At 40.0% G+C, this 144,179-nt stretch overlaps 4 protein-coding genes and 1 pseudogene across 5 annotated transcripts in view; 2 read left to right on the forward strand and 3 right to left on the reverse strand.

Moving 5' to 3' along the window:
* Positions 1–4,394: 4,394 nt before the first annotated feature.
* On the reverse strand, positions 4,395–56,632 carry Spag1 (sperm associated antigen 1). Its single transcript, XM_048358847.1, has 19 exons — positions 56,493–56,632; positions 54,427–54,586; positions 53,389–53,514; positions 48,531–48,595; positions 46,501–46,610; positions 45,272–45,377; positions 41,019–41,149; positions 39,708–39,814; positions 34,088–34,247; positions 28,559–28,744; positions 28,382–28,495; positions 27,886–27,985; positions 22,462–22,614; positions 16,724–16,890; positions 15,651–15,783; positions 13,447–13,573; positions 7,027–7,191; positions 5,266–5,634; positions 4,395–5,163 (listed from the first exon to the last, which is right to left on the reverse strand). Exons 1-19 carry the CDS (start codon positions 56,630–56,632, stop codon positions 5,032–5,034), a joined length of 2,751 nt encoding a protein of 916 aa, XP_048214804.1. The 3' UTR covers positions 4,395–5,031.
* A 3,690-nt stretch (positions 56,633–60,322) lies between these two features.
* On the reverse strand, positions 60,323–63,395 carry Polr2k (RNA polymerase II, I and III subunit K). Its single transcript, XM_048358846.1, has 4 exons — positions 63,292–63,395; positions 62,614–62,683; positions 62,180–62,272; positions 60,323–60,762 (listed from the first exon to the last, which is right to left on the reverse strand). Exons 2-4 carry the CDS (start codon positions 62,672–62,674, stop codon positions 60,740–60,742), a joined length of 177 nt encoding a protein of 58 aa, XP_048214803.1. The 5' UTR covers positions 62,675–62,683; positions 63,292–63,395; the 3' UTR covers positions 60,323–60,739.
* Positions 63,396–68,223: 4,828 nt separating this feature from the next.
* On the forward strand, positions 68,224–81,198 carry Fbxo43 (F-box protein 43). Of its 2 annotated transcripts, XM_048358699.1 has the most exons (5): positions 68,224–68,362; positions 70,305–71,766; positions 75,487–75,589; positions 80,423–80,626; positions 80,719–81,198. In XM_048358699.1, exons 2-5 carry the CDS (start codon positions 70,322–70,324, stop codon positions 80,965–80,967), a joined length of 2,001 nt encoding a protein of 666 aa, XP_048214656.1. In that variant the 5' UTR covers positions 68,224–68,362; positions 70,305–70,321; the 3' UTR covers positions 80,968–81,198. The 2 variants fall into 2 exon arrangements, with proteins under 2 accessions (XP_048214656.1, XP_048214658.1); XM_048358701.1 differs by lacking the exons at positions 80,423–80,626; positions 80,719–81,198 and adding an exon at positions 76,865–77,078.
* Positions 81,199–93,937: 12,739 nt separating this feature from the next.
* Rgs22 (regulator of G protein signaling 22) overlaps positions 93,938–144,179 on the forward strand; it is a 91,708-nt gene continuing 41,466 nt past the window's right edge. The window contains exons 1-14 of the mRNA XM_048358778.1: positions 93,938–93,962; positions 94,397–94,425; positions 101,236–101,298; positions 113,401–113,622; positions 115,405–115,490; positions 116,040–116,208; positions 118,541–118,670; positions 120,678–121,284; positions 122,827–122,988; positions 124,429–124,603; positions 129,059–129,189; positions 133,775–133,889; positions 136,813–136,938; positions 137,794–137,895. Coding sequence (XP_048214735.1) covers positions 93,938–93,962; positions 94,397–94,425; positions 101,236–101,298; positions 113,401–113,622; positions 115,405–115,490; positions 116,040–116,208; positions 118,541–118,670; positions 120,678–121,284; positions 122,827–122,988; positions 124,429–124,603; positions 129,059–129,189; positions 133,775–133,889; positions 136,813–136,938; positions 137,794–137,895 — 2,142 coding nt within the window. The remainder of the gene's footprint in view (positions 93,963–94,396; positions 94,426–101,235; positions 101,299–113,400; positions 113,623–115,404; positions 115,491–116,039; positions 116,209–118,540; positions 118,671–120,677; positions 121,285–122,826; positions 122,989–124,428; positions 124,604–129,058; positions 129,190–133,774; positions 133,890–136,812; positions 136,939–137,793; positions 137,896–144,179) is intronic.
* LOC125361085 lies at positions 139,764–139,859 on the reverse strand (annotated as a pseudogene).

A 144,179-nucleotide genomic window follows, 5' to 3' on the forward strand; every position in this document is an offset into this window, starting at 1 on the left:
TGGTTGGTTGGTTGGGTGTTTGGGTTGGTTTTTTTTTGTAGTGAAGTTTGAACTCAGTGCTTTGTACTTGCTAGACAAGTGTTCTGCTTGAGTCACATCCCTAGCCCTAGAGTTTCTTTTGAAGATTTTTAAATGCATTGTGGTTTTGGTTGTACAGTTCTGTAGATATACTAAAAGCCAGAACATTTTGCACTTTATGAATTATATGTTATGTGAATTATATCTTGGTAAAATTCTATTTGTTTTTTGAGGTGAGCTTTTGCTGTGTTGCCTGGGCTTGTATTGAACTCCTGAGGTTCAAGGGGTCTTCCTGCTTCAGTCTCCTGGAAAACTTGGGCTAACAGGCCTGTGCCACCATGCTCAGCTGAAGTTGATTGGGTTATTTGTGTTTTAATGACTTTTTATGTTCACAGAATTTCACAAAAATGAGAATAAGAAAATGAAAACTTCAAAGAAAAAGATCACCTGTAAAAGGAGTAAATGTGCATCTGGTATTTAAATTGGCTATTATATCCTTATTCATATCCTTACTTTTTCATTGTCTATTTGAAAGAGTTGGATGTTGCATGGCTATTGGCAGTTTGACTCATATTTCTTTAGCAGGTTTTTTAATGTACAACCTTTAATTCTGAAGCTTTTTATTTCTGAGTAGTTTTAGATGTACAGAAAAATTACAAAGGTAGTTTATAGTTCAGAATGTATGTACATTTTATTCCTATATATATTCTTATATATGAAAGCTACATTGTTAACGTGCTTAATTTTAACATCCAGGCCCTCAGACTATAAGATCTCCCCTAGTCCTACATTGTACTTATCTTCTAGATTTCAACGAGACTTCTAATATCTTTCATGTGCTTTCATCTGTCTTGAATTAATCCTAGCATTTCATCTTACAGATAAAAAGTCATTTATGATGACACTATTTGCTCATGATAACGCTATTTCCTACTGACTTGAATATACTGCCTCTATACTAGAATGCATTTCTAGTTTCTACCAAGGTGCCTAGAGATTTTGATTCCACTAAATCAGTTCACTACTTTGGGTGATACTTTTTTTTCTGTTTTTTTTTTTTTTGGCCAGTCCTGGGGCTTGAACTCAGGGCCTAAGCACTGTCCCTGGCTTCTTTTTGCTCAAGGCTAGCACTCTACCACTTGAGCCACAGCGCCACTCCCGGCCTTTTCTATATATGTGGTGCTGAGGAATTGAACCCAGGGCTTCATGTATACGAGGCGAGCACTTTACCACTAGGCCATATTCCTGGCCAGTGGGTGATACTTTTTTAGGTATAGTTCACACATTTTTTTTTTTTTACAGTACAGGGGTACCTTGCCTCTCAGTTTCTGCTAGCTGCTAATTTACTTTTGAAATCTATGGGTTTGTCCATTCTGGACACTCCATATAAATGGAAACATAAGATATGGCTTTGTTTATCCTTTTTTCCCTAATGCTTTCCAAGTCATCTGTGGAACAGCAATGTCTCATTCTAATGTGGCTGAATTATGTTTTCATTAGTTGGACATTTGGGTTGTTTCTACTCGTCTGCTATGAAAAATGCTCCCGTGTGTCTGAATTTTTGTGTAAACCTGCTTGCAGTTTTCCCGTATGTTGACATTGGGAATTGTTGGGCCAAATGGCAACTCTTAATTTTCTAAGAAACTGACTTTTTCTTACTAAATAGCAGCACAATTTCATATTCTCATCTGCAATATGTGTGGTTTCTAATTTTTTCAAGTTTTTGCCAATATTTGTTTTTTATTTAGGTGGAGCCTAATAAAATATTTGCCCTCATTCTAACATAGATGAGAGTTGGAATTCAGATTGTGTTTATTGATAGTCTTCTTAACCAGCTGTTTCATTACAGAAGATAGTTGGTAGTGTTTTACAGATAAGAATGATATAACCTGGGTACTGGTGGCTCATGCCTGTAATCCTAGCAACTCAAAAGGCTGAGGTCTGAGGATTGCAGTTTGAAGTCAGCCCAGGCAGGAAAGCCCATCTAACTCTTATCTCCAATTACCCAGCAAAAAGCTGGAAGTTCAAGTGTAGCTCAAGTGGTAGAGTACTAGCCTATAAGCAAAAAAAAAAATAAAATAAAATAAAAAGCCAAGAAAAGCAGTGAGGCCTGAGTTCAAACCCCAGTACTAGAACTAAAACCTGATATAAAAAGGAGGTCATGTGGAAGGGGACTATGATTAAATCTCTGTTTTTAGATGTGATTTAGGGAATTACTAAAACCCCAAGGAAAAAGGGCACATTCCAGTTATTTGGTTAGACTTCAGTGTGGCTTGGGCCTCGTGATGACACACCCCTGTAAAGGGCAGTGTTGGGATGACATTGAAGATTCCACACAAAGCAATTTAATCCTCCTGAGCACTCCTCATGTACCTCACTCTATTTCAAAACCTGCCTTAAATTTTAGAAAATGTTCCCGCTCCTCTTATTTAATACCTGTGAGTCCTTGAACTTTGAAACTATGCTTGCAAGTATCCTGCACAAAAACTCCCATACTCATTATTGCCAGTTTTCCAAAGTAACTATATGCTCCAACAAGGCAGAGGCTATCATTCCTACTGCTTTATTCAGAGTCATTAATAGTTTAGTTCACCCCAATGAGTGTGCCACTTAGTATTAATTACATGCTTCTTCAGCTGTGGGTCCTAAGTCTTAGCTCTTTAAAAAATCTCAAAAGCTAAGATTCTGAAGGCTCTGGACTTTTTAAGGTTTCTAAGTAACTATGAAAATATTTCCAAGAAAGACAAAATTTAATGCTATTGTAAAACTTCTCAATAGCAGGAACATGTCTAATCTGAACTCTGGAAATGAACACTGTTTAAGGCAAAGTCTTCAGGATTCATTCAGTGAGCATTTACTAAGCACTCAGAATCCTGTACCAAACTCTGAATGTGCAATAACTCACATGTTGACTGACCTTCAAAACAGAGTGAAGTTAGGAAAGGAGACACACTGCTATTAGAAATAGGCCTACCTGGCTGCGCTTGTGGGGTTTCTTGGCTGCTGTAACGAGACCAATTTCCAGAAGATGGCACTAGAGTGCTCCAGAGAAAGCCACTTGTCTGGCTATGATGATGTTACTGGAAGGGGTCTTCATATGTATGTATTACTCAAAGAAATATTTTAGTGTTATTCTTTTCTAACAACATTGATGCAATCATTTTCCTTACAGGAAAGAAGCAATTTGTCATTTGTGGTCTGATAATGTGGATACATTCTGAGAAATGCATCAGGTAGGTGACTGTTGTACAAATATCTGAGTGTACTTATACAAACTAAGCTCCCATGTAATTAGGCAATATAGTATTTGAATCATCATTTATATTTGTATATAACAAGTCACCATCTACTGTTAGAAAAATGGGGGAAAAATAGAACTATTTTTTTGTTTAAAAACTCAAGTTCCCATTCCAGATTTTCCCTTAACAGGAGAAAACAGTTCAAGAGAAAAATGGCAGTTTGAAAGGTACCATTTACTCTTAAAGACTGTCTCTATAGTCCAGGCTGGCCTTGAACTCAGCCATGTTGCCCACTCAAGCCTTGAATTTGAAATTCTCCTGGCTTTGCCTCCTGCAACTGCGATTATAAGCGTACACCATATACCTGACCCACCCAGGGTGATTTTTTAAGTGTTCTGTAAATATGAAAGACTAGAAAAAATAATGGATACTGGGATAGTGAAAGTGATATGGTCATCTTCACTTTTTTTTTTTTTTTTTTTTTTTTGCCAGTCCTGGGCCTTGGACTCAGGGCCTGAGCACTGTCCCTGGCTTCTTTTTGCTCAAGGCTAGCACTTTACCACTTGAGCCACAGCGCCACTTCTGGCCGTTTTCTATATATGTGGTGCTGGGGAATTGAACCCAGGGCTTCATGTATACGAGGCAAGCACTCTTGCCACTAGGCCATATTCCCAGGCCTCATCTTCACTTTTATTTTTTTATTTTTTTTTGGCCAGTCCTGGGCCTTGGACTCAGGGCCTGAGCACTGTCCCTGGCTTCTTTTTGCTCAAGGCTAGCACTCTGCCACTTGAGCCACAGCGCCGCTTCTGGCCGTTTTCTGTATATGTGGTGCTGGGGAATCGAACCTAGGGCCTCGAGTATCCGAGGCAGGCACTCTTGCCACTAGGCTATATCCCCAGCCCTCATCTTCACTTTTAAATGAGTAAAAAATAATAATTCTGAATGAAGGAATTTAAGACTGCAGGAATAATCAGCAATACATTGAGGTTTAAATGTTTTATTGTAAGAAATATCCACTTAACAAAGGAGCTTTCAGTATGAGTCCTTCACTTTCCCTTTTGCAGAAAAAAATATAAGCAGGAAACAGAAGGAGGAGATATTTTGAGAAGAGGTAACAATTCAAACACACATACAGGCTGGTTTATTTTATATAGTGACTTTATTGCTTATATAAGCAATATATAGGGAAAGATACATTTTAAAACCTAGTAAAAAGTGGTAGCAATTTTTGGCAATTTTTGTTCTTAATTATTAGGCAATACTTTATGTTAGAAAAATAAGTTCCTCTTACAGCTGTAAATTAATAAACTTCTAATAATCAGACTTCAGAGTTGCATTGAACTTGTGTGTATCTTCACAGGATACTAAGTGATATAATAATCACTGTTAATGACTCCATTTTTCAAAAGAACTTTAAATAGCCCAAAGAAAAACAGCTTAAATCAAAAATTTAACAAGTTGAGTTATTAAAAGAAAACATGTACTATAAATTAAAATATATTTTAACAAGTTCCACATATACTTATTAAATATAAAGATGTTGGCTCTGGCACATAAGAAAATATTTACAACTAATAGAGTTTGTAGAATACCCATATTTTGTATATTGAATACACATGTTCTGTATATAAAAATAACTAAAATGTTTTACAGTCCAGACCTAAGTATCTTTTCTAAGCCAGGTTTTATCCATGCAACTCTTATTTTAATACCATCTCATTAAGCATTACTGGAACTCGTACATGCATGGAAGAAATCTAGCAATGATCTTGAGTTAAAGCTCGTACTGCTGTTTTAGGGCCTGTACATCCTCTAAAGTAAAGTGGTTGGTTTGTGCATCTGAAAGGTCATCAAATAGCTGCTTAGTTTGCTCCTTTTGGTCTTTACTAATTAGTGTCAACATCATCTGGAAAAAAAAGGAAAAAGTTACATTAGCATTAAAAGTGTTTTTAGAGTTGTGGGAACCCTAAAAATAATGTCTCTATTAATAAACTATTTTGCTGCTTACCTTAAACCTTTCTGCTGTACTCAAATACAAAAGATGCTGATACACCAAGAAGGGATCTTTACTGATGAGGTGATTTTTCAGAGACTGAATGAGGAGGAGGAAGGTATCCCCTTCAAGTTTGTTACTCAGCAATACTGGCAAATCTTCTGGTGCAATGATGCCTAAAAGACGTGCACAAGCCTCTTCATCTTTCCTGGCGTTTATAGCGTTTAGAACCTGACCGAATTCATAGGCGTTATTAGGCTTAGAGATGGGAAGTCTCTCTGAGTATTCTGGAGGCCCACTGCTTTTGTCCCCCTTCTCAGCTGTCAGGCAGTCGGTGGAGACCTCCGAGGTTCCTTCAGGGGCCTCTGCATTGCCTTCGCTCACCTTCACAGGAGAAACAGACGCTGTGACACGGAGAAACAGTCACCACACAGCCTAAGTCATGCTTGTCAAGTGGGCACTGACACACAATGCCACAATTTCTAAGTGAAAGATTTGTAGATTTTTCCAGTGTATTACAAAGTCTATGATTTCTTTAGAGACATTTGTGGTATAAGAATCCAAATAGTAGGAGTATTCCTTGCATCATTGAAAATATACCAAATTTTACTTTTAGGGCTTTCCAGAAATAAAAATGGTACATAAACTGAAAACATATCGATTTTCTTTCATAATTGTATTTACCTGTTTATTTAGCCAGTCCCTGGGGCTTAAACTCAGGGCCTGGGCTCTGTCCCTGAGCCTCTCGCTCTGTGCTTAAGGCTAGCACTCTATCACTTGAGCTACAGTGCCAATCCGGCTTTTTCTGAATAGTTTATTGGAGATAAGAAGTCTCAGGGACTTTCCTGCCAGCCTGGTTTTGAACCGCAATCCTTAGATCTCAGCTTCCTGAGCAGCTAGTATTACAGGTGTGAGCCACCAACACCTGGATCACAAATTTTACATTGGATCGGGGGAGGGAAATCAGTCATGGGGCTTGAACTCAGGGCCTATGCACTGTCCCCGAGCTTCTTTTGCTCAACGTTAGCACTCTACTGCTTGAGGCACAGTGCCACTTCCGGCCTTTTCTGTTTCTGTGGTGCTGAGGAATTGAACCCAGGGTTTCATGTATGTGAGGCAAGCACTCTACCACTAGGCCATATTCCCAGGCTCTATTTTCTTCTTAAGGGAAAAAAAAAAATACTTCCCAGCTTCTCTCACCTATTAGCCTCTTTAATCTAAATGGAGGTGTCAGACCATAAAGAAGAGGATATTCACATTCATGAGTATACATGACTTGTGACCTGACATTCTTCATTAATGGCAAAGCAAAATGTGTGAATTACTATAAATCACAAAGATAGGTTTGATCCTGGGGTAGTCCAAGATCTCTGATGAATCCATATGATTTCAGAGTACTGAAAGAGCTGAGTCAACTTCAAAAATCCTCATGGGGAATGGCTTTCAGGGGCCCTGAAACTGAAGTCAGCCCTGTCAGGATTCTCCAGTGAGTTCTTGAAGTAAAACGCAAGGGCCAAGGGCTCCCATACACCATGAAGTAGAGACGGTACAAATGCCAAGCTACGTGGAAGTGGCAGGGAAAAGCAAGTCATGTGAAGATGCTCAACATCAGCTCTGCACACACACTGAGAAATACAGTAGCCAATCGTGATGGCAAAGGACAAGTTTTGTCATTATAACTGGTTACTTTTTTTCAGTGATCATCAGAATACTGACTTTAGAATTCTGCAGATCTCCAGAAGAATATTTTCTCAAAAAATAATGAAATGTAAATACCTCTTGAATTTCAATTTTCTTTCTCTCTTTTTCTTTGTTGAAGGATACCGTGTTGTCCTTAATATTAAGGAATCTGGTTACCTCTTCCAGTTCCATCTTTGCCTCAACAATATTTGGATCTAGTAGGAGAACCTTATTGAGGTCAGATAAGCTTTCCTGATAATTCTGAAAGTAGGAAGACAGAGTAAGACAGGGCCTTGATTAGTATGAGTGACAAAATTGTGCATTATTGCAGGGTGATGGTTCTGTTCTTACTGAAGCAGAAAGGGTATCTCATAGTACAGCAAAAATCTATTGAAAAAAAGAGCCCAGTGTCCAGAGTTGGCAAACTCAAATTTCATTCTCACAACTTGTACTTCCAGCTTTTGGTGGTTAATTGGAGAAAAGAATCTCAAGTAGTGGGAGAAAATGAGGGAGGGGGTAACACTGTTCAACAAGAAATGTACTCATTACCTTACTTATGTAACTGTAACCCCTCCATACATCACCTTTACAATACATCACCTTTACAATAAAATAAAATTAAAAAAAAAAAGAATTGCATGGACTTTGCTGCCTGGGCTGGATTTGGCTTTGTACCTTGATCCTCAGATCTCAGTCACCTGAGTAGCTAGGATTATAGGCCTGAGCCACCAGCAACCTTCCTTGTATTAAACTTATGGTAGATACGTGTGCTGAATGAATGAATAAAAGACTCAGCATCCTTTTATTAGTCTTGCATCATTAGCTCTACTAGTAATGGAACAAGATCCAAGCCAGGCATGATGGCATGCCTATACGTGCACTTACACACACCTGTAATTCCAGCTACTCAGAGAGACTGAGGCAGGAGAAAAACGAACTCAGGAATTCAAGATGTGTCTGGGTGATGAAGTGAGATGAACTTAAGTTTTCTCATCTTCAAAATATAGTAAAACTTAATTTTTATGAGTTTGTACTAAAGAACCAATAACTAGTTTAAGCCTACAAAGGGCAGTAAAAATGGTAACTATTATTCGAATACTCTTGTTTTATAAAACCAAAGTTGTTCACTATTCAAGACAGGACAATAGCAAACTTTTCTTTTTCTTCTCCTTTTTTTATTTTTGTTTCAGATATGGGGCTTGAACTCAGAGCTTCAAGCTCTCACTTGGCTTTTTCACTCAAGGCTGGTACTCTACCCCAGCCACAGCTCTACTTCTGGCTTTGGTAATAAATTAGAGATAGAAGCCTCACAGATTTTTTTACCCACGCTGGCTCTGAACTGGGATCCCAGGCCTCAGCCTTCTGAGCAGCGAGGATTACAGGGGTGAAGCACCAGCGCCCGGTGGTCTTGGATCTCACCCAAGAGTCAGACAATGCACTGGAGAAGGGAGGGGAGGGGAAGGAATAAGTAGATGGGACCATTTAGTAGTGAAGACAAAGGTCATAAAATCAGTTTGCTGTGATGGCTCATGGTCTATAACTACAAACTAGACCTACACTTTGAGTAAGCCAAATTGTGGGGAGGCAGAGGGCAGCAGTATCTTACATATTGGTGCCCGGGAACAGCCACAGAGACTAGCTATAATGTCACCTCCCTTCTTCCCTGAAGCAACACACCAGAGCAAGGGTGACATAACATTAACTCTGGTTTGGATTTTTTTTTTTTTTTTGGTGCTGGTCTTGAGGCTTGAACATGGCCTGAGTACTGTCCCTGAGCTTATTTTTGCTCAAGGCTAGTGCTCTACCCCTTGAGCCATAGCTCCACTTCCAGTTGGCTTTTAATGTTGTTTTCTGGGTTTTTTTGAGTGATATTAATTGGAGGTTAAGAGTCTCTGGACCTTCCTGCCTGGGCTGGCTTCAAGCCACAATCCTCAGATCTCAACCTCCTGAGTAGCTAAGATTACAGGTGTGAGCCACCAGTACCTGGCTAATGAACCTGTTTTAATTTATTAAAAAGGCAAATTGTTTACAGACTTAATATCCCATGCACAACTTTCCACATACTACTGTATAATAGTATGTATAATAAAAAAACTACTGTATAATAATACTTTATAATAGCATAGAATATTGGCATTCTATTCCTACCCTATCCTTAGGTGAGGAACCACAGGTGAAACACAAGATTCTGGCAGAAGGACCAGTTGATCAAGTGATAACAATTAGCTTCCTATTCTAAGGAATTCACAGGTATTTCTTTACTCTTACAATACCCCCTATTAATATTAGCTTTCACTGTATTAAAGTAAGACATAAAAGAAGCTCTGGGATGTGCCAGCAGCTGGGGCCAGAAGGTGCATAACAGTCCATTATGGAACTCCAGTGTGAAGTCTGAAATCAGACCTGTGAATCACAGCCTGACAATGGAAGCCCAACAAATGGTGGATCCCTTGGTTCTAATCACTTGAGGAAGCATGTCTGGAAGTGCAGAGGAGAAGGGCAGGGACAGCATGGGGACGGAGGTCGCCCATTCACTTCACCAGAGCCAGCAGAGCTGGGGCTACCGTAACAGGAAGGGCAGGCTCATTTTTTTTTTGGGGGGGGGGGGGCTGATCCTGGGGCTTGAACTTAGGGCCTGGGTGCTGTCCCTGGAACTTCTTTTTAATCAAGGATAGTGTTCTTGAACCACAGCACCACTTCCAGCTTTTTCTGAGTAGTTTGTTAGCAATAAACATCTCATAGACTTCCTTGCCAAGGCTGGCTTTGAACTACAATCATCAGATCTGTTTCCTGAGTAGCAAGGATTACAGGCGTGAGCCACCATCATCCAGCTAAGGCAGGCTGTTCTTACATAAGCTTACATCCCATGAGGGGAAGCAATTCTCAACAAAACAAAACCAGATAATTACAGAGTAAAAACCAGAGTACAGCCAGAAGCGTGGCTCCAGTAGTAGAGTGCCTGCCTTGCAAGCACAAAGCCTTGAGTTCAAACCCCAACACTGCAGACTTTGAGATGGGTATGGAGGAGGGATTTTCCTTTGCTGCACTGGGGGAAGTCACGACCTGAAGGGAGCAGACACAGACACAGGGCAGAGCAGGGCTCATACAAAGTGTGGCTTTGGCAAAAGTCATACTTGAAACAAAAAAAACACTGTCTAATCAAATGTGGTGGTATTATTTGCTACTAAGAGACATGCTTAAACCAGGAAAGTATTTATTTTGTAAGGTATTACTCCTTTGTAATTTTCTACCTTTGGTGCCACCCTTATTGCTATAAATTCCTTAAGTGGGTGTTGCGTCTCATTCACCACTATACTAACAACCCCTAGCACACAACTAGCACTCAATAAGAGAAATCAACTGTATGTAAAAGCAAAATGCTTATACCCTTTCTTGCTGTACATATTTTTCAACACACACACACTCTCTCTACTATTACTACTACTACTACTACTGCTACTATTAAGTGAGCTTAGGAAATAAGATCTGAGAAGGCAGTGTTCAACTGCAGGCAGAGGGAGGCACCTGCTACCAAGGGGAGCCCTACTCCCCCCATGACACATCCTCATTATAGTTTGCTCTTGACAAATGGGCCCACACGTGAGTCCTGACGCAATTTATAAGCAGCTGTTGCCTTTGACAGGCCTGAAATTAGGTTCTCCTGGCACAGGCCTCAGCCTACTGGACCTACTTCATTTTCTAAATCAAGCTATAAAAAGTCAAACCAGAAAAACAAGATACCAGTGTCATAATCTAGTGAGTTAGGGTTACTCAAATTGGGGATTATCTTTCTACATCATAATAGAATTTCTGGAATTCATTCCAAGAAGTATTCCATCCCCATCCTTCATTAGGTACAGCTTCGGATCTTTGGTCAGCTAAACAGGTTCCAAGAGTCAGTATGAAGTGGAACAGCGCGGAGAGTCTGGGCACACGATTCCTGAGTCATGCACATCCACCTTCCTTGGCCAAATCCATCAGCTTCAATCATGGAGCAAATCCTCAAGGAGTCTGTCTGTCTGACTCAAGGTGCTACATGCCCTGCCACCTACAAAATCGACATGGCTTTACAATTACTAACAAAGCTGGGGGTGGGGGGGGAGGGCAGGGAATGAAAAGGGGTCACAATGACACAAACTAAATCCAGTGCAGCTGTATGGTTTCCTCCTGGTGCAGGGACTGCCCTACTGCAGCCCGTGGCGGAGGCGGGGGGGGGGGGGTCTGTGATCTAGAAAAGCCCAGTGTTCAGTGCACACAGATGGTCCTCATTTGATATAGTAAGCAACAGCACGGCCGTGTCCTCCCAGCAAAACCTCAGCACTCCTCCTTCAGGAATAGGCGTGGATCAAATGTCTCAAAACTCAACAGGTCAGGACCACTCTCCCTCAGAAGCCTGTCTCCACTCCCCTACACGCTCCAGCATCACCCTGCACCCCTCAGCCACCCAGGGGCCTTCTCCTTCCCCCAGACATTTCCACCAACCTTATCAAGCCATTTGAATGAGTTCCTGACCTTCCATTGTGGTCTGAATTTTGTTTCTACCACCCTCAAATTTAAATATTGATGTTCAACTCCACAATACCTCAGACTATATCATACTTGGGCAGAGGGTCTTGAAAGAGGCAAACAAGTTAAAATTGGCTCATTAGAAGGTGGACTCCAGTGCAATATGACTAGTATCCTTATAAGTGCAAGTATGGACAAGGATACATACTCAGAGGCAACACTGTGGAGACAGAGGAAACGGATGGCCCCTAGCAAAGACAGTGGCCTCTGGAGAAAGCAATCTGCCTCAACCTCAGACTTCCAGCCTTGAGAAAGGCCATGTAGGTGGCCTCTCATCTTCCTACTCTATGAGAGATGCCCTTCTGATCTCTGTTCCATGCTGTCCCCAAAAACAACCATCCTATCATCATTTCCTTTCTCCCCTTTGGTGGCTCCCATCACCTCCAGGATAGTCCGGCCTCGCAACATGGCCTCCCAGACTCCTCTGGACCAGACCATCTCTCTCCATCCCCACATCCTTACACAAACCTGGTCTCCTGCTGCAAGGTACACGAGCAAGTCCATTAAAAAAAAATCTGTGTAAGAATATCAAAGAAGCTGTTCCAAGGTGAAAGCAAGCTAAAGGCCATGGAATGCATGAGTATACAGACATAGTTGTACAACTCGGTGATAAAAAGGAATAATCACATCCATGGATGAATCTCATATGGTATTGACTGAAAAAACTCACAGAGTGATCTCTTTGTAATAGTACAAAAAAGCAGCAAAACTATAATGACAGATCAGATGAATGCTTGCTGGATGGGTGGAGAGAGGCAGACTGCAAAAAGTCAGTGATTGCCACAATCACGAAGTGTGAGTTAGCACAGAAATGGAGAGACAAGGGGTGACCAAATGCAGCAACGGTACTACAAGACATAATGTTGAAATGAACGCTACATCTTGTGGCTGGGGAAAACAGGGAAATAGTACAAGAGGCAAGGGAAGGTGTGTGACAATGTCCAAAAAGAAATTCATTACCTGACTTATGCAACTGTAACCCCTATATACATCAACTTTAAAATAACAATAAAAAATTTTTAATTGTGAGTTAGACCTCCGTAAAATTTTTTAAATGTCTCAGGAAATACATTCTTTTTTGCCATGGGTTTTGAACTCAGGGCCTGGGCACTGTCTCTGAGCTTCTTTTACTCAAGGATAGAGCTCTACCACTTAAGCCTCAGCACCACTTCCAACTTTTCTGTTTATATACACCAAGTGAGGAATCAAACCCGGGGCTTCATGCATGCTAGGCAAGCACTCTACCACTAGCCACCTTCTCAGCCCTCAGGAAATACATTTTCCAATGTTTTCTGGGTTTTCCTGATTTTGATGTCTTCTACATAGATGAATACTCATTGACCAAGACTTCCATGCAGAAAACCAGCATAAGGATAAGTATAATGATACAAAACCCTTTTTCTTTGAAAAGAATGGTGGGGTTTTATTTAATTGTTATTATTACTTTATTATTATCTTTAAGCAGTTATACAAAGAGGTTTCAATTAAACATGATATGGTTTTCTTAGAGAAAAACATCCTTCAGTAGTCCCTCACTGACTTGCTCTAGCTAATGATCAGGCGACTACAAGCTTCTAAATCCCTTATCTGTCTCTACCAACAGGCGCTAGGTGGTCCAGGTTCCATCCAAAAGCTTCCCCTCATGCCTGCTCCAGTGTATTCATTACTTGTGGAGTTTAGTAATACACTGACAGACTTCCTTGTGCTTTAAAGTAAATCAATGGAAATACATTCTCCTCAGAAAACTATAGAATGAGTCCAAATTTTGAACTGGAACAACCTTTGAAAGTATCTGCCCCACACGTATGATTAAGGGTGAAATTGGAAGTTAACTTGGAGGTTTTAGGACAGATTATTTAATGCCACTCCATGATCCTGAGACTTATGTTTATGAGACCATTTGGTTTGTTCAGGGCTGTACTTGACCCAGGAAAAGGCAGATGTCCTCACCTTGAGTCCTTTCTGAGCGAGCGCTCGCCTATAGCACGCTTTCACATTGTCACCATCGATGTGAAGCGCCTGGTCACAGTCCTGCTTTGCCTCTTCAAACTGGCCCAGCTTCAAGTAACAGAGAGCTCTAGCGTAATACAGTAGGGAACGCAGGATTAGCAGAGCTAAAGATAGCAGTGAAAATCAAACAGCTCAGTAAGTCTTTTACACCGCAGAAAGTGAGAACGATGTGTTGCCCAGGCCCTGGGCTGGGGAGGAGAGGAATCAAGGCAGGGCACAGACCTATGGCAGAATAGCGTGGCACTCTAGACGAGTTAAGAAAAATCACTGAGGGGTAGGGAATGTGGCTTAGTGGTAGAGTGCTTGCCTAGCATGCATGAAGTCCTGGGTTCAATTCCTCAGTACCACATAAACAGAAAAAGCTAGAAGTGGTGCTGTAGCTCAAGGGGTAGAGTGTTAGCCCTGAACAAAAGAAGCCAGGGACAGTGCCCAGGCCCTGAGTTCAAGACCCAGGACTGGCAAAAAAAAGAAAGGGAGGGGTGGGAGGGAACAAGGGGGGAGGGAACAAGGAAGGGAGGGAGAGATGGAGGGAGGGGAACAGGGCTGGGAGGATAGGCCAGATCACAAAGGTATTTGTACATCATGAGAGAGTCCGGGCTGTATGCTGAGCCTAACTGAGGTCCTCTGAAAGGTTTTTAATGGGGGCTGACATGTCCACCATGTCTTAGGATGATCACTCCAGCTACAAGGTGGAGAATGAAATGAGGGAAGAACATGCTGGGGTAATGTGGAGGTATTGCAGGCATCTTGCAGGAGGTGACAGTGGCCCATAGCAGGAGTGACAGGGAGGGGCAGACTGGTCATGCTGAGGAAGTGTTTAGAAGGTGGGTCCCATCCCAGCTTGCTGGGCCGGATACTGAAGTGGGGGTTAGAACTAGAGTTCAGAAGATAGGTGGGGGACACAATTACAAGGTGTGAATGGAGCTGGACAGGGAGGGGATGCCACAGCCCTGAGAGTATGTAGAATGAATTAAGGGCTCTCCATCTGCACCCTGAGATAACCGGAGTCAGAAAAGAGTACCAAGGGAGGAGAGCTGCAGCCAGGGAGAGGGGAGCTTAGGGAACAGAGGCCTTGATGCCCAGCTCTGCCAGAGGCTGAGGAGAGGGGAAGACAAACATCTGCTACTGTCAATGATAGTATTTTTTTTGCAAAGAAAAAAAGTTGCCACCAGAAGAACATATGAACAAAAAACTTGGTGAGCAATTATGTCAAGACCTTATCTGAAATATTCTTGTTGAACATCTGGAGCTATCCTTTATTCTTTCTGTCAGAGACTCTACTCACACCTAAAAATCTCTAAATCACCAATAGGTATCTTTCATCATTTATGGTAAAGATGTCACCACAGCAGCATTCTAGAACACTCTGTTCCTGCTGTACATTATGAAAGATGTTGGTCTTTCCCCTCAACACTTCAGATTAAAAATAATAATATCATTGTCCACCAGGAGCAGTGGTTCATACCTGAAATCCTAGCCACTCAGAAGACAGAGATCAGGAGGAATGAAGTTCAAGGCCAACAGGGTCAAGAAGTCAGGGAGATCCCATCTCAACTAATTAAAAGCTGAATATGGTGGCACATGCCTGTCATCCCAGCTGTATGGGATCAGTTTCCAGACTACCCCAGGCATAAATCTGAGATTCTATCCAAAAAGTAAAGCAAAAAGAGCAGAGGGCATGGCTCAAGTGGTAGAATGACCTTTCTAGAAAGCACAAGTCCCTAAGTTCGAACCCCAGTAGCACTCAAAAAAGGGGTGGAGCATTGATCCCTAAGACACTACTTTGAAAAGCCATTGGTTCCCACTCCTGCCACATTGGACAGTACCCAAGCCTGGCTTGTTATAGCAAGAGGACAGTCAACCAGGAAGTGCTGAGTGAGTGGGGCACCAGCTCACACAAAACACAGCTCCCAGGAACCTGGGGACGGACAGCAGACCCCCATCCATCCTGCACTTCAGCTCCCCAACCCCTCCACAGCACTTCAGCACTTCCAGGGCACACTTCTCCCACAACAACTCACTAGGATAACTTGCCAAATGATTCCTAGAACTGTACAAGAGAAAAAAAACTTTGGAAATTAATTATATTATTATAATTTAATTACTCAAGATTATTTTTAGAATAACAGTTACAAACAACTTGCCTGTTTGTATATATGGCACACTCTTGGTTGTTAATCTTCAAGCACTCACTGTATTTACTAAGAGCACCTTTGTAGTTCTTGTCCTTTACATATTGATTTCCTTCTTCCTTCAGGGCTTTAAACTTTGTTTCATCTATGGGAGAGAGGGGAGAAGCAGAGCGGGAAAAAGAGAAGGAGGGAGGGAAGGAGGAAGGGAGGGAGGGAGAGAACTCATGTAAATAATTCTACAAAATCTGAAGTAGCACTGGAGGTAAATCTATTGCAAATTAACTTCAGTACAGAACACTTGTAGAGTTGTGCACTGAGCATTTGCAAGTACAAGTGCAGAAAACTTTATATATAGATTAAAAGATGAAATAGCTATAATGAAAGTAATAATATAGTTATGTCACTAACATTTTCAAAGTTGAAAATAAAATATGAGAAATTGTCATGTTACCCATAATGGCTTTTTAGAAATGGGAGAGTCAAACAAGGCTCCAGGACACGGGACTACAGGGCAAGAGGCGGAGTCTCAAATATGGCTGTCCCTGTGAATTCACACGTGCCACAGCTGTTCCTGTGGCCTCAATGCACGCTGCCTGGCACAGCACTGTGATGAGCGAGAGTCACTGAGGGTAGCTACCTATAGGTATGGCAGAATTGGTCTGGGAAACGGATACAAATATCTTCAGCCTCTGGCTCAGTAACTATTTCATGAATATTGCCAAGCAAACCCTAAAGCTTCAAGTGGACGCCTACACTGCTCCCTAAATTGCCTGTTATATATTTACACTTTTTTACACCCCAATCTCAATCTGCTAGCTCTGCCACATATGTATGTGGTCTACTATCTCCATTTATTCCTGAGAACTGCCTGCTGAAATGCTATTCCTGTTCTCCCCTTTCCTCATAATAAAACATGAGAGGAGGGAAAGCAATTTCTTCAGAGCAGGTAAAGAAAGGGAAAATGGAGGTTCAGCCAGGTCTGATACCAAAGTTCCAGGCTCCTCTCTGCTTTATTCAAGAAATGTGCGCAGGGCTCTCCAGGAGCCCCTGAAGTAGAGAACGCAGGTCCCCTCGCTCCAACACACCTGGGATGCTTCCTGAAAGATGGTCGCTGGACTCTGCCTCTTGGTCTGGGGTCAGCTCTGCTGCTGGACGCCAAGCTCCAAATGGCTCCGAATTAGGCACAGTAGGAATGGGTGACAGCTTCTCTCGCCAATTTGGTCCATCTAGTTCCATTAATATTTTTGTTATTCTAAAAAGAAAAGGCGTTTTCTCTATTGAGCAAGATTTGCTTTTTGTATTATTGAAGGTCTGATCAAGATTGGCAGGTGCTATACCTAAGTGTAGAAGAGCTAGTTTCTTCTTCTGTTTCGAAATTACTGTAAAAAGTTGTATTTAACAATGTAACCATTGTCTCTTCATTATAATTTTGTTTTATTGTGGGATAGGGTTTTGCTGTGTTGTCCAGACTAGACTCCAACTGGTAACCCTCCTACCTCAGCCTTCAAAATGGCTGGGATTAGTAGGTGTGCAGTACCATGCTTACTAGAACATTTTCTCATCAAAAGAAAATAGTAAAAACCTTTTTAATCTTTTTTTTTTTTTTTTTGGCCAGTCCTGTGGCTTGAACTCAGGGCCTGAGCACTGTCCTTGGCTTCTTTTTGCTCAAGGCTAGCACTCTGCCACTTGAGCCACAGCGCCCCTTCTGGCCATTTTCTGTATATGTGGTGCTGGGGAATTGAACCCAGGGCCTCATGTATACGAGGCAAGCACTCTTGCCACTAGGCCATATCCCCAGCCCCAACCTTTTTAATCTTAAAAAATTATAACATATGCCCAGTAAGATTCAAATCTTAACATAAAATTGAGGAGGCCTAAAAGAAACATCCTTCATATTATTTAATGCTCACTAAATTCGTAAGAGATTCTTCTTGGGAATAATCAGAAATCCTGTGAGATTTCAGTGCACAAACTGGGAGAAACTGGAGCTAACAGTAGGTGAGGATTTGCATCTTCTCTAAATATTCCCACGTGGTCAGGATACGCTTCTTTGGGACTTTTTCTTTTTTTTTTTTTTTTTTGGTCAGTCCTGGGGCTTGGACTCAGGGCCTGAGCACTGTCCCTGGCTTCTTTTTGCTCAAGGCTAGCACTCTACCACTTGAGCCACAGCGCCACTTCTAGCCTTTTCTTTTTTCTATACATTGGTGCTGAGGAATTGAACCTAGGGCATCATGTATGCGAGGCAAGCACTCTTGCCACTAGGCCATATTCCCAGCCCTCTTTTTCCTTTCTAAAATTGTTCATTTATTTACTTTTCATATGAATAAATATGAAAAAGTAGGATACTGGAGCCTATCTCCAGAGCCTTTATAGTAATAACATTTAGTAATTACCACCCAAAAATTCAGATTTATGTCCTTGATTATCCTATTATTATTTTTAAAATACACAATATCACACTTAGATTCATCCTGAAGACATAATTCAATTTTGTTTTTTTGTTTTTTTGTTTTTTTTTTTGGCCAGTCCTGGGCCTTGGACTCAGGGCCTGAGCACTGTCCCTGTCTTCCCGCTCAAGGCTAGCACTCTGCCACTTGAGCCACAGCGCCGCTTCTGGCCATTTTCTGTATATGTGGTGCTGGGGAATTGAACCTAGGGCCTCGTGTATCCGAGGCAGGCACTCTTGCCACTAGGCTATATCCCCAGCCCCTTCAATTTTGTTTTTAAATTTGACTCAAAAAAGCATTTCCCAAGACCAAGCAAGTTAACTAGTAATTAGTACACTGCATTTAGCTCACGTCTAAAATCTCATATACTATTTGTATGAAATTATAGTTATATACAAACAACTTTAATATATACTTTCCTACCATTTATTAAACTGAAATTTCAATGGTAATCTTTGTTTATTATAACTACATCTCATTTCAGTATAAAAGGGTAAACTTGAAAATTAATGTATAACCACTCATCATTGCAGAAGAAAAAAGTAGATTTGGGGGGAAAAAAGAAATTTTAAGCAAAACGTGTATTACCAGTAGAGAGGAAGGAAGAAGCAGCTGAAAAGAGATGATGTATTTGTTGCCAGGGAGGAAATAAGGATATGCGGGGAATTTAACATATTAAGATTCCTAGAGAAGAAGAGAGGAATATGATTAATGGAAGACAGAAATAAAATAAGCACAGATGTCTAAATTAAAATAAAAATAAATTGCTGTTGTCAAATTTTCCATAATGGGCTGAAATAGATGGAAAAGGAAGCATAAACATGAAATTCACAAAGGAATGATGGAATTTAAACAATATTTTATCTAAAAAGATATGGCAAAACCAAAACCTCCTCATCTTCCTTATAGAATAATACACCAACAAAGACCATTCAACTACAAAATGACTATGCTTTTTTGCAGGAGGGAGGGTAGTATAGGGGTTTGAATTGAAGGCCTCTCACTTGCCAGGTAGGCACTGCTACTTAAGCTATGCCCTCAGCCCTAAAAAAAAAGAGTCTGTCTTAAAAGTAAGTTGGTATGAAAGAACTTTGTTTTGGGGGGGGGGGAGGGGGCAGTCCTGGGGCTTGAACTCAGGGCCTGGGACTGTCCCTGAGCTTCTTTTGCTCAAGGCTAGCACTCTACCACTTGAGCCACAGTGCCACTTCCAGCTTTTTCTGTATATGTGGTACTGAGGAATCGAACCTGGGGCTTCCTGCAGGCTAGGCAAGCACTCTACCACTGAGCCACATTCCCAGCCTGAAAGATCTGTTTTTTAGTACATATACAAGATCTAATATAAACCTCAAAAAGTTAAACTCAGAATTACCATGTGATCAACAACTCTACTGCTTTGTATATAACAAAAGGAATTGAAACAGGTATGCAAACAAACAGCCATGATTCTCAGCACACTATTCACAACAGCCAATCGAAAGCATATATGCACTAATGAATGGATAAACATGTTACAACATACACATATATGTGATGAACTCAACTATAAAAATAAATGAAGTACTGATACTTGCCACACCATAGGTGAACCTTGAGAACATTATGCTGAATAAAAGGGGTCAAACATGAAGTCACATAGCTGATGATTCTACTTATATGAAACATCCAGAATAGATAAATCTACAGAAAGCAAGTTAGTGGTTATCAGGAGTTGAGGGGAAGAGGGGAAGAATGGGAAGCAACTGCTCAATTGGGTAACAGGGTTTCCTTTTGGAGTGATGAAAATGTGTTGGAATGAAGAGGTGAGTATTACACAACGCTGGACTTGCTAAATGCCACTACACATAATGCAGGAAGTTGAAAATTAAGAGTAATCCTGGTCTCAAGACACTTTGCCCTTCATACCAGCTACCACAATCATTCAGCCTCTGCTTGCTTTCCTGAATCTCCTGTAACGAGGCCCTTTCTCTGCCAGCTTGCCCAGATATCTAGGTGTCTTTGAGGCTCCTGTTGTGGAGGAAAGCCTGCTTTTTCTCCAACTGCCAGACAGGATGGCGTGAGTTAAAAGCAAAGCCCAAAGCACAGGAGTACACTCAGCTTCCCTGCAGGAGAACACCTCGGTCAGCGCATGTCCATGGAGGATATCTACTCTGCAGGGCCTTGCAGATGGGAAGATGGATTTGCTGCAGTTCCTAACATCAAGAAGGGCCCAACAGAACGACAGTAAAAGAATAGGATGACAAGATGTGGAGAAAGTAAAAGCCTTATGTATGGGTAATGCGAAGTGGCCAGAGTTATGGAGCACTGAACAAGGAAATCTAAGGTGGGGGGGGCGGGGACAGAAGAGCCGCCCATAGGAAAAGCCCCGCCCACAGGAAAGCAAGTCTTCTCCAAAGGACTCAATGGGGACTGGGCCTCAGTCACACAGTAAGGAGCAGGTCGGTAATAGACAGCATGGAGTGTGGAGGGCGGGGCAGCACCAGGGGAGACTTCCTGCAGGCCCCGGTTCCATCCCACTTCACCACAGGTAACCAACACAGGCAGAGATCCCCTATTTTTTAAAAAATGACCTGGACTCGAAAGAGTTTCAGATTTTAGATTTCTTTTAGAATATTTGCACAGGTACGAGATAGGCTGGGAGGAGACTGGGTCTAAACCTGAGACCGGTCAATTATACATTCTAAAGATGGCCTGAAAGTCATCTGATACAGTACTTTGTGTGTGCCTGCATTTTGACCGCGACCCATCCTGTGGGGTCAGGTGTGGCGTTTTACTCATAGTGTACTGTAGGCATTTCAGAGGTTTCAAATTTTGGGGTACCCTTCTGATTTTCAGAATTAGGGATATCCAACCTGCCTATGTCTCTCTCTTCATCTCACCTTGGGATCAGATAGGTTCTTCTTCATGACTACCAAGTGGAAGCTCCAGAAAACGGCTGGCATGTCAGCTCTGTGCACACACTGGGAAGGCCATGACTTTAAAACGAATGCCCACAACACACCACCACTCTCATTTTCTACCATTGTCTCAAGGTTTTCGGGGGTCCCAATGCACCCTGCCTACACCATGCACCACACAGCAGCTTGACCACATGCGGCCGGCCTCACTGCTCTTCAATCCCCCGCCTCCCTATCCAACACACTATCCTATATGGGATAACTGCCTAACATAAGTGTTCCCTGAACTATACTCTAGTTTGCTGAATGGTGGAGGTTAAGTGATTTCTTCCTCTTTGCCTCTTTTTGGGGGAGAAAGGAGTGACTATGACACACTGAACCCACACAGGGCACAGCTGGGCACATAAATACCTAGACAAATGAGATCGGAAAATAGTGTACACAACTGGGAATGGTTTATCCAACCCTATGTAGTGTAACTATGTAATTTCACTTGAAGGCAATTTATGACCTCTGCAACTTGTTTCATGTGTATTTGGGTTGCTGGGGATGGAGAGCAGAGCCTTGAACATGTGTGCTACCACTGGGCTACGTACACATCCTAGCCCTCCAGGCTGAAAATCGCAACCTTCCCATTCTCATGCAGGAGGTAAGTTAATCATGATATAAATGAAGATCCAAACTCAGCTGTTCACCATTATAAATAGTACTTCTAGGTAAGGGTCTATTTCCCAAAGGCCAAAGAAAACATGTGAGTGGTTTCATGAAGACATTGTAACAGATAGGCTTCTGCCTCTTCTCACTACATTTCCGGATCTCAGCCTATACACAGTATTGATTTATGCTATCTCTGGCAATGCCTTGCTAGCAGCACAGATATTTAAGCAGCAGGTGCGAACTACATCCATTCATGTTAGTAAACACAATCCACTACAGAGTAATAAGTGGACCAAAAAAAAAAACCCCAAATATGAAAGTATAAAAGTGGGCTGGGAGGGCTGGGAATATGGTCTAGTGGTAAAGCGCTCACCTCATATACATGAAGCCCTGGGTTCAATTCCTCAGCACCACATACACAGGAAAAGCCAGGAGTGGCGCTGGGGCTCAAGTGGTAGAGTGCTAGCCTTAAGCAAAAAGAAGCCAAGGACAGTGTTCAGGCCCTGAGTTCAAGCCCCAGGACTGGCAACAAAAACTAAAGTATAAAAGTATGAAAGTAGCTATTCTGTAAGCAAATATAAAGGTATAAAAGTAGCTAACTCTGTAAGTTACCCAATAAGCTATCCATATGATGAGGTAGTTGGAAATTAAGTGAGAGAGTGAAGTGGGCATAGGGTTTACAGTGGAGTGAGAGAAGGCAGTCACTCACAAGAAATGAGTGTCTGGGAACATAGCTGCACATGGACCTGGTTCTTGAAGGAGAGGGAAGGGGGTCGGAACCTGAATCCATCATAAAAACAACTAGACTCTATCTGGTTAGATTACCTGTTAATGCTGTCGCTGGCTAGCTGGATGCCGCAGTCCATTTGCAGCACTGTCCTGTAATCCACGTATGCTTTCCCATACTGCTCTAAAGTTTCATAGGCCATCGCTCGTCGCAGGAGAGGTTTCATGGAGAAAGGATGGAGCTCCAGAGCCCTACAAAGACAATAGTATCGCATATGATTTACCTTGGAAACCAATTTTTTTTTAATTCTCAACTGAACATATATCACCAGATTCTCAAGTATCTACATATTGGAGCTTTCATCCCAGCAACCTAGCAACATAGCAGACAGGCAAGTTAACCAAGTAGCAGAGGAAAAAAAATCAAGCAATCAAGTTCATGGTTACTTCCTTTGAACCCAGTACCAAAGCAGGTTTCCAACTTTTATTGTAAGATTAAAAGGAACATTTTTACTTACATCCATGTATTTAAGAAGGCATCTCAGTACAGAACCACAGAAATATGCGCAACATTTTGAAAATCAGTTCTCTAGAAAGGTGTCAAGAGCACTATGCATAAATTGTGTTTTAATGCTGCTTCATATCAGCATTTTAAATTTGGTTCGCATCCTTAATTCTAGCAAAAAATATAACCTCTGTTAATTAAAATAAAGCCTTGTTGTATATATCACACCATCATTTTTGCCCTCTGTCCTCCACCCTTTCTTCTTTATGTCTTCCTATCAGTGCCAACTTCGTATATTTTGTAGCATGTGAAAAAAAATAACTTTTACATTAAAAAAAGGTGTCAAATAGAGCAGAAGGAGATCGAGGAAGTAGGCATATGCTGATTTCTTAGAAGTCATGTAATGTTGTGCTTTTGCATCTGTGGAGTGATTTCCAGATCACAGAGGATACAGCTTGAGGTTATACTCTGGTTTTGTCTAAAGCAACTGGTTTTGTTTTGGTGGTTCTAAAATTTAAACTCAGGACCTCACATTTGCCAGACAAGCACTCTCCTATTTTTATTTTTTTCCTCCTTTAGTTATTTTTCAGGTTAGAGTCTCATTTTTGCATAAGGCTGGCCTCAGTCCTTTTTTTTTTTTTTTTTGGCCAGTCGTGGGCCTTGGACTCAGGGCCTGAGCACTGTCCCTGGCTTCTTCCCGCTCAAGGCTAGCACTCTGCCACTTGAGCCACAGCGCCACTTCTGGCCGTTTTCTGTATATGTGGTGCTGGGGAATCGAACCTAGGGCCTCGTGTATCCGAGGCAGGCACTCTTGCCACTAGGCTATATCCCCAGCCCTGGCCTCAGTCCTAGATCTTTTCTATCTGTGCCTCCCATGTAGCTGGGATTGTTACACACACACGCGTGCACACACACACACACACACACACACACACACACACACACAGGTTTGTTGAGATGGGATCTGGGGAAACTTTTTGCCAGAGGTGGCCTCAAAGGTCAATCCTCTGAATATTCTTTGTAGCTGGAATGACAGGAATGCACTATCACATTCAGTCTTGACTATCTGGAGCAACTTTAGTGCTATCTGAAATAAACACACAATCAAAAGACGATTATGGGGGCTCATGTCTGTAATCTGAGCTACTCAGGAAAACCCCAGAGACTCTAATCTCCAGTTAACCACCAAAAAGCAAGAAGTGGAGCCATGGCTCAAGTGGTAGAGCACTAGCATGGAGCAAAACTAAAAGTTCAAGGACAACACCTAGGCCCGGAGTTCAAGCCCCTAGACAGCACCAAAAAAAAATAAAAATAGACTTTATGAATGTTTAACAAAATTACGTGAGGTAGTAAAGAGGTGCTTCATGAAGAAACCCACAAGAGCCTATGGCCTCTATAATCCACGTCAGAGATTGCAGGTTTGCTTTTTACTTTATATATCAATTACTAACATGCCTGGGGAAAAACAAGAGCAAGGGCTGCGTTCATTACTTTTCTCAAGAGTCTTGGGAATCTACTGTTTATCTGGCCTGGATATGACAAGGAAGAAGGGGAGAGGGAGAGGGAGAGGGAGGGAGGGAGGGAGGGAGGGAGGGAGGGAGAGAGAGAGAGAGAGAGAGAGAGAGAGAGAGAGAGAGAGAGAGAGAGAGAACTGTTACTTTCCAGGCAGCACAGTCTCTCACCTTACTCACAGCAAGCCGCTCAGATAAGTATGTATTAATACGTTAATCGTGCTGTTGAGGTTACTCAGGTTACCATAACATGCAACCTGTCAGGTCTTTTGAACAGAAGCTTCCTGAAGGCAAGTTCATTGCCTTTCCTGAGCATCATTAGCCATGTTCCCAGCCCTATGTTAACACCTTGCCATGAGACTCACACACACACACACACACACACCACCCATGTAGAAACTGAGTCACCTGCCATTCCTTCCCATACCTCCACATCACCCTCAGCTGCGCATGTGTGGGCCCATCTGAACTCTGCACCAGGGCCACACTAAACTGAAGTGGCTTCATTGCTTTGGAAAACCAGTTTCACTGTGCCCAAGGTATAAGCACTGTGAGTGATCTCAACAATCACCTTTTGTGTTATGCTGACTTTTTACATTTTATTTTCACTCATGGGTATGTGTCACATTGGTAATTAAAGTTCTTTTTTAAATGAAGTTAAAAATCAACTAAGTCTATTTAAACACGAGACAATGGACCGGTGGACATCTGGATGAATCACCACATCACGGCCAGCATGGGTCACTGCTGAGGATAGCTTAAATGCCTCCACACTGTGCGCACTTCCAACACTCAAGGTGCCCTGCAACCAACCAAGATGGCCCCAACTACATTGGGATCTAAACTACACGAAGTGGGATTTTGTAGCACTTCCTAGCACAGTCTATGCAACTGTTATTGAATCTTTTTTCCTTTAATCTTGAAAATGAATATGAGCTTTTGAATTTAAATTCTAGTAAAGAAAGAAATACACCCAACCAATAAGAACAAAGACAAGTTTTCAACCAGACCTTACATGTTAGTATACTCAAGACCTCACAAGTCTCCCGACGCCATGGCTTCTCTGGCATTAAAATAACCCTTGCGAATCACAACTTTGGATAACATCACCACCCTTTGGGCCTCCATGCGCTTCCTGCTGGGACTCATTCTCCTGCTATCAAGGACACATCTAAGTAGGTCGGCCTGTATGGAGGTCAGCACTGACCAGAACAGCAAGATTCCTTGGCCCAGAACACAGTTCTTATCGAAGGAGAGCTATCTGAATGGATGCCCACCTCCCTCCCAGGTAGGTCGGTCCTACTCTTTCCCCAAGAGCCAGCCCACATCTCGCCTGCCTGGATGCCAGCCTGCAGTCCCATCTTTGTTTTTTTTATATTTATTTATTTTATTTACTTATTTATTTTTTGCCAGTCCTGGGCCTTGAACTCAGGACCTGAGCACTGTCCTTGGCTTCTTTTTGCTCAAGCTAGCACTCTGCCACTTGAGCCACAGCACCACTTCTGGCCTGTTCTATATATGCGGTGCTGGGGAATCGAACCCAGGGCTTCATGTATACGAGGCAAGCACTCTTGCCACTAGGCCGTATTCCCAGCCCCCCCCCCATCTTTGATTTCATCCTGAAACATAATCTTAGCCAGAATATGATTGCTCCTTAAGCAATTTCATGTAAGGTCAAAGTAAAGCTACTATTTAATAGCAGTCCTAACTTCAGGGGTCTCAAGTATTATGATTTGCTTTTGTTTTTTAGTCAGGGTCTTGCTATGTGGACCAGGCTGGCCTGGAACTCAAAATTCTCCTGCCACAACCTTTCCTGTGCTAGAATTACAGCTGTGCAACTCCATGCCTTGGCATGCCTTGGCATGGCTAAAGGTCTCAAGTTTGTGGGGTTTTGTATGTGTGCACATGTGTATGTACTGGTCCTGGGCTTGAACTCAGGGCTTGGGCATTGTCCCCAAGATTCTTTTTCTCAAGGCTAGCACTCTACCACTTGAGCCACAGCACTACTTCCAGCTTTTTCTGAGTGATTTATTGGAAATAAGAATCTCAAGGACTTTCCTACTAGGGTTAGCTCAGAACTGTGATCCTCAGATCTCAAGCTCCAGAGTACTAGCATGACAGGTGTGAGCTACCAGTGCCTGGAAAAGGTCTCAAGTTTTAACTGAGGAATCCTGGCCTCAGTCATTACAGGTCCTGAGACCAGTCTGTGGATAATGTATTACATAGCTATTTGAAGTATCTTTAGCTACCAACAAATTGTGCCTGATATCTAACAAGTTTATGTGGTCTTGTCAGTTAGTTACAGTGGTAAAGGTTTAACAAACTTTCAGAGAAATGGGAAAAGGAAAAAAGAAAAGCACCCAGGTTCGTGACATGCACCCGTTTCCTTGGGATCGGTACTTGTGCCGTGACAGATCTCAAACTACCAACTTGATACACAAAGTCTGGAAAATAGAAGAAATCACTAATGTGCGCCAGCATCAGTGTGGATGGGACCAAGTCAAAACATAAATATGATTTGCGTTAATTATGTAAAATTAGCCCAAAAAATCCAAGTGCCTCAAGCTTTCATTTTATACTGTAGGCACAGGTACTAGACAAATTTTACCCACACCAAATAAGCCAATAATGCCAATGACAGAAACAATTTGTTAATGGAAACTAATATATAAATAGTTCATCTTACAAACAGAAAATCCACATAATTTACTGTCTAGTCTAGGGCTTCTGTAAGTGAATTGGGGTGATCACTAGGAAATTACATGAAACACAGGTGAAAATCATGACTGTGTCACACCAGGATACAACTTTTTATTTTTTTTCAGATGCACGAATAGTCACTTCTTGTCAAAGGGCTTCTGTGGCAGGGTCATCAATGACTAAAGAAAACAGTATGTTCTACTCACTCACCCGGTCTGGTAACTTACTGAGCAGCAGTCCAGCCCTGGGTGAGGAGTTGACAGCCACTGCAGTGAATGAGGACCTCTAGGTGTGAGGCAGTGTCATCACAGCCCTGCAGATGGCCAGGGGAGTTTGAGAGCAGCCAAGCAGGGATTGCACAAAGGCATTGCAATCTTTGAGATCAAGGTGAGCCATGGCTTGGAGAGTGGGGAGGGGAGTGGAAGGAAGTGGTCCAGAAAAGTTGTTTGGGGAGCAAGGTTGGTGCCAGAGTTGTTTACAGTTATCTGTAAAACTACACTGAGCCATTAGGTACCCTCTGGAAAGGATCGGAGAGAAACCATGCTTCCAGAGCAGCCATTCCTCTGCCACAAGACCGGAAGTAGTTGTCAGGTTTAACTTCACCAGTAGCCCAGAGTGATAAGAAAGGAGAATTAGGGAGGCGCAGCGCCTTCACGTGTGTGAGTGGAGTTTATGATTTTCATTTGTCAAGCAACTAACATACCTCCAAACAGTCTTAAGGAAGTTAAGCCCTTGGGAAGGAAATTCGGGAAGATTATTGTCACATGGAAACTGTAAGGATCTAAATCCTGAAAGCCTGCGGCTTACCTGTTACAATCTTGAATGCAGTCGCTGCAGTTTCCTTCCTTTAGGTAACAGGCCGCTCTATTTGAATATAAGATACTTAGGGCATCTGCACTCTCGCTTCCTAAGAATCACAATTAAGTTAATAACAGTTAAGATCCAGCAGCAACATCACAGAATCACCGGCAGGCTGCGACAGCGGCCGGCGTGGCACTGCAGTCCCAAGGCCTTGCTGGGCACTGCGGAGGTCCCCGCCTGGGCCACCCGGATCTCTGCCAGGGATACCCGGGGAGAGCAGGGCCCTGGTCCCCGGATTGGGCCGCCCCAGAGAGCGGAGACGCCCCCCTCGGAACCCCCCCGAACCCCGCCCCCCGCGAGCGAGCCGGGATGGGCTGCGTTCCCGCGTATTGCTCGGCAGGTGCCCGCAGCCACTGGGAAGGGAGGCTGGGGCCGAGCGTCCACGCCGCGCGGGGGTTCCCGGGAGGCCGCAGGGTGCGCAGGGCGCTCGGGGCTCACCCACCTGCGGGCTCCAGCAGCTCGATCGCCGCCCCGTACCTGCGGGCCGCCTCGGCGAACTGCCCGCTCTTGAACAGCTCGTTGCCCTGATTCTTCAGGCCGGCGGGATCCGCTGGGGCTCCGGGGCCGGGGTCGCGGTCGGGGCTGGGGGGCGCGCGGGCCGCCGCGGGGTCCCCGGTGCCCCGCCCGCTGCCCGGGTGCCCGTTGGCGTCGCCGGCGGCCGTGGAAGTCGCCCGCGGCCCGCCCCGCTCCTCCGCGCCGGGCCCCTGCGCCCGGCCCTGCCGCGGGGCCCCCCTGGCCGGCCGCCGGCCGCCCTCGCCTCTGCCCGACAGCTTCTTCTGGATGTTGCCCATGGCGCGCGGGGCCGCTGCGGGGAAGCGGATGCGGGAAGTCAGCGGAGGCATCACCCGCACCGACTACCGCGGAAGCCGCGGGCCGTCGCAGAGGGGCGGGACCGCGGGGAAGCCAGCGACCGCCCGCCCGCCCGCCCGCCCGGGGCGGAGCCGGGGGTTCCCGGCCTCTCGCTCCGCGCCCGGGCCGCCCCAGGACACCGCGCCGGGTTGGGACGCACGGCGCTAGAGGCGGTCTCCCTAAATCCCGTCCCCTCCCCGTCCGCACTCACAGCTAAGCAAGGCGGGATCGCTAGAACTAGAACCCCGCCCTCGATCGCACCCGAGGCCCCGGCACCTCCTCGCTTTGAAGAACGGGGTGAACGAACGCGGTCAGCAGAATGAAAATCCAAGGTGACTTCCAATTCACAAAGTGAATTTGTCAAGCAAGTTGCATAACATACGCGCCCAGCGTTAAAAGTTAAAGAAAAGACTAAAAGACCATTTTCCACTCAGGCCTGTTCAAACTAAAAATTTGAATTTGTTTCAAAGATTTCAGGTATCGATGGCTTTAAAGTGCTCAGGCTAAGCGTGGTTTGGTTTTTGTTGTGTCATTTCTTCAGGACCCTGGAGGTTGAACTCGGCACACACGGGGGGGGGGGGGGGGAGGGGGGGACTCCAACTGAGCTCCACCTCCAGCCCATATAAGCTTTTATTTTTTAGTGAGGGCCTCTGGTTCAGCAGGAATCCCCTTCCATCCATCACTACATCCATATTCTTGCTTGAGATGAAGTCTGGATAACTTTGGCCAGGACTCGCCTCTCCCCCTCCTAATCTCAGCCTCCTAAGTAGCTCACGTTACAGATTTGAGCTACTATCACAGCCCACATCACTTGCTTTTAAACATGAAAATTCGCCTCACTGGGATTGTTAGATTAGGCCCCAGTTTTCACCAGAATCTGCTCAAGTCCTCAGCCCTGATACCAATGGAAGCACAAGTCTGTGTGAGTAGAAGCAACACATAGTTCAGTATTTTTGTCTGTTCCCTTGTACAGTACACTATCCCATCAAGCCTCACCAATGCAGTTACCAAATAGCTACCCTTTATTTAGAACTTACTACAGGCCTAAATGTTTATATACAGCACCATTGATCCTTAAGACAAGTAGTATCATTCCTACTTTCCCAGTGAGGCAAGATAGACACAGGAAGACACTAAGTAAGGAATTTGTCCAGGTCCAGAGAGCAAGAAACTAGCATAACTGGAATGTGAACTAAAGACTGAAGTATTCTTGAGCACTTACACTGAAAGGGAAACAGAGGCTGGACCTTGAAGGGCCCAGGAGTCTCACTGGGTAATGACTCATGTGACAAGAAACAGGAACGCTCTACATAGATCACAGGGTGACCAAAGGCCATGAAAGATTGGCCGCGAATGGGTTACCCTTCAAAGGAGAAATACTCTTAAAGGATGAGCAGAAAATCTCCATTGTAGATGGAAGAATGCCTAGGAATGAAAGAAACCATGAGGATCTGTTGCCCTAGAAACCAAGAGTATGTTGGGAAGAAAGGGTCAATAATAACAAATATCAAAAGAAAGGACAATAGTGGAACCTTAGGATAGTATGCGCAATCAGTAGATTTGAAAGTCCTTAACAAAATATTAGGAAGCTTGATTCTACAGTGTATTAAAAAGATTATGCAGCATGACCCAGCAGGAATTTATCTCAGGAGGGCACATATAGTTCTTTAGAAAGTTGCTCAATTCCCCAACATGAAAAAGTTACAGGATAAATAAAAATTCTTTGTTTGTTTTGGTTTTTGGACAGTCCTGGGCTTTGGACTCAGGGCCTGAGCACTTTCCCCGGCTTCTTTTTGCTCAAGGGTAGCACTCTGCCATTTGAGTCACAGTGCCCCTTCTGGCTGTTTTCTATATATGTGGTGCTGGGGAATCAAACCCAGGGCTTCATGTGTATGAGGCAAGTACTCTTGCCACTAGGCCATTTTCCCAGCCCCAAAAATTCTTATATGATTATCATGTTGATGCTGAACAGGCATTTGACAGTAGGGAGACCAATGCAGGAGAATCTAGAATTCTAGGCTAGCCTGGACTACCTAGCAAGACCCCACAAAAAGAAGAGAAGGGAAGGGAAGGGGAGGGAGAGGGCTGTAGGTGTAGACAAAGTGGTAGAGCACCTCCCAGCAAGTGTTAAGTCCTGAGTTCAAATCCGGGGGGGGGAAAGGAGAGGAGGAAAAGGGAAGAAGTAGAAGGGGATGGGAAGGAGAAAGAGGGAGGGAAGAGGAAGGGGGAAGGAGGGGGGATAGGGAAGGAGGAAGGGGGAGACAAAGAAGGAAAAAAGGGGAGTAAACAACAACAAAAAACCAACAAGCACATAATGATGGTCAACATAGTCATTAAGTAAATGCAAAACCAGATCAAAGGGAATACCACTTCACACCCACTATGATAGCTATAATGGCAAAGATAATCACAAACATTGGTGAGAATTTGGAGACATTGAAGCCTTCATACAATGTTGGTATCCTCCCTTGAGAAAACAGTCTGCAGCTATTCAAGAAGTTCCACATATAGCTATCACACAGCCCAGAAATTCTACTTCCAAGAATACACCCAAGAAAATTTGAAACATCAATTCATCCCACTGTATATAAGTGTTCACAACATTTGCTCTTTTGTATAAAAAAAAAAGAGAAAGAAACAAATGTTCATCAAGTGATGACTAGAGAAAACATGGTGTTAGCCATACAATGGAATGTTTCCACATAAAAAGGAATGAAGTATGGATACATGTTGTACCATGGATGAATCTGGAGAACATTCTGCTGAGTGACAGACAACAGATACAAAAAGGTACGTCTTCAATGATTCCACTGTCTATGCAAGTAGATAAAAAACATAGGCCCAAAGTACACCTTCAGCCAGAGTACAATTATTTTTGATGAATAGCATCAATTTTACACAATCTTTTTTCAGAAAACAAGTGAAGGAAGTACTTATGTTTTCTGAAAAAAATTCTTGAGGCTAGTATTGTCCCAATTCCAAAATCAGACAAATATGGAAATAAGTAAATTAATACAAGGAAGAAAAGAAAGGAAGGAGGAAAAGAGAGGGAGAAAGAGGGAAAAAGGAGGGAGGAAAGGAGACTGAAGTCTATTATCTCTCATGGACATAGATGCAAAAATCTTCTAAAAGGCATCGATAAATAAGACTCATTAATCAATCTTTTAAATGATAATCAATGCAATCTTGCTCAAGAAATCGAAAACTCAAAAATCAGATTCAAAAATTCAAAAAGCAACATAATCTATTTAATAGAGTATATAAGAAAACCCACACAATCACATCAATGGTACGGAAAAAGATTTGAAAAAATTCAACGATTCAAGATAAAAACACTCACCCAATGCCATGTGCTGATGTCTCATGCCTGTTATCCTAGCTACTCAGAAGGCTGAGATCTGAGAATTGTGGTTCAAAGCAAACATAGGAAAGTCTGTGAGATTTTTATATCCAGTTAACCATCAAAAAGCCAAATTGAGGGGCTGGGAATATGGCCTAGTGGCAAGAGTGCTTGCCTCGTATACAAGAAGCCCTCAGTTTGATTCCCCAGCACCACATATACAAAAAATAGCCAGAGGGCTGGGGATATAGCCTAGTGGCAAGAGTGCCTGCCTCGGTATACCCGAGGCCCTAGGTTCGATTCCCCAGCACCGCATATACAGAAAATGGCCAGAAGCGGCGCTGTGGCTCAAGTGGCAGAGTGCTAGCCTTGAGCGAGCGGGAAGAAGCCAGGGACAGTGCTTAGGCCCTGAGTCCAAGGCCCAGGACTGGCCAAAAAAAAAAAAAAAAAAAATGGCCAGAAGTGGCGCTGTTGCTCAAGTGGCAGAGTGCTAGCCTCGAGCAAAAAGAAGCCAGGGACAGTGCTCAGGCCCTGAGTCCAAGGCCCAGGACTGGCAAAAAAAAATAAAAAATAAAAATAAAAGCCAAATTGAGGTATAGCTTTAAGTGGTAGAATGCTAGCCTTGAGCAAAAAAAGTTCAGGGTCAGTGCCCAGGCCCTGAGTTCAAGCCCCAAGACTAGCACGCAAAACAAAATACTCAACGATATAGAAATCAGAAGCCACTTCCTAAATTAAAAGAATCTATCAAAAACCAATGATGTTATAGGTATAGAAGAAGATTCAATGTTGGCCCTCCAAGACTGAGAACAAGTCACGCATACCACTTCCTCCCTCTCCCTCCCTCATAACCCTTGGTCACTGAAGCCAGTCCAGGGGATCAAAACAGATGCACCAAAGGGAAGTGAAAAAAGAGACCCATCCTTACTGGCAGACCATATAACAGTCTGTAAAGGAAATCACAAATAATTTATACAAAGGACCCTTGAAAGCATAAGTGAATTTGCAACATACAAGAAAATCATGGTTCTAAAAGCTAATGATGATCAACTGCATCTTTAAAAAATTTGAGATGTAGCCTCATGTTAAAATGTCACAGCTGTGGTCACTGGTGGCTCATAACTGTAATCCTAGCTACTCAGAAGGCTGAGATCTGAGGATTGTGGTTTAAAGACAGCCTGAACAGGAAAGTCCATGAGATTCTTATCTCCAATTAAGCACCAAAAAAGCCTGAAGTGGAGCTGTGGCTCAAAGAGCACTAGCATTGAGCGAAAGAAGCTCAGGAATAGTATCCAGACCCCAAGTTAAAGCTCTAGGGCCAGCATTTAAAAAATGAACAGGAATGCTTAGTAATTGTCCAAGAATATATTCAATTTAGGATTGTAAATGGAGCCACCCTTAGGCCCCTATTTGAGTAAAACGAAACAAATGTATTTGTAACCAAGTGGACATACAAAAATCACCTGAGAGGTTTAAGGAATTAATTTACAAATAATGGGTGTCACACAGAGACAACCATTTACATGAACACATGATACTCAGGAATTCAACTGAGCACTAAAAAAAAAAGGTTCTGGACTAAGAAAAAAATAAGAGTTGGGAGACTGTATTACTCTGTACTGAGAAAAAGATGAACTAAACGTATTTGTAAATTTACTAGGTAAAGCTAGAAAAAGTTTAGTAGACTAACAGTTTCACTACAAGTAGAAGCAGGCATGATGGTACCTGCCTATAAGCCAAGCACTGGAGAGGGTGAGGAAAGATGCTCATGAATTTAAAGCCAATCTTGGCTACATAGGGAGTATGTATGTTAGGGAAGCAGCCTATGCTAGGGAAGGAAGGAAAGAAGGGAGGGAGGGAAGGAGGGAGGGAAGGAGGGAGGGAAGAAGGAAGGAAATCTGAGCTAGCACATTGTATGAAAAGATAGTTTTTTGCATAAACAGAATAGAAAAGGCATTTTACTCTGATCTCCACTGCCATCTTCATGTGTTTCCCCTCTCTCCTTTCCATCTTCATCTTCTGAGTTTTCTACTTCTTCAATGACCATCCTTTTTCCCTTGGTTTGTATCTTCGATGCAGGTTCCACATTTTTCAGCTCTTTTTCCACCTCAGACAAGGTTTTCTGCAACATAATCACCATACCAATGAACATGTTTTCCTTTAATAAAAAAGTGATTGTTCTTACAGATAAGAATATGCAGTTGTTTCTAAATCGAGATAATATAAGCCCTTATGGTGGTCTAATATCTTTTTCTTCAAACAAATTCATTATCTGATTATAAATATACAAGTCTACTTAATAAGAAATAAAAAAGCCCTTGGGTGGCAAGTACAAAAAGGAAAGGGAAAAGACTACCCAAATCCTGCCACTCAGATAACGCTACCAACATTTTGGTGATAGTCCCATGTTTCCATACATAGAGATGTTTAACTTTAAACAAATAAAATCATGTAAGCTGGGAATGTGGCTTAGTGGTAGAGTGCTTACCTAGCATGCATGAAGCCCTAGGTTTGATTCCTCAGCACCACATAAACAGAAAAGGCCAGAAGTGGTGCTGTGGCTCAAGAGGTAGAGTGCTAGCCTTAAGCAAAAAGAAGCCAGGGACAGTGCTCAGGCCCTGAGTTCCAAGCCCCAGAACTGGCAAAAAAAAAAAAAAGCATAGTTGAAAGTTCTGAAATACTTCATGCCAACTAGAATGAATGTCTAGCTGGGCACTGGTGGCTCATACCTGTAATCACAGCTTCTCAGGCAGCTGAGATCTGAGGATCGCTGTTTAAAGCCAGCCCAGGCAAGAAAGTCCATGAGACTCTTATCTCCAATAGGCTACTCAGAAAAAGCCAGAAGTGGCACTATAGCTCAAGTGGTGGAGCACTAGCCTTGAGCACAAAGAGGCTCAGGGACAATGCTCAGGCCTTGCGTTCAAGCCCCAGAGCTGGCAAAAATAAATAAATAAAGGGAAAATAGAATGAATGTCTGTATCAAACCATCCCTCCATCTTTAAAGTGTTCATGAAGGATAAATGACAGAAAGTGCACATACTTAAAATGCATAAATTGATAGGGTATTAAAATAAAACACATGTATTACTCCCCAAATTTTTCTACTGGCTCATTACAATACCACTACCCAATCATTGTTCTGTTGTGACAGGCTAGTTTGCATTCTAGGTCTTCACAAAGAGCAAATCCTTCTGCCTGTTCTCATTTCTGCCTGGCTGCGTGCACTCAGCACAATCACTGAGAACCATCTGTGCTGCTCTGTGTCTCTCCATAGTGCATTCCCCTGCACTGTGGGGGATGTCTACAATGTGGACATAGCATCCACTTGCTGATGGACATTTTAGACTGTTCCATTTTATTACAAATACAGTTGCTATGAGTATTCAAGAATAAGTCTTTGTAAGGCTATCTGATCACATTTTTTCTTGAGTAAATACCTAAAAGTGGAATGGAATGGATTGAAGCATATGATAGACATATGTTTTTATGTTTCACTTTTTATGAAACCACCGAATTATTTTTCAATCAAGTGGTCACTATTTTACACTCCCAGGAATTTCATTTCTTCCACATCTTCACCAGCAATTGGTATAGTCAGCCCTTTAAACTCATTGTGCTTTCAGATTTACATTTCTCTAATGATTAATGACATTTGAACATCTCTTCATGTGCTTATTTTCCACCTTTATATTTCTTCTGATGAACTGTCAGATCAAATATTTTGCCTGGAGATGCAAGGATAGCTCAGTGATAGAGCAATTGCCTAGCATGTACAAGGCTTGGGTTTGATCCCTAGCCCTGCCAAATTATACCCATGCAAATATATGTATATATGCAAATATATTTGCTTATTTCCTAGCTTATTGTTTTCTTATTAAGTTCTGAGAGTTCTTCTTCTTTTTTTTTTTTTTTTGCCAGTCCTGGGGCTTGAACTCAGGGCCTGAGCACTGTCCCTGGCTTCTTTTTGCTCAAGGCTAGCACTCTGCCACTGAAGCCACACCACCACTTCCAGCTTTTTCTGTATATGTGGTGCTGAAGAATCAAACCCAGGGCTTCATGTATAGGAGGCAAGCACTTTTACCAGTAGGCCATATTCCCAGCCCATTCTGAGAGTTCTTGACAAGTCTTCTGTTGAGTTCTTCCATTCTATGGCTTATCTTCCTACTCTTCTAATAGTGTCCTTCAAGAAAGCAGACCTTTTTAATCTTGATGAAGTTGAACTTATCAACTTTTTCTTGTATAGGCTGTATTTTTCATGCTATATGAAGAAAATATTCATTTAAAATAAAAGTCATCAAGGTTTTTAAATTGTTGCTATAAAGGTGATATACAGGGGTTACATAAGTCAGGTGATGAATACATTTCTTATAGGATGATGTTACCCCTTCCCTCACTCTCTTCCAGTGTTTTCTTCCTGTCCCCCACCCACAAATTGTATAGTTCATTTATAACATAGTGTCTAGTACCACTTCTGTATTTGTTCATAATTTGTCCCTTCATTTCTGTATCCCCCGTATCCTCCCAAAGACAGATAAATGAATAAACAATACAAAAATAAAATAAAAACAGTAATGAAGAGAAATTCTCTCTCTGTCTCTCTCTGTCTCTCTGTCTCTGTCTCTGTCTCTGTCTCTGTCTCTCTCTGTCTCTCTCTGTCTCTCTCTCTCTCTCTCTCTTTTCTTCTCTTCTCTTCTCTTTTTTTTCTGGTCTTGGTGCTTGAACTCAGGGCCTGGGTGCTGTCCCTGAGCTTTTGTGCTCAAGGCTAGTGCTCTACCACTCGAACCACAACGCCACTTCCAGCTTTTTTGGTGCTTAACTGGAGATCAGAGTTTCACAGACTTTCCTGTCTGGGATTCCTTTGAACCATAATCCTTATATCTCATCCTCCTGAGTAACTAGGATTACAGGTGTGCACAACCAGCACCCGGCTTACTGTGTTTTCTTCTAGAACTTTTATTTCAGGTTATACATTAAGCTATATTATCCATTTTGAGTTCATCTTTATATGTGGCTAAGATAAAAATGCATTTGGGGAAGGCTTAAGAGTTAATATTTGAACATAATATTAGGCTGGGTTGTAAAATTAAAGTGTTTTTTCCTGTTCCAATATTTTTCGCTTATAATACTGTTTCATCAACACTTAATATTTATAAGCATCATACAAAGGACATGAGGGGAAAGTGGGATATATAACCCAGTAGACAGCCAAGTGAGTGGAAACTTGGGTACAATTTATCAATGAAGGGCAGATGTGCAGCATTTTCTCCAGTTCTGACCATATTTTGAGTGGGGACACTAAACTACTTTGTTCTGGACTATCTTTAAGGATGTTTGTACCAGGAATAGCCTTGGGAAGCTTAAGTAGCATTTCCTGTATGGAATAGGGCAAGTATTTTGCTCCCCAGTATAATAAAGATGATCATTGCCTCTGGAGCAGAGGTCGGGCAGACTTGCTAATAACCCATCATAAAAGATGGTGGTTTTCTGAAGAATAGGCTTCCTAGCTGTCACACAAATGCATGGAGAGTGTAGCATCCACCCCGGTCACTCTGCATACTCTGGGACTTGGGAGCAAGGGAACTGACGTGAATGCGAAGCTCATCTGCTCGGCATGCCATGAGTGACCAAGTCCTTTGTATATGACACAGGATATCCTCTGTAAAGTCCCTCCCTTCCTCCTTTTCTTTTCTTCTGTGCTGATCCTGGGGCTTGAACTCAAGACCTGGACATGGTTCTAGACCTTTTTCATTTACCTTCTACATCTTGAGTCATAGCTCAACTTCCCTAAGTCACTTTTCAAAAAAAAAATTTTTTTTGTCTGACATGGGGCTTGAACTCAGGGCCTGGGCACTGTTCCTGAGCTTTTTTGCTCAAGGCTAGTGACTTACCACTTTGAGCCACAGAGCCACCCTTTAATTTTTATTGTTATTATAAAGGTGATGTACAGAGGGGTTACAGTTACATAATTCAGGTAAGGAGTACATTTATTTATTTTTGGACAGTCACCCCTTCCCTTGCTCTCTCTCAGTTTTTTCCTCCAATTCCTACCCACATGTTATATAGTTCATTTTTAAGTGTCTAGTGAGTATCACTGCTGCATCTGTTCACCCTTGGTCTCTCCATTTCTCCACCTCCCTTTGCCCTCCAAAAAATATATAAATAAATAAACAGACCAAAAAGAAAAGAAAACAAAAATAGCAAAAAGAAAAAATCCTCTTGTTTTCATTTCCTGGAGTTCATTTTGCATGCTCAGATGCACACAGGCATTGCACTTTTGTGTTCCTCTTCTAAGAGTATCCTCCTTTGTTCTCACTATGTGTGAATGCCTAGAGACCTGTATAATTTCTTATATCCCTGTATTTTAGATCTAGCTTCCTCATATGATAGAAAACATATGCCATTAGTCTCTCTGACCTAAGCAACTTTCTTAATCTGCAAGGAGGGTAAAATCTCAGACCTCTCACCTACCTCTTAACACTTACCTCTACAATGTTCTTTTTGTAGTGCTTGCAATTGAACTAAGGGACTCATGCTTGCTAAGCAACTAAGGGACTCACGCTAGCTAAGCACATGTTCTGCAACTTGAGTCATGCTTCCAGCCAGTTCTGAATTATTTTCAAGGTAGGATCTCACTTTATGCTCAGGCCTGAGTTGTGATCTTCCATGTGTGTATGTGTGTGTGTGTGCGCGCGCGCACGCGTGCACGCGCGCACACGCGCATGCGCACGCACATGCTGAGACTAGGCCTAGAACTCAGGGCCTGGGTCCTGTCCCTCAGCTTCTCCTCTCAAGGCTGACACTCTACCACTTGAGCAATATCTCCACTTCCAGCTTTTTGCTGGTTAATTGTAGATAAGAGTCTCACTGATTTTCCTGTTGGGGATGGATTTGAACTGTGATCCTCCTATCTCAGCCATCTGAATAAGGAGGACTACTGACATGAGCAATGGGTGCCCAGCTTTGTGACCTTCCTATTAATTTATGCTACCCTGTGTCACTGTGGGTGACAAGTGTTTGCCATTGAGTGGGACAACGTCTTGTAAAGTTATGGCCAAGTTGGCCTCAAACGGCCTCCACAGAAGCTCAGATTACAAGCTTGAGCCACTATGCTTGGCCTTACCTTGACTCTTTAGGCCTTAACATAGAGCCCCTTAATTCATACCTAAATTAATCCACTCAGTTGAGTAGTGTGTGCTATCAATGGTGCCATATGTACCATGGTAGCAGGCAGCCAAAACCTCTTCTATGGCCATGAAGCTCACCACTAATACCTAGAAACTTCTATGCCACTCTGCATAATAAAATGGGATTTGTTTGGAGAAAAGCAATGCTTGCAGCACTATAAGTGACAAAAATTAGATATCTGGCATGCAGTGATAGGTTTCTACTTGGACATATTTTTTTTCTTAGGAACCTGCTTTCTTTCACATCAGGAGGACGTTCGTATCTTGGTGCATCTGGAATATATCTGCTTTGCAAAGCTATAACTAATCATATAACATTACTGATCCAATGAGAATGCTACCATTGTAACGTAAATTCAGATACAGCACTGAGAGACAAATCCATGTTCTGTCCTTACCTTGGCCAGCTCGTTATCAGGCTCAACATCCAGTACTTTAGTCAAATCTTCTAGAGCTTCCCGGAACTTGTTTTGATGCTTATAGGTAGTGGCACGACGCAGAAGAGCTGAAAATTTACCAAAATAAAAGTTGTAATGTTGGACCGTTGCCCTGATGGTTAGAACATATTTTGCAAGTGGGAAAAATAAACAGTAAGGGAGATCAGGATGCAAAACTTAAATTTACCCACTTTTATTTGTGATCCCAGAGAAAATGAGCCTACAGTAAACAAACAAGAGAAGTCGCACCAGGCAGCTGCCTCCTCTGCCAGCCTGGCCTCTGGAGCCAGGCTCACTGGCTCTGCCAAAGGCTGAGGGTCGCCAGAGCTCACCACCTTCCAAACAGGTGTACGTACCCCCAACAGTGCCACATTGGAAGCTTTCCTTATCACCACCTCTAGAAACTCTGAAACTCTCTACCTCTACATCACTACCTCTAGAAACTCTAGAAAATCTGTGTGAAAATTCATAAACAGCTGATCCGCATCTACTTTAGACTACAGCACATTCACGAAATCAATTTGTCCAATGTTCAAATGTTCAGAGAGAGAGAGCAATGCACTCACGAGGTCAGCTAAGTTAAAAAATGGGGCACTTGTGTCAGATTCTCCAGTAGCCTCAATGCATATCTTATAATTAATATTGACAGTGAATCTCTTTTCAGCTCCACGCCTTTATCCACCCTAGAGGAGAGGGCTTTGTGGGGCAAAACTGGTGTTTTGGAAGAATAAAAGAATATCGAGCTTCTTATTTCTGAAAAGTGAGACACTGAGGTCTGAAACACCTGACCTGGTTTTTAATATAATTGTAAATTTAGCCTGCTGGCTTTAGTTTTGGCCTTCTAGGAATGCTATGGAAAGCTCAAGCCCTTCTGTGATTAATTACTCCAACTTGGGGCATTGTCTGCACTTTCCCATCACCACTGCTGGTTAGATTCCCAAGGGAACGAGAGTTCATGTAGATGTGTTCATGATAGAACAATTGTAATGTTTTTATTATTTGGAATGATCTGTGAGTTACAGAAAAGTTGCAAAGCTAGTACAGAGAGTTCCTGGGTCCCTTCATTCAACTTCATCTAATGCTAACATTTTAGTCACTCTTTCAGGATTATGAGCTAGTCCAGTACAATCAGGTATTTCCATTCCAAATAAGTGATGAAGCACTTGTAGAAGTTAGGGTTTTGCTGAAATCACTTAATGTGAATGTCTTTAGTATCTACAGTTGATCTAACGGGTCCGGCTGTAAATTTAAAAGTGCTCAGTGAACATTTACCCTTGATGTTTCCAGGTTCCAGCTCCAAGACCTTTTCACAGTCCTGGAAAGCACTGTTCCAGTTCTGTAGTTTGATTTCCGCTTGAGCTCGGTTGTTATAGGCGGCCACAGTAGGAAGGGCTGAGAGGCTCCTAAAAAGAAATACTTATGGGCAACATGCAGGCTCAAGGCCAACAAGAATGTGGAGAGAGTCAGCTACAGTTGCAAGTGAAAAGAAGATTATACTTGGGGCTGGGGATATGGCCTAGTGGCAAGAATGCTTGTCTCGTATACATGAGACCCTGGGTTCGATTCCCCAGCACCACATATACAGAAAATGGCCAGAAGTGGCACTGTGGCTCAAGTGGCAGAGTGCTAGCCTTGAGCAGAAAGAAGCCAAGGATAGTGCTCAGGCCCTGAGTCCAAGCCCCAGGACTGGCCAAAAAAAAAAAAAAAAAAGATTATACTTCATGTATGGGCTGAACAATGTCCCTCAAGAACTGATGTGAGGTGGGTACGGTGGTACATGACTATAATCCCAGCACTGGGTAGGATGGGGCAGAAGGATAATAAGTTCCATATCAGTCTGGGCTACAAAGTAAGAACCTATCTCAAAGCACAATCAAAAGAGTATAGGTTGAAGTCCTAACTCCGCAGTATCTTAGAAAATGAATATGGCGGGAGATAGGCATTTTAAAGAGGTAATTAAGTTAAAATAAGGTCACTGATGTGAGCTCTAATCCAGTGAAACTAGCACCCTTATAAGAAGAGGAAATTGAAGCTGGGTGCTGGTGGCTCACGCCTATAATCCTAGCTACTCAGGAGGCTGGGATCTGAGGATCACGTTTGAAGCCAGCCTGGGCAGGAAAGTACCCCTCTAATTAACCACTCAAAAACCAAAAGTGGCACTGTGGCTCAAGTGGTAGAGCACTAGCTTTGAGCAAAAAAATGCTCAGGGACAGCACCCAGACCTCAAATTCAAGTCCAACAACTAAAAAGCAAAAAGAAAGAAACAGGAAAACGTTGGGACTTTGACACATATGACACACCCTGTGAGCACACAGGGAAAAGATGGCCATTTGCCAACCAAGGAGAGAGGCCAAGAAGAAACCACCCCCTCCTATACCTGGGTCTCAGACTCACAGCCTCCAGAAATGTGAGAGGGTAAGTTTTTCCTGTTTAAGCTACTCAGTGTGTAATACATTGTGATGGCAGCCTGAGCAAAATAATACATCCTGTATCATCCAAAGTGATGACATACATCTAAATATGACATTTACATCTAGACAGATTCTTCAGTAGATAGTAATGCACTGAGTTTAATTCAGGTGTCTGAGGTGATATAGAAATATAGATACATGTAGATCTCCCAACAAAACCAAACAGGTTAGTTCACATTAAATAGCAAACTTTGACTCCTTAGAATCAGCTTCCTAAAACACACAAAAAAATGGAGTGATCTATCGCAGTGAATAGCCTTTCTTCAGGTGTCAGTGTGCTAACTGAAACAAATTAGTCTGCAATATAAAAGTAGAATCAATTCTAAGGAAATGATCCAAAAGTAATTTAATTGAAGAAATTTAATTGAAGGGAACAGAAGAACCAATTTTGCTACATGAAGGAGATAAGAAAGTACAAAACAACTAATGAAAAGGACTGTTGCTTAAAAACTTGATTTGGAATGCTATGAAATAATACATGCCCAGATATAAGAAACAGAAGGGTATCTGTGCACTGAATTTATAAAACCCATAACAGAAGATTGAAACAGGAAAGTAGGTCAAACAGGGTCAATTTATCAGGTCATGAAAGATGAATGGGGAGAAGCTGTACAGCTGGGTAGGGATGTGATCCTAAGCATTCCTGCCACTAGGTGCCGTTGGCCTGGCACTTAAAGTCTTCACCCACAGAGCTGGCTGCCTCATTACCAAAGCATGAAGGAGGAATCATTGCTCTTCTCATTACACAGATGAGAACGCAGGTGCTTGTGTTGTGCCCACAGCTAGTAAATGACAGAGCTGAGTCACAGCCAGACAGTCTGGTATGTTTACCACCATGCTATCCCACTCCAAGTACACTGTCCTGATTAATCCCTGTGGGGGTACTCACAGTGCTATGCCAGTATAACATTGCGGAAACAGGCATGGGAGGTAAGGAGTCTGCCAGGGTCAGAAGGCGGTGGGCCCTCACTGACATACCACATCATAGCACAAAGCATACACACAACATATACATACATCGTTCCCCATAGACAAGAAGAGAGAAAATAATGTCAGCCCTGAAAACAGAAGGCTGCCCTGACTGAATGATCCATCCAATATCTTTACCTGTGTTCACTTAAGCCATCAGAAACAACAAACTTCTTTTTTATTTTCTTCTTTGGTAGTACTGGGGCTTGAACTTGGGGCCTCATATTTGTTCAGCCACACTCTATCGTTAAGCTATACAGGTACCTCCGCCCTGTTTTTCACTGGTTATTTTCAGAGTAGCATCTCACTTTCCACCTGGGCTCACACCTGAGCTGTGATCTGCTTATTTTAGGCTCTCATAGTCACTAGGGTGACAACACCCACTATGGCATCCAGCTTCGCTACATAGAGGTGGAGTCTGATGGACTTTTCTACTCAGGCTGACCTGGAGCTATCATCCTCTCAATCTCAACCTCCCATACAACTTGGGGTGACAGGCATAAACCACTACTTCCATCTATGGGTTGAAATGAAAGTCTTGAACACTTTTCTGCCTAGGCTATGGTTGAACCTTGCTCCATCCACCCATTCCCAGCTTCCCAAGGAGCTAAGATGGTAGGCATGAGCCACAAGTGCTTAGCTCTAGACAACTTCTTAGAGACACAATACTGGAAACAAAAACTCTTCCTTACAAATGTAAAAGGAAGAGTGGACTGCATTTAATCTAAAGTGGCACTTGTGAGTCTATAAGTTCAGTTTAGGAACTTCTACTTTTCACAGGCAGTAAAAACTTCAAAAGTTCTTTTTTTTTTTTTTTTTTTTTTGCCAGTCCTGGGGCTTGGACTCAGGGCCTGAGCACTGTCCCTGGCTTCTTTTTGCTCAAGGATAGCACTCTGCCACTTGAGCCACAGCGCCACTTCTGGCCATTTTCTGTATATGTGGTGCTGGGGAATTGAACCCAGGGCCTCATGTATACGAGGCAAGCACTCTTGCCACTAGGCCATATTCCCAGCCCAAAACTTCAAAAGTTTTATTAGCATTTATTGAAAAGCTGCTATGAACCAGGCCCTCTCCTGGGTATTGAGGACATAATGACAGACAAACAACAACAACAAGTGGACCCAGCTGACATTGCAGTTAGTATGGAATCATGCAGATAAACTGTGCTTTTGACAGATGCTACAAAGGATTGATAAGGCTGCAGTGGTGGTATAGAGATGGATCAGGCTTGGGTGGCCAGGAAGACTTCTACAAAGAAGTAAGACAGGATAAGTTCTGAAGGATGAGTTAGGATTAAATAGAGGCTGGAAGTGCATTCTAGAGTGTAAAGGTGCTAGGGAGAGGAGAGACGCTTAAGTATCAGAATGAAAGAGGGCCAGCAATCTGACTGCAGAATGCAAGCTCTTAATTTTTATGCTATATGACTTCTGTCAAGTTCCTTTCAGATGATTTCAGTTCTTTCTGTAAAATGGGGAAGTTTAGACTCTGTCAAATACATAGTAGGGTAGGAACTTAGACGTATGAGAAAAGTATTTTTTGTTTTCAGTTGAAACAGTGTTAGAAATGTAGCCTAGCAAGACAAGACCTGGGTTTCACAACCCACCTCACATTAGCAGAAAAAAAAACAAAGAAAATGGTACAAAATAAAAATCAATAAAAATATAAATGTATGAGTAGAGCCAGATACTGGTGACTCACTCCTGTAATCCCAGGTACTCAGGAGGCTGAGATCTGAGTTTCCTGGTTCAAAGACAGCCTGGGAAGAAAAGTCCAAGTGAGAGTCTCATCTCAAATGAATCATCAAAAATCCAGAAGTAGATATATGGCTTAAATGGTACAGCACCAGCCTTAAGTGACCAAGCCAAGAAATAGCATTAGGTAGGACCTGAATTCAAGCTCTAGTACTGGCAAAACAAACGAACAAAGAAACAACAACAAAAAGCCACATACCAGTGAGTATATGATAAATCATAAGCATATTTTCAGTGAGTTTGACAGATTACTGAGCTTGTTTATATGGTTCCAGCAACTACTCTACTATTGCTTAATTTAAATAAAATGTTTGAACAACTGAAGCCTGCTCACCTAGTGTAATACATCACCGCCTCTTCATAATCTTTCGAGTTGAAAGCTTCATTTCCTTTTTCCTTTTCACGAGTAGCAAGAACCCCCTTTTCCTTCTCGGTTAGACCTAAAAATAAATATCTGATTTATAGGAAAACATAACTAGATGGGTAGATGGAAAGACAGATAAGATATAAAAAGTTTAAATGCAAGTGACCTTTCTTTTTTCTGTTTGTTTCTCAGGTTTTGAAAGTCAAAACACAGGGTTTTTTACACCAAGCAATCATGTACTACCAGCTCCACTCCCTCACACAAGTCTGTGAATTGTAACTTAGGTAAAGAATAGCAAACTGAACCAAAGAAATTAAAGGTTTCCTAAGCTTAGGAGCTTTTATTTTCTTTATCATTCACAACTTTTGAGAATTTCAATTTTTAAAAATTGGTTTTACTGCCATCTTTTTGTTGTGAGGCAAAAAGAAAAAAATGAGGAATTTGTAGGAAAGAAAAAATAGGAAAAAAGAAATTACAGCAAGAATAATGAGTTTATATTCTGAAGTCTTACATATTTGATTATCATAATCATTATCCATATAAAATTAAATAGTCAAAGACAAATGAAGTTGGGCAATAGTGACTCACTCCTGTAATTCTAGTTCCTCAGGAAGCTGAGATCTGAGGATCGTGACTTAAAGTCAGACAGGGCAGGAAAGTCTATGAGATGCTTATCTCCAATAAAGTACAAAAAGCTGGAAGTTGGGGCTGGGGATATGGCCTAGTGGCAAGAGAGCTTGCCTCCTATACATGAGGCCCTGGGTTCGATTCCCCAGCACCACATATACAGAAAACAGCCGGAAGTGGCGCTGTGGCTCAAGTGGCAGAGTAGCGCTAGCCTTGAGCAAAAGGAAGCCAGGGACAGTGCTCAGGCCCTGAGTCCAAGGCCCAGGACTGGCCAAAAAAAAAAAAAAAAAAGCTGGAAGTGGAGGTATGACTCAATAGTAGGGCACTAGCTATGAGCACAAAAATCTCAAGAACAGTGTGTAGATCCTGATTTCAAGCCCCAGGACCAGCACCAGATAAAAGATAAAAAAGAAAAATGAATTTGTTAGAGGTAAACTTTGGGAGAAAATCTATAAACTTCTAATGGCAATCTCACACTTACAGATGATGTTTCCTAGATTGACAAGTTTTAGTACAATTAAAAATTTTAAAGACCATTAACTACTTACATGATTGTTATTTTCTTCTCTTACCTGTTGTATCTATTCTTGTCTCAATTTTAGACAAATGAGCCTTGTTGTCCACTGTAATCTTTTCCTTGGAATCATCATCAATTTTTGAGCATTCCTTTTCCACATCAAATCTTAAGTGGAGGAAAAACAAAACTGAAAACATGTTTAGCACAAGCAAAGAAATAAAATTTACAATTGTTATCCATATTTGCATAACAGGTTGCATATCGTGTGTGTGTGTGTGTGTGTGTGTGTGTGTGTGTGTGTGTGTGACAATACTGGGCTTGAATTCAGAGCTTCACACTCTAACTCAGCTTTCATAGCTAGAGCTCTACTACTTTGAGCCATACCTCCAGCCTGGCATATTGTTGGTTAATTGGAGATAGAGTCTCTTGAACTTTCCTGTCTAGTCTGGCTTTGAACCACGATCCTCTGAGTCTCAGTTTCCTAAGTAACTGGGATTATAAGTATGGCTTGCTTTGGTTATTTTTCAGATATGGTGTCATATTTTTGGCCTAGATCATTCTCAGACCATGTACTTCTAAGTTATTCCTCTTGCCTAACTGTAATTACAGTGATTATAGGCATGTGCCACCATGCCTGGATTGTTCTATAAAAGATAAATAGATTATAGATATAGAAATAGATATTGCCAGTCCTGGAGCTTGTACTCACAGCTTGAGCACTGTCCTTCGCTTCCTTTTGCTCAAGGCTAGCACTCTACCACTTGAGTCACAGCCCTACTTCAGGCTTGTTCTGTTTATGTGGTGCTGAGGAATTGAACCCAGGGCTTCATGCATGCTAGGTAGGCACTCTACCACTAAGCCACATTCCCAGCCCTAAAGCTATTTTTTTAATTCAAGTTTGTCCAAACTGCAATTCTCCTATCTCTTTCTCCCAAGTATCAGATTATAGGCATAAGCCACTGCACCAGATCACAGATTTAATATCTCTTAATCCAAAATTCTTGATTCAGAAGTGTTTGGGATTTCAAATATTTTGCATATTTTGGAGTATTTGAAAAAACATCCTGATATATCTTGGGGATGGAACCCAAGTTAAAATTAATTATTTATATTTTACATGTTCCTTATACACATAACCTGAACATAATTTAATAGTTTAAATAATCATGTCCGGGAAATAAAGTTTGATAGTATGAAATTTGACATAGAAGGGCTAAAATCATTTCAGAAGCTTAAACATTTCAGATTACTGATTTTCAGAAAGTTAGATGTTCAACCTTTATTGTACCTTGAATATATTCTCAAAACATGCATCTTAAGTGTGCTTTCCATGTCATTTTCACTCTTGTCATTTACATTATTTCTTAAGAAAACATGTAATTAAGTGAGAATTTAAATATTAATCAGATTTAACCTGTTCCAAACCATGTCATTAAAATTGCGACAAATTTCTCTTTGTTTAAAATGTTTGCACTTTTTACTTTGGGAAAGCATAACATTGTTTATTTTTCTAAAGTAAAAATCCTTATACTTACAATATATTATTTTTATAGACAAAAAGATGTCATTGTTTTGTTAAACCAAGATTAAAAGTTCTTAGATAAACTAGGCATCATGGTACATACTTGTAATACCAGCTACTTGGGAGGTTAAGAAAGTAACAGGATTGTAGTTCAAGGAAATCTGGGCAAAGAGTTAGGAAGATCCCATGCCTACAAGCAAGCCAGGTGTGGTGGTACATGCTATAATGCTAGCTTCTTGGGCCACAGTGGTAGGAGGATCAAAGTTTCATGCTAAGCCTAGGCACAAAGTTCAAGACTCCATCTAAAAATTAACTAAATGGGGAGGGGCAGCTTCAGTGATAGGGGGCCTCCTTACTAAGTTTGATTCCCTGAGTTCAAACACCAGACCCAATTCCTCCCCCAAAAGTGTCCATACTAGATTTTTTTTTGTATTTTACTAAAAGAAAATTGGTCTTTCTTTTGATATTTCAGGTTTATAATATTTATACTAGAAGTTATCATAGTATTTAATGGTGTAGAATTTTTCAGTGACAAAGTTTATATAATGAAATATAAAACATACTTATCCCATTCTGAATAGTCCCTTGGAACTTTCTTTTTAGCTGGTCTACTTTTAGAATGTTTTCCCTGAAAGAATAAAATTGTATCTCATGAGATATATTTAATCTAAAATTAGCAGGTTTTACTATTGCAAATGAAATGTAAAGTACTGGATTAAGACATACACATGCCAATTGTTTAGAAAATAGATGCCTTTCAGAACTATAAGATACAGCAAATAGAAGAAAGGATTTTAAATTGGAAGTTACTTCTTTGGAACAACCTATAGGCATATGTACATATATATTATATATATAATTTGAAAACTCACACTGTGATTATTAACGATTTTTTATAAGAAAAGAGTACTAAATGAATTCATTCTTTGTGTGTACGTGTGTGTCTGTGTGTATGCCAGTACTGGGGCTTGAACTCGGGGACTTGAGCTCTTGTTTTTCTGGTGCTCTTGTTTGCAAACTCTGAGCTGATGCTGTACCACTTGAGTCATGTCTCAGGTCCACATTTTTTGTGCCAGTACTGGGGTTTGAACTCAGGGCCTGAGCACTGTCCCTAAGCTTTTTCCACTCAAGGATGGCACTGTACCACCTGAGCCACAGCTCTACTTCTGGCTTTTTGGAAGCTAATTCAAGATCAATGTCTCTTGGATTTTCTGGCTGGGGCTGGCTTGGAACAACAATCCTCAGGTCTCAGCCTACTGCATGAACCACCAACATCGGGCATCCAGTTACAGTTTGCAGATTAACCAGAGATGAAGTCCCAAAGACTTTTCTACCAGGCTAGGGTTACAGCATGAGCCACTGGCACCCAGCTTCAAATTTGTTTTTGTAAGCTCCAGGCATTACAGAAACAAGAATAACTACTTTGCTGAATTAGTCACAGTTGTTTTGTTTGCAATGACAGATATCCATCTTGGACTCATTCCATTTAAAAAGAAGGAATCACCAGCTGATAAACACAGCAGAGGTACTACTGCCAGCTCAAGGGTTTCTTAGGCCCGTCTCCAGCTCCCCTTTCCCCTGCCCAAGTGCGCCCTCTGCCTGCCAGTTGCATCTTCCTTTTTGGCTACTTGCTTTCTCTGGTGGGAGGAGACATGGCCCTGGCCGTCTGCATTACAACATCACAGGCCTCCTTATCAAAGTGGAAAAGACAGTGACTTTTCTCTCAGGGAAGGGCTCTGAGTGGTTAACCTATTTCTGACCAAGTATGAGCTTGGTATAAATTGGTCCCTATTAGGTCCCAGATCTCCTGGTGGTGATGGGGTGGAGGAACAGGTTCTACACCAGAAGGAAAAAGGAAAAATGTACATAAAATCCATTATTGCTCATAATCTCCCAGAGCAAGTAGCTCCTCATCATGCTAGGTATGTACTAGGGAATAGTACCTAAAAATTGCCTATCTAATGAAAGGGAATAGAGTAGAATTTTGGGTAAAATGAAGTAAGCACTGATTGTTTTTAAACCATTGAAATGTCTTTACTGTCATTTAAGTCTGCTAGCAGATGACTCAACTCCTATTTTTCATTTTGCTTGTTTTGGGGGCAGTCCTGGGGCTTGAACTCAAGGTCTGGGCACTGTCAGGCTCCTGATTTGAATGTTTGGTTCCCAAATGGTGGCCCTATTTTGGAAGGTTCCAGAAACTTGAGGAAGTAGGACTTCCCTGGAGGAAGTAGGTCACTGGGGATGGGTCCCTTGGGACATCTACCTACTGGCCCCTTCCTATCCTCCTCTGCTTCCTGTTTGCTATGAAATAATGGCCTCTGCCATATGCTCCCCACATTAGTGATGTGCTGTCTCATAGTGATTATGGACTGAACTCTTGGAAACTGTCAGCCAGGATCAGTAATTCCTTCTTTCAATTGTTTATGTAAGACATTCTTTCACAGTTACATAACTAACAACTCCAGAAGGTACACAGGAGTACTACACACTCTTTATAGCTTCCTGGTAGCCTTCCATGCCTGCACTTGATTTCATGTTTAGAAAGACAATGTTCTCAATGTTCTAAGATGGTGGTATGGGCTGAATTATGACTTCTAAAAAGATACAGGGAATTCTTAATGCCTGATATCCATAAATAAGACCCCATTTGGAAATAGAATCTGTGTAAGGGTAAGCAAGGTAAGTAAGACAAGGTCATTAGAATGGGCCTTTGTCTAGTAAGGCTGGCATTCTTATAAAAAGGAGAGAAGAATCTGGCACTTGGGAAGACCTGGGTAGAGGCTGGAGTTAGATTGCCTTAAGCCAGGGAATGCTTGGCACTTCTAGAAATGGAAGAATAAGGAAGGATCCTCCCCTCAGGTTCCAAAGGGATCATTGCCCTTGAATTCAGGACATGTGGCCTCCAGTACAGGGAAAGAATACCTTTCTATTGTTTTAAGCCTACCAGTTTGTATTTCCTTTGTTATAGTAGCCCCAGAAAACTATGCAGGTGGTATGACTTAGTTTTAAAAGGTACTAATTAAACCAGGAATATTTAAATTCATATGTGCCATTCCAATATCTAATTATGACAAAGAATATTCTCTTTGAGGGAGTAAAAGAAGAATGAGTTGGTTTGACTGTGGCAATTATCTTACACTGCATATGTGTATAATCATCGAGTTAAACATATAACTTGCACTTGTCAATTTAACTCAATAAAGAACTATCATAATAAATAAAATGAATGTGCAATAAAACAGGTTTCAAGATATGGACTAGGTACACAGAATACACTGATCAATACACCTATCCCACAGTGCTTTCCTTGAAATAACAAACCATTGTCATTAGACAGCATGGAACTTTCTGCATACTTCTACTGTACCACACAAAACACTAAAAAGATATTCTTGGGGTTCAAGATTTAACAGAGTCGTGATTTTAGTATTTCATCAAAGTTACTATAATAAGCTTTCTTTTTCTCTGGTCTTAGCACTTGAAATCAGAGTCTAGGCATTGACTCTGAGCTTTTGTGCTTAAGGCTAGTGTTCTATCACTTGAGCTACAGCACCATTTTCAACTTTTTTGGTGGTTAGTTGTAGAGAAGAGTTTCATGGTCTCTCCTGCTTGGGCAGGCTTCAGATCTTGAACCTCAGGATCTAAGCCTCCAGAGAAGTTAGGATTACAGGCATGAGCCAACACCACCTGTCTAAGTGTACATGAGAACAAGAAATTCTCCTTGCCTTTGGAAAACAGTTATATGAACCCTATCTGTACACAGAACCTCTGATCAATGTCCTAATCCATAGCAAACTACCTCAGTGCAATGCACACTTTTTGGTATTAGGACATTTTTATGCTTCTGAAAAGTATTGGTTATTTGTATATCTTCTCCAAAATTCATATATCTCATTATATTGTTAAAATGTCATATTCTAACTACCTCCTTAGGGGCTCTTCATAAGTTTTTCAAATATGGTAACAAAAATGAAAGGAGTCCGTTAATTTCCATTGACCTTATGCACTAAGCCCAATAGACCAAACCAAAATGGACTCATTCAATCTAAAGATCCCCATCATCAAATGGAAAACTAAGTTATCTGACCTTTAGGGAAATCAGGAAAGTGAGAAAACAGTCCTATCTCCAAACAGATCAGTGTGTTGGCAGAAAAAGAAAGTCCCTCAGCTTTAACTCACAGGAATACAGTAGCCTAGTAGTATCCACCTACTTTTTAGAGTCTTTGCTTTCACTTAAAACACCTAGTATGCTGGGTGCTGCCAGGTCACATCTAAAATCCTGGCTACTCAGGAGGCTGAGATCTGATGATCATGGTTCAAAGCCAGCCAGGACAGGAAAGCCTGTGAGACTTTTATTTCCACTAAAAAGTACCCCCAAAAAAGCTGAAAGTAGAGCCTATGGCTCAAGTAGTAGAACACTAGCCTTGAACAGGCCCCAAGTTCAAGCCCCAGGACACCGACTGGCACACAGACAAAAAAAAAAAAAAAAAACAAGAAAAGAAATCCAATATAAGCCAATGCCTCTGCCATGCTAGTGTAAGATCTTCCTTGGAATATTATTCATTGTTATAATTTTTAAAGCACAGGCTTAGCCAATCTTGCTCAATTAATAAATATAAATTACTTGATTACAGCATACCTAGGCAGGAAGCAAGATCCTGTCTCAAAAATAGCACAAAATGGGGCTGGGAATATGGCCTAGTGGCAAGAGTGCTTGCCTCGTATACATGAGGCCCTGGGTTCGATTCCTCAGCACCACATATACAGAAAATGGCCAGAAGTGGCGCTGTGGCTCAAGTGGCAGAGTGCTAGCTTTGAGCAAAGAGAAGCCAGGGACAGTGCTCAGGCCCTGAGTTCACGGCCTAGTACTGGCCAAAAAAATAAAAATAAAAAAAAATAGCACAAAATGGGGCTAGAGGGATGTCTAGGCAGCCTAGCAAACATGAGGCTCTGAGTTCAAATCCCAGTTCAAAACAGAAAGGGAAAAATCTAGAAAGATACTGAGGGAAAAGAAAAAAAAAACATGCACTAAACAGAAGAATAACACCTATAAGGGCTTGGAAGTGTCTCTTTATCATTTTTTAACCTGAAATTAATTAAATGAGCCATATCTTCTGTATCTCAACTGGATTGTTTTCTAACAGTCTCTCTCACATTGACAGGGACCATACGAGGACATCAAAACTGGTCAGAGTAGAAGAGATTGGACAGCAAAAGTAAAAAGAGAAGAGAGAGTGACACTGGACCTTCAAAGGCCAGTGCTGTTTCACCATCTCTAGCTGGTAAGATGCAGCTAGTTGAAAACATCTCCAGTTTTCTTAGAGTAGGTCACACTGGCTACCCTGATTAGACTGAGATATTCCCTTAAAGCCACAACCACCCCCCTCCCCCAGCCAGCCCAACCACACCACAAAGGCCTACATTGCTAACATGTGGACGGCTGTTTGAGCCACGAATTGGAGGCAAATGGTCTTCTAATTTTGGGTGCATTTCCGTGTGGTGAGCATGCATTGTATGTTCTTCACTTTTAATGTCCGACATCCAACTCTGAGAAGAATGGAGAAAAAGTTAAATGCATAGGTTGAAATAACTAGCCAGACACCAGAAATATCTATAACTCATAGTTTCCTATGAGTGATTTTTGAAGTGACAAGTTGATCAAGTAACACTCTTACTACATTTAAAAAAAAAAAATGGTGCCCGTCTTGGGGCTTGAACTAAGAACCTGGGTGCTGTTCCTGAGCTTTTTTTGTTCAAGGCTAGCACTCTACCACTTGGGCCACATCTCCACTTCTGTGTGTGTGTGTGTGTGTGTGTGTGTGTGTGTGTGTGTGTGTAGTTAATTGGAAATAAGAGTCTCATGGACTTTTCTGCCAAGGCTGGCATTGAACCATGATCCTTAGATCTCAGCCTCCTGAGTAGCTAGGATTATAGGCATGAGCCACTGATGCCCAGCTCCTACTTTTTCTTTCTAGTTGTGGAAAAAAATGCCTGTAACATAAAATATACCTTCCATGATGGCTCATCTTGGTTGTGCATTTGGATTCATTGCCTAAGAGATTAGTAAAGCACACCTCTGGTGTGTCTTTTAGGCCTCCAGAGAGGGTTAACTAAGGAGGAATTCCTTGCTGAATGTACCAAGGGCCATCCCATAGGATACAGGCCTGGACCGACTAACCCTGGAGAAAGGAGGATATCAGAACTACAGACATTCTTTGGCTGCCATGATGAGAGCTGCTCTGTTCTACCACACTAGGAATGACTGTAGCCTCTGAACCCTGAGCCAAAATAAATCTTTCCTCCTCTAATTTTTAGTAGGTATTTTGTCACAGTGATGAAAAATAAATTAATACACTCCTTGGCCATTTTTAATATGCAATTTAGTGTCAGCAAGCATATTCACTCAGCCCTTTATTGAGAAACAAAAAATCCAAGTTTTAGGTAACTGTTATTCTCTACCTTTAAATCGCCATCAATTTTTTCCCATTCTTCCTTCGTAAAACTGGATGGTGTTGCTGCAGGTCTAGCCTTCCTCAAAGCTCTGCTTTCAGGAGCCAAGCCTGTAAGACGCTTCTCACAAAATTCTGTAAGTTCAGGATAATATCCCTCCTCACCAGACCTTAAAAATATTTATAATTTCAGAGTTTGTACCTTATTTAGAACACCCTAAAATAGCCCCAAAGTTCTGTAGAGATTTTCCCAAGGCTGAATACTGGGCTTCTGGCTCCATGAGCACACTCTCTTTATGTATCTGTTAACCTATGGGGTAAAATCCTAACAAAAAAATTTCCCCAAGAAGCCAACTTCCGTAAGATTTTCTAAGTTGAATAAATAACATATTCTTACTTAACACACATAGGTTCATTTTGGACATGAAGCAGTTTTATAAACACATCCTGGAAATTTGGTATTAGAAATGGCAAAAAAAAATATGGGCTTCATTTTCAATGAGGAGTTTCCGTCCAGAGTTCAATGAAAAAGGGGAGTTGGAACAAATGGCAGAGGAACAACTTAGACAAATACTCCCAAAATTCTACCACTTGAGAAATAGAATTCCTTTCTTAGAGAGCATCTGGTCTCCTTATTTTTAAGGAAAATAAATTGTTTCCCATTGCCTTGTAAGTTCACTCTTAAAATATAAATTCAATTTCCAAATTAAGTTTTATACAATAATCCTCAATCACACAATATAATTTACTTATATAATTATATAAGTTATTGGAGCCAATATTACAATTGTGGTTTTTAAGCAGTTCAACTCATAAGCTGCTCATTTTTTAATCAGCCCTTGTCCAAATATTTATGACAATATTCTGCTAGGAAAAAGAAAACCAAAAAGGAAAATAATGATAGAGTTTTTCATCTTTCCATTTCAGAAATAATGAGGTTAATATGATAACTCTGGGATGGAGGACAGGAGGTTAAATAAAGGAGATGAAGGAGCAAAAGGAAAGGCCACAATCACCAGGAGGGGGTCAGAGGAAAGAAATGCAAGAACTGCTGGGAGAGTCTAGAACCCCAGTGATCCTGGAAAGGAAGGTTCATGTTCCACAGCTGCCTTCTACATCAGAACTCTGTCCCCCAAATGAAAACAGCTCAAGAAACCCAAAAGAGGTGTCTACTTGGTACTCTACAGGGCAGTATTTCTTGTTCAGGTGGATTCCTTCACAGACACGTGCACACACACACACACACACACACACACACACACACATTTAGACTACATACAAACCTAACAATCAGTTGGAGTATTAAAAGCACATTTCTCACCCCAGATTTCCTGAAGCAAAAATAATAGAAAACTGGCCCTCAAATATTCATTTTTAGCCATCCATATGGTACAAATTAATATATAATATAAACACATACACATATAAACTATATGATCATAATATATTACATTATGAATATATATGACATTCACCAGCATGGGGCTGTATACCAGGAAAGTCCTAATTTCTTTCCATCAGGCCTCCCTACTATTCAGACTGGTGAGGTAACTAACCTTCCTCCCTGACAGCTGTTTTCACAGTTATTTTACCTGGTCCTAGAAAACTGAAGGATTGGGAATGTGGCTTAGTGGTAGAGTGCTTGTCTAGCATGCATGAAGCTCTGGGTTCGATTCCTCAGCACCACATACACAGAAAAAGCCAGAAGTGGCACTGTGGCTCAAGTGGTAGAGGGCTAGCCTTGAGCAAAAGAAGCTCAGGGACAGTGCACAGACCCTGAGTTCAAGCCCCAAGACTGGCAAAAAAGAAAAGAAAAGAAAAAAAAAGAAATGGAAGGAATCAGGAAAAAACACCCTCTTGGGTACTAATTGGTCTAAATCTAATGCTAAAAGTAAAGCCAGTCAGACCCTCCAAACTAACCATAGGATCAAAATCACTCTTTTGGAACCCACTTTGGGCAAAAAAAAAAAAAATCCTAGTATGTGAAAATCTTCCCCAATATTTCTATTGTTCTTTCAACTTTAAGAAGTCAACAACATAAAACATAAACATATTTTTAAAATTTTAAATTCTTACCTCAGCACACAAAGAATTTTTTCCAACTGCTTAACATCTGAACATTTTTCAATATATTTGAAATCCAAATGTTCAATGGGAATTTTAAATTTTTTTGTTGTTCCAAAGCTCCACAGAGAAGGACAATCCTTAGCAGTCATGACTAAAACATAGTACAGGAAAACTGATATGAAATTCATTTATACATTAATATCCAATTAGGATAGTGGAGATCATCTGAGAGAAAGGAAGTCAGGTCGTTTTTCCAAGGAGGAAGGCTCGCTGTGGACTCTACACTCCCAGATAACAAGTTAACAGAGTAAGACTGAAATGCCTATGTGCCACACAATCTACAATAAAGGAAAGCGACAATAAAATGACAAAGTAGATTTTGATGCTTCAAGTACTTTTTTATCTTTTAAGGTTGATTTTGAATAAGCTTTGACTTTAAATGCTTATTAACATCACAATCATCCTTTGTAGGTCAGCTCAAGCGCCTAAGTCTTTCCTAGGTTTCCCTCCATATTTCTGCTGAGTTTAACAAGGAGTATGACCATTCTTTGGCCTTGAGATGGTATCCAACCAAGAAATGAGATTGTGGTGCCTCACCATACCTGCAGGTCCCAGAACAATCAATAGCTTTCAACACAGGATAATCTGAAGAGGGTAAATTACCAGAAAGAGGGATGAGAGTGTGGATCCAGCAGACAAGTGCTTAAGCTCAAGGCCCTGTGTTCAAACCTCCATCCACCACCACCACCACCACCACCACCATCACAAAATTACAGTGGGAAAGATGAAAAAAATCTTTAAATCATTCACACTGTGGAAAAAAGAATGAGTTACCTGGGAAGGCATTTTTCCAAAGAACTGGAGGATCTTCATGGGGCAGAATTGAGCAACACTTCAAAATGAAACTTACCTTGCAACCATTGAGAGTTTGATTTGTAGAAGGTATAATGAAGAATATGTAATTAATATATAATTAAATAAAATTAAGAACATCTCTTGCCTAATCAAACAATATTCATTATGAATATTGTTAAGTCGTCTGAGAATCCATTTTGTAAACTATTACTTTTTTATTTTGCATACACATTCTCAGGATTTACTGGAACTCTTCCATAATTCTTTGCCAAGTCTTTGAATAGAAAAATGCTTAGTCTTCACTGTATTTTTCTCCATCAATCTGACCCACGTCCACTTTCCAATATCTCCTAACCAGCAATACTTCTGTGGAAGCTACCATGGACGTGAAAACGGGCTTTGTCTGTGGGGCACCTTCTTCCCAGCATCCACAGGGCCGAGCGCCCTCTGCAGTCCGAAAGGAAATGGCATCCTCCAGCATGGCAACGGTTGCTATGTACAGCCCGACCTGGGAGGACCGCTTGGCTAGGGACTGGCTCAGAAGTTCTAAAAGCTAGCTTGCTGCAACTGCCACGCTTCAGACACAGGATTTGGCCTCCTGGGCCAGTGCCACTAGCTGAGCCCACCCCAGCTTTCAGCAGTCACGGGCCGTGGCATTTTCCCTCCCTTGACACCCGTTTGTTTTCCCCAGACCACGAGGGAAGATGTTCATCTCCCTCATAGCACGCCCCCTCTCATCCTAGTGCTTCTCCGCCTCTGCCTTTCGCCCCCTCTCCCGAAGGGACGGTGATGAACGCACGCTGCCCCGGGCTAGTGCACACCAGTACTTACCTGGTGCTCAGCTCAGCGGTCCACCCGGAGAGCTCAGTGTGTGGGGCAGGCTGAGGGGCGTGTCACGCCAGCCCTACCGCGGGGGCGGGACTAGGTACTCTGCAACATGATTGGCTAACCTCCACCTGCCATGTCGCTGATTGGTCCCATCTTCCCGGCTCTCACCAGGACAAAAGGACCACTGACTTTCAGAATTGAAGGGTGAAGATTCTGTCCCTTCCCTTGAGTTTGTTTTAGAGTAGTTTAAAAGATTGTTAGTGGGGCTGGGAATATGGCCTAGTGGCAAGAGTGCTTGCCTCCTATACAAGAAGCCCTGGGTTCAATTCCCCAGCACCACATATACAGAAAATGGCCAGAAGTGGCGCTGTGGCTCAAGTGGTAGAGTGCTAGCCTTGAGCAAGAAGCCAGGGACAGTGCTCAGGCCCTGAGTCCAAGGCCCAGGACTGGACAAAAAAAAAAAAAAAAGTGTTAGTGTTATCCTGGACTGCTGTATTTCTACTAAGTACATTGATACTTCTTCCTACTTAACTATAAAAGTAATTAAATTCAGAGTCTGCAATGCAGCCTATATTGCCCTTTTTGGGGTGGGGGGGGGTTGTTGTGAGGCTTGAACCCAGGATCTGGACACTTGTCCCTGAGCTTTTGCACTCAAGGCTAGTGCTCTACCACTTTGAACCACTGCGACACTTCCAGTTTTCTGGTGGTTAATTGAAGAGGAGAAACTCATGGACTTTCCTGGTTGGCTTAGAATCATGATCTTCCGATTTCAGCCTCCTGAGTAGCTATGATTACAGGCCTGAGCCACTGGGGCCCAGCCATGGCTTCTTTAAAGACAAGTTTCCTTCTTCTTTTTTACCCATCCCACATTCTCTAGATGCTGGTTATGATCCAAATACCCCACTGGTGTTGGGGATACAAAGGTCAATGAGATAAATCTAAGTGGGATAAACAAGACAATATAGATCATTTATGAATATTTGTTTTAAATAAGTTTCAGACTACCTTAAGTGGAGAATGAGTGAAGCACCTTGTATGTGCCTAGCACATGGTAAGAGTTCAGCAAATTCTCTTCTTTTGCACTTAACAGTCTGTTTGCAGGAGCTGCTGGTGGTAAATTTCTAATATTCAAGCTATTAAATTTACAGTAGTATCTCCATAGCCAGTGCTAGAAAACACTGAACTTGCATGTTCACATACGTAAGACCCAAACTTTAGGACAATATCTAACTACATTCTATGTTATAGGAAAGCCTTCACATACCATTTTAGCTAGCAAACTTCTTCCAAAATTATGCCCCAAGTTGCAAACATTTAGCCATTGTAGCTTTTCATTGTATCTTCAGTAAAGAAACCTTTTAACTACATGGGGAATGGTAGTAATTCCACATGCCGTCTAATTTTTTGTTTTCTTCTGGTCATAATAATGTATATTTATGCTGAACAAACAGGATAACTTGAAGGAAATATTGTAGGCAAATAAAGTTTACCACTAAATACTGAACCCCCAAATAATATATATACATATATAATATGAAAGTATATTTATATATGAATATTATATATACATTATACATATATATGTGTATGCATGTATGTAGAAAAGAAGAATTATTTAGGTCACACAGCCAGTTAGCAAAATGGGTCATTCCCAGGGCCAGTTACTTCTCACCCCTTCCACAGCTACCATTCTGGCGCAGCCACTAGTACAGATCACTCCAAGTGTTTTTTTTCTGCTACTATCTGTCCATGTATGTGTTTGTGTATGTGAATATATTTATTTCTCAAACAGCCTGGATGGCTTTTTAAATCTTAGACCTTGTCATTCTGCTTACTGTTCCATCATTAGCGTCTCATCACCCCACAAGTGGGCTAGCCACTTCCCACTACCTCACCATTCATGTTTAGTGAGCTTCATCTGAAATGGGAGTAAGACAAATTCACATGCCACCCTGTTCCCTTCTCTTCCTATTACTAGCTCCTTCTCATTAGTTAATACTGATCCAGTAACCACTCCTCCTTATTTGCTACATGGAAGTTATTTCAGAAGAAGGAGAGGATGTGTGTGCTCCTGTGATGCCAGGCATCAAACTTGTTTTAACACTTTCTCAGTCATTTTAATACCTTCACAGTCCTCTCTTTACACTATCCAATCATTTCTGGTTTCCTCTATTTATTTTTCTATAACTTTACACTGACAACAAGTACAATGGTTTACTTTGGACCAAGTAATGCTAGAGTACACAAAATAGTGGTTTCAAGAGAACTTAATCTGAACTTTAGAGGTTTCTAGAAACTTGAGTTTTAAATAAGACCTTGATGAAAAGTTTGGCTTGAGGAAGCAATTTTAATTTTCACTGTGAGTCAGAATACATAAGTCATATAATTGAACACATTTTTTATACAAAGTATTGACACCGAAATACAATCTTGTTTTTAACATGGAATGAAATCATATGTACATACTTTTATACTCATAAAGTAAGTGTGCTAAATTAAAAGTTACACCAACAATAAGAACCATTAATGGAGCAAATGCAAGTAAAATGAAGATACTCTTAGATTTCCATGATTTATCGAGCATCAAAAACCACCACTGTTAAACTGAGTTAAGGACAAAAAAAGCACTTCAAATTATGTTATGGCTTCTAAGTCACTTTCTCTTTCCAATAAGTCATTCTGTTTTTAATACAAAATGAACAAAAAAAATGGAATTCACTAAGAAACATACAACTTCAATTTTTATTACAATCTTTTCTGTGACACAAAAGATTAATGATCAAAACATATTTGAAACAGGGTTGGGAGGGAAGAATGATGACAGGAGTGATATCAACCAAGAAGCACTGTATTCACAAACTCTTTTGTTGATTAGTAAATTCTTTGTAGAGCTACTTAAAGATAATTTAAAATATATTGAAGTCACATTAGAGATTATACTAAAGTTTAAAAAATTTGTTAGAACAACTTGTGCTTATTACATTTCCCACTAGGTAGTACATGTAATATTTGTATTCCTCCTGTAATTTAGTCTTTCATGAGCAGAAGATAAAAAGTAAGTACATCTATAAATATAGAATCCCTAAACAAGTATTTTTTCCCCCTAGTCTGGGAGTTTGAACTCAGTGCCAGGGCTCTGTCCCTAACCTTCACTTTGCTCAAGGCTAGTACTCTACCACTGGAGCCACAGCTCCCACTTCTGGATTTTTTTTTCTGTAGTTTATTGTAGGTAAAAGTTTCATGGATTTTTCTGTCCAGGCTGTTTAGGAATCTCAATCCTCAGGTCTCAGCCTCTTGAATAGCTAGGATTGCAGGTGTAAACCACCAGGGCTCACCAGAAAAATAGAAATCCCAAATAAACAAATGTTTAACTTACATAAAGCCAACACACTGGTCCATGAAAATGCCAATTATGTTTCTTTCTTTTTTTTTTTTTCAAAGTCAGGTAAAATTAACCAGCAAAAGAGCTGCAATAGAAGACAAGGCTTAAATGGTACAGTACCAACTGTGAGCAAATGACCCCACCAAGAGCATGAGGCTCTGAGTTCAAGCCCAGAATTGGCATCAAAAAAGAAAGAAAAGAAAAGAAAAACTAATTCAGGGCTGGGGACAGACCCAGGTGGAAGAATGCCTGTCTAGGGCTGGGAATATGGCCTAGTGGCAAGAGTGCTTGCCTCGTATACATGAAGCCCTAGGTTCGATTCCTCAGCACCACATATACAGAAAAAGCCAGAAGTGGCACTATGGCTCAAGTGGCAGAGTGCTAGCCTTCAGCAAAAGGAAGCCAGGGACAGTGCTCAGACCATGAATTCAAGGCCTTGGATTGGCAAAAAATAAATACATAAATAAAGAATGCCTGTCTACCTCAAAGCTCTGAGTTCAAACTCCAGTAGTTCCAAAATTAATTTTAAAAAATTCAAAAGTCATTCTTTTTTTTAAATCAGGACTTAGTTTGTACCAACCCAAACATATTCATTTCCCCCTCATATTGTAAAAGCATAGCAAAAGGATACATCTTTTAGTCCTTTTCTTGTACATTATTCTGTATCCACATTCTCTGCATCTGATTGGATCTCTGGATTTTATTTCACTTTCGGTGTGACACTCTAGAAAGGAAAAAGCACATTTACTCAATGCCTAAAAGGAAAAACTTACAGAGAAGCAAATTACCTTAGCCATATTTTTCAATCCAAAGCAACCCAAAGCACTAAAATATACTCCATCTCAAGGGTATACTATTATTAAATGTCCTTAACAGTATAGAACAAATTGTGAGCAATGCATTTTTCAAGGTGAAAAAAGTGAAAGTTAAACGCTTTTTTTCCTCTTAAGGTTGCTGAAGTAATTCTGCCTCATAACTTTGCAGATCAGTACTACTTAAGGAAGGTATACACAATGACTTCCAAAAGCTTAAGTAAAACGTTCTGGGTTTAAGGGCTACTCTTACCTCCACAGATATATATCATGGGCTGCTGCTTCGGGGGCTGAACGTCCTTCTGGGTGTCCATTGCTAGTCCCTGAAATCAGACTCAAATACTGAGTATTTCCAAAGGGGCTTTCTCACAAAACTAGGCAGATCCTGTTTTTCTCCAGAGAGACTAATAAATTAGATCCCAACTTTACAAAGTACTGAACACTCACCTCAAGCTCGATACGATAATGAACACTTTGCATATGCTACTACTGTTACGGGGTCTGGGGGAGGTACCCCAAGTGGGACTCAAACCCACGTCTCTCCTCAACATTATGTACATGACATAATTTCACAACAATCGTTGGAAGGTATCGCTCTTACTTTACGCAAGGAAACAGACTTCCACGGGTGAATCTACGCTACTCGGCTACTCCAAAGGCAAAAGGATTCAGACCTGACTGCAAAGCTCGCGTTCTCCCGCCACTAGCCGGAGATGAAAACAAAACAACGCAAAGGCTAAATAACGCAATAATGTCCAAGTGGCTAAACTTAAAGAACCCAAAGGACCGGAAAGCGCCCCCCCACCCCCACTCTACCCCAGCATCTCTCAACACTAACCCCGCCACGCCCGGGAGACTCTTAACCCCAAGTCTTTTCTAGTTTTAGCCAAAATATCCAACTAAAATCTCGAGTGTCAACGGCCCCACGTACGCAGTGCACAGAGAAAAACTTCAGGCCGCGAAGCGCGGAGAAACTTCCTGCCAAGCTCCTCGATCTCCCGTGTCGTCGCAAAGTGGATACCGCGGCTACACACTTCCGGCGCGGCCGTGTGACGCACAGTCGGTATCCCCGCCCCTTTCTCCGGGTATCTTCTCCCCGCCGTTATGCAAAGTAGTGAAGCTGGTTCCTGTAATCCTAGCTACTCCGGAAGCTGAGATCTGAGTATCGCGGTTCGAAGACGTCCTGGGCAGGAAAGTCGTGAGACTCTTAGCTTCAGTTAACCACACAAAAAAAGCCGGAATTGGAGCTTTGGAGCGCTAGACTGGAGGAGTGAAAAACAAGCTCAGGGACAGAATGCAGGCCCGGAGGCCAAGCCCAAGAATCAGCATTTAAAAAAAGAAAAAAAATGAGAGGTAGAATGAGAGAGAGACAATAATAACACTTGTGGAAGGACCAAGAATGAGAACAGAAGCAGAGGTGACCAGTGGAATCCCTAACTAACAGCTGCTTAGACTTGCATAGAATAATGACTCCACTAAGGATTTCCACAGAAAAACCAACTAACAAACAAAAGGGCTGGGAATGTGGCTTAGTGGTAGAGTGCTGGCCTAGCATGCATGAAGTCCTGGATTCGATTCCTCAGCACCACATACACAGAAAAAGCCAGAAGTGGCGCTGTGGCTCAAGTGGTAAAGTGCTAGCTTCAAGCACCAAGAGCTCTGTTCAAAGACAGTATCCAGGCCTTGAGTTCAAGCCCCAGGACTGGCAAAAACAAAAACAAAAACAAAAAACTTTACAAATTATGCTTTTCCGGTTGTTTGACACCTGTGCGGGGGCACTGCAGCAGCTGCCACCTGTCCTCCTAATTCCAGTTTTTCTTTCCAGCCTTTTCTCCCTAGGCTTCTGTCATCTTCCTTTTCCACTCCTTTTATCCATCTTGAAACAAAGGCCTGTTTCACCCATTATTCCTACCCACCTCAAGGATTTGGGTATCTCTCCCATTCGCCCTTTCCTCCTGTCCTCCTTTCATTCCTTGTATTCATCCTTAAAAAAGAACAGAATGACCTGTTCCATACAGATGGATTCTCCCAAAGATCGAAGTTTCAATGAGGGTCAGAACATTTTACATTGCCTTCTTTCACAACAGATATTCTACTTACATTATAATGAGGGAAGAAAAAATTATTCAAACAAAAATCATTTTCTTTTAGTTTCCATGAATTATACAGGTAGTAAGTTTTTAACAACCATTATGAATTTCAATCAGAGATGCAGGCTTGCTTTCTCTTGACAGGTATTGTGCCTTTGGTATCTTACTAAGCAGCTCTTTCTCCAGTTCCCCATCCTGCCTCTGTGGAACTTGGAGCTTCACCTTTTTTTTTTTTTTTTTTGCAGTTTTAAGCATATTTTTATTTTTATTTTTTTCTCAATTTTTTATTATCAAACTGATGTACAGAGAGGTTACAGTATCATACGTTGGGCATTGGATACATTTCTTGTACTGTTTGTTGCCTTGTCCCTCATGCCCTCCTCCCTCCCCCCCTTTCCCTCCCCCCGCCAGGTGTTCAGTTCACTTACACCAAACAGTTTTGCAAGTATTGCTTTTGTAGTTATTTCTCTTTTTTTACCCTGTGTCTCTCAAATTTGGTATTCCCTTTGAATTTCCTACTTCCAATACCAGTAAACACGGTTTCCAATATACTCAGATAAGATTACAGAGATAGTGTAGGTACAACCATAGGAAGGTGATACAAGAACATCATCAATAATAGAAACTACACATACACATAGGATGTTGAAAGTAGTTATAACTGTGATATATCACTTGTTGGAGCTTCACCTTTTACTTCAAGTTCTGACTGAGGTTGACCCTCCAGAGACTAGCACGAACGATTTAACTTAATCTTTTTCTGTCTCGTGAAAGATTTAACTTAATCTTTTTCTGTCTTCCTAAAATGTCAATTTAAAACTTTCCAAGGCCGTGGGTGGAGCTTCAGTAGTAGACCTTGCCTAGGGAGCAATTAAAACGAATTAATCCAGAGAAACAGTAGTTTCTTGTTTCTTCCACCACATGTAGGATAAAAGAATACACATAAGGGAGAAAGGGAGGGAGGGAGGAAGGATGGATGGGTGGGGAGGAAGGGAGGGAGGGAAGAAGAGAGGGAAGAAGGGAAGAAGGGAAGGAGGGAGGAAAGGGAAGAGGGAGGGAAAGAGGGAGAGATGGAAGGAAGGAGGGAGGAGGGAGGAAGGGAGAAAGAGAGTGAGGGAGAGGAGGAAGAGAAGGAAGAAGGGAGGGAGGAAGGGAGGAAGAGAGGAAGAGAGAGGGCTGGCCAGAGGGAAGCAGGCAGAGCAGGAAGGGGCTGCAGGTTGGCAAGAGGAAGGTTGGTGCTCAGTGAAGTGAAGGAAGGCTGCCATATCAAAGGGAGGGAGAATGGGGCCCTGGGGAATTTGAGAGACACTGATGAGAGAAAAAAATAAAGGAAAAAAAAAAGAACACATATTTTGACTATCAAAGTACCTTTTCAACTAAAGAGATTGAAATAATTCAAAAGGCAAAATAGGCTTATCTACAAGAAATAGATTTAAAAAATCCTTGTAGCCTGGGCTCTAGTGGCCCAAACCTGTAATCCAAGCTAATCAGGAGGCTGTCTTGGAGGATTTCATTTTGAGCCAGCTCTGTCAGAAAGGTCCACTAGACTACAGATCCAATTAACCTGCAAAATGCCACACTAGAGGTGTGGCTCAAACTGTAGAGCACCAGTTAAGAGGAAGAAAACGATGTGAGAGTTTGAGCTCCAAAGTCTTAAGTATAACTAATTAAAGCTCTTTTTAATGAGCCAGGCTCTGATCTTGCACATTTTTTATGTTGTTTTGTTTTTGCCAGTCCTGGGGCTTGCACTCAGGACCTGGGCACTGTCCTTGAGCTTCTTTTGCTCAAGGCTAGCACTCCACCACTTGAGTCACAGCTCTACTTCTGGCCTTTTCTGTATACATGGTGCTGAGGAATCGAACCCAGAACTTCATGCATGCTAGTCAAGCACTCTACCACTAAGCTACATTCCCAGCCCACATTTTTTATTTTGAAATTCAATGTTGTCTGCCTTTTAAACTGCTTCCTGACTAGTAAAATCTACTTCACAGCCTAGTCAGTGGGAAGTCATGCCTCATCTTCATCTCTAGTAGCATTACTTGGTTCCTGTCCTTTGTGTTACAGCTATTCTGTAACATTTGTTACAGTACCAAGGAGCCCTTAACAGAGTTAACTGTGCCATACTCATCTGTGTATTCCCAGTATCTAGCCAAGTAATTGGCATGTGGTTTGAGCTTGATTGCAAGTTTGAGTATGAATACATTGTATTTAATATATTGACTAAGGGGTATCCACATACAGAAATGTCTTCAAAGAAGAGTGGTGGTAGTGGTTGTCACTGGTTTAAAAGTAATGATTCAGGTTCTGAACGAGAATCATGTAAGAAAGTGGTGAGGTAGGATATTTTGTTTAAAGAGAATCAGTAGAAAGAAATGATCTAAAAAAAGGAGACAGGAAAAAGCTGTTGGGTCAGTAGGACTGTATCTGACCTATAACTTGTGTCCATGAAGTGTTTGGGGATGAAAATCAGTATTAAAATAATGCCATTTGGCTATGAAGGCACTGGGTGTTTGTGGTGGCTAAAAAGGGATGTTTGTAAACCATAAAGGTGTGTCATTCTTGTTTAGCTTTTTCTAATGATAAGATCTATATAAATATTCATTGTTAGAAACACGAAAATATAAAATGGCACTAAATGACAAGCATAATTTTGTCCAAAGATACAGCCGCCAAGCCATTCATTCATACCTTGCAGCTTATACCCTGTGTATATTTATACCTTTAACCTGAAACCTTTAACACCTGAAAGCTCGGGAAACTGACTAGACCACCCAATAATATTTCTTAGAATGGCATCCCCAGTGCAGGACACATTTGCCTTTGAAAACACAGCTTCCAAAGAGAGCTCAGGGCGGGGGGTAGGCGTTTGTGGGGAGCAAGCGCTCCAGGCATGCTACTGCAGAACCGCCAAAGTGAGCCAAAGGACCGGGGGCGGGGCCTTCCGGGAGGTGGAGAAGGGGCGGAGCCAAAAAGGCAGCACGTGGGCGTGACAGGAAGGCGGGGCCAGCCGGAGGACGGTGAAGGGGCGGAGCCAAAAGGCAGCAGATGGACGGGACAGGAAGGAGGGGCTTTTCTGAAGGGCGGAGAAGAGGTGGGGGCCAAAACCCAGTAAAGGAGCGCGATAGGAAGGCGGGCTTTTCCGGAAGGCGGAGAAGGGCGGGGTCTTCCGGGAGGGGGTGTGGCTAGCGGAGCTTGAGCGTTGCGGTTGCTCCGCGGGCAGTTCAAACGGAAGGAGAGGCGGCGGCCCTTTCGCGAAGGTGGCGTGGGGGTTGCCATAGCCCGCACCCCCAGGGGGCGAGGCGGGACTCCCCAGTGGGCCCAGCAGCGGCCGCCAGTCCCCTGCGGGCTCCACCGTCTCTCTCTCTCTCTGCACACCCAACCCCACACACACGTCGGCCTCCAGGTGGGCTGGCGCGGGGCCTCAGGTGCGGCCCACTAGGCGGCCTGGGGGTAGCTCCAGTCCCCACAACCCGGCTCCCGGAGCTTGGGCGACGCCGGCGGCGGTTTCGGACCCCCCGGCTCAGGAAGGTGCAGGAGGTCGCGCGGGCGGCGACGCCCCAGAGAGACCGTTAGCCGCCCGCCCACCTCAGGGGGTGACGGGGCAGCTCCCACCGCGGTCCTCACACCCGGCTTGGGGGAGCTGCGGAAAAGGAGGCTGCGAAGAGTTCCGCTGGCCTCAGAGCCGGAGGGAACGTGAAAACCACTCCGGCCCGGGCAAGTGTTCAGATTAACCCCGGCAGTTTTATAACTTATTTATTTGCAATTTTAGCGCCCGCTGTGTTGCTTCAATTAATCATTCAAACGATTTTCTCAAGAGATGTTGCCATGGCATGACTTTTTAAAGGCAAAGATGAATTTCTTATTCGGAAGCCAACCTAACTTTGACCTCTAAGAGCTCAAGACTTACTGGTGGTAAGATTTTTTTTTTCATTTTAGCAAAGAATATTTGGTTTTCACAGTTGTAAAAAGTACTTCATACTCTTGAATTTTTAAAAAGCCCTTAGAGACCTGTTTTTTTTAAGACTTTAAAAAAACTAGTTTGATTCCTCAATGAACTATTAACTCTGAAAAATAAGTTAATAGGCATTTTATGATTTTGTGTGCATTTTAAAATTAAGTCTTGATGAACAAGTTTTCAGATTGTTGTCTTGAGGTAGTGGAAAGATGAAAATTATGCCAACAGAAAACCTTTTTTCTTTTTGCAGAAGGAAATACTACAAGGTGACCTTCTAATAATTTGCCCCTCCATTTTCCAAATCTTAGCATGGTGAGACACCTAGTGGTAAAGTAGCAGAATAACTTTTTAAGACATGCCTAATTTTACTAAATTGAGTGAAAACTTAATAAATGATTCCTAAGGGTTAATGATTAATGAGGTAAGATGCCATTTAAAGACACACTAGGAAGTGGAGCTGTGTCACAAAGTAGTAGAGCACTGGCCTTGAGCAAAAAAAGTTTAGGGACAGCACGAAGGCCTTGAGTTCAAGCCCAACAACCGACACAATTTTTTTTTTTTAAGTAAAGACACATTATATCATTAATGTTTGGAAGAAAAAAATGGTTGGAAATAGTGCAATTTGTTGAAGGTTTGATAGTCTTAATTCCTAAACAAGTACAGTGATCAGTAGGGAACACATGAGACTTATTAAAAGGGATACAGGTTTGACGGTAAACTAGCACAGTGACTCATACATGTAATCCTCGCTACTTAGGAGGCACAGATTTAGAGGACTGAAATTCAATTACTTCTGGCACCAGATATCCCTCTCTCAACCACCAGTAAGTTGGGTGTAGTGATGTGTGTCTGATATCCTAACTATCAGGGAGGTGTACATAATACTGAGTTCCAGGCAAGGCTGGTCAAAGTCATGAGACCCTGTCTGAAAAGTAACTATAAGCAAAAATAGCTGGGGGTGTGACTCAAATGGCAGTGCAAGACCTTGAGTTAAGTAATAAATTAACAAGCGATTAGATATTTTCCCAGTAAAAATGATCTTTTAGTAAGTGATGACTATATTATAAATTGTCTTTGTGTTTAGTAACTTGCTTTTAAAACATGCATCTTCCAACATTTAACTGATGTAGACATGTATAGATTAGATTTCTATCCCATTACAGCCATCTAGAATTTATCTTTCCAAGATCCTTTCTTTTTATGGGGAAGATGCTGAACTTGGGGGCCTTGTACCTGCTACGCAGACACTCTATTTCAGCGATGTTCCCAGACCTTTTTGCTTATTTACTTTGTGAATAGCATGTTGTAGTTTTGCTCTGGCAGACCTGGACTGAGATCCTCTTATTTATGCTTCTCGCATAGCTGAGATGGCAGCCACAAACCATTTCTCTATAACTTTTTACTCTGGTTAGTCTGGAAGTGCAGTCCTGGTAAGCTACCAAGCCCCCCCCCCCCCACCGAATGTTTTAATACAGAAAAATTGTGCTTGTGGTCTGGAGAAAGTTTTGAAGGAATCGTAATTTTCTTAGTGTCCTTTGAGTAGTTGAGAAAATTATCAAAAAGAGCATTAACTCTTTTATTTATATTAGCTTCCTTTGAGTTAAGGTTTAACTCAAAAGCCTTTGGTGGTGCAATGTAGTCTCAGCAAAAAATGGTCATGGTGCTTAGCTTGTGGTTACTTAAGCAATATGAATATTTAAAATCTTAATTTTTTTATTTTTGTATCAATGAATTGTTTAAAATAGGATGCATGTTAGTATATTGTAGAGTACATTGTTTTTAAAGTAGCTTTAAAGTCATACAAATTTCCATTATTACATGTACCCAAATAATGTATTTTGGCATAAGGTACCTGTTTATTCAATTCAAAGAAAGAACATGTTTGTTTTCACATCCTAGAAACAGAGCGTTTGAAGATGTTACAGAGGCATTCAGGTCAAGATAGCCCTGGAACAGGAAGTAAAGTGGGCTCTCCTACTGTCAACATCAAGTGCTCTGGCCTTGGAGAACTTTCTACATCTTCCTTCCAAGATAGTGGCCATCATGAGTTGTTAAAATCTTACAGCTTTGGCAATACATTATTTATTGAAAAGAAAGAAGAAGACCCAACCTTAATCCATGAGCAACTCAAAACTTCAATCCTAGGCTTAACAAATCCTTTTGACTCTCCCACTGGAAGAAAGAAGTTTGTCTTCCCTAGAAAGGAAAATGGTGCAACTCCAGAACTTTGTGAGACTCCTAAGGTCAGTGGGAAAAAATGTTTACTCCGTAGAAGATTGGATGTATCTTTCTCTATTCTAAAGGGGAAATCTGGGTCACAAAACAGTTCTCTAGAAAGTAGTGAAAGTCAAGGTCTCAACTTAGGAAGACATATTCCAAGCAGTGATTTAAGTTTTCCAAGGCAAAGTAATTTTAGTCCATTAGTTACTAGCACTATAAAGACAGAAGAAGTGACTTCCAGCAGTCAGAACTTAAGACTAAATTTTTCTCAGCATAAGACTTCCACAATTGATTCCAAAGATGATTGTGGCCTATTTGAAGCTGAGTGTATATCTCCCATCCAGGGCAATGATTTTAAAGATTCAATCACACATGACTTTAGTGATAGCAGTTTAAGTGTTAATGATGAAAATGTTCATCCTGAGCTTCTGAGCTCCTCTGTTGGTAGAGCAGCTTTTGAAACAGATGAGAACATATTTGTGACTCCAGTAAATAATCTTGCAAAAAGTATTAACTTTAATGCAAGTCAGACTGAAGCAAGGAACAGTATTTCAACACCTGAAGACAGTGGTTTTAACTCAATTAGCTTGGATAAGTCAGAAGATTCCCTGTCTGACCAGGAGGGCTCTTTTCAAGAACTACTTCAGAGACATAAGGGAGCTCTTAAATTAGGGGACACGATAAGAAAATCAAGATGTCTTGGGAGATCGAGAAGACTATCTACTCTCCGAGAGCAAGGATCCCAGTCAGAGACAGAAGAAGAAAAGCAGGTCATCCACTCCAAATCTGAAGCAAGACCCATGGCTGCTTCAAACACCTCGGAGTATCAGCTGAGCAATGACAGTACTAGTGGGGATTTGACTTTCAGCTTTAAGAACTTGTCAAATACTCCAGCTTTGCAATTAGTGCAAGAGCTCTTTATGAAAAGCAAAAGGAAAAGATTCCAGCAAGCGGATGACCATGGATTCTTAGAAGAAAGGGATGACGGGAAGATAGCTCTATTGCAATATGTCCTTGCAGGGCTGATTGGCAAGAAGATGGGTATAGAACAATTGGACATCTTAACTGAATTGAACTATAGAAATTTAAAGCATGTTCTTTCTATGATTTTAGATTCCTTGACTGCAGAGAGCTTATATAGGTAAGAAAAGTTACTTTTGGAAAAAGTTTACTTTTATCATTTTATAAATTGGAAAGTTTCTCTGTTTCTTGAGTGATTGTCCCTTTTTGTTGTTTTTTTTGTCATTTTTGTCTTTTGTTGTCTGATACTGTATATATAAAAGGGTATTTAGATGATCTTCCTGATAAAGTTTGATAGTGTACTTGTTTAAAAGCTTGCTTTAGAAACAATATTGTCTTTTTCTCGATGAAACTTATTACTCTTATTTGGAAGGAGATTCTAAGTGGTGCACTTTACATTTTCAAGATGGTAAACTTTATTCCACAAACTATGTGATGATTCATTTGAGTGCTCACATTCTATTGTGGGGTACAAATTGAATTAAAGTTAGCATACTTGGTCAGAAAAACAGAAAGCACAGTGGTTACTAAGAAATGACTTCATATAACAAATACTATTTAATTATTTAGTACAAGTTCTAGAATAAAAAATGATTCTTGTTTTAGGGTTTGGTCTTGCAGAGATTAAGGAAATAAATTGCTTTTATCGCTAACACTGCAGAAAAACGTAATTGTTTTTGAGACTTAGAAACTGAAGAATTTGTGTTTACATAAACCCTAGAAGATAAGTGCTGCTGGATAAAAATAAATCATTTAGGAATATTGAAGATGGGAACTAGAATTACAAAGGCCAAAGCAAGAGTCTTCATGCTGGCAATACAGAGCCATTGAGGACGATCAGAAGAGAGGGCCCTCACATAGTCATGGCCAGAAGGAGAGAAGTCATACTGGATTGAGGTTTCTGTAAATGACTGGCCTGGAATGCAGGAATTTACTTATTTTGATGGCAGTGTATCTTGCTGTTTTTAATGACTGCTACTTCTAAAGATCTTCACTTTGGGGCTGGAAATGTGGCTTAGTGGTAGAGTGCTTGCCTAGCATGCATGAAGCCCTGGGTTCAATTCCTCAGCACCACATATACATAAAAAAGCCAGAAATGGCGCTGTGGCTCAAGTGGTGGAGTGCTAGCCTTGAGCAAAAAAATGCCAGGGACAGTGCTTAGGCCCTGAATTCAAGCCCCAGGACTGGCAAAAATCCAAACCAAAACAAAAACAAAAAGATCCTCACCTTTCCCCTATATATTAGTGACAGGCTCTTGTAGAGTAAATAATTACATTTTGTAGCTGAAAGTCCTCAGAGATAACTAGATTAATTATGTATTTTGCAGACTGAGAAATAGCCACAGAGTTGAGAGACCGGAGTAGTCCTCTGATTTAAGGCATTTCAGAATAGATTGGTAGATCATTCATTAGTATAATCCAAGTGACAAACATGTTGGTGCACTTATATGTGTGTGGTTTTTAAAAAGTGTTCAAATGAAAATAGCCAAGATACAAGATTTTCCTCTCTCTCTCTCTCTCTCTCTCTCTCTCTCTCTCTCTCTCTCAATGAAGCAATGAAGCCACTTCAGTTTAGTGTGGGCCTGGTGCAGAGTTCAGATGGGCCCACACATGCGCACCTGAGGGTGATGTGGAGGTATGGGAAGGAGTGGCAGGTGACTCAATTTCTACATGGGTGGTGTGTGTGTGTGTGTGTGTGTGTGTGTGTGTGTGTGTGTGTGTGTGTGTGTGTGTGTGTGATGGCAAGGTGTTAACATAGGGTTAGGAACATGGCTAATGATGCTCAGGAAAGGCAATGAACTTGCCTTCAGGAAGCTTCTGTTCAAAAGACTTGACAGGTTTCATGTTATGGTAACCTGAGTAACCTCAACTGCATGATGAACATATTAATACATACTTATCTGAGCGGCTTGCAGTGAGTAAGGTGAGAGACTGTGCTGCCTGGAAAGTAACAGATCTCTCTCTCTTGCTCTCTCTCTCTCTCTCTCTCTCTCTCTCTCTCTCTCTCTCTCTCTCTCTCTCTCTCTCGCTTGCTCCCCCGCTCCCGCTCCCTCTCCCATTCTTCCTTGTCATATCCAGGCCAGATAAATAGTAGATTCCCAGGACTCTTTTTCTTTTGCCAGTGCTGGGGCTTGAACTTAGGACCTGAGCATTGTCCCTGGCTTCCTTTTGCTCAAGGGTAGCACTCTACCACTTGAGCCACAGCGCCACCTTTGGCTTTCTGTTTATGTGGTGCTGAGGATTCAAACCCAGGGCTTCATGCATGCTAGGCAAGCATTCTACCGCTAAGCCGCATTCCCAGCCCCAATTTTTTTTATATGCTGGAATATTTGGATATGGGCCAATTAAAAATTGGATTACAGTATATCTTAGGGTGCTTACTTGTGCAGTTGATATTTAGTCATATTTCAACAATGACTTCTGTCCATTCTCCAGACTGCAGAATGCATATCTGTGACCTTAGCAGTGCTATTCTGGTGCTAAGAGGGATGATCATGGTCAGTTAAAGTAGCTGTAGAGAATATTCATTTGTATCGTTTGATTCTCTATAAATGGGTGACTTCTTGCCTCCTTCTCTCCTATGACTGATTTAAGACACATATATTGATTAGAAAGAGGCAATGGCAACAGAATGGCCACAGTAGTATAAAAATAGTAATGTTAACAACTGGGCCCTCCAAATGGAGTGACTTCTCCAGTCTTCTCACATCATTCTCTTTATGTGATTTGTAAATTAGAGCTTTATTTCTTTTTGTTTAGTAATTTAGTTGAAATTATTGATAAAGAATCACTGTATGAAAATTGTTCCTTAGCTTCTTCACTGTCATAAGCTTTGGTGAATAAAATAGGAACGTTGTGTTGCTACCCATAATAGTATCTATTATTAGCATTATTAGTCCCAATGAAGAGTATTTATTCCTATGATTTAGGCAAACTATATATATACACACCATGCCTCCACTTCAGCATTTTGCTGGTTCACTGAAGATAATATTTTGAGGACCTTTCTGCCCAGGCTGGCTGCAGTTCTCAGCCTCCTGAATAGCTAGGAATATAGATATGAGATACTGGAGAAAGCTCAAATTTTTTAATCTTATGTCACACTATCTTAATAGTCCAACTCATATGTTTGTTTATATGATCATTTATGGAATAATAATTATCAAGGTAATGCCAGCATATACTTAATATTTTATTTATTTTTGCCAGTCCTGGGCCTTGAACTCAGGGCCTGAGCACTGTCCCTGGCTTCTTTTTGCTCAAGGCTAGCACTCTGCCACTTGAGCCACAGCACCAGTTCTGGCCATTTTCTTTTTTTTTTTTTTTGGGCCAGTCCTGGGCCTTGGACTCAGGGCATGAGCACTGTCCCTGGCTTCTTTTTGCTCAAGGGTAGCACTTTGCCACTTGAGCCACAGCGCCACTTCTGGCCATTTTCTGTATATGTGGTGCTGGGGAATCGAACCCAGGGCCTCATGTATACGAGGCAAGCACTCTTGCCACTAGGCCATATCCCCAGCCCTCTGTCCATTTTCTATATGTGTGGTGCTAAGGAATCGAACCTAGAGCTTCATGTGTATGAGGCGAGCACTCTTGCCACTAGGCCATATTCCCAGCCCTACTTAATATTTTAATAGTAATATTTTTATTCTTTCATTATTAATCTCTTTAATATGGTAAATAATATAAGACAATGATATTGATCAAGTCATATTTTAAATATAAGTATTAGTTTAAATTTACTATCTAAAATCTTTAAATACAAGTTTCTTTTGAATTTCCTTACCAAAAAAAAAGATAATCTTGAAATACAAACAATATGAAGACTGATCTTTCTATTTTAGTGTTTGGAGAGTCAGCAGAAACTGGCGTGAAATTGTTGCTCAAGATAAAAAAGCAAATCGAAGGAGGAAATTTTATGTCATACAACTGAAAGCAAATTCTGAGGTAATTCTTACTTAAAATTGATTTATGTAAATATTTCCATACTACTGGCTGAACTAATTTAGTTTTCCTGCTGTCTTTCAGCCTTTTTGCAATCATTGGTTGATAATTTCTTCACTTTTTCCAAGTGCTGTTTCCATCCAGTTTCTGAAGTGGAATAGACTACTCTGCACCAAGGACATCTTGTTGGGTTTTTGTTGCTATAAATATGCAAAGTTGCTGTTGATGGCATTGAATACTGATAATCTACTGGCTTCTATTCATAACTAATTGCCTTCTTAACATTTTTAAAGTCCAAATTTTTTCTTGTGCTTCTTTTTGATACTGAGTTTTGAAATCTTGTCTTGATTGGCTGATGCTCTACTACTTGAGCCATACCTCCTGCCCTGCTTTGCCAGTTCCTTTCAACATGGACTATAGGGAATTTTTCTGTCTGGGGCTGCCTTCAAATTGCAATCCTCCTGATCCCAGTCTTCTGAATATCTAGGATTATGGGAATGAGCCACCAGTTCCTGGCTGCCAGTTCAGGCTTTTGAGTGCCTATCACATGCCAGGAACTATGCCAGTTGCTCAGATTACAATGATGGCTGTTTCTGACATAGACTTGGATGTCCTGGAGTGACACAAGTAAACAGGTAACTACAATGCAGGTGTGTTAGGGAAACCCAATAATTCTACTGGACATTTAAAACAAGTGTTGGACTAATACTTGGGAACCAAAAAGAAGAGCATCTCAGTTTAGACTTGATGATGAATTAGCAGTTATGTAGGTGATGAAGACAGGGAAAAGCCAGCAGAGGGAGCAGCATATGGAGGCCTGGAGGTGAAGTGAATGAGCTAGGCAGATTTGTACTTGTGAAGCATAATAAATCTATATCCTTTGAGGACTTGAGGTCTGGGTTTAAAGTTATAAGAAAAGCTGATGAGTTCTTCCCAGGGATGCTAATTTGTGTAATGGGCATCTGATGACTGGCACCCATATTTGATTGTAGATTCAACTTTTTTCCCCCAGAGGTATCAATAAAAGAAACTCAAAGTTTTCTATCTTATTCTTGTCCTAATATTTTAAAAATATTATAAGTTTCTGATTAAATAGAAAAATTGAAATGAAGCATGACTCAAACATGTGAAAAACCTAAATATAAATTGGTGGGTTTCTCATTTCAGTGAAATATTAATTGTGCTAACTGAAAGCTTGACTTTGAAGAAAAGTTTCCCTTTCTTACCTGTGATCTTCTTGTGACTTACTGAGAGTTTTTAAAAAAACTATCTCTACAGCTGCAAGCTCTAGGAACTTCTGTAAAGAAAACTGCCATCTTAACATATCTTTTTACAATGTTGCCCTACATTGTAGGGATATAATTAATTTAAAAACATTCTTTAAGCAAGTGCCTTTTAATATTTAAATGTTTAGCTCCATATTTAACCTCTCTCTAAGTAAGAAACCTGGTGTTATCAACCTCTCAGGTAATTTTGGATAGAATTCCTTATACACTAGCAATCACTTTCTAAAGCTTAAAGTACTTCTTAAAGGACTATTGTTTCTTGTTACTTGAATTTTTGTCAATTCTTATCCCATCAAGGCAATTCCTTTGAACTATTTAGTTGTTTCTTTACCTCCATATTTCTAAGTAATATGCTTTGAGCACTTTAAAAAAATCATTTTTACCTGTAAAAGGATTAGGTTAGTTCTTCAGCTTTTTATCAATACTACTAACTACTTTGCTCTCTGAATTCCTTTCTCCTTTGCTCCTGTTTTTCTGACTGTAATTATACCATTAGAATTAGGTGCTGACATCATTGAGAATGTATTGAGACTATGACTTGTATACTAACAATGTATTTTTTCCTATGTAACTATTTTTCTGAAGTTAATAAATGTACAGTTTCTCTTTTTTTCTTAGTGTTTCTCTGTACAGATCCCTGATTCATCTCCCATTATCTACCAGAACTGAAATCTCTGTGATTCCAAACAAATGAGGTATTCTACCTATTCCTTCTTTTCCTCAGATACATCCTGCCTACATCCCTGTGCCATCTTATTCCAATATGGGCAGGTTGTTTTGTGCCTAAACTATCCTAATGCATCACTATCCTAATGTTCCTGCAAACAGGAACATTACAAACCAGAGTTGTTAGGTGATTTTCCTCATTCTTACAATAATGCCACTGAAAGATCCAGTGTGTGCAAATTAGGAAGCACAGACTAGGCATGTATAAGGGGAGCTCAGTTTTATCCCTTTGCTTTGGAAATGGTGAGAATGAGCTTCAAAATTGGAATACCACTCTTTTCCATTGAATTTCTTAATTTATTCTTCACTGTTTTCTCATATTTGTAAAAATGAATCCCACTAAATGATTCCACTCTCACATATTTCAATCTTTTCTGGTAATGTAATGATAGGTGTGTTTTGAAAAAATTTTAGCACTTAATGAATGTGTGCCCCTTGTTATTCAATGACAATGGGCTGCATTGTACGTTCCAGGAGGATTGGTCTGTTTTCCTCATTTGCTACCTATTAAGTATACTAGAAATATTAAATGAACACATTTTTCTCCCTGTGGCTGAAATTGCTTCAACAACATGTCTGTTCATTTTTGGGGGTGCAGACACGGAATTTTCCAAATATATTGAAATCCAGTGGTGTTCTTGGTGTGCTCTTGGATTATGTGCTGTGGCCTAGGCTGCAAATCTTTTACACAAATGTAACATGAAACAGGGCACTGGTGGCTCACACCTGTAATCCCTGTCATCCTAGCTACTCAGGAGGCTGAGATTTGAGGATCTTGGTTTGAATGTGGCTGGGGGTGGAAGGGTTACAGGAAAGCCATGAGACTCTTATCTCCAACAAACTACTCAGAAAAAGCCTGAAGTGGGGTCTAGGAATCTGGCCTAGTGGTGGAGTGCTTGCCTTGCATGCATGAAGCCCTGGGTTCAATTTCTCAGCATCATGTATATAGAAAAAAGCCAGAAGTGGCACTGTGGCTCAAGTGGTAGAGTGCTAGTCTTGAGCAAAAAGAAAGCAGGGACAGTGCCCAGGTCCTGAGTTCAAACCCCAGGACTAGCAAAAAAAAAAAAAAAAAAAAGGCTGAAGTGGCACTGTGGCTTAAGTAGTAGAGCACTAGTCTTGAGCAAAAGAAGCTCAAGGATAGCATCTAGGCCCTGAGTTTAAATGCCAGGATTGGTGCAGAAAACAAAACAAAACAAAACTGTAATAAGAAAGATGTGTGGAATCCTTGCTGCATAAGTTTGATATATTCAACTGTGTTCATTCTAATTTATGAAGGCTTACATTTGTTACGCTTATGCATATATCTTTAAGATGTTATATAAGTTTTCATGACCAGTAACTTAATTTCCTGTACTAATCCCACTGTAATTTCCTATGTTTTAGTTCTCCTCAGAGTTAGAAGCCAGTTTTGGCAAGTTAGACTATCAAGGGAGAGAAAGTACAATTACAGTTTTTGGTATAAGGAAACCCATTCATTAACATTGGTTAAACATGTAAACTTCTTTAAAAAATAACTTTTTTCCCATTATCAACCTGAACAGAATAGAAGGCTATAAGATTGTTTAAAGTGTTTGTTTTTCTTTCATTATTTTTCCAGCCTTATTAAGGTATTATTGACAAATCAAATTGCATATTTTAAAGATGTGAAAACTAATTAACATATTTCTTCACTGAGTATTGAATGATGAAGGAATCCAGTTCCAAAGGAGGATTATTTTTGCTCCTTTAACAATGTCAGAGCTGCCAGGTGCCAGTGACTAATTCCTGTAATCCTAGCTACTTGGGAAGATCAGTGTCAAAAGCTAGCCTGGACAGGAAAATTTGTGAGACTCTTACCTCCAGGGAGCCACCAATAGCCAAAAGTGGATCTGTGGCTCAAGTTGTAGAACGCTAGCCTTGAGCACAAAAACTAAAGGAGAATGTCCCAGTATCAGCACATTAAAAAAAATGCCAAGGCTGTTTAAAACCTGTAAAAATGAATTAGCCCCAGATATTTGCACAAATCAGCCAAAAGACATGAGTTCTGTGGTCAACCAGTTCTATTGTTCTTCAACATATGACTAAGGTAAGAAACCTTCAAAGAATTCCATAGTGAACTTTGAAAAGATTCACCGCTCTGTAGACTTCTTTGGCTTAAAATGAGTTACAAACTACAGTCTGTGAGCCAAATTCTGTTTATCATCTGTATTTTCTTCTTTCTTTCTTCTTCTTCGTTTTTTGTTTTTTGTTTTTTGTTTTTTTGCCAGTCCTAGGGCTTGGACTCAGGACCTGAGTACTGTCCCTGGCTTCCTTTTGCTCAAGGGTAGAATTCTACCACTTGAGCCACAGCTCCACTTCTGGCTTTTTTTCTGTTTATGTGGTGCTTAGGAATGGAACCCAGGGCTTCATGCATGTTAGGTAAGCACTCTACCGCTAAGCCCCATTCCCAGCCTCATCTGCATTTTAAAAAGTAATTTTTATCAAGACACAGCCCCACTCTTGAACTTACTATTTGTCTATAGTTGCTTTCTCTATAACCCACAGTTGAATAACTGCTAGTATATGGTCTGCCAAGATTAAAATATAAATTACCTGGACCTTTACAGGAAAAGTTTGCTAAACAAGGATTAAAATAAAAGGAGAGATAACCGATCATGCAAACTGGAAGCTATAGTTATTGTCTTTTTATATTTAGTTGACTTTTAAGTGTAAAGTGAACAAGAATATCCTATAAAGAAAGAGTCCAGGAAGAATATTCTGGGGATATGACCCACCTGTATATCAGGAAGCTATCCTGGAACTGTTTGTATAGTTCAGTGTTGATTTCTCTTGCCTTTTACTATAGGAGGCTGTGTTAAGTGTTGAGGATGCTGCCACTCGACTCCATCTTCCAAATCGCTCAGCTTTAAGATCAGTACAGGCACAGGCTCAGACACCCAGTACTCAGAAAGAGCAAGTTCCAACTCTATCTCCTTGGGGAGAAGTTTTGACGCCTATAGCAAGCTCTTCAGTTACTCCCTTAAATAGTAAACAGGAAGAGTATGTTAAGGTAAGTTATTAGAAATAAGGATTTACAGCATTTGAAATGAAATGATTGGCTGGATGACACCGGAAGATTTAGTGTGTGTGCTTTCACTGCAGGTTGCCAAAACACTTTTTATTGATGAAGCATTAAAGCCTTGCCCAAGGTGCCAATCCCCCGCTAAGTACCAGCCATATAAGAAAAGGGGACTATGTAGCCGCACAGCCTGTGGTTTTGACTTTTGCGTATTATGTCTGTGTGCTTATCATGGGTCTGAAGAATGTAGTAGAGGAACAGCAAAGCCAAGAAATAGAAAAGATGCTCTCCCAGGAAGTGCCCAGAGTAAGCGGAACTTAAAACGCCTTTAAAGAGACTAACCATAAAACAAACACACGCCCATGCAGTTTTGACTTGAAATTATGACTATTTTGAGTGCATGCAACTCTTCCCATTAATGACAGATGATGATTTTTGTGCCTATTTTATATGTATTATACTCTTATGTCATTATATGTTATCTTTAAAGTGATGTGTTTTGAAAAGTTTTACTGTTATTTTTACCCATTTTATTAACTTGGTGTTTTAAATAAAGATTTTTCAGTGTTATTAGATATTTGTATTTTACTGTTTGTGTGACATTTTAAATTTGTGCATTTTGTCATTCTAGGATAAAATGTTCAATCATTTTCATAAAGTAGTTTTCTAAATAATACTACAAAATTTGACCTTGAGAACAACTGCCTCATAGATTTGGAAAAGCAAGTGTTTGACTAGAATGTAATAAAATGCTTATAGTTATATTGATTTTACTCCATAATTTAAATATTTCTCTTATTTAGCATATTTAATTAATTAATTTTTTTTTTTTTTTGCTGCCTGTCCTCGGTCTTGGACTTAGGGTTTGGGTACTGTCACTGAGCTTCTGTGATCAAGGGTAGTGCTCTACCACTTGAGCCACAGCTCCACTTCCAGGTTTTTTGTACTTAATTGAAGATAAAAGTCTTTCAGACTTTCCTACCCAGACTGACTTCAAACTGTGATCCTTAGATCAGAACCTCCTGAGTAGCTAAGATTTCAGGCATGAGCTACTGGTGCCTGGCAGCAAAAGTTTTTCATAAGAAATCACCACATTAATCTATGTTATAATTGGCATAAATTTATAATAATGTATCTATTTTCCAAAATTATTTGAGTTTGATGCATGTTTCATGTATGTATGAGTAAAAGAGGTGAGTTTCTTGTTAAATTATTGTTAAAATTGAGGAAATTTGATAGTTTTAATAATTTTTTGTGTTCATATAATTGCTCTTTGTTCACAATCTACACAAGTTTTTACATGTAACTTATTAGTCATTTGTATTTTTTTTGCAATACCAAGGCTTGAACTCAGAGCCGTATACTTGCTAGGCCAACACTTCAGACTTGAACCACACCTCTATCCCTTTTTGCTCTAGGGTCACTTACTTCCTTTTTTTTTTTTTTTTTGGTGCTGGTCCTGAGGCTTGAACTCAGGCATTGTCTCTGAGCTTTTGTGCTCAAGGCTAGTGCTCTACTTGAGCTACAGCTACAGTTGTAGCTGGTGATTTTTGTAACTAAGTGGAGATTCTTCTCACAGGCTTTCCTGCCTATGCTGGCTTCGAACCATGAGCCTCCTGTTCTGAGACACCTTGAGTAATTAGGATTACAGTGTGAACTATCTGTGCCAGGCAGGATTGCCTTTTTAAAAAAAAATTAGATCTTGAATTTTTACCCTGACCAGCCTGTACTTTAATCCTTCTATTTATCCCTTCTATCTATGGGATTACAGGTGTGAGCTACAATGCCCACTACATTATTTTATTTTCTTTTTTTGGCCAGTCCTGGGCCTTGGACTCAGGGCCTGAGCACCATCCCTGGCTTCTTCCCGCTCAAGGCTAGCACTCTGCCACCTGAGCTACAGCGCCCCTTCTGGCCATTTTCCATATATGTGGTGCTGGGGAATCGAACCAAGAGCCTCATGTGTAGGAGGCAAGCACTCTTGCCACTAGGCCATATTCCCAGCCCCCACTACATTATTTTAATAAAATGATTTAAAATGTTAATTAGATACGATAGATTTGGAAACTCTGTCAAACATGTTTTACTGTATGCTTAACTTGCTATAAAATTTTTATTAGTTGCTAATAGTAAATTTAAACAATTTCCTTTCTAATTTAAGAGACAAAACATAAATATGAGTAAAGTATTAGTTGTATATAATAAATCTCTAAATTTTATATACTTCATGACTTATTTGAATGTGCCTAAAGTTAATTTCCTGAGACATTTTCCACATCAGGGTCAATTTGGTCATTAATATTTCTCACTTCAGGTTTACAGTTATTCATCAGAAAAATTTGTTTTTAAGAAATTTATTTCACCCCTGTTAAGATATGAAATCATTCTTTTATTTAGTCAATTTACTTGTCTTTGACTTTTCTGTGGCTCAAATCAAGTCAAAGTCCTATCTTCATTTGACATGTGAATATTTTTTGCTATTTATGCTCTTGATTTCTTTCTGATATGTCAGTGCCAAACTGACACTTTAGATATTCAAATCATAGATCCTGTTCTTTGATATGGTATGAGTTTTCAATTATTTTATTTTATTATTGTTATTATATTTCTGATGCATTTCCTGGAGCTTGGACTCAGAATCTGGGCACTGTGCTGGTCCTGGGGTTTGAGCTCAGAGCCTGGGCACTGTTTCTGAGCTCTTTTTGCTCAATGTTTGCACTCTACCACTTGAGCTACAGCTCCACTTCAGGGTTTCTTTTTTTTTTTTAAATTTTAAAAGTTAATTGGAGATGAGAGTCTTTCTGGGTTGGCTTCAAATTGTGATGTCAAATCTCAGCCTCCTGAATAGCAAGGATTACAGGTGTGAGCCACTTTGATTTTTTTTTAAAGATTAAATACAATACCATCTAACCTATTTCACTTAAATTTCTTAATATCTAATTAATTTTATTGTTTTATTATAAAATAATGGGAAAGGAAGATAAATGTTCACCTGTGAAATTTCAGTCATGCAACTTAACCATTATGAGACACTTCAGTACTGTCTTGTACATTGCACGCAGCCTGTGTCTTCAGTGTGAGCACATCTCTTGTTATTCAGTACTTTCTCTCTCGATGTAGCAAAAGTAGGTACTACCACATTTAATTTAAGAAAGAAACTATAATGTTCTTCTCTTTAAGAAATATTATTGTAAAGGTGATATGCCAGAGGGGTTACAGTTACATAACTCAGGTGTTGAGTGCATTTCTTTTTAAACAGTGTCACCCTTTCCCTCATTTTCTCCCAGTTTTTCCCTCCCTACCCCTTCTCCTCCAAGTTTTGTGGTTCATTTCCAACATAGTGTCTAGCGAGTATCACTGCTGAATTGGTTCACCCTTTGTTTTTCTTTTGCCAATCCTGGGGCTTGGACTCAGGTCCTGAGCACTGTCCGTCTTCTTTTTGCTCAAGGCTAACACTCTACCGCTTGACCCACAGTGCCATTTCTGGGTTTTTCTATATATGTGGTACTGAGGAATTGAACCCAGGGCTTCATGTATATGAGGCAAACACTCTGCCACTAGGCCATATTCCCAGCCCCTTGGTTCACCTTTTGTCCCACCATTTCTGTGCTTCCCTTCCTTTCCCCAAATCAGATAAACTTATATACAAGACAAAGGATACAGAAATAAGAAACAGCAACAAAAGGGAAGAAACCAAAGTGGGGAAGAAAGAACTGCAAACAGTACAATAAAAAAACCTATTGTTTCCATTTCTTGGAGTTCATTTTGATAAGTACCATTTTATGTGATCATATGCACATAGCTATTGAGCCTTTGGGATCCTTTCCTAAGAATATTCTTTGTTCTCACTGTGTGAATGAATGTTTAGAGTGCTATTTAATCATGTCCAAGTATAATTATTTGTCTCTTACTACCCATTGGATTTACTTGTAGATTTATAGGCTCATAATAATTATTACAAATGAAGGAAACCATGTCACTTACATTTCATTGGATCTGTCTTACTTTGCTCAATATAATTTTTCCAAGTCTATTTTCTTACAAATAGGACTAATGTTACTCTTTCTTATGGAAGCATAGGATTCCATTGTGTATATATACCACCTTGTCTTGATCCATTTGTCCACTGAGGGGGGTCTCTGAGCTGATTCCATATCTTAGCTATGGTAAACAATGCTGCTTCAATGAACATGGTTGTGCTGGTGGCTTTAGAGTGGCCTGGTTTGTGATCCATTGAATAAATGCCCAGGAGTGGGATTGCTGGGTTATACAAAAGCTCTAAATCCTGTTGTTCTATACTGGAGAGACTCCAACAGTAGAAGGTGAAGTTTTTGTTTTTAATATTTCTGGTTTTACTTGAGTATAAGTAATTTGAGCTAAGAGAGGATGAAGGAACTAGTGTAAAGGCCACATGTCTTATTGATTTTATAATAGCGTTTCCTGAAGAAATCAGAGTAGGAATCCAAAAAGTAAGTTTCATTATGGTAAGTTTTATATTTGTGATGGAGCAAGAGGTAGATAATCAGTATATGTATTAAAGTTCCTTCAAAGTTCAAATATCCATTAAATTGGCATTATTTTAATTATGGATTATTATATATTATATTATTATATAGTCATAACTGACTGGAGCAGCTCCATAGCATTCCTGACTTGTATAAAAGCACTTCATTCTGTTTGTTCCCCTGTAAGTTCTATGAAGTCCTAGACCGTATCAGGTCTGACTTAAATAATTATATCCTCAGTACCTAGCAAAGCGCCACACCAAGAAAGTGCTTGCTAAATATTTATTGGATATGAGTGACTTGATATTGGTAATTTTTTTCCAAGTAAACCATTACAAAATAATGAAGCAACAGTTTCATGATACTAAATTCAACTTCTTAATATTTGATTTCATGGATTGATGCTTCAATGCTCCAAAGGAGTAAAAGTTAAATAATTCCTTAAATTCTATTTAAGCATATAATCAGTAACTGTGTGTGGTCTACTCATTCTTTATCTGATTTCTTAGAACCAAGTATGACATAATGGAAAGAGCACTAGGCCAGGAGTACAAAAGCTTGGTTGCTGTCCTGAACTGCTTACTGGTTGTGTACTTAAGCAAGTCACATATTACTTCAAAGCCTATTTCCTTTATCAATAAATGAAGTTTTAAAAACCTGTTACATTATTAATTCATTCATGAAACTAATTTTCTTAGTATGGATATGGCAGAATTTAATAGAAAAAAATGAAATAGCATTTGTGAATATTGAAGATATAATATTTTTTGCTTTGTTTTGTTTTGTTTTGTTGCCAGTCCTGGGGCTTGAACTCAGGGCCTGAGCACTGTCCCTGGCTTCTTTTTTTTTTTTTTTTTTGGCCAGTCCTGGGGCTTGGACTCAGGGCCTGAGCACTGTCCCTGGCTTCTTTTTGCTCAAGGCTAGCACTCTGCCACTTGAGCCACAGCGCCACTTCTGGCCATTTTCTGTATATGTGGTGCTGGGGAATTGAACCCAGGGCCTCATATATATGAGGCAGGCACTCTTGCCACTAGGCCATATCCCCAGCCCCCCTGGCTTCTTTTTGCTCAAAGCTAGCACTCTACCACTTGAGCCACAGTGCCACTTCTGGCTTTTCCTATATATGTGGTGCTGAGGACTAGAATCCAGTGCTTCATGTATATGAGGCGAGCACTTCACCACTAGGTCATATTCTCATCCCTGAAGATGTAATCTTGATATCATTAGCCTTCTGCCAAATGAATATATAAAGTCAACTTCTAACCTGCCTGCAAAAAAAGTTCAGCAGAAAATAAATTTGACACACCATCAAGTTGAGCAGTTACTATGTACAGTACAGTGATAATTCATTTATCCTTCATGATTCTATAAAGCAGCATTATCTTATTCTTTTTAACACATCTAGAAACATGAGGGCCTAAAACACAGGCAACAAGGAGAGGATCAAGATTCTAGCTGAGGCATTCTCTCATCAGTACATGACAAAACTGTCTGCTCCCCTCTGTTAAGTGAAATCAGTACAGTCCACATATAATTATAACTCCGGCAGTGGAAGATTGTTATTTAAGAAAATTGTCTTGGTCCACCAGGAAGAACCCAATTTAGAACAATTTTGCTTGAGTAGAGAAGTTCTGAAGCTTGAGAGTTATTCAAACAACTTTATCACTTGAAAATATAAATAAATGAGTAGTCTTATCTGGCTGTAGCATTGAAATGTAGAGAATGGCCATTGTTCCAATCCCAAGTTCTTTATAATCTAAAAACATAGTGCATGATGAAAAGAACATCACTTCTGGTCAGTTTTTGATCATTGGATGAGATGCAGTATGAAAGATTTTTCAAGCATTTGTTGATGGATGTACTTGTGTTCCCAAGGTGGTTTCAAAACAAGAGGAATGATTATACTTGGTATTTTATTTTCATATTTTGTTTCACTTCTTCAAAGGACATGAGGAACGGAATCGGTATTAATAAAACAAAACCAATTAATACTTTACCTTCTAACAATTTGTAAGAATCTCTCAACCTCTGCCCTTGATGGTCATTCTCCTTGATAGCCTTTTTAACTAATAGGAAGAAACATTCTATCCATTTTTTAGTTCCAAGAAGTGTTTCATAGTTTTACCTCCTATCTTGGGAAAATGGCTAAAACTGTGTGTGACAAATAGTATATAAAAGAGAAACAATAACATAATTGGATGATTTTATGTTAGATTTCCAATGGGCATGAATAAGGATGTTTAAATTCATCCTTCTATTTAAAGACTAAGTCTTCTTAGGGATTTCTTAATAACAGTTGAATTGCTTTTTATTTCTTTTTGCTGATCTTTAGAGCTTGATCTCTGGGCTTGGGCACTGTCCTTGAGCTCCTTTATCACTTGAGCCACTTCCAACTTTTTCTGACATTAATTGGAGATAGTCTCATGGACTTTGCTGACCTGGCTGGCTTCCAACCCCAATCCTCAGATCTCAGCCTCCGGAGTAGCTAGGATTACAGGCATAAACCACCAGTGCCTGATTTAAATTGCTAGTTTGAAACCATTTTTTGATATGTATTTGGATTTGTGTAAAGCTACATTGCTCCACTTATTTACTTATGATAAAGCAAAATTGAAAATTTATGACACAAAAATTTAGTGAACATTTTTGGCATATAAAATATTAAATTCCTGTTATATTTAATCTTATTTTAAATTATTTCAGAATAAAGTATTGTAATATATTTAATATTTAAAATTTTTTAAAAAGATGTAGTTCACAGTATTTTTGTTTGGAGCTGGGTGAATATTTTAGACTATGCTAAATCATTCCACAAGAGGGAACCAAAGACTCACTTATGGTGAGCTTTCATAAAAGTAAATATAGCAGTTATGTAGTTGACCTTGATATGCTGTAACACAATCAAATAGAGCAAGTGTTCCTTGACTTCATAATATGTAGAATAAATTTTGGAAATAGATATTATACAGGCTTGGTAATTAGAATATTTTAACTGAATTGCAAGAGTATACAGTTTTCTCCAGATGCTTTCTAATAGCGCATTGTTGACAGGCCTTCGATTCTGTGTGGGCCATCTGTATTACTTGCCAAAGGGCTCTACACTCCTAGGTCCCTCATCCTGGATGATGGAGCCCAGGAGAGAGGCCCATGGAGCAGTGGAGACAGATGAGTGCTCATTACAAAAATGGAGTCCTACTGCCAGTGATTTCCCTCTAGCATTCTCATTCCCGCTGAAAGTACAGCATTCACCTCCCACTAGATGATTAAGAATGTCTCCTAACAGGTCTCTTCTACTGACTTCCTGTGTGACTTTACCCACTTCCTTTGCATATTAAGTCCTATTAAAATCCAGCCAATCCTTGTTTACAGTTTCCATGAATCATTTTCTGATCTCTACAAGATGAAAATTTTACCTTCTTTGAATCTGGCAATTATTTGTCACTTTCTTAGGGTATTTTTGGCATGTCTTATTTGTATTAAATTGTTATTCTTCACGACAGCATCAAGGAAAGCACTGGTTTTACGTGTCTACCTCCTTTAAAGTGTGTACTTGCTAGAGTATGCAAAAAGGGTTGAGTTGCTGAAGTAATACTGATTTGTTTCCATGTAATGTTATCATTTCGAGAGAGCTTTATTGAGACATCTGCCTTTGCTGCAGTGTTTCCTCTGCTTTCTATTTTCCCATCTCTTCTTGCTGTGCCTCCATCCTATGTGCCTTTGAATTTTCTGCTCCTGGGTCACCAGAGCTGATTCCCCTCCCTTGTGTCCAGGGCTGGTTGTCTCACTACTCCTTCGTGCAGCTGGAAACTGGTTCATACTGTGTTATCTCCACATGTATCAGAGCTTTGATGTTTTCCTCCTTGGATGGTTCCTCTGACCTTACTCTGTGAACCCATTATTTTAATCTGAACTAAAGTTCCATGTTTGGCAGAAGCCCTCCCTGCCATGTCTCTCCTCTGCCTAGTTAGGTCAGGAATACAGAGTACAGTAGGGCAGGGAGGAGCTCTTGGCTGTGTCAATCTGTTCTTCAGCATCATTGTTAGAAAGGAGGGGATGTCAAGACATTGACATGAAAGTTCTCATTTACTCTCCTCTGCTGTAAGGCAACATAGGTTGGTGGCTTCCTTTCTTCACTAATACAGTGAGATTTTTCCTCACAGTCAAGCGACCTTCCAGTGCCTATGGCTAGGACTATTCTTTTATTACCTCCCTCTAGTGTACCAGGGTCTGCTATTCTAACCCCACAGATACACTGTGGGTGATAACTAAAGATTGGTGGGATCTGAAGACAGGGATTTCACTTTAATGTGTTGATCTTTATTTTTGGTGCCTAATTTTTAATTTAGCCAAGCAGTGAACTATGTCCCTTGTAGACATAATCTTGTTGTATTAAGAGCAGCCCTGTTGAGGTAGTGCCGTTCTCATCTGTGCATCTTTTTTCCAAGTAAGAAGATTTAGATAGGATTAAAAACATACCCCACCCACATTAGTGAATTTAAAGCTAAGGTTAAAATGGTGGCTGTTTGATGCTAAATATTTATTCTTGGCTTATTACCTGCTCTTGTTGGAGGCTGTTTCTGTATTATTGAGCTTTGGGTTTGCTTTGCTGCTCTCTATTTATTAGAGAACCACTTCCGGTTTGGCCTCAGATAAGCAGGTGGCAAGAAATTCAAGCTGTTGAGCCTTTTTCTTTCTTTCTTTCCTTTTTTTTTTTTTTTTTTTTCTTCAAACTTGAGGATAAGAATTTGAGATCAGGGGCTGGGAATATGGCCTAGTAGCAAGAGTGCTTGCTTCTTATAGATAAAGCCCTGGGTTCGACTCCTCAGCCCCACATACACAGTAAAGGCCAGAAGTGGTGCTGTGGCTCAAGTGGCAGAGTGCTAGCCTTGAGCAAAAAGAAGCCAGGGACACTTCTCAGGCCCTGAGTTCAAGCCCCAGGACTGGCAAAAAACAACAACCACCACCAAACAAACACAAAAGTGATACTGTTTTATCTAACATTTATTGAGCATTTACTGTGCAGTGCCAGGCTTTGTTCTAGAGACATCTAGAATAAAGAGACATCAGTGGATGTAAAAAAAAAAATCCCTTAGAGCTCAAAATCATTAAAAAAAGGATAGGAGAAGAAAAACAGGAGATAGAGGAAGAAACGAAAGAAGAAAATATTCTTGTAAAAATCACAACATCCTAGAGAAATTGTTAAAGAGTTTTCAAACTAGGGACGGGTTAAAAAATGAATTATCTCAACAGAGTGTGTACAAGAAACAAAGCAATGCAATGGAATATATTGACAATTAAGAGTAAATCTAAACCAGAAGGTCCAGATGGTAGTTATCTTGAATAAATTAAGAAATTGCCTAATGAATATATTAAACTAATTATGTTCTTCAAAAATTATGAACTGTTAAGTTGGAAAGTAGGAAAAAATGTTGTTTTCTAGTTAAATTTAATACGGATGTGGGTAGTTGTTTTACAATATAGATAAGAATAATCTAACAGAAAGATAAGATATTGATAAAAAAGAGAATGGAAATAAGTGATATGTAAAATTTATAGTTCCTGTTTCTAAATTTTCTAAAGCAACCTGCAGTCACTTTAGGAACTGCAAGGAAGGATGGTATCTTATATCCTTACATGTTGGCTGCCATTTAGGTCCTAGGGAAAAATTTACCTCTACATCTGATTCACTTACATATAAAAATTAAAAATACAGTTTACCTATATGGAAATAAATGAAGGCAACCCAAATCAGAACAACCATAGACTATTTATTCAGAGCTTACTAGATCAGGGCCCATCGCTTGCATTTTTCAGACACGTATATGCAGTCAGGGGAACTAAAAGTAAAATCTAAACATCAGGGAAATGAACATTTTAAAAAACACAAAGAGGGCTGGGAATGTGGCTTAGTGGTTGAGTGATAGCCTTGAGCAAAAGAAGCTCTGGGGCAATGCCCAGGCCCTGAGTTCAAGCCCTGGGACCTGCAAAAACAACAACAACAACAATAACAACAACAAACAAACCAACACAAAAGAGATACTGTTTTATGCCCAAGATGTCTATAAATACAATATCAAATGATCAAAAGTTAGGTGATAAATATTGGCAAGGATATGAAGATATCAACATTTGCATGTATTGCTGGTGGGAGTGTAAAATGGTGTAGCCAGTTTGGAAACTGGTCTATTAGTTCCTCAAATGATTAAGCAAAGTTGTTTTTTGACCCAAATTCTCCTAGGTAGATTACCTAAGAGAAATGAAAACATATATATGCACAAACATTTGTACACAAATGTTCATAGCATCATTATTCACTAATGGGCAAAGGTAGGAATGCAAAGACCCACTTTTTAACAAAATGTGATATAGCTATATAATGCAATATGATATACCCATTAAAAGGGAAAGAACTACTTATCCACAATATTGATGATCATTGAAAACATTATGCTACATGAAAAAAAAAACTACACACCCACAGCATAGCATGTATGATATGTTCAAAATAATAAAGAGGTAGATTAATGGTTGCTTAGGAAGAGAGAAAAGGGGATAGTTAACATGTAAGCAACTTTTAAAGGTGTTGGAAGTGTTAAAATTGTGCTGATGGTTGCACAGTTTTGAACATATTAAAAGCCATTGAGTTCTGCACTTCAAATGGGTGAATTGAGTAACATTCTGAATTACGCATCTCAATAAAGTTGTTACAAAAAAGGCCCACCAGTGCATAATGAATAGTTATACCCTAGGCATTTGTGTTTACTTTACTTTGTGATTATGCTATTTAAACTTGTGAGGTTCTTTTGTGGGGGGTGGGGGGGGGGGTGGAGGAAGGACAGAGAAAAGCCACATCACAGAGTGGCTAAAGGGCAAAAGCTTTGGAATCTGACAAATGGAACAACATGTGGTTTCAACATTATCAAGCTGTGTATCTGTGTAAATTATCTCACCACTCTCTACATCTTCAGTTCAGTTGTAAACTATCAATAATACTGATCTCTTCAGGCTCTTGCTAGAGGTTTCTATTAAGAGTAATGTGTTAGCTGCTGTTTATGTTAAAACAGATTGACTTGTCAGTATGGCTATCTCACACAGAAATTAGCAAGTTTTGTGAACAGAACACAGTGCAGAATAATTGCAATGGAGAAATTCCAGAAATCCAACCAATAGCTACTGCACAGTAGGTGGGGTGTGGAGGGAGGAGGAGGTTTAAATAAGATGTACCCCTTCAGATCTGTCCACTGGGGTGGAGTGGGAGTGTGCTTTTTGCTATTGGTCTTTTCAATATCAATATAGGATGTTGGCTGGATAGTATCTAGAATGGTCATTTTCACAGAAAAGTAGAATCATGCTGTTTCTCTATTAAAACTCCATCATCTACCTGTTACTCAAAATGAAAGCCAGTCTTTGCCAAGGCCCCTAGGCTTCTGTGATTCCTTCTCCACAGCTCTCCTTACCCCTGGCTCTCTTTTGCTCTGTTTTCATTTGGCTCTCTGATTTTTGTCTACCCAGAGCTTTTGACTTTTTCTTGTGCCACATTAAAAAAAATAAAAACAAAAGAAATGGCATGGCCGCTGCCATGCATTTGTGCAGTCCAGTCTCCTAGTACTCCTTGCTTAATTAAGCACATACCTCTTGACCCCTAGCCAGACTTAAAGTGTTGGTTTCCCATAATGAGATAGACCTGGAACCATTTTAATAACATTGGATTTGCGCTTACATAGACAATTCTGCTTTCAGCATGGATTTAAGGGGAACTCCACTTGCAACAAAGGCCCAAAGAGAGACAAGTTAGGAAGGTTTTAGAACAGATAGCTGGGAGCCTATCGTGATTGCTACTGGAAATGGAGAGGAACTCTAGCAATACTTTAAGGGTAGAGTTGGCAGGACCCAGTGCTTGAGTGATTATGGGATCCGGAGGAAAAGTTTTAGGGGGAAACTCCAGATTTCTAGTTTGGTCCTTGGTAGATGAGGTACTCACGCTAGTGGCCGTGAGGCTGATGTCAGAAGATGCAATGTGAAGGCAAAATGGGCCATAAGTGTGTCCCCTGAGGCGTGTGCGTTGGAGCCTTGCCCTGTACAGAAAGCCTGGCATTCCGGGTTTCTTTGAGGTCTGGGGGAAAGGTCTAGACTGGACATTTGAGTTATATATGACTTTTCTGAAAAGGTAATTATTTCCCAGTTAGATTTTTATTTATTTTTGGCTAAATTTACCTTTCCTATGTAAAACCCTTCCACCGTTAGCTTTTTCCTGAGCACATACGATGGTGATCTCGGTTGATGTCACCTCTTCAATTCCAAAGCTTCAGCTAAGGTGAAAAGGCATCAGTCCTCTCCGATGGGAGGGAAGACATAGCTCACAAGGCTCACTTGTTCCCCAGGCCGGGGTCAGGAGCCCTGAGGGGCAGGGTGGGGGAGGATGATGGAGAGAAAGATGATGGTGGGGGACCACATCCATCAAGACGCACTGTACTTACCAACCCATCTGTTGACTGGCAACCCCTCTGTGCAACTACTTAAAGAAAAGCCCAAGGGCAAACAGGCCCGTGTGGCGCGCCCGCGCCCTGCTCAGCGTGAAGGCCGGCGCGCCCGGGCCTGCGGTGCCCCTCGGGGTCGGGGCTGCGGGGCGGCGAGTGGGCCCCGCCTCGCCCGGGCCGCGGCGGCTGGCGGTGCTCGCCCGCCGGGGCCCCCGCATTGTTCGGGCTCCATAGCAACTCAGCCACGCCAGCGGAGTCGGGGACAGGAGCCGGGCGGCGCCGGGCGTCCTGACGGCCCGCGGGCCGGCACCGGAGGCGGCATGCCTGAGCGGCGGCTCACCGCGGGTAGGTGCCCGCCGTCCGCCTCTCACTCGAGGTTCGGGGTCTCCCGCCCGCCCGACCCCAAAGGAGGCCGCGGAAAACGACTTCCCCAGACCCCGGCCGCCGTCACCGCCCCGCCGCGCGCCCGGCCCGCGCGCCGGGCCCGCTGCAGCTGCACTGCGCCCCGGGAACCCCACCGACGGCGTGCATGGAGCCGACCGTGTGCAGGGAACCCACGGACAGTGTGTACGGAACTGACGGACAGTGTGCAGGGAACCGAAGGACAGTGCAGGGAACTCACAATGTGCAAGGAACCCACGGAGAGTGTGCAGGGAACCCACAATGTGCAGGGAACCGCCGGGCCCCCAGAAATGTTCTGAGCAGGGCCCCATCGTCTCATTTACTCTAAAAGGAAATCAGATCCTAGTAAGATAATGCCATGTTTTATCTCCTTTCAGAGCCACCAGTAATTACAGAAGACGGCTTTGTAAGTACAATTTAGAGAGGCTACTTATTTTGTCCTTAGCTTAAAAAAATAGCAAATATTAGATCATAGAAGAAAGCTGTGGGTTTTTCCTTGTGCCAAACTGAGTAACAAGGCGTCGTGTTCAAGACCTCCACCCATTCCTTAACAGGTACATTTTTAGGAAGGGGGCAATTGATTTATATGGTGGTTTTTCATCATTGTTGCCGTTCTTTTACATCAACGACCTCATTTAATGAATCTTCCAAACTCCAAGTCTCCATGCCAGATAGGTTTTATCTCCATGGTTTTGTTGTGGTGAGGAGGCTTTCCGGTTCCTGGTTGCAGTAAACATTCGCAGATTGCACTGATGAGTAGCAAGTGGTTCGTTTATAATCACTTCCTTTTTTTTTTTTTCTTTCTGTACATCGTTCTCAATTTAGGCTTTCACAGGCATTTTGGCACATGTACACATCACCCTTAGAAGTATTATCTTTCAGGTGGGTTCTCTTTTACACTCCCACTGTCTAGCTCAGGAACTTGGTCCAGGTTCCCGACAGTAGGAAGTTGCAGAGCTTAGGCCTCTTCAAGTCCCCGGAGAATTCCAGGAGCTGCTTTTCCTTAGGTGCTCCAGCACTTGTTCCCTCTGTTGCTGATTACCTGCTTGTGCTTTTGCCTTTTTGTTCAACAAATAGGAGTGAATGTGTATTCACAGAGAAGTCTTGGATGCTAAGAGTCTCAAGAAGTTAACAATCTTGCCAAGGGGGGTGGGGGGTGGAGGAGGGAGGGAGGGAAAGAGAGAGAGAGAGAGAGAGAGAGAGAGAGAGAGAGAGAGAGAGAGAATCCATCTTCATAGACAGCTTCCAATTTCACTTTTCCAGACTTTATTCCACTTCTGGGAAAGAGAGTTGAAAGCATGTGGTCTGTGAATGTGTGTGTGCATCTGGCTGTGTTGATAAAGGTCTGGTTCATGCAAAACTTCTTTGAGTGGTTCTTGGACTTAAGTCTAGGCTTAGCAATACACCTCTTATTGGTTGAACAATTTGCTACCATTTCATTTGACCTTGTCAGCAAACTCATGATAGCTTGGCAACTCTTATTAGCCTGTCTTCCTTGATTTCTTTAATATCACCATCTCCATCTCATTTTTATTCCCCTCTTCTGGCTTCTCCTTTGCTTTTCCCATGAAACTGTCCGTCTTTCCCAGTTTTCTGTCCTACAGAATTTCTGTGGGTGAGCTCCCCTTTGTACCTCTAGCTTCAGCCACCCCCATTTCATAGGAGTTCCAAATCTACTACCCCCAACCCAGACATTGCCTTTGATGCCTCTTGTCCCTCTACAGTAGATTACTAGCCATTGTCATTAGCATGCTCCTGTTTCAACACCCCACTGAATTTCTTTATTCCCTCTCCTACCCTTAATGCTACTTCCTTCACTTTCTCTTATTTTGGTTAGTGGTGCCACAAGCTACTTAATTACCCAGACCAGAGCTCTTCTTCCTTTTCTTTTTCCCACGTGTAAACATTTTAGAAGTTCCTTTCTTAGTAAGCTTCTTCTTTTTTTTTTTTTTTCGGCCTGACATGGTGGCTCATACCTAGAATCCAAGCAATCAAGGAAACACAGATTGGGAGGATCTCAGGTCAAGGGAAGCCCAGGCAAAACAATAAGCAAGACCTAATTTCTAAATAAGCCAGGTATAGTTGTGCATGCCTATACTCCCAGCTTTGGGAAGACATAGCTTGAAGGATCATGGCCTGAGGCCAGTCCTAAGCAAAAACAGGAGGCCTTATCAAAAAAATTAAGGCAGAAAAAAGCCAAGGATATGGTTGCGGTGCCAGAGTGCCTGCACAGCAAATGTTAGGCCCCAAAGTTCAAACCCTAAACAATAGAACCTTCCAAAGACTTTTTTTTTCTATGTCCTTGCAGCTACTGTCTTATTTCAGGCCCTTCTTTCTGGGCTTGGACTTGGGCAATAATTCTGAGATTCTTGTCTTCAGTAACCTTCTGCTAGCTCTAATTTGTCTTTGTCTAAAGCATAAAATGCAAGTTTTTGTGCATCTGTTCACTAGATCCCATGTGGTTGTTTTGCTCAGTCTATCATAAGAGTTTTTCCTTTTCTCATCATCCTGGCTATTAGGATTTCAAAAATAATCATATGAAGCTGGAAGTGGTAGTAGATAATTTCTGTCACCTCTGCCTGGGGGCAGAGATCGGAGGATTGCAGTTTGAGGACACCTAGGGCAAAAGCACAGATGATTGAAAAGCACAGTAAAAGTGAAAGGACTTGAGGGCTCAAGTGCTAAGAGCCCTTGCCTAGCAAGTGTGGGGCTCTGAGTTTAATTCCCAGTACAGCCAAATGATCTGTCTCTCCATCTATCTGTCCATTTGTTACATGACTGAACAGAGCTTGTATTAGTAGCTCAGATTTATGAAAAATTGACTACATCCTAATATTCAGCCTCAAAACAACCCTGAGAGGTAGTTATTATTATTCAAGATTTATAGGTAAAGTGGTCAAAGTTCACAGAGCTTAACAACTGGACTTGAGAGCCAACTGGGCTTTTGTAGAGCCATTCAAACTTTTCCAGAATTGTTCCTTCTCTAGCCTGCTGCCCCAGTACTTGCTCTGTGGTAAATACAACAAGCATCCTGCTTGGGGCTTATAAAGTACTTCCACATGCCTTCTGCTCCGGCCAAACTACCCTGCTTGGCTCCTGGCTTTGCTGTTGAGTTTTGTCCCCATTGCCCTTCCTCCTCCATTTCACAATCTTGCACATTTTTCCAGGCCTAGCTCATCTCCTCCACAAAACCTTTCCAACCTAACATCATCCAGACTGCCTTGGCGCTCTGAGCAGCTGCCCTCAGAGACCAGTTTGTGACTAGATCCTCAAATTTACATCCTCACCTTTGAAACACAGTCCTCCAAGTCTGTCTCTTGAGTAGTGAGCATCACAGGCATGGGCCACTGCACCTGGTGAATCCGTTTTAACAGTGTGTGTGCCTTTACTAGGTTTGAACTCAAAGACTTTGCTCTTTCACTAATGGCTAGCATTCTGCCATTTGAGCCACAGTTCCACTTTTGACTTTTTGCTAGTTAACTGGAGATAAGAGCCTCATGGACTTTTCTGCCTGGGCTAGTTTCCAATTGCAGTCCTCAGCAATCAGTCTCCTGAGGAGCTAGGATTCTAGATGTGAGCCAGTGGTACGTGGCTTTCAACTTTTTTTTTAATGCATCTAAAAATAAGCTATAAACATTGATATTATTCCAAAATATTTCAGTGAATATTATGGGCTAGAGTTCAATAGTGGTCAAGCTAGATGGGTTTTTTTTTTGTTAAGGTAAAATTTATATACAGAGAACTGCAAACATTTTTAAGATATCATTTGATAAATTTTGACAAAAGTATGCATCTGTGTAACCCAAATTTTTATCATTATATAAGGCATTTCTATAATTTTGGAAATTTCCTTCTGGTTCCCTTTCAATTGATTATTCCTTTTGTTTCTGAGACAACTATCCTGTGCTTTTCTCTCTGACATTTTTCATACATTTTGCTCTATACTCTGCATTGCCTTTCAAATTTGTATTTCTAAGTATAGAATTGGAGGTTATTTGAACACATTTCAAATGCCATTTTCCCAATTCCACTGTCTCTGACTCTTTCTACCAGGTAATACCTTTCCTTCCTTTGTAGAAAACTGTTTATATTCTAATTTTCTTGTAGCATGTACTATATTTGTTCTTGGAATGTGTTTTTTGTTTGTATTTATCTTATTTCCTCTCCCTTGTTTATAAGATCTTTATTGTATATCTTACATCTTATAGAATTGTGAAGAAATTGTGTAACAAAATAAGCCAGCCAATTTAAACTGCCATAATTAGTGACAGTATATAAACTATTTTGCCTAACCCTCTTTCAGTAAGAAATTTAAGAAGTTTGGACTGAAAATGGAAAAGCTGACTTCACTTTCACAGATGGCACACCTGTAATACATGAAAAACCAGGTTTCAAGAATATGTTCAATTCTGAAGATGTGTTCCTCCTTATATCGCATCATTTAGCAGAGAATGTGTGTTGCAAATTTTGCACTCAAGTTTGCAGAGTGACGTAATGGAGGAATTGACTGTAACTCAATTTTCTTGATTATAGCTTTCACCATCCATAGTTTGTTGGTTATTTGGAAATAATAAACCGGACTACGGGTTATTCATTTTAAAAGTCCTACTCATTGGATTATGGAAACTTAATTCATTTAAAAATGTCCTACTCATTGGATTGTGGAAATTTAATGATAACTGAGTTACTTTTTCAGATCAAAGTCTTTAACATATCTTTTCCTTTTTAAAAAAAATTCAAGAGCTTTGGGAATTAAAGGATTTATCAAACAAATATGGTTGGTTTGCAAGACTGTCTACTGATGTGACAAGATATTTGAACACATTACACTAGTAACTGCAGTGAGAAATTCTCATTTAGAGAAGTTCAGGCCTTCCTTCCTGCTGAACTACCCAGAGGATTGAACCGGTAGCACTCGCATTCTATGTAACTGCTCCAAGCTAACAGAATTGGTAGTGTTCCATATTGATAGAAATTCAGATACAATTCTGGAAAAGAAATAGCCATTGTGATGTATTCAAATAATGAAGTAAGTCCTCATGGTTGTGTGTAAGTATAAGCCTGATGGTGAGTGAATGCCAGGAACTGGCCAATCAACAAGGGGTCAGGACTGAAGGCTACTAGTGCCACATCAGAACCCATTAGCCCTTGGAAGATGAGCTTAGAAATCAACAGTGAAAATTTATTAGCTTTACAGCAATTGTACAAGGTGAATTTAACAATAAAAATGGAGTTGTGAAGTATGTCTTTTATTTCATTTCCTAGTAATTCATTCTTAGTGCTTTTCATAAAGATTTATATTGTCTGAAGTAGCCTAAAAAATGTAAAAAAGACCCAAAACAAAATGTACACTTCATTGACTTAGAGTCTCTTGTAAGTGTGAAGCATCTAGAGATGAATGTGTGAGTCTGAGGGTCCTCTAAAAGATGTTGTCAATGTGGCTAGTCAAATTCCAGCCAGTATTTGGACCCACAGGCTATATGCACATTCTATATGAAGTTAAAATTAGAAATAAAATACATATTTTATAAAAACTAAGAAGGACTACATGCTAATGGCTTGCACCTATAATCCTAGTTACCAAGAGGCTGAGATCTGAGGATCACAGTTCAAAGCCATCCCAAGCAGATTAGTCTATGAGACTCTTAGCTCCAAAAAACTACTCAGAAAAAGCCAGAAGTAGCATAGTGTCTCAAGTAGTAGAGTGCTCAGCTTGAGCAAAAGAAATTCAAAGACTATGCACCCAGGCTGAGTTCAAGCCCCAGGACCCTCACCAAAAGCAAAAACCTAAGAAGGGATTTCAGACGCCACTACTGTTATTTTCAAATATGTACCTTCCCCTTCTCATCTACAGACGTTTGATCCCATAGCCAGTATTGTAAAATTTGGCGTCTCTATTGTAGCCCAATACTTTCTATCTTAGAGATACTAAAAATATTTATTGAATTCAGATGTTTTCTTGTAAGAGTTAGCAGAAACTGGGTACTTCACTAAATATAGTCCAGAGACTTACAGTAACTTTGAAAGGTAAATAGCCTCATGGTTTCCACAGAATATTGCCCTTCTTCTGATTTATTAGATTTTTGCCAATCAGAACTTTATTTGAGCATATATTCTGAAGGTAGTATTAGAAATCCTTAGTTTGTATTGTTTTCATTATTTGAGGTTTTTACTAAACTAAACCCTTTGTTAATCAATTGAGAGTTTTAGTTGAGTTCCTTAGTATAAATCCCATGACTATTTATAATTCTCCTCTTCTGACACTGTACTTGCTTAAGATTTCTGCGAAAATATATTTTCCAAGGTAGGTATACATTTACAATAGTATCTTCCACATAGCACTATACTTCAATAATTTTTTTTTTAAATTGGCCACTACTCTGTAAAGTCTTCAGCCATATGGAAATAATAGCATTGTGTCATGTTGTCAACTATTGTGTTAGATTTGCAAAACTGAAGTATAATTATGAATAACAAAACAATCACATGTACTATGCAAGAGAGTGTGCTATGATGTGCTTTTGACACAATGGAAACAGTGACTAATAAAATAAGGTGTTGTATGATTTGGAGGAGAGATTTTGTTCTTGGCAGTGGCGTTTCAACTTTGCCAATTGTAAAAGTGGCTATGCTGGTGGGTGAGATAGTTATGGAAAAATGTATACAATCTATGCTTAGAACACATGCTTGCAACATTTCCTTTTGCAAAAATGAAGCAGGACTCAGATTATGAAAAGACTATCTCATTTCGAAGGAGAGGACCTACATACGTTCTTCACTTATCATTTTCATCAATCAATTAATAAATTTATATTTTCACCTTTACCTTCCACCAAAGTGTCTGCCTTTATTGACTCTGCTGCATTTTTATGAATATACATGTTTTACAGATTTGTGGAAATTTATACCGTGGTGTTATCTTGTGATTGTTGAAGGTTCATTTCAGTGTTGTGCTACATTTTTCATGTGTCCTGTTTTCTAGTTAACCACGACAGCAAGGTCTCTTAAGAGTATGCTCTATTCTTTTTTCTGGTTCCTTCCTTCCAGGGGCTGTAGCCCTTGTGTTAGGCTTATAATGAGAATTCAAAATTGGCTAGAAAATCTATGAAGATCTACATGATAACCAATCAATAGCAGGATTAGAGAACAATAGAGGCATTAACAAATAAAAACCTTAGCTTGATTATAAAATTGTGGGTTTTCTGTTTTTTTACAGGAAGATTGCTTGGCAACAGATGACTTCCTTGTGGACTACTTTAATGAATTCCTAAGCCTTCCAGTGAGTCTATTAGTATGTCCTATTAAATATATTATCAAAGCAAAATACTGTAATCACCTTAGTTACCTTAGGAGACAATTCTATCAGGGATAATATTATTTTTTCTTAAAAGGTCACTTAAGGAATTTTGGTAAATTTATCTCTTTTTATAGAATTTTTCATTTAGGTTTGAATCCTATTTAGAACTTATTCAATAAGTTAACCAATAAGTTAAAGAAGGAATTTTCCTAAGAATCAAAAGGCAAGGGTGATAAGGACAGAATATAAAAACACTCAAGCATCTATGCTTTTACTCTAGGCAATTCTGTTATTCTCTTGGATAGATATAAAAGTAGAATTTGTATATAAGGCAATTAGAGCTTATGTCGATGAAAACTAAGACTCAGAACAGTGTTGTTTGTATAGCACAGGTAAATACCAATTAATAAAGTTTGTGCCTTAGCAGTGATGGATAGAGTATTAAAGAGTAATTTGGGAAACATGAGAGTTTATGAAAAGGCTTATATTGTTGTGTTGTATGTAAATTAAGTTAATTAGAAATGGCAGTTAAGGAAAAGCAAACATTTTTATTACATGTTATAAAAACATGAAAACCTTTCTCAATAAAAGTTTTACTAGGGGCAGGCACTGTGCCCCATGATTATAATAAAGAATTAATTGGGAAATAGAGATTGAGAGAACTGTGGTTTGAGGCTAGTACTGGCAAAAGGTTAGTGAGACCCTATCTCAACTTACAAAAGCTAAGCATGGTGGCATCATACATCTATCTTCTTAGCTGCATGGAAAACATAAAACAGGAGGGTCATGGTCCATGTGCACATGTCTGTGCACAAACATAAAACTTTACTTGAAAAATAATGAGAACAAAATGACTGGGGGCATGGCTCAAACAGCAGAGCACCTACCTGGCAAATACAAGGTCCTGAGTTCCAATACTGTCATCCCATTTGGAATATAAAGAAGTCACAAATCACGTTTAAGGGAGTAGACCATAAAATGCTAATCTTTTAAGTGTCTTTTGAAGGGTGAGGATCATCCCACACTTTCTTGCCTATTCGTTTTTGCATACACGTACATGCATACATGTTTAGTGAATTTTCTTCCCTAAAGAAATCATACGTTCTCCTCCATTATGCACAGCTAGGTCTCTGGTCACTATAATGATTAGACTGATACCAAGTCTCTTTCTTTGCTTCCAGACACAGATCCAAGGAACACTACAGGGTATTTGGGGTTCTTGTTGGGTCTGACTCTTAACTTCCATCATTCAGTGTTTAAAAACCAAACATCCACGTGCTGGTGGCTCACACCTGTAATCCTAGCTACTCAGGAGGCTGATATCTAAGGATCACAGTTCTAAGCCAGTCTGGACAGAAAAGTGCATGAGACTCTTTAGCTCCAATTAACTAGCAGAAAGCTGCAAGTGGAGCTGTGTCTTAAGTGGTAGAGTGCTAGCCTTGAGTAAAAAAAAAACAAACTTAAGGATAGCACCCAGACCCTGAGCTCAAGCCCCCAGGACCACCACCACACACAACCCCCCCCCCCACACACAGCAACTAAAAATTACCAGAGCTTTACTTTTCCAAACCATATAATCTTCTTTAGCTCTGAAGATGTATTATTCTTTCCCAAGAAGTATATTTTGTAAAAGTTTAAAAATAAAATTTCAGTACATCAGCATTTAAATTTCAGTGTTTCAAGATTTGAAATTATCTTGACTTGCTATGATTTGCTACAGAAAATAAATAAATACCCCACCTTTCTTTTTCAGTTACCTATTTTAAATTATTGAAGTGATAGAAATAAAATTGAAGTAATGGTAACAAAATTGACAAAAACAATGTGAAAAATTCAGCCATAATCTTACCTTCCAGTCAAAACAGACATTACTATTTTTGTTTATTTTCTTTCAGGCTGTAGGTCAAGCAGCAGTGGGATTCTGTTGAGTTCTGTGGAGTCATGGTTCTCATTTCTCCCATATAGACTTGAGTTCATGCATCCCACGCAGCCCCTTTGGGCTGTTTCCCATCTCTCCAACTACCATCCCCCGTCTTTACCCTACTCTTTCTCTTGTTAATTTTAGTTCTTCTTGTATTTACATTTAGTGCCATTTAGTCAGCCTATTAATTATGCATTCTCCACACCACAAGACAAGAAAAAGGAAAATACTGTCAAGGGCTTTCAAAAAAAGAGTTACGGCAATTGGGCGCTAGAGGCTCACGCTGTAATCCTAGCTATTCAGGAGACTGAGATCTGAGGGTTAGGCTTTAGAGGCATCCTGGGAAGGAAAATTGAAACTCCTATCTCCAATTAACCACCCCAAAGCACGAAGTATAGCTGTGGCTCAAGTGCTAGAACACTAGCCTTTCACAAAAATGCTCAGTACCCAGGCTCTGAGTTCAAGACTGTGTGCGTGCACATGCGCATGCACGTGTGCACACACACACACACAGTTAGGGGTAAGAAGGAATGATAGATTCTCAAACCAAGTATCTGGCTCAGTTTTGAAACAGATTTGTAGTGTTTGGTTTATGAGCACTTAGCAAAGAATTAGAAGGCAGAATGGGTTTACTGAGAACAAATATGCCAAACTAAGCTTTCTCTTTGGATAGTTATGAACTGGCATTTTAGAGTATCATACATTTAGTGTATTATGATTTTAATAAAGAATTATAAAAATAATAAATCGAGTCATGTTACTTCCTGCTCTGCTCAAAACCCTCTTATTATGCTAAAGATAAATTCCAGAATCCATTATGATCTGGCTCTTGCCATCTCATGACCTTTATTTCCCTTTTCCCTTGCTAATTCTTTTCTTAACTAGCCTTCTTCTGAAAAATGTTTCTGAAAAATGAGTATGCCAAGTGTATTCAATGTTTTCAGCCTGGAATGCTCTTCCATGAAATATTTGTATCACTTTCCCTCTGACTTAGATCACTTCTGTTCACAAAGCCTTTCCACCAACCCTATCTAAAATAATATCCCCAACACATGCTCTACTTATATTGCTTTATTTGTCCCCAAAGCCCTTATCATTATCTGTGAAATTCATTTTCAAATATTTGAACTGGTTCACTAACTATAACCAGTAGGGGTTGATTCTTAATAGCCTACAGATTGAACTCCACATTCCTTTGTATGGAATTCAAGACCTTCGCAATTTGGCCTCAACATAACCTTTCTAGCTTGATCTGTTAGCTTTATACTCCTTATGTCATGCTGCACACTCTTTTCAGCCTCCTCTAACCAACCCAGCCCACCTTGACCACACGTGGAGCTCTTGTGTTCATCCCTCACAGTCTCAGTAACAGGAATGAAACAAAACTATATTTGATTCTGGACCTTCCACTCATTAGCAGTGTGAGTTTAGAATCGTCACTCAATTCCTCTACTTCATTCTCTGTGAAAACAGTGTATATTGTTATGAAGTAAGGTAATATTACCCCCTAGTGTTTCTGTTTCCTTTCCCTTCACTAACTAGACTATCTCATCTTTCATTCCTGAAACATTAACTGGAAATCACTCTTTAATTTCATCGGTGGATTGTTGTTAATCTGGAGGATAATGTTCTGTGCTACACAAATCTGTCATTGGCTTTGCCTTTTAAAATTATTTTTATTAGACTTCCATGAAAAATGTAAGAGTACCAGTATTTTTCTAGTTTAAGGTCACTCAGTAAATGGTAGGGTCTACCCGGGGCCACAGGGCTCGGAACGTTTCGATTGTCCCATTACACTTACTGATGTCTACGGCACTAGCAACAGAGGAGGAAAGTGATCACTTGGATAACCACTCCGGTCTCATTTTAATCCTCATATGTATTCTGAAGTGAGCTAAACCAAACAAAGTGAATATATTTTTAGGGTACATTAGTAGAAGTATATAGTCAAGATCAAGAAAAATATTAGCCTGGAGCATAGAAAGCACTCAGTGCATTTTTTTTTTTGGAATAAGTTTGAATTGTCAGACCACATTTGGAATATTGTATTCCATTCTTGGTGCCATATGTTAAGAATTGCTCTGCCAAAACAGATTCAGGGAGCCTCAGCCTGTGAACACTCAGGAAACCATGTCAGATGAGGAAGGGTTGAAAGAAGTATAAGTGTTGAGCCTGGCGTGGGACTGTGTGGCAGGGAACAGCCTTTTGAAATCATTTGAGGACCTGTTTGAAGGGAGATCGATTAACATATTCTGTGACACTAGAAGGCAGAACTGGAACCACATTTATGATTTTGAAGTTTGCTTCCAAACAATAAGATGGGCTAGTTTATAAAGTTGTAAATGCCATGTGATTGGAAATACTCAGGTGGAGAGAGTAGGAAATCACCTTATAGGAATTGTATGAGGAAGATTGTCTGTCTGTCTGTATGTAGTGGGGAAACTGAACTTAACCAAGCACAGACATTTTGATTGATTTTTCCTTCCTTGTTTATTTCCTTTTAGAAATTACATTGTAAATTTCCTGAGTAAACATAGATCTCTTTTTTCTGTACCTCTTCAAACTTGAACCATTTCCCTTTTTATTTTCACATTTTCCATGTAAGTTCTTTGAAATAACAACAACAAAGCACTCTAGTCTTTTCACCTGCTTCCTCTCTTCTCCAACCTCTACCTCCCACCAGGACTAAGTGCAACGTAAGCTTGAAAATATAGACATAAAATATAGACCCCTCTGGCCATCTAGATTTCAGAGGATTCAGAAGTATTTTCCACATCTGTAGTGACAAAGGCTGTGGCAAAAATGGGCCTCAGAACTGGACTTTCTGGCTTCTACACTATTTCTTTCCATTACATGATCACACCCTTGGGACACACTGTAAGATCAAGAAATTGATGGCTGGTAGCCTGCCTCGGTGTTATTTTTTGATGAGGGGAATCCAGGACAGTTGCCGCTATTATAAATGATTATGGCACTTTCCAAATCCTAGCTTTCATAACTTCATTCTGTTTGTTCTTGTGCCAAGTTCACATCAGATATTGTTTTCATTTGGTGTCTGGGAGGTTTTTTTTTTTTTCTCTGTCAACTCTTTATGGACAAGTGTTTGCTTATTAAATTTTCTTCTGTGCTATAGTGTGAAAATATTTTTTTCCTTTTGGTTTTGTTTTGTGTGTTTTATGCTCAGTAACTGTTGTGGGATTGAGTAGATGAGCCCACATAGATTTAGGTTGGTCCTCTGTGGGTGGTTTCAAATGTTTGTGACATTTATAGCTTGCAGAAGCTGAAGGGGTGGCCTGTTCTATACCCTCCCTGCAAGGAGAGGTATGTCATGTGTTTGCCAGACCATGCTTAGCTATGTTATTTTGGAATTTTAACATAACTTCTTTTTTTGGACTGATTCTCCACACTTTTTAAAATCTGTAAACTGTTATAACTTCTTGCAGCTTTATGAAAGAGTTGTATGTTACATGGATTGTGGGATGAAAGGGAGTTAGGAGAGAGAAAGAGAGGAAAGAGACACAGAGAGAGAAAAGAGAGAGAGATTAGGGAAATGAGTGAGATGAGGAAGGGAGATGGAGGGTTTGATATTCCCTTGCTAAATTTCAAATAGTCAGAGGTTGATTGTGTTTTCAGAGATGGATTTTTAAAGGCATCGATGGAGTTCTAGGTAATTCTTAGTTTAGCATTTGTACATATGGGTGTTTCCAATGTAAAGCACTCAACTTACCTAACATAACTTATTTTATTAACTAGGGACATTTTCAATACATTTTATGTGGCACATTGTTCCTTCTATCTCATTGGTGGCTGTCTAGTAAAGAGTTTACAGTTAAACATCTAAAATGACAATAAACATAGATTAAAAGAAGTTGTTATTGGTAACTGACTTGTTATATTTAACTAGTCAGATGGTTTTTATTCACTGACAAGGATGCATGTTCAAAATATAGATTTGGAGCTCAATTAGTAAAGACAGAGCTGGAGCGGAGATGAACATGTATTAAATTAACCTAGTCATTAGTTTTTAATTTAAATACTGTTCAACTAAATAATTTGGCACCCAGTAAGTTTTAGTGGTGCTGGGCTAGCAGTTTAAGCACATCACTAATTATTCACAGGTTTTTTTCCTCCTCTTTTCAAAGAAATGTGGAACCAGCAATTTATTGTGGTAAAAATATTTTCATGCACTTGCTTTTTCTGTGAAAATATTTTTCGCACATGGATGACTAGTACTACAAAGTTAGCTTTCACCACCTTCAGGTCAATTCGTTTTAGAACATTTGGAAAATGATATCCTTGAAATAAGAAATTAAGTAAGGGAAAGGGCAGGCTGCAACAGCCTGAAGAGGGTTGGGTTTAGGCACAAACCGAAGATTTTTCCCTCCTATCATATGATTAAAAGCTGAGCATTGTTCAAACCAGCCTACTCAGCTTTGGGGGAAAACAGTTCCTTATAATTCATTTCTGTCTCGCCCCCACCTACCCCTCAAGTTTGGTAAAACCAAAGGGTTTGATGGTAGGAGTCACTCTTCTTAAACAGGCAACAGGAACTTATGTCCTAATGAAAGGATAGGTAGGGTCTTTCTCTCATGTACAGAACGTAGATGAACATGTGCTCATATACCATGTACACAGGAGAGTCAGCCTGAAGGAGTGGGCAGAATATGGGCTTTGGCACTTGTCTTAGTATGGATTCTTTTCTCTTTAGCTAATAATTCCTCACCATCATTCTAAAGCAACAAATCTCAACTCTTGAGTTTACATTAGAATTACTTAACAGCTTGTTAAAGTTGAGAATGCTATACCCCATCCAGTTTCTGAGTTGATATTTCTTACAAGTGATGTGAGCACTCTTTGAGACCACCAATTCAAGAGAACGTACTGAGAGTTAGTGTGCAATAGCAGGACTATGATGACGCAGTCCTCTGCCTTTCTCTCTGAGCTTGTATCTTATTCTTTTCCCCTCACATATTAAAATTTAACAGTGACATTGTACTCATAAACTGACATGTACAAGTACTTAAAAAGATAAGAAAAATTTAAAACAATTAACAATGCCAGAAGGTTTACAGTTACTAAAATGTCCTATTATTCTGTGCCCCTGTGATTTGATACAATCAAATCTTTTCTTTTGCTGAATTTCTTTCTCTCCTTTGTGTACCTAATATTCATTTTTAAGACCCGAATTCAACATCCCACTCTATCTATTCTATTCTATTCTATTCTATTCTATTCTATTCTATTCTATTCTATTCTATTCTATTCTATTCTTCTTCCCCAACTTCTATTTCTTCCTCTTTTTTAAAATTGTTGTTATAAAGGTGATGTACAGAGTGGTTACAGTTATATAAGTCAAGTAATGAGTACATTTCTTTTTGGACAATGTCATTCCTTAATTTCTTGAAGTCAGTGCATCCTTATTGTCATCACACCACTTTGTACACCTATTGTGCTTTTCATGGCTTAAAGGCCTGCTGCAGTACACACATTATGCAAACAATTCTTCAGGCTGTCCAGAGACCAGAGTGAGTTAAGAATTAATGATGATTTTATGTGCTGTGCCAGTCCATGAATGTGTGCAAGAAGGAAGATAAAGTTTTCCTACATTCTAAAAAGTGTCCTCTTCCTCCTTTTCAATAGGGCATATTGTTATGCTAAGGACAAATCTATTGTTAAACATATTTGTACAACATGAGCTTTTCCAAATTCACCACTCCATATGATCTTTAACTGAGGAATCAGTGACTCATTCTCATGCCAAAAGAAAACTGATCAACTTGAGAACCATGTTGAAGACAAGATGGTCCTTTAAAAACATTATTGTTATTATAAAGGTGGTGTACAGAAGGGTTATAATTATATAACGCAGTCCTTTCTTCTACAGAAGAAAAAATAGGGAACATTGATTTACACTTGAAAAACTTCTTATCTTGAACATTAAGTTTAACCGTTACAGTTTTTGAGACACAATCTCTGTGTTGTCTGGATTAGTCTTAAACTCCTGGGCTTTAGCAATTCTCCTGTCTCCATCTTCCAAGCGGCATGTGCCACTGTGAGCAGATTACACATATTTTAACATATATTTATATTTGTTTGTTTGATTTCAAAACAGTCTCACTATCTAACCCAGGTTGACCTCAAACCTGAGATCTTCCTACCTCAAACTCCCGTGTGCTAGGATACCTTTCTTTTGAAAAGTAGGAACATTTTGTCTCATTTAATCATAAAGATGCTTGATTCTAATATTCCTTTGTTTGCTTTTCCTTGTACCTTTGCTGTTTTAAAACTTTTTAGTTTAACATAATCTCACTTGTCAATCTTGAATCAAATTTTCTGAGCTATTCTATTCAGGAAGTTACTCCCTATTCAACACATTTTACTGTTTCTCCTGTTCTTTCCTGTAGTGGTGTCAGGTTTAGGGTCTTGCTTTAAGATCCTTGATTTACTTTGCCCTGGTATTGGAACAAAATGAGAGAGAGAAATTCAATTTCAATCTTCTGCATGTAGATACACAGTTTTCCCAGGGCTACTTGTTGAAGAAGCTTCCTTTTCTCCAATGTACATTTTGGATTCCTTTGGGAAAAAATCAGATATTGTAGCTGCATGGATTTATTTCTAGATCTTTTATTCCATTGATCTTCATGTCTGTTTGTGTCAGTACCATGCTGTTTACTATTGTTCTGGACTATAATTTTTTTCACAGTGACAAGAATGAGACTTTACTGAACTATCATTTGAAGTAGGGTATTGTGATAACTTCAGCAATGCTAAGCCTTTGCTTCTTAAAATAGTGTATAAAATCTTTATGGGTTGGTCCTATCTATCTTATCCACTTCAAGTAGGTAAACTCTACCTGTTTTATATCTAGTTTGATCACAACTGCATTGAACTTCTATGAGTTACCCATAGATGTTACATTTCTGCTTCTGTGTCTTTACTAGTAAAATCATTATCAACAAGAGCATAGCCTTTGAAATAAAAACACTGTAGGTTTGAGTCTTTGCTCTCCTAACTTTATGGAGTTGTTACTTTTGCACAAGGCCTAGCATAAAGTGGTCAGTACATGCACATTTGTTTTCTTATATGTGTAGCAATATAATGAAAAATGGATGCTCAGGACTGACTGATATCCAGGGCCCTTATCTATCATGTCATGCCTCTAAATCTATAGCTTATTAATTGGCCATCTCAAGCATTCATTTCCTGCAAAAAAAAAATACTACCTTAGGAAGGTGAAATGATTCAAGATAGTGCATTTAATAGGTGCTGATCACATACCCAGCCCTTGACAGATATTCCATAAGCTAGTTATTATCTCTTGTTATTTCTGCCAACTGTATCTTAACTATTTAATACCACAGCTCTAAAAACATTTTATAGGGGCTCAGAACATGACAGTCTGTCTAATTTTTTTAATCTAAGCCTATTTTTACTTGATTAGTATAGGATTTATTTTTCTTTTTCCATTGAACTATTGTTCAACATTCTTTACTTTGGATTATCACACCTTTGTGTTCCACTGGCTACCAGATTTGAGGGTAGGAGACAGAAAAAAAAAAAAAGAAAGCAACAAATAAAGATGAAACTGGGGGGGTGGGGGGGCTGGGAATATGGCCCAGTGGTAGTGTGCTTGCCTCGTATACAAGAAACCCTAGGTTCAATTCCTCAGCACCACATATATAGAAAAGGCCAGAAGTGGCGCTGTGGCTCAAGTGGCAGAGTGCTAGCCTTGAGCGAAGAAGAAGAAGAAGAAGAAGAAGAAGAAGAAGAAGAAGAAGAAGAAGAAGAAGAAGAAGAAGAAGAAGAAGAAGCCGCCGCCAGGGACAGTGCTCAGGCCCTGAGTTCAAGCCCCAGGGCTGGCCAAAATAAAAAAAAAAAAAGATGAAACTAGCTCACTTGTTCTATAGATGCTCAGAACTAAAAGAAATCAGCTCCAGATGGTCTTTTACATTATAGTGCTTCCTCCCCCCACCCCATTAATATCTGATGTCCATTTTCTGCCACATTTAATTTCTTTCCTTTTCCAAAACCAGATAAATTTGTTCTCTGCTATCAGCACTCTTTTATCTCTTTAGTCTAGTGGTAGTATAGTTTGGGGATATTTATGATATTTAGATGATTGTTTGAGTTCCATATTAGGCAGACAATGCAGAAGACAATAAAAATCTACTTATTAAAGAAAACTACACAATTTTCAGAATTATTCATACTTAATCATTGAGCTCTACTTTCAATTTTGGGACAGTAAGTCTTAGCTTTGAGGTTTCTATGGAGATACTTATCTCAAGCTGTATGAATTTGATTGATTAATTGATTGATTGTTGGTACCAGGGCCTGAACTCGGTCCTTCATACTCTTGTTCAGCTTTTACACTCATGGCTAGTGCTCTTACCATATGAGCCATTTTCTTATTTTTGGTACCATTCCTGGGGCTTGAACTCAGGGTCTGGGCTCTGTCCCTGAGCTTTTGTGATTAGGGCTAGCACTCTGCCACTTGAGCCACAGCTCCACTTCCAATATATATATATATATATATATATATATATATATATATATATAATCAAACTGAATTACAGAGATGTTACAGTTTTATACATTAGGCACTGGATACATTTCTTGTACTGTTACCTCGTCCCTCATTCCCCCTTCCCCCCTCCCTTTTTCCCTTTCCCCTCCCCACCATGAGTTTCCACTTCCAATTTTTTAGTGGTTAGTTGGAGATAAGACTTCTCTACCTGAGCTGGACTTCTCTACCTGAGCTGGCTTTGAACTGAGATTCTCAGATCTCAGCCTCCTGAGGGATTACAGGTGTAGGCCATTGGAGCCTGGTTCCAATCTAGCTTTCTGTGGTGCTTAATTGCAGATAGAGCCAGTGAGACTTTTTTTGTCCAGGCTGGCTTACAACTTTGATCCTCAAATCTTTTAAGTAGCTATGATTACAGGCAGGAGCCACTGGCTCTGGCCTGTCCATGCACTTTAAATCTTAGAAAGGAAGACAAGATATAATCTCATATCTATATATTAATTCAAATATCTATTTTTATATATTTCTAGCTCCAGTCTTACAATGACATCCTATTATTTAATTATTGTGTATCTAGAAATCCCTTAGTAAAACTTGAAAGAAATGAACACTTACCCATGATGTCTTCTACCATTTGGTTAAACATAAATAAATTACATGAATGAGTGATCTGTTCACTAAGTACTATAAAATAAGTGAATACTATGGAAAATGGACATGATTCTGGATTTAGAAACATTGACTTCTTTGTTTTTCATGCTGGCACTTGGGTTTCAACTCAGAGCTTGGTAATTGTCCCTTAGTTTTTTCATTCAGGGAAGGTACTTTACCATTTGAGCCACAGTTCTACTTCTGGCTTTTTTGCTGGTTAGTTAGAGGTAAGAGTCTTACAGACTTTCTTTTCCAGATTGGCTTTGAACTGTGATCTTGAGATCTCAATCTTCTGGGCAGATAGAATTACAGGAATGAGACATAAAGGTGTTCAATGATTGACCTGAAGGCCCAGGTCTATTAACAGACTGGAATATATTAACAGGCTGAAGACTTCTAACTTCCATATACTATCTAGTTATAAAAATTGGCAGCATTTAGTAATTACTGAGAAAAGCTCAGACATGTTATTCTCTTGCAGTCCTTTTTTGTCATAGTGTGAGGAATGGTGTTGAAATAGTTTTAAATGAAGAACATATTGTGCTTAGTTTTCTTCTTTTGGGGAAAGGAGATGGTTTGCTTTCATGATTCTTGGGAATAAAACAGATAATGGGAGTATTATTTCTTCTTTGTTCATTCTTCCCTAGTAATCCACCTCTTCTACTTCTAAGAGGGTAGCATAGCTTCATAAAAACCAAGTTCTTATTTTTCTCTAGATTCAAAGGATCACAGAGGTAAGATGTTTATATAAGAGGAACTTTTGCTGTAGTTTACATTGACACTGTATGGCATAAATTCACTGGTGAGGAAAGTCATTGAATCTAACATCTCTTGTCAAGGGATTTCAGAGTTCCTAAAAAAGAGGAAGAAATGACTAAACATAACAAAAGTAAGAATGCATGTGCATGTGTAAACATCAAGTCCTCCTTAGAGATAGTGAATTTCAGAATTTAAAAGTTCTCTCAATTTTTCCTATATTATCTTGCAGACATTTTCAGAAGCAATTAGATTTAATATGGATTATGGAGTTTTTGAAATAATTAATGAGGCTCCACAACTTCTAGAAAAGCAGTTGAAAAAAATTCTACTAAACCAGCAACCTCGGAATCCTGTCTATGATGTTATAAGGAAAGGAAAGAATGAGGCTAAACCTACTCAAATGCATGTCCCCAGTGAAGAAGAAACCATCAATGTCAACTACAATATTATGGTAAGAAAATGTCATTGAGTTTATATTTTGCAGCATCTGATAAAATTAATATGAAGGTCCTTGGGCTTCTCTTTCTGAATTATAGGTATTTGTTATGCTGTACTTAGTATACATCCATAGCTCATAAGTAATAGCCAAACTGGGTCTAGAAGTTTTCTTTTGACTGATTGTTTGGTGAGAACAAGTGGTCGTTTTTGCTAGGTCAGAGGAAACTATTGTGTGCCCAGTTTTCCAACAGTAGGAGCCTAATGTCTTTGTGCCACATGGTGAGCATTTTGCACCTCCGATGCTGCAGCACTGCTGTGTGACCACTCACTTTTCTCAGTGGGATCTGCCATGGTCCGTGTGTTGACTCTATTGCTACTGTCACAACACAACTCTTCCTTGTAGGAGATGGTCCGAGGAAGCCATGTACATGCAGACATATTTACCTACCACTTATGCATGTATTTTATTGGTTGTTTTACTTACTAGTAGCATTTGTCTAGGTTCTGACGTTCTTTGTTTTTGCCAGTCCTGGGGCTTGAACTCAGGGCCTGAGCACTGTCCCTCACTTCTTTGTGCTCAAGGCTAGCACTCTACTACTTGAGCCACAGCGCCACTCCAGGCTTTTTCTGTATATGTGGTGCTGAGGAATCGAACCCAGGGCTTCATGCATGCTAGACAAGCCCTCTACCACTAGGCCACATTCCCAGCCCCTTGACATTCTTTTAAATCTGGGAAAAGTGAATATAAGGAAGGAAATAGTGTCAATATGAAGGTGAATGTTTTAGGATGAGTAGTAGCCTCATAAACACCCAATAACTTTGTATTGGACACATACCATGGGTAAAATCTAAATTTCTTAATGTTAAGTTTTGTTTTTCCACAGTGAGCCTCCTGCCTACTTTCACCTTCCTTCTTCCATTCCTCAGATGCATCCTGAGATCTAATACTACTAGATTTGTTTTTTATTTCTTCCTCTACTCACCCCTGTGCTTCCACCCAGCTAGTCATGGTTTAGGTCAGAGTTCAGGGCATGATCTATGGAAAACTTTTATGGGTTTGGAGCCCATGTGGACTCCCACTGTATATTAACCTCGATACCTCCTGGAGAATGCTAACGGATGCTTAATTTTTAACAAAAAAATATTTAAAACTAGAATGAGGTCTCAGTGGCCTTGGTGACTTGAATTTTCTTGGAGGTTCTTTTCCTGTTTGTGATTATTCTTTATTCATTTTATAGAAGCAAAAAGGCTAAAGGTGGCTAGGTGCCAGTGTCTTATGCTTGTAATCCTAGTGACTCAGGAGCTGAGATCTGAAGATTAGTGTTTGAAAAGTCCCTGAGACTCTTACTTCAGTTAACCACCCAAAAGCTAGAGGTGGAGGTTTTGGTTCTAGTAATAGAGCACTAGCCTTGAACAAAACAAATCCCAAGGACAAAGACAGTGCCCAGGCTTTGAGTTCAAGCCCCAGGACCCGCGCCCCCCACCTCCAAAACACACATACTACTAAAGCTAAACTGTCTGCCACCCCTTTTCCTCCTTTTTCAATATGTTACTAACTTTTCTGAATTCAATGTACTAATCTATAAGTTGGAGATGATAGTTACTCAGAGATGTAGAGAAATGTGAGGGGCAAGAATGGCTGGACTCACATTTGTGGGTCAGCATTATCATTCTCTGTTGTGGAAATAGAAGCCCCTAGTGACAGAGATCATATTGTTCTTATGGTTAGGCTTCAATTGTCCTGAAAGATGATTTTCTTTGACACTTTTTTTCTTTTTTCACTTTCTCCAAATAGTGTCTCAATCGTGAACAAGGTATTAAATGGATCAAAAAAGAAAGACTTCCAGCATTTCTGGAAAGTGATTGCTATTTTGAATACAGGTATTATAGTCTCATCAGCATACATATTTTTCCATGTATGTTTTTCTTTCACCTGAAGTTGTTTTTTTTGTGATTTCTTAGCAAAATTATATTTCAGTTATACTTCTTTGATCATTATACTCTTAAATTTATCTTTAAATTAAGTTATTAATATTATACTGATAGTGGTACTTATATACAAGAGTTTATAAATGATTAAAATGTTGGTTAATATGATGTCAAAAAGAATGTCAGCACAAGGCTGAGGTTGTTCTTTATGTACCATAGCTTTTAAAGTGTAAGTGTGTAATGTTCTCAAATGTTACCAAAGTTTAAGCTTTGCTCAGAAGATGCATTTTTTCAATAAAAATAAAACAAGAATTATTAGTCAATGAAGAGGTCTATGAGACACTGTTAACTTCAGTAGAGCCTAAGGAAACCCTTAGGCTCATCCTGCAGAGTTAGAAGGAAAGACTGGCTTAAATTTACAAATTCAAACTTTAACTTTTGTTTTCCTGAATTCTGCCATACTTGAAACGTATTATAAAATTTGTGATTTCTGAAATGCAGGTTAGCCAAATTGGTCTCACAAGTACGATGGAGCAAGTCAGGTATGAATTTTACAATAGGTGCAAATTTTGCCCCCTGGATCCTAAGAAAAACCCCCAGCCCACCGCCTTCCCTCACTGATGAAGAAGATCTGATAATTATGAAAAAGTTCTACATTTCTCTCGGTGAGGTAAAAGTATTATCTTTTTTTTATATCTTGGCACTTCAATGAAATTTCATTTCAGAGGCATGAATTTAATTTGTAGTACTTGAACAGGGAAAATGATGTAAAATATCTCTCAGGCACAATTAGTAATAATTCTGTATTAGGAATATAGTTATGCTAACATATTTGCTCTGTACTATTTCACCTGAAATACAATTAGAAGTATAATTCTCATTATTCTGTGAAGTAACAGAAGAAAGATTAAAGAACACACTCAGCATCACCCAGGAAGCAAAAATAATCGGTGTTTTATTCCAATACCGTTGCCATTTGGATTCAATTAATTTTGTACACCGAGATGGTAAATTGAGTTTTCTTTCTATTGTTTAGATAATTACTCAGTAGTAAAATGCGTTACCATAATAAAAGACCATTTAAAGATAACTTTGTCCTCCATGACTGCACAAATGTTGGGGTATATGAGTACATTTGGATAGAAGTGACCCAGCACCAGTGGTACTTCTCGGTTGTTAAGAGTACAGTATTGGCAACAGCTTCACTATACTATGGTTCCACTCTAAATCAGAGGTCCTTGAGATCCACTCTTGAAAAAACACTCCAGAATATCTCACAAAGAAAAGAATCTCACAAGGTGAAAGTTTTAGCAAGGATTTATTTTAGTGTGGCAGGTTTAAGTAGGGAAAAATAGAAAAAGAGCAAGAAACATTTCCTTCTTCCCAGGCTAGAAATGGAGATAAAGACTCCACAACATGCTACCGATACACAAATGTATATGAAATAAGCAATGACAAATATGTGGCCTGTGTGCTGTTAGTTTTTTTTTTTTTTTCCTATCCTGGGGCTTGAACTCAGAGCCTGGGCACTGTCCCTGAGCTTCCTTTTGCTCAAGGTTAGCACTCTACCACTTGAGCCACAGCGCCACTTTTGGCTTTTTCTGTATATGTGGTACTATGGAATCAAACCCAGGGCTTCATGCATGCTAGACAAGCACTCTACCACTAAGCCACATTCCCAGCCTTATGCTGTTAGTCTTCATCTCCATCCATGAAAAACTGTCTTTCTGCTGAGCTAGCACATGGCTCCAAATTCTTCTCAGCAGAATATTCCAGATGGCTGATCAAATATGTTGTACAGTGGCTGGGAAGGTGGCTTAGTGGTAGAGTGCTTGTCTAGCATGCAAGAAGCCCTAGCTTCAATTTCTCAGCACTACATAAACAGAAAAAGCTGGAAGTGGCATTGTGGTTCAAATTGCAGAGCACTAACCTTAAGCACAGAGCTTAGGGACAGAGCTGAGGTCCTGAGTTAAAGCACCAGGACCAAAAACAACAAAAAAAGTTATACAAGAAGAAACCTCTTTTCTAATTGTGTTAGAATGGATACTCTAGGTTACTTGAACTTTTTTCTCTTCATTTTGTACCTCCTAGTCAGTGTGGGCAATAGACATTTTGATAATATTTATCAAAAGTGTTAAATTTTTTTTTTACCAGTGTCATTATTTTTGCTGAATAATGTTTGGTGATGTACTGGAGGGATATTTCCTTCTTTCTTATACTAATTTTTAAGTTTTTATTTTTCTCTTAATTTAGACACTGTATAAATTTCAGGAATCTCATAAAAATACATACTGATGGTTAGGACCAATAAACATGTCAAGGGAAGATCAATCAGAGGTATTGTTCTGGCTCTTTACATGTGAAGTTAATAAAATGGAGTAAAAAATTAAAGTGAATCTGGGAAGTAGAGTTTTGTGCTCTGCTTTGGTCAGCAATAAACTGAGAGTGGGAGTAAAAAAGTATTTCATGGTTATATGACATACTTCTTTCTTTGCTAATCAATATAAAAAATCTGGACTAAAATGTTCTTCCTGTTATTCCTTTAGCCAATGCATTTCAGTGCAATATTTTTATAGAATAGTTTTCTGCTACATATTGCACAGCATTGACTAGTGTTATAAAGATTTGTCTATTTTGTGACTGGAGGAATATTGTAAATCTTTTTTTCTAATTTTATTTTTATCTTTAAGTAGTTGTACAAAGAAGTTACCATTCAACAAAGTAGTATGTGAACACAACGAATATTGATCGTCATTCTCCCCCAGCCCCCCGAACTTCACCTTTTCACTCAATTTTGGTTAACTCTGTAGGATAGGTATTGAATTTTATGAGTATATTCCCACCTCTTTCCTCTCTACATTCACCTGCCCTCCTCCCCTTGATTCTACCATATTTCTGTTATATACTTATGTATACTTGCATATCACCCCAAAGCATGTATGTATTTATTTTTACATTAATTCCATCTTTTGTTAAACTAATATGTCTCTTTCTCCCCCTAGGCCTCCTACACACAAACAAAAGATTGGTTTTCACTAGCAAAGCAAAGTCAGCAAACAGTCTCCACCTTTTCCTTACCCTGCAATATATCCCACAGCAAAATCATACAACCAGTTATTCCAGCTGCTTCCGGTAAGCAAAAGAAAGGACAAAAACGACTTCAGAGATGTCTTCAAGTCTTGTTTGCTCTAATCTTTCAGGACAGCACTTAGCGATTGGGGAGGGAAAAAAAAAATCATCCACATAGCCCCTGACTCGATTTCACTTCCTACTGTTTTGTTCTTGAGAATGGGGTCTTTGCTACATGGCCCAGACGAGTCACAAAGTCACTATTTCTTGCCCTCAACATCTGAGTGCTGGGAGTATAAGCTTGCACCACCACACTCACTTTTGGAGAAGCAAGTTGATAGAATGAAAATGAGGTGGGTTTAGAATCTCATTGAAACACCTATTAGCTGCGTGATTTTTTTTTTTCAAGTAAAAAGATGGATTTATTGGGGAAGTAAAAAGTATACTGACCGGCCAGGGTCACCGCCCAGACTTGGGAGCTGGAACAGCAACCGTGAAAAGCAGGCTGGCCGGCCAGGGCTGCAGCCTAGACTCGAGAGCTGGGACCGCGCGCCCCAGGCCATGCTCCGGGTCGGGTTATAAATGCAAACACCACCTGGTCAAGCTTGCCACATGCAGGTGGCCAATGAAGTTACAATCTGCCTCATAGCAACTGTTGAAACCAACCTATCATGTTAGTTAGACTTGGCACATGGATTTGGCGGGGCTCACACGATGCAGGCGGATACGCCTACTCACCGGAGGGCACAGGTTTAACCTTGAATGTCACACTACTCAGGTGGTCAAGCAGTTTATACAATCTTATCACAGCCAAGGGGAACTTCCCTGAATAGGGCAGGGAGATCTTAGTGAAGATGGAGTCGAGTTCTGCTCTCTTTAATCTGAGATGGGGTCAGTCTGACTCCCCTCAACAGCCAATGATGGCGCTGGCCAGATCTGACCTCCATATTACATTCCCTCCTTTTCTTCTTGTACGTAAAAATTAAATCATTGATTTCTCTTTTGGAGAGCTTAATCTTGCCTGGCTCCACCCACAGGCTGCTGGGGAGAGCAAGGTTGAGACAAGAGCAAGTTCGATAGGACAGCTGCTCTTAAACTTGCACCCAGAAAGAAACAGGTTATCTGTGAGGTCCACTCTCAGGAGGGCTGCAGGTGTACTCACCTGTTTGTCTCCATCCAGTTACCTAGGTAACTGGCATACCTGGAGGCAGTTATGTCCCTCCTTTCTCTGAGGTCACACTGTGTGATTTTTTTTTAAATGCAGTTTTCTACTTGGAATCTGGCTAGCACTTCACCACTTTGAAACACAGCTCCACTTCTGGTTTTCTTTTCTTTTCTTTCTTTCTTTTTTTTTTTGCCAGTCCTGGAGCTTGAACTCAGGGCCTGAGCACTGTCCCTGGCTTCTTTTTGCTCAAGGTTAGCACTCTACCACTTAAGCCACAGTGCCACTTCTGGCCTTTTCTCTCTCTCTATATATGTGATGCTGAGGAATCGAACCCAGGGCTTCATTTATATGAGGCAAGCTCTTTATTCCCAGCCCTCCACTTCTGGTTTTCTAGTGGTTAATTGGAGGTAAGAATCTCATGGATTTTTCTGCCAGGGATTTGAAGCACAATCCTCAAATCTCAGCCTCCTGAGTAGCTAGGATTATAGCTGTGAGCCATCAGTGTCTGGCTCACTTTTCTTAAATTTTAGGTTATGTATTGATTTTTATTTTTTTATTTTTGCCATTTAACAAAACAGTTAATGTGTACAATGCATCTTGATCTTTGACATTTTAACATCCTCAACCCCCATTTGGCCCAAGACTTCCCTTATATTTTGCAATTCTGTGATATATGCAATGAATTCTTGCCTGAATTCTCTCTTCTTCCCCTCTTTATTCTTCTAGCTTTCTCTTCTTGTTCTCAACCTTCCTCTTGCAAGTGTCCTCGGAATCTTCCTGAAGATAGTAGTCAGTGCAGTCATTCTCTATGATAAACCCATTTGTCAATGCTCTAGGTAGCATCTATTTAATAATAAAAAATTGTATTCATTTCTAACCTAATGTCATTTTATGATTTAATACAGAGAGTTTTATCTTTGATGATGGTGTTCACCCCAGGACAAAAAAAGGCCCATCGAACTTAATTTCACTGGAAGAAGAAGAAGAAGGGTCTGTTTCTATAAAAGACACTGCCTCTCAAGCTCTTCTGAGAATATACCTTGAAAAGCAAGAAAGTGAGATTGAGAGACACCTGACAGTACATTTCTCAACATGTGAAGAATTCTTAAACTCCTTTGTGGTCTTTGTTTTGAATAGAGCCATTCAGAAAATCACTGGGCTAGTTTTTGAAAGCCCAGACTTTATAGACTTCACCCACGTAGCACAAGTGTCATTTGATGATTATTTTGACTCTGTCTTTGGTCAAAAGTTATTCGGTAGAGCACCTGTATCCACAAATGAAATCCTAGAAGACAATCTAGGAAAAATAAGTCTAAGTTCTACGAGTGAGAGCATTGGACCTGAGACCAGGGCTGACTGGTGTGTTTCTCACAGAACTTATGACATTGGCAATAGAAAGGAATTTGAAAGATTTAAGAAGTTTATAAAGGGCACATTAGGAGAAAGATATTGGTGGCTCTGGATGGATATCGAGAGGTTAAAAGTTCTTAAGGAGCCTGGACGACATCAAAGGTATTTCTAATTTTATTAATAGTGTTAAAAATAAACCACAGAGGGGCTGGGGATATAGCCTAGTGGCAAGAGTGCCTGCCTCGGTATACCCGAGGCCCTAGGTTCGATTCCCCAGCACCACATATACAGAAAACGGCCAGAAGCGGCGCTGTGGCTCAAGTGGCAGAGTGCTAGCCTTGAGCGGGAAGAAGCCAGGGACAGTGCTTAGGCCCTGAGTCCAAGGCCCAGGACTGGCAAAAAAAAAAAATAATAAAATAAATAAATAAATAAACCACAGAATGCCTGTTTGGGTCTTTAAAGCATTGGCAGAAAGCCTGAAATAAATATAAAAATGTATAATTTGTACTTTTGAAAGAATGAACAATAATAATAAGGTCTATTTTTTATAATACATTTTGATTCTGCAAGTTTTCTGATTTTATAGCTTCTGGGTAACAATTGCAAGTATTTGGGTTTGCATGCTTCATTCTGTTAACTTTAGAACTGGTCAAAAATGATTCTATGTAAGCATTGTAATATTCCAATAATATAGAACTCTACTAGAAAAAATTTACCTAGTATATAGCCATGCTTGTATAAGATAGATACTTATGCTGATTTCAGGACTTTTTTCCCCTTAGCAATCTACTTGGGTAACAGATTTCATGATCTTTGGTTAGATGTCACATACCTGAATATTTGAATAAGTCTCTATGCTAGAAAGTTCCCAGAGCTCCAAAGGGCTGAGGTCTTTCATTAGCCAGCTCCATAAGTTTTGGGGTAATGTAAGTCTAAGAATCTTAGAAGGACAGTACTTTAGGAAGTTCTTATTTTTGTCTATAGTTTCCTGATTTGCTTTAAAGTGGATTATCTATAATAGACTGCAGTTCTTAGAGACTGGTTTGTTCCAGTTATTTTGATGATATACAAATCACAAAGCTTAATAGTTAGAAGATCAGGGGTCACCAAATAGGTGATTATGGTTGGTCATGGTATAGTCATTACCAGGGACTTTTTTTTTGGCCAGTCCTGGGCCTTGGACTCAGGGCCTGAGCACTGTCCCTGGCTTTCTTTTTGCTCAAGGCTAGCACTCTGCCACTTGAGCCACAGCGCCCCTTCTGGCCGTTTTCTGTATATGTGGTGCTGGGGAATCGAACCTAGGGCTTCATGTATGGGAGGCAAGCTCTCTTGCCACTAGGCCATATCCCCAGCCCCTACCAGGGACATTTTGTTCAAGAAACTGTAGAGTTTTTTTGAGAATCAATAATATAGTTCCCATAATTGATATAACAAATGGCCACAAACTCAGTGGCCTAAATAAACTATTCTGAAAGTCCAAAGGATTTAGGTAACAAATTTACAAATTCTGGAGATTAGGATGTGGAGCTTTGCAAGACTATTCAGTTTAATTAGAAGACAAATTGAGAAATATTTTATCTCCACAGAAAGACTTAGAACTATAAATCAGTGTTGATTTTGACATAGTTTATTACTTGTCTGAACATTTACATTTGACTAGTGGAGTATTCTAGTGTATGTGTGTGTCGTGTAACTTTATTTCAGACATCTTGAGAAGATGAAAAAATGCTATCTTGTGAGCAGTGGAGAGTGCTACCTTTCTCCAGAAATCTTATCAAAACTGAAACTATTAGATGGATCTCAGTGGACTGATGCCCATTTAAAAAATATTCAAGTTGAGGTTGTAAAACCTTTACTTCTATATTGGTAAGAAAAACAATGAGAGCCAAATTTACTTCCATTTTTCTTAAACTACCTATGACTAAAACTTTTGTCATATGAGTACATAACATGTGAAAATTTAAAGTGAAAAGATTATTGTATCTTTGGACTTTCTTTTTTTTTTTTTTTTTTTTGCCAGTCCTGGAGCTTAGACTCTGGGCCTGAGCACTGTCCCTGGCTTCTTTTTGCTCAAGGCTAGCACTCTGCCACTTGAGCCACAGCACCACTTCTGGCCATTTTCTGTATATGTGGTGCTGGGGAATCGAACCCAGGGCTTCATGTATACGAGGCAAGCGCTTTTGCCACTAGGCTATATCCCCAGCCCCTCTTTGGCCTTTCTTTAAAAAATTATCTTTTAGATAATGAAAATATCTGGGGGACTTTATTATGGTTGAACAGTACATACGTTCCCTTTTAACCTTGTGAGCGCATCCTTCTATACCTTACCTTTTTATGAATACTAACCCATAAGGTGTGTGTGTGTGTGTGTGTGTGTGTGTGTGCGCGCACACACATGTGGTTATAGGTGCAGGTTTATTATCGCAATGAGCATTTCTTGAACAATTATAGACCAACTGCAGTGCTAACAATCAAAGGTAAAAGTTGGTCATGTCAACAGTTCATAGTCTGGTGGGGAGGAACACACAGGTGAAATTAACATCCCAAAATGTGTGGTGATCCGAAAGGTACACATTTCCCCTAGGAAAAGAGAATGACACAGTAAGGAACATATGTACCATTTGGTGATTGGTGGCTATGTGTATCCCATTAGACTTGTCATTTCTCTGCTTTAAAAATCATTGGTAGCCCCAAAAGTTTTAGGGTAAAGTTGAGATTTTTTAAATTGTCAAATAAGATCATCATATTCTGGTCCTGGCCTACTTCTCTGACATCATCTCCCACTAGGAATTCTATGTCCCTTATATGATCCGTGTGCTATTTCTTTCATTAAAAATGATTTGCTACTTGAGATATACAAAAAGATATGAATTATTCTATAGTAGTTCTATAGACACAAATTATATCCCCATATATATGTTATTGTTATTGTAAAGGTGATGTACTTGTTTAAAATTATCATAGTACATTATGCTTATTTTAATAGAAACTACGGGTTCTTTTAAATATTCTTTTACCAATGGATTTTCATTTCTTATCAAGCAGATAACTATTTTAAACATAATTTTATGATTTTTTCCTTTAATACATATTATCTTCTATATGAGTGAAAAAGTTGCAGACATATAGAAAATATTTTTTAAGTGTAGGTAGCAGAAAAAGAAATAGAAATGACTAGAAATGAGGTTTACCAAGATAGGTAATTATGAGGTCAGCTTTTATATTACTTATAGGCTTCAAGTTCTGAGGCCGATTGTCTAATTTAATTACAATGTCTTTTTTCTTAAATTTTTCTTCCTATGAAAGGGCACCAAGATTCTGTGTCACTCATTCATCCTCCACAAAGCATGCTAGTGCTGAACTGAAATTCTGGCGCCTTCGTCAGGAGAAACCAAGGATCGATATTGACCCTTTCCCACAAATGGCAACCCTCTTGCCACTGAGACCTAAGTCTTGCATTCCGCAGATACCTGAGATCCAGGTAGGGTGTAAAGTTGATGCTGTGATCTCTTATTAAGTGTACAGTTAGATGGCCATGAGAGTTCATCACTGGTACTTGCTTTGTTCTAATGAATTTGCTACCATAGCTAGGAAATAAGAATATGACACTCACCAAGTGATGTGATCTTTTAAAAATATATGGTAATGGCACCCACCTGCTCAAAATTCAGCAGTTGCTTCCTCTTTTACTCTGGATAAAATTCAAAGTCTTAACATAGCTGTCCAGTTCCTGTCAGACTCCTGCCATTCTTCTCTTACTGTACATCAGCTACACTAATTCTTTAGTATTGTTATTATTATCTTTAAGCAGTTATACAAAGGTGGTATCATATAGCAAAGCAGATTATGAATACAATGCGTCTTGATCAGTGTCACCCCTTCAACTTTCTCAACCCGCTTCAACCCTTCCCAATTCTTTTTCTTTTCTTTTTGCCAGTCCTGGGGCTTGGACTCAGGGCCTGAGCACTGTCCCTGGCTTTTTTTTGCTCAAGGCTAGCACTCTGCCACTTGAACCACAGTGCCACTTCTGGCCTTTTTTATATATGTGGTGCTGAGGAATCGAACCCAGGCTTCATGTATACAAGACAAGCACTCTTGCCACTAGGCCATATCCCCAGCCCCCAATTATTTTTCTTAATTCTGTGGTATATGCAATACATTCTTGACTGTATTTTCTCCCCCTTCCCTCCTTCATTGGCCTGCCCCTCTCTCTTTTGCTCCTCTTGGATATACCCATTTCCTGGTGCTGGTTTTGTTGGGCTTTGACCAAGATGAGATTCCTCAAAACATGAAATATAGAACCAGTTTATGACCCAGCCATCCCACTCCTGGGTATTTATCCAAAAGAACATAAACAAGGTTACAGTAAAGTCATCATACACAAATTCTTTGCTACACTTTGGACACACACACACACACACACACACACACACACACACGACTTTGAATTTGCTGTTGTATTCAGTTAGAGGGCTCTTCCTCCAGGAATTTACCTGGCTCATGCCTCACTTTCTTTAGGTATCTGCTCAAGTATCACTTAGGAAGGCTAGCTTGACTCTGCTATATAAGCATACTTGTATGGAATGGCGCACACCTTCCATTTCATCTGTACCCTTTATGTTGCCCTATTTTGCTTTATTGTGTTTATGATTACTATGCCATTTACCTGTTGATTGTCCTTTATTTCCTACTAGAATGCAAGGAATGTTTTTCTTTGCTAATTACTGTCCCTATTACCTATAACAGTGCCTAGTATATAATAATAGCTTAGTAAATATACATTGACTTGATGTGTAAGATGTGTAAGAACCAGAAATGGCAGAATTAGAAAAAGCAAGCTTTCATTACATGGGAAAGAATAAAAGTATTTTTAAAAGATAAGGGAATAAATCAGAAAAGAGAAAAAAGTTAATTAAGCAATGAATATTTTTAGAAATACAGTAACCTGAATTTGAGACCCTTATTAATCTTACTAGCCTTTAAAGGCATTGCAATATATTATTATTGGCCATAGTCATATACAACGTCTTCAAGTGATGACTCTGTGTTCAAGATATTTTATTTCTCAGCCCCCTGAGTAGCTAGCAAGCTACCTTGTTTTAAAAGACAGGAAAGCATATAATACAATTTGAAATCTTTTAGTTTTCTAAGTAGCATTTTGGAGCTGGAGAAAGACTACAGTAGTTCTTGGCTTGTTTTTCTCTGAAACCTATATTTCGATGGAGAACTTTTAAAACATACCAAATGCTTATGTCCCAGCATCAGAGATCCTGATTTAATTTTTTTTTGGAAAAAGTTAGGGTCCTGAAAATCAGGGCATTGGCTTTTTTGGTGACAGTCCTGGAGCTTGAACTGGGGACCTTGAGCTCTTTGCTCAAGGCTAGCACCCTGAGCCACAGCTCCACTTCCAGGTGTGTGTGTGTGTGTGTGTGTGTGTGTGTGTGTGTGTGTGTGTGTGTGTGTAATTGAAGATAAGAGTTTCATGATCATTCTTGCCTGGACTGGTTTCCAACTGTGATCCTCAGATGTCAGCCTCCTAAGTAGCTAGGATCGTGAGCTTGAAGCCGCTGGAGCTGGCCTTCCAAATTTCTTAACTCTGCCTGAACATTAGAGTGAAGACTTGTGGATGATGTTGCTACCCATGCTTTAGCATTGCTACAGTGTCACCCAAACAATGTGTTCAAAGAGAGACCTCTGGGGTACCCAGAGTTTGGGAATTTGGTACCTTAATGCACCAGTGTTTCCTTGTCATTATTTTGACTTCTTTCTGATCTCATTTACACCTTGTGTCCCAATTGTATGCCACTCCACTGATGAATCTTAGCTTCCTGATTAGCAGTGTGGCTAGTGACCCAGACACAAGGTATGAAAACCCATCTTGGAGGCATAGTTCAGGGGCCATGAGTATGGCATCTAACATATGGAACATTAGATAAACATTTTCTAGATGAGAGGTGAGGGAGAAGAAAAGAATAAGAACAGGGTCAAAGGGAGAGATGAGCTTGTGTAAGAACATGGTAGAAACGTGACTGTTCTGTGCCTTTCTCAGTTGCTACCTATAACTGTTGTTGAGTTTTCTAGCTGGACAGTGTACCCTCAGCTCACTCCATCTTTCCTTGGCAGAAAATAGTCTGGGGAATATAATTTGATGCTTTTTTTTCAAAATAAAAAAAATAAAGAATAATGTCTATACAGAAAACATGCCCTTTCCGCTACAGTTCCACCAATCAAGGCAAACGCATGCACTAGGCAGGCAGTCGCCATCACAGGGATGATGAACAGCTGTTCCTCAGTTCTGTCCCCATGCATCTTACTGAGCCTTTTGCCACCTTTTCCTCCATCATTTATGTTCTGACTTTCCCCTTACAACTGTTATGCAAGCCTGCAAGCCCCAAAATCTAACTTAGACTCTTCTCTATGTGATACTTAGATAATTAATATTTTTTTTAACTTAAGGATTTTTTTGGCGGGGGGATCTTGGGGATTGAACTCATGGGCTTATGAATTCTAAGTATATACTATCACTAAGGTATACCCCTAACCTGATGATTAAAGTGTGAAATGTAGCATTGTGACCTTGTTTAAGTGCACAGTGCAGCAGTGGTATCACAAACCATTGTGTAGTCAAGCTCCAGAACTTCTGGATCTTATCCATTTCATCATAATCATTAAACAACTTCTTCCTTTTGCCCTTCATTCCACATCATTCCATTGTCTCTTTCTATAAATTTGACTACTTTTATAAGATGTATGTTTAGTTGGAAGCTCAGGTTCCTGTGGTACCTCTCATTTATTGAGTGTGGTTTAACGTCATGCTGTGTTCTGAATTACTAAAACAGATGAGAGTAGGTCACAGCTCTGAAACTCGGAAGTTGTATGTAGAGCTTACTGGAGTAATTAGTTTTATTTATAGAATTATTTTTTTTTTTTGGCCAGTCCTGGGGTTTAGACCCAGGGCCTGAGCACTGTCCCTGGCTTCTTCTTGCTCAAGGCTAGCACTCTGCCACCTGAGCCACAGCGCCAATTCTGGCCATTTTCTGTATATGTGGTGCTGGGGAATCAAACCTAGGGCCTCATGTATACGAGGCAAGCACTCTTGCCACTAGGCCATATCCCCAGCCCCTATTTATAGAATTCTTAAAAGGTTATTAGCAGCTATAAGGTATGCAAGGAGAGTGCATAAGATTTTATTGTTTTTTTCTGGATAAAAACATGACAAATACAATTCTTATTAGCAATGTATATAAAATTCTAGCAGAAATCAAACATATCAGGAAAGCAATTTGTTTATTTTTCAAATTATGAAAACTGCTACAAATTCACAAATAGAAATAACTTCTGTTTTCATCTACTTCTAGGCAAATGCTTAGTTTTCTTTAACTTCTTATTTTAATATACTTCTTTCTCTGTTGCATCTTTCATTATATTTATGTTTATACCAGACAATTGTTTCTTCTCCCTCTATTTTGGGCTTTTTTGCTTTATGCAGGTAGTATCTTACCTTTTGATTTTGAATTGCTAAATTTTGACACAAAAAAGTTTTAAGAATGGGAAAAATAACAATGAAATGAAAATGTTCCCAAATGGAAGGAAGTAGTGTTATTAGGTATAGATGAATTCTTCTTATATACCAACAATGTCTTTGTTTCATTCCTCTTTTTTTTTTCTCCCCCATAGCTCTAACTGTTCAGTTTTAGAAGAAAGAATAGTTTCTACCAAGTTCTTTCTCTAGGAAAGAGCTAGATTTCTCAGTAGTGGAATTCTGGACATACAAATGTTTGCCTCTTCTTTTCTTATAATGTAAATTGCTGTTTCAATCATGGGAGGTAGAGCGAGGGGGAAATCCTCTAGTGATCACAAAAGTCAAGATGCATGTGATATATTCATTTTTTTTCATTTTTCTCACTTCTCATTTCATTATCGTCACACTTTTTAGAAAGAGGAAGCAGGTTTAACACAACCTCCAAAATCTCCCAGAAAATCAGACAGAGTGAAAACAGCAATTCAAAAATCTTGGAGGTCTGAGTCTTTGTATCCTTCTGTTAAGGATGAAGGGATAGAGAAAGGGTAAGTACAACTCTTTGTGCATCGAGTGCTGTTTTGAAATAGTAAAAAATTCTTCAGTTTAAAAGTTAAACAAAAACTGAAAGCAAGTATACTGATTTTTCTTGTAGTTCTTATATCTCAATGATGTGTATTAGAGACTTAAACATACCATGCAAACACTGTATTAAGAGTAGGGATTCAGGTATTAGTAATTTTATTTTATCTTATTTTAATTAAATTATTTATTTATTTTGCCAGTCCTGGGGCTTGAACTCAGGTCCTGAGTACTGCCCTGGCTTCTTTTTGCTCAAGGTTAGCATTCTACCACTTGAGCTACAGTGCCACTTCAGTTTTTTCTGTATATGTGGTTCTGAGGAATCGAAGCCAGGGCTTCATGTATACGAGGCAAGCACTCTACCACTAGGCCATATTCCCAGCATCTTCAGTATTAGTGATTTTAGAGATGATAAACGAATCATGGTAGTGTATAACACTAGCCCCAGATACTCAGAAGGCATGATTTAGGAGGATTGTAGTCTGAGGCTTATCTCAGGTAAAAATCATGAGAACTTATCTGGAAAAAAAAAAAAAGGCTGGATGGGGCATGGCTCAAGTGGTAAAGAATCAGATTACCCAAGGCAAGGCTCTGAGTTCATTTCCAGGTCCTGTCAGAGAAGGAGAGAGAGAGGAGGAGGGGAGAGCAGTGAGAGAGAGGAGAAAGGAGAGAGAATATATGGGGATTGAGAGGGGAGGGAAAGAGGAAAGAGAAGGAGGAGAGGGAGAGAAGGAGAAGGTAAAGAGAGGAGAGAGAGGGAGGGGAAAAGAGGAGAAAGGAGGGAAAGGAAGGGGGAGAGAGAAGGGGAGAAGAGAGAGAGGGAGATGACACATTTCTGGTGTTCGCCACTGTCACATCTTGGTGTCTCATGCACTGGAAACAACCAAAATTTCCCTATGAAAAATGCCTTCTAATACTTATTTGGCTCTATCCAAATAATATAATTATAATTTAAATATAAATCAATATTTCTCAAATTTGAGAACTCATAAGGTCTCTAAAGAGTATTATCATTCTTTAACATAGTATATTGTTTTATTAATTTATGTTTCCTCACATAGTTACCTATACATAGTTCTTTATTTCCAAACAGAGTTTTTCCCTTTAAGAATGCCCCTTTTAAGTGCCTGCCTCGGATACACGAGGCCCTGGGTTCGATTCCCCAGCACCACATATACAGAAAACGGCCAGAAGCGGCGCTGTGGCTCAAGTGGCAGAGTGCTAGCCTTGAGCAAAAAGAAAGCCAGGGACAGTGCTTAGGCCCTGAGTCCAAGGCCCAGGACTGGCCAAAAAAAAAAAGAATGCCTCTTTAAGAATATTAACTTTCAATAAATCCTGTTTAATAATTTATTACTTCATATTCATTTTTTTCATTGTTGTTGTTCTAGTACTAGGTGCTGAACCCAGGGACTTGTACTCTCACTTAGCTTTTTCAGCTGGCTCTGTACTATTCAAGTCACATCTTCTGTCCACATTCATTCTTTTTATTGGAATAGAATGCTATAAATATATTGAATATGTCATATTCAATACATTCAGCATATTAGTTATATAATACAGAGCTCACCACTTAAATCATATGGAAGTGTAGAATATGTACAATATTTAATATATTCTCAAAGTTGTCCAACCATCACCATTAGGACTCCTGAACATTTTCTCATGCCGGGAAGAACGTCTCACCTTCTGGCTGTTACTTACACTTGCTCCTAACACACCTAACCACTCTTCTGTTTGTGCATTTGCCTCTTGTGGGCATCACATGTGAGTTCAATCCTGTAATTTTTCCGCCTTTGTGTATGATGTTTTCAAGATTCTTCATATAATGTTTTCAAGGTTCTTCATGTTCTATTCATTTTCATTCTTAATTTTTTTTGCAGAGTATAGAATTAGACATGGGGAATTATTTTCTTTCATGCTTTGATGATATTATCCTATTGTTTGGCTTTTAATGTTTCTGTTGAGAGCTTAGCTCTCAGGCTAATTATTGTCTTTTGAAGATAATACTTACTTTAGGATTATATTTGTTTTCTTAGACTTTTTTTTCAGGTTTACTCTGGTGTGTTCTGGGTGTGGGTTTTATTTTATGTAGCCAACCCAATGTTGTTAGATCTGTGATTCTGAAATCTTTCAATTTTGGAAAGTTCTCAGCTGTTACTTCCACATATTGTTTCGAACTGGTGTTCCTTCTCCTTTCATCCTATGATTCTGATGAAACAGAAGTTTGAGGTTTGAGGTTTTCAGTTTATCCCTTCATATGCTGCCTTCTGTACTCCATCATTTGCTTTCTTCTAGATAGTCATCTTCAAGTTCACTCTTTCTCTCTTTAACTGAAGTCAATCTGCAGCCAATTGCATCTTTTGAGTTTCCCAGTTTTAGTTACTGGATTTCTAATTTCTTTTATTGCTCCTTGGTTTGTTTGTCAAAAATGTTTTGTTATGCTTTATAGCTCCCAACTATCTGCTGAAATACTTCCTATTCTAGTTCAGCTCCTAGGTCATAATTGGTTAAAGTCTGTGTGTGGTAATTTTAATATCTGGAACTCCCAATGTCTTTTTCCATTGTTTTAGTTAGCTTTTTTGTTTGGTTGGTTTTATTACCTTTCTTTGCTCTTATGTCTTATTTTTGCTCATTTTATACTATCTTTTGCTCAAAAAACTAGAATTTATCACATTTAATATTACTAGTAAGTTTACTGGTCTTTCAAAATATACCTACTTTCTCTCAGCGATAAAATTATTTTGTCTCCTCACAAGTAATTACGGAATTAAGTAGAATATGCCTATTGGGTTGATGTGAGATAATATTTTAATAATTCAAGACTAGAAGAAAACTTTTATCATTCTTTCATAAAATCATTTGTAAAGGGAAATAGTGATGAAAGTGATTGAGGACTAAGCACTGGTGGCTCATGCCTATAATCCTAGCTATTCAGGAGGTGGAGATCTGAGGGTCATGGTTCAAAGCAGCGTCCATGAGTCTTTTATCTCCATTTTACCACCAGAAAACCAGAAGTGGAGCTGTGGGTCAAAGTATTAGATTGCTAACCTTCAGTGAAAGAGCTCAGAGAAAGCACCTAGACCCTGAGTTCAAGTCGCACAACCAACAAAAAACAACAAAAAAAGATAGAGACATTTGTCTGAAAGGAATAAAAAAAACAAAGAGCTAGAGGCTTGATTCAAGCAGTAAAGCACCTGCCTGGTAAGCATAAAGCCTGAGTTCAAAACCTAGAACCACTGAAAAACAAAAAAAAAGAACCTAAAAGAAACTTTGAACATAAAAATTTGTAGTGATTCAGAACGGTAGTTAAAAGTCACTGGATTTAGAGGAGAGTTATGGTTTTTGTTTTGTTTTGTTTGGGTGCTACTGAATTCAAAGCCTGGTACTCACTGGGCAGGAATTCTACCACTTGAGTCATGACTCCAGCCATTTTGTTGTTGTTGTTGTTGTTGTTACATTTCAAATAAGGTCTTTTTTTCTTCCCTGGCTGGTCTGAATGGTGGTCCTCCAATTTATGCTTCCCATGTAGATGGTACAACTGTGCCCAGATTTTTATTGGTTGAGGTATTGTGAACTTTTTGCCTGATCTGACCTCAAACCTCACCCCTCTTAATCTCAGCCTTCAACTATGATTACAAGAATCAGCAACTGCATCCAGCTGAGGTATTATTATCAGAGGTATATAGGCACTGCACCTTTGTGTTACTCCTCTGTTAATTTCATTTTTGAACTATTTGTTGCTAAGTACAAGAAATACAATTTTTAAATTATTTATTTAGTCAGTCCTGGGCTGAACTCAGGGCCTGAGCACTGTCCCTGGCTTCTTATTTGCTCAAGGCTAGCACTCTACCACTTGAGCCACAGCACCACTTTTGGCTTTTTCTGTATATGTGGTGCTGAGGAATTGAACCCAGGGCTTCATGCATGCAAGGCAAACAATCTACCACTAGGCCACATTCCCAGCCCCAATTTTGTATTTTTATCTTGCATTTTTGTTGTTGTTGTTGGTTATGATGCTTGAACTCTGGACCTGGGTGTTGTCCCTGAGTTCTTCAGCACAAGACTAGTGCTCTACCATTAGAGCCACAGTGCACTTCCAGCTTTCTGGTGGTCAATTTGGAGATGAGTCTCACTGAACAGAGATTCTCAGATCTCAGTTTCCTGAGTAGCTAGTAGTATAGGTGTGAGCCTTCCCTAGTTTGTGTATCTTTTTGACATTTAACTGTGATCTAACTAAACTTACTCTAGTAGTATTTTAGTGCATTTCATATATTTTCTGAAAATAATAGCCTTTAAAAACTTGGTTAATTCTCTTAAATCAGGATATCTCTAATCTCTTTTCTTTGCCTAGTTGCCTCATCTATAAGTTCCAATAGAATGCTGAAGGAAGGAAAAGGCACCTTGTTTTGTTCCCAATTTTAGGGGAAAACATACTTTTGTCATTAAGTGTAATGTTAGCTATTTGTTCTCACAGATTCTTTGTCATTTTGAGGAAGTTCTTTGGTGAATTCATTTATTTGTTGATCAGTGTGTTCCATGTCTCTGATTTAGATCAAGGTACAAGCCAGAAAGAACCAGAGTGATTCGTTTAACATCATTCACCGACATTTCTGAATGTCTGAAGCCCCAGCTGGATAGAAATTATATTTATACAGAAGAGCCTAATGTAAGTGTTCTGAAGCCTGAGTAACTTTATTTCTCGTGTAACTGATCTTTTTCTCTGATTTTACAAAACATGGATAGATTCATTGTATTTTTTCCTCTACTAAGGAGAACACTAAACTTCTTCTTGTAAAACACAAAAATTCCCCATGTTTCCTTTTCTAATATTATGCGTCTATATCCTGCAGCCATTACTGTTAAAAAATAATACCTATGGCTAAGGCACCAGTGACTCCCAGCAGAAATCCTAGCTGCTTAGAAGATTAAGATTCAGAGGGCTGGGCTGGGGATAGGGCCTAGTGGCAAGAATGCTTGCCTCATATACATGAGGCCCTGGGTTCAATTCCCCAGCACCACATATACAGAAAATGGCCAGAAGTGGTGCTGTGGCTCAACTGGCAGAGTGCTGGCCTTGAGCAAAAAGAAGCCAGGGACAGTGCTCAGGCCCTGAGTCCAAGGCCCAGGACTGGCCAAAAAAAGAAAAAAAGAAAAAAAGAAAAAGATTCAGAGGGCTGCAGTTCAATGCCAGTCCAGGTAGAAAAGAGTGTGATAGCTCAATAAATGGCTTGGTAACAATGGTAACATAACCTGTTGGCCTCTTTGTGAGGGAGGGCTCACATTAACCTCCGCAGGAAAGTCTACAAGAGGCAATGCTAACAGAAGTTGGGCATGATGGTAAATGTCTCTCATCTCGGTTATGAGATCTTGGACCAGGTGTGTGCGCAGGCAAGAAGCAAGACTTATCTCAGAAATAATCAACACACAAAAAGGTGTGGAGGCATGGTTCACCAGTAGAGCACTTGCCAAGCAAGCTTAAGACCCTGAGCTTAAACCCTGTATCTACAAAAAACAAAACCAAGAAATCAGGACTAGTAGTTTGAACCTCTACTCTTAGCTACTCAAGAGGCCAAGATTGGGAAGATTGAAGTTGAAGGCCAGCATGGATTTTAAAAAAAGTCCACAATGGCCAGGCGCTGGTGGCTCATGCCTATAGTCCTAGCCTCTCAGGAGGCTGAGATCTGAGGATAATGGTTCAAAGCCAGCCTGGCAGGAAAGTCCATGAGACTCTTATCTCCAATTAACCACCAGAAAACCGGAAGTGGTAGAATTCTAGCCTTGAGCTGAAGAACTCACTAACAACACGCAGGCCCAGAGTTCAAGCCCCCACAAAAACGTCCACAAGCCCCCTTCTCAACTGAGAACTGGGGCCTGCCTATTGTTCTAACTGTGATGGGAAGCCAAAAAGCAGGTAAATTGCTACCCACATGCACACTCCAACACAAAGCATGGCCCTCTCTCAAAACGAACCAGCATGTGGGGTTGGAGGCTTGGCTCAGGTGGTAGAGCACCAGCCAATGAGCAAAAGCATCAGATACCAAGTTTGAATCCTTGTCCTGTACCAAACACCAACAACAACCGAGCACAGAAAGGACTGAAAATGTGACTTAATAAACTGGCTACCTAGCAAGCACCAAGTCCTGAGTTCAAACCTCGGTACTGCCAAAAATCTCTCAGAAAACCAACTGTTCTGACTTGCCTATGATGACACCTCAGACACAAAATAAGACTTTTTTTTTTGGTCTTTCTTAATATTTTTAGTTTATGTTTTAATGCTGGTACTGAGGTATGAACTCAAGGCTTTTTTTTGCTCAGAGATGGTAAGCTACCACTGGAGCCATACTTCCAATTCTGGCTTTTTGATGGTATAATGGCACGTAAAAGTCTCTTGTATTGGTCTGTCTAGGTGGCCTTCAAACTGTGATCCTCATTTCTCAGCCTCCCGTGTATAGGCATGAGCCTTGCGTGCCTGGCGATCTTTGTTTGATTTTAAAGTAAAATTGGAAGTTGTGTTTTGGAAATCTAAACATTTTATAGAGGTAGGCTATTTCCAGAGTGCAGAGACATTCGTAATGTGAATTTGATGTTCTCGTTGTAAATGAAACGTTCACCTTGCCTTCCTTACAGATATGCTGCAGGTAGAAACTTTGGCAGTCCCACCAGCCTGAATACCTAACTGTGGTTTCACACTACTGCTTATTTTATTCTAAGCAGATAGCTCTCCTTGTTTTAAAGTTTAGAATATGGATAGTTTAACATCCTAAAAATCTTCCATTCTCATTTCAGAATTTATTAGGAGGCAGCTAAAGAGAAAGGCAGAAAGGCAGCATGTCCAAGAATGCAAAAGCCCTTGTTTATGCCACACTTGTTTTAGGATTACAAAGAAATCTGAGTTCAACAAAACAACATGGAGTTCATGTGAACAGTTCAGATAGCCTTTCATATTCTAGAGTCACTCTTGAACTTGGAGGAAGAGCCAGCTCTCTGTTTTGAGGATGGTATTAGAGTTGCTAACACTGTTGGCAGAGAAGCCATAAACAGCAGATTTTATGAGAACTTATACTGCCATTTACACTCTGAAGGGCGTGACCTATGTGGATGAGATTGTCCAAAGAGAGACCTCCTAGGGATAGTTAATGAGCAGCACCGAGAGGCCTTGAAGATAGCCCTTTTTATAACCCTCTTGTAGCTATAATAGCAGCACCTCAAGGCTAAAATAACAGTAAATATGTAGGAAACAGGCCACCAACAGAGATTTGGAAGACTCCTCGAATAGTATCTCTGTGTCTGAAATGTGAAAATAATTGAGGTCAGGGAGTTGCTTTAACATTCAGTTTGAAACCAGACTGATTTATTTAATCGAAGGAATAGAATGAATTCTGCTGCTATAATTGGGATTCATAAGTGAATCTTACATGATGGTCAGATACAAACAGACTGCATTAATTACATATATGGTACAAAATGAAAATAAAATAGTCTAGTGGGAAAAAATGAGAGCCCCACAGAATTTATGAAACTCACTTGTATGATGCTATAAAAATTTCAATGTTCTGGGGTGGTTAATGGACTTCTGTTTTGTTATCTAGGTTAAAACTCTGTCAGATGTTGGTGCCTTGGGAGGATATGACATGGAAAATTTGTTGCAATCTTTGTATGTAGAAAATAGAGCTGGATTCTTCTTTACTAAATTCTGTGAGGATTCAGGGAACAAGGTAGAAAATATTACTCAAAATCTAAGTTTATAATTTCACTTCATTTGAAGATAAATGGTATTGAAGTAAATCAATGCTCAAATATCTATAGTTGATGCTAAAATTCCTCTGTGGTAAAATTTTTTAAAAGTCCATAATTTATGTTTAGTAAAAATTGAAAGATCTCAGTTACTAATTATCATACTACTAAAATTGCTAAGAAAAATAAAATATACTAACAATAGTTTGTTTTCATGTAATTTTATATCTATAATTATATTTTAAATCTGCAGTTGATTTGTCTCCCCTCTAATTTTTAATAATCCTAACAGTTACTGATTACAATCAACAGAGACAAGTTATTTTCAGTATTTTTAAAAGTTCAAGCAGTATTCATTTGAATTCAATGAGAGGTGGATAATTGTCTGAATAATTGGAGTAATGATATACATTTGCCCTTTTATATGAAAAAACCTTAAGATTTTCTTTTGATGCCAGAAATATGTGATTACTGTTTAAGGATTGATTGATTGTGGTGCTAGGATTGAGCCTAGTTCTTTGGACATGCTAGGCAAGCCTTCTACCACTAGCCCTCAATAACCATAACCATTAACTTAAAATGCTTACTACTTTATGGCTTTTCATTAGTTTTGAACATTTCTATTTTAATAACCAATTATATAAGCATATGTGCACAAATTTAATGTTCTAATGACAATACCCATAAATATTTTGCATATTGCCAGTTTGTGATAAAAGATCAAAGCCATCTTAAATCGAACTTGATTTATGGTAACAGTTAGAAACAAAACTTAGAGCTTTGAAGAGCTTTAATAATTGGATGGTAATCATTCATATATTTTTTCCCATCTGTAGTTGTGGAAAAACAGTGTGTACTTTTGGTTCGACCTCCAGGCTTATCATCAGCTGTTCTACCAAGAAACACTTCAGCCTTTTAAAGTATGCAAGCAAGCACAAGTAAGTAGTAAATAATGTTGGCTTGGTGTGGTGCTCTCAGTACACCGAGAGAGCAAAATGTGGCCAGTGCCAAATAAGAGAAATCTGGAATTGCAGGCAAAAAGACAGCAATTAAATTGTTGCCATGGGATTGCTTTATTTAAATGTCAGCAGAATATTGTTTTATCATTTGATTTGTGGGTTTTCAGTTTTATCTGGTTTACACTCTTATTGCTTCTCTGCCAACTACTTGTTCTTCCAATGAAGAATTTCTTTCTCTTTCCTTTCTTTCTTTCTTCCTTCCTTCCTTCCTTCCTTCCTTCCTTCCTTCCTTCCTTCCTTCCTTCCTTCCTACCTTCCCTCCTTCCCTCCTTCCCTCCTTCCCTCCTTCCCTCCTTCCCTCCTTCCTTCCTTCCTTCCCTCCCTCCTTCCTCCCTCCCTCCCTCCCTCCCTCCCTCTTTCTCCTTTTGGGTTTAACTATGGGTGATCTAAAGAGAACCCCGAGAGCAAACTCCTAGTGAATCGCTGAATGACCTAGAGCAATGGCAGTGACCAGGGTTGTGTGAGCTTCCTGCAGACATTAAGTGTTGGCCCCGCCAGGCTGCTGTTGACTGGCTGTGTGTGTTCAGGCCCCATGTGGGCGCTTGGCTTCTGTGTTACACACCATCTGAGACAGAAACTCAGAGGGTGGAGGAGAGAAAACTTCAAGACCACCCTGAAGCAAAATAGAGAAGAAATTTAAAAAAAAAAATAGAAGAGGGAGAAGAGAAGATTCTCTGCAAATGGGGACAGAGAGAGTGGCCTCTCTTAGTGGGAGGAAGGAGAGAGAACAGAGTTATTACTCGAGCTGGCTTATCTTTTCCGTTTTTTATTCTTAGACTCTCTGATCTTTTATGGAGAGAGGTATCCAAGACTGGGAAACTGCTAATCACTTCTCTATCTGTTTGTTGATCGCTTAAGGGATTCTTGTAGCCCTGAATAACCTATTCCGGGGCTCCCCCACCCAAACACTGCAGAGGCAACTAGCTTCATTTTATTAATCTTGTTCAAGACATCAGAGCATACTGCTGGCTATCTGTTGTTCCTTCCATCGCCCTGTCTCTGGCACAAATAATTATGCCTTATAAATCAGTGACAGAGCTTTGTACTTTTACCGTGAGAAATAAGGACTGCAGCTCCTACATAGCCCAGATGTCTCCATGAAATTAATCTCTAATTTACCAATGCCATTTTCTGAGACCACACAGTTGACTGTTTTGCTTGTTAATCCTTTACCTGTAATTCACTGTTTATCCTCCTCCTCCTAACCTATTGCCCTTGTCTGCTACAGTACCATCCGTTATTTTTATTATGTTTTCACTACTACAAAGAGTATTCCTCTAAAACTCTTCAGCTGCTCAATGAAGCAAGATTTTTTTTTGTTAATAATTAATCAGGCTTTCATGTACTTATAAAGAAGGACACACTACTTGGTAGACACAATTAATTCTAAGTTATGGTATTATTTGACCAGCTATAAATGGTTGTAAAAACAGAGTATAAAGAGTATATAATATTCAAAAGTAGATATTCTCTTTGGGCATTCTCAGAGTCTTCAAGGTTTTTTCCCTTGGTTTTCTTTTGGTGGGAAAAGAGGAGCAATAGAGACATTTACTTTTAGGAATATATGAAGGGAGAAATAAAGGGAGGAAATTCATGTGAGTTTTTAGTGTATTTTCATTTCATGTCTACAACTATTTTTACTTTCTTAAAAACCTTAACTGGTTAAATTTTTAATTATCCAAGATTTCCGTGTCTCCAGGTAGAGGAGTCACCTTAATATCAGTAGCCTATAGATTTGTTTGGCAGCATGAAATATCATGACTTTCTTCTTGTTTTTTTTCTTTTCACATCAGATGGGCAATGTGCCCATGTCATAACAAGGTTTAGAAGGAGGCACATGTCACACAAGTGTGTGAGAACCCAATCATCATGCTTGAAAGGATCATGATTTTCTTTTTTTCTCCCCTTTATTGTCAAAGTGAAGTACAGAGGGGTTACAGTTTCATGTGTAAGGCAGTGAGTACATTTCTTGTTCAACTTGTCACTTCCTCCCTCATTTCCCACCTTCCTCCCCCCTCTCAGAAATGTACTCTTTGTTTTGTTTTGTTTTTTGCCAGGCACAGCACCGAGACCCTGAGTTCAAGTTCCAGGATGGCGTGTGCACGCGCACACGTGCGCGCACACGCACACACACACACACACACACTACAGTGCAGAGTTGATTTAATAACATTTGCATACGTTTGCCAAGTTAAAGGCTAAGATAACAAGAGTTGAATCCAAGAGACTTACTTGCTTTTCTGTGCATCTGCCTGGAAGTTTTATTCTTCCATGAAATATGGAAATATCTGATGGCAGACTAGATGATTTAACATGACTGAAGATTCTTGGTCATATCTGGTAGATTTCATTACAGGACGTCAAGGCAGCATAGAGCCTAATTAGAAATCAATTGAATAGTCTTGGCAAGGAGAAAGATAATCACTGTCACTATTCAGAGAGGGATGTAAAAAATAAAAATAAAAACAGAAACAGAAAGACCAGAACTCTGTCTGTCTAGCACCAAGTTGCCAGGGATCCTATCACTGCAAAAATTTGAAAACTAGGTTCCACACCTTTTTCTTAAAAAAACTCGCAATTACATACTTGTTTCAGTGGAAAAGCCTAACCATATAATTAAACAGATCTATGTTCCACTGCCTTCTCAAAAAAAAAACAAAAAACTGTGTGTCTAAACCAGGCACTTAGAATCCACCACTCTCTATAGCATATAAATATATGTTTGGGTTTTTTTTTTTTTTTTGCCAGCCCTGGGGCTTGAACTCAGGGCCTGAGCACTGTCCCTGGCTTCTTTTTGCTCAAGGCTAGCACTCTACCACTTGAACCACAGCACCACTTGCGGCTTTTTCTATATATGTGGTGCTGAGGAATCAAACCCAGGGCTTCATGTACAGGAGGCAAGCACTCTACCACTAGACCATATTCCTAGCCCTATATTTCTTTTTAAATAGTGACATATACTATATATATAGATAGATAGATAGATAGAGACATTCACAATATTTTTTAAAATAATAGATGGGAAATGTCATAATGAAACATACCATTTTGCACAATTTTATGGTTTCTGTGTGGTTAAGCATGGTAGTTCACATTCGTACCCCCACTACTTAGGAGACAGAGGTAGGAGAGTTGTGGAGTTTTTCTGTTTTGTTTTGTTGGTTTTTGTTTTTTTACTTTTTTGTTTTCATTTATTTATTTATTTATTTTTGTTGGTGGTGGTATTAGAGTTTAATCTCAGGCCTTCCCCTTTGCTAAGAAGACATTCTAACACGTGAGTCACAGTCCCTTTTCCATTGCTTATTTTCAATACAATCTTACATTATGCATAGCTGGCCTAGGCTGTGATCCTATCTGTGCTTCCTGTGGCCATGGGAATGTCCGATCTGTATCCATGCCCACCCCTGCAATGGCGTCTTGGAAACTTTTATGCCCCACCTGGCATCCCCCAGTCTTTGCCTTGCAGGAAGCTAAGATTACAGGTTAGAGCCACCAAGCCCACTCTAGTTTTCACACTTTTCATATCTGTGCTGCATATTGTAAATTGAAAAAGATCAAATCTCTATGACTTATTTTCTAGTTTACATACTTTTTCTTCAGCAGATTTAATTCTGTTCAGCTTCACCCACTGAGTCAAATCATTTTAGAAATTATGTTTTTCTTGTTAAACATTGTATTTGTGCTTTACAAATATATATATTTTGGCCAGTCCTAGGCCGTGAACTCAGGGCCTGAGCACTGTCCCTGGCTTCTTTTTGCTCAAGGCTAGCACTCTACCACTTGAGCCATAGCGCCACTTCTGGCCATTTTCTGTATATGTGATGCTGAGGAATCGAACCCAGGGCCTCATGTATACGAGGCAAGCACTCTTGCCACTAGGCCATATTCCCAGCCCTACAAATATTCTTGGTGTTTTTTCTTTTGTCTTGTTTTTCTTCTCATATTAAAAAAAATTCTTTTATCTTTTTAATTATTTGAAGCATGGGTTATAGTCTGCAGCTGTGATAAGTTTTCTGCAGGAAAGTAACGTTACACATTATGTGGCTTGGAACAGCACACATTCGTTATCTCCTGGCTTATGTGGGTCAGGATTTCGCTCACAGCTTTGTTGGTTCTCGGCAAGGCCCCCGGTCAGGGCTGGGCTGAGTTTTTCATGCCTCTACGTTGGTGTTCACTTGACTGATGGCAACATTTTAGTTCCCCAGCACACTGCCAAATTGAGGGCCTCGGGTTCGGGCTGCCTGTGTGCTGGGGGGAGAGGAGGGGGGGTGTTCAGCCTTGTGCCACGTGGCCCTCTCCCCATGGCTGCCCACAACATGGCACTTCACCGAGCCTGGGAGGAGAGCGTCCCTTGGCAAGAGGGGCATCGCCACCGTGAGCAGCGTGATCCAGAACGAGTAATCGCACGCGGCTCGTCCCCACCGCGCCACGCGTCACGCCCACACGAGGGGGAGACGCGCGAGGAGAGGGCACAAATGCCAGGAGCCACTGTGTTTCTGGGGGCCGCTTTGAGTCTGGCTGCCGTGCTGGTCAATAATCCTGCGATTAGTAGTTCTTGGAAGAGCTAATTATTAGTTCTGCTGACATTGTGGATTCTTTCGTTGTGTGTTTCGTAATTTTGAATTAGGAGGTCTTTCGTGGGGATTTGTATGTACTTTTGCTAGGCACGTTTTCCATGCTGATTTCTTTTCTTTTTTTTTAAATTTTATTTATTTATTGTCAAAAGTGATGTACAGAGGGGGTTACAGTTTTACAGTTTCATATGTAAGGCAGTAAGTACATTTCTTATCAAACGTCCTACCTCCTCCCTCATTTTTCTCTCACCTTTCCCCCTCCTCAATTCCCTCCCTCCCCCAGTTGTACAGTTGGTTTAAAGCATATTGTTTTGTAAGTATTGCTGTTGCATTGGTTGTCTCTTACCCCTTGTCTCTTCACTTTGATGCTCCCCTTCCCTTCCCTAGTTCCCATAGAGGTATATCAATGCTAATGTCTTATCTTGAAAAGATGTGAAATTAGGCAAGTGTCAATTTGAAGACCAAGCCCACATGAGGGGAAACATGATTACAAAATTTCAAGAAATATATATTTTTCCCTCTTACATAGAGTCCAGGCCAAGACAGGTACCTTCTTTTTATTCCCTAGGTGAGGTGAGTATAAAAAGCCTGTTTTTATGGTGGTGTTTATGAATACTAAGAAAATATGTGACTGTTTTCTTCCAGAGACCTTATTTTCTGGTAGTTTTCCAGATTACTTGAAAACTCTTCCTCTATAAAAAAAATTATAGAAATACTGAATAAGACAAATATCCATCTAAATACATGACTGAGATAGAAAGGGAACTCACTGGGGAATTAAGGACTGAACTGAAAACTAGGAGGAAAAGCACTAACTAGGAAAAGTGGTACGGCCGTGGGAAACAGCAGCAGGCTGGGGGTCCGGGCCTCAAATCCTCAAGAAGTGAAGAAGTTACACGAAGACCCCTACAGATGCCAGCCTCTTAAAGGGCTATGGCATAAATTAAAATGTATTTTAACATTAAAATTTCAAGTATATAAATATATTTCCACTCTGCATTTCACTTTATGTACAACCCATAATAATTATGAGATATTTATATAGATAAAAAGAAATTACATCTTTGACTGGTGAACCTTGTCAAGGTTACATAACTAGGGACACAATGAGGCTCATTCATCAACACCGTTAAGAATAAGCTATCATCTTAAAAGAGGCATAGGCATGTTGCATGGAGGGAGGGAGGGAGGTTAAGGATTGGTAAATTCAGAAAATCAGGAGACTCATTATTGTTTTATGGTAAATTGCAGTGTCTTCATAAGCTATTTCTCCAGTGCTGGGCTGTCAAGCTTTGTTACATTATTTGTTTTTGTTACCAGAGAGATGGTGTCCCAAGTGGCAGTCAGGCTTAAATTCCTGAGCACTCTGAACACTGTTCACACAGTCAGCAGGATTCTGGTCTCACATCCCCATTTGGTTGTGTTTGCTAGCAAAATGGATTCAGTAAGAACCTGTAAAGCACCCAGCTTTCCGGCTTACAGTTACCCAGTTCTACTACAAATGTTTATACCAACTATCTTAATTCAGCCACATGATTCTAAATATCTTAGGATTATGGATCAAAAAAAGATCCTCAAATATCCTCTTTTAAGCCTATTATTTTCCAACAGGCCAACACCTGTATGTTT

This window comes from Perognathus longimembris, chromosome 12 (genome assembly GCF_023159225.1).
Source record: "Perognathus longimembris pacificus isolate PPM17 chromosome 12, ASM2315922v1, whole genome shotgun sequence".
Lineage (NCBI taxonomy): Eukaryota > Metazoa > Chordata > Mammalia > Rodentia > Heteromyidae > Perognathus > Perognathus longimembris.

Coding starts and splice junctions, on each gene's coding strand:
- Spag1 (XM_048358847.1), bottom strand. CDS start 56,632: ATGACTGCTAAGGATTGTCCTTCTCTGTGGAGCTTTGGAACAACAAAA. Junction 22,615..27,885: donor TGCATTCAAGATTGTAACAG/GTAAGCCGCAGG, acceptor TTGTCTTTGTAG/GGCTCTGGAGCTCCATCCTT. Junction 7,192..13,446: donor TCGCTCAGAAAGGACTCAAG/GTGAGGACATCT, acceptor TCCTACTTTCAG/AATTATCAGGAAAGCTTATC.
- Polr2k (XM_048358846.1), bottom strand. CDS start 62,674: ATGGACACCCAGAAGGACGTTCAGCCCCCGAAGCAGCAGCCCATGATA. Junction 62,273..62,613: donor CATGATATATATCTGTGGAG/GTAAGAGTAGCC, acceptor TTTCCTTTCTAG/AGTGTCACACCGAAAGTGAA. Junction 60,763..62,179: donor CAAGAAAAGGACTAAAAGAT/GTATCCTTTTGC, acceptor TCAGTTTAACAG/TGGTGGTTTTTGATGCTCGA.
- Fbxo43 (XM_048358699.1), top strand. CDS start 70,322: ATGTTACAGAGGCATTCAGGTCAAGATAGCCCTGGAACAGGAAGTAAA. Junction 71,767..75,486: donor ACTGCAGAGAGCTTATATAG/GTAAGAAAAGTT, acceptor TTTCTATTTTAG/TGTTTGGAGAGTCAGCAGAA. Junction 80,627..80,718: donor AACAGGAAGAGTATGTTAAG/GTAAGTTATTAG, acceptor CTTTCACTGCAG/GTTGCCAAAACACTTTTTAT.